General features: G+C 40.9%; 3 protein-coding genes across 4 annotated transcripts; 1 reads left to right on the top strand and 2 right to left on the bottom strand.

Annotated features, from left to right (window-relative positions):
• Positions 1-237: 237 nt before the first annotated feature.
• On the top strand, positions 238-72,002 carry ITGA2 (integrin subunit alpha 2). Of its 2 annotated transcripts, XM_075136603.1 has the most exons (30): positions 238-343; positions 18,418-18,541; positions 26,532-26,641; positions 27,750-27,841; positions 31,683-31,797; positions 32,177-32,304; positions 33,572-33,720; positions 34,798-34,948; positions 35,389-35,554; positions 36,824-36,897; positions 38,342-38,480; positions 40,472-40,617; positions 41,349-41,492; positions 43,628-43,831; positions 44,634-44,770; positions 46,276-46,415; positions 47,403-47,554; positions 48,626-48,736; positions 49,332-49,414; positions 50,243-50,384; positions 52,038-52,130; positions 53,203-53,279; positions 53,378-53,461; positions 56,709-56,811; positions 57,635-57,745; positions 58,249-58,353; positions 58,679-58,792; positions 61,082-61,171; positions 64,656-64,772; positions 65,550-72,002. In XM_075136603.1, exons 1-30 carry the CDS (start codon positions 298-300, stop codon positions 65,637-65,639), a joined length of 3,537 nt encoding a protein of 1,178 aa, XP_074992704.1. In that variant the 5' UTR covers positions 238-297; the 3' UTR covers positions 65,640-72,002. The 2 variants fall into 2 exon arrangements, with proteins under 2 accessions (XP_074992704.1, XP_074992703.1); XM_075136602.1 differs by lacking the exon at positions 238-343 and having other exon boundaries at positions 18,327-18,541.
• A 1,340-nt stretch (positions 72,003-73,342) lies between these two features.
• Positions 73,343-77,283, bottom strand: LOC142075377 (molybdopterin synthase catalytic subunit). Its single transcript, XM_075136604.1, has 4 exons — positions 77,148-77,283; positions 76,204-76,357; positions 74,652-74,775; positions 73,343-73,452 (listed from the first exon to the last, which is right to left on the bottom strand). The coding sequence occupies exons 1-4, from the start codon at positions 77,266-77,268 to the stop codon at positions 73,384-73,386; spliced, it is 468 nt and encodes a 155-aa protein (XP_074992705.1). The 5' UTR covers positions 77,269-77,283; the 3' UTR covers positions 73,343-73,383.
• Positions 73,343-81,590, bottom strand: LOC142075378 (molybdopterin synthase sulfur carrier subunit-like). The gene is made up of 8 exons (XM_075136606.1): positions 81,498-81,590; positions 81,003-81,124; positions 78,394-78,540; positions 78,131-78,294; positions 77,148-77,283; positions 74,652-74,775; positions 73,628-73,711; positions 73,343-73,452 (listed from the first exon to the last, which is right to left on the bottom strand). Exons 1-3 carry the CDS (start codon positions 81,507-81,509, stop codon positions 78,414-78,416), a joined length of 261 nt encoding a protein of 86 aa, XP_074992707.1. The 5' UTR covers positions 81,510-81,590; the 3' UTR covers positions 73,343-73,452; positions 73,628-73,711; positions 74,652-74,775; positions 77,148-77,283; positions 78,131-78,294; positions 78,394-78,413.
• Between the last annotated feature and the right edge of the window lie 40,306 nt (positions 81,591-121,896).

Below are 121,896 nucleotides of genomic sequence, written 5' to 3'. Positions count from 1 at the left end.
TGTCTTCTCTAGGGGCTGAACCTGGGGGAGAACCGAGGGGGACAACGCGGCTGCAGAGTCTGCAGGGGAGCGCCGGGACCCCGCCGGCCAGCGCCGCGGGTGCGGGGGCAGAGGGGAGCCGCCTCCGACCGCTCCGCGCCCGCGGCGCGCAGGGGGCGTGGAGGAGGAGGAGGAGGAGAAGAAGGAGGAGGAGGAGGGGTATTTCGGGGCGGCGAGGAGCAGGTGGCGCTCAGTGCCGCGCTGGGAAGCGGCCAGCTCGGGAGCGGCACCGGCCCGGCCTCCGCACCGCACCGCGCCATGGGCTCAGCGGGCGCGGCGCTGCCGCCGCTGCTCCTTGCTCTGGGTAGGTCCCCCCCAAGCCCCGCTCTGGGTGGGTCTCCCCCAAGCCCCGCTCTGGGTGGGTCTTCCCGCAGCCCCGCTCTGGGTGGGTCTCCCCGCGGGCGAGGGGCGGCGGCTGCGCCCGGTGCGGAGCGGGGGGCGCGGGGGTCGGACTCCAGCTGCGGCCGCCGCCTCTCGTCGCGGCGGCGGGGACGGGGCCGAGCCGGGCGGTGAGTGCCCGGCTGCGAGCGCTTCTCTGGTTTCTGGGCCAGAAGCGTGTGAGGCTGCGGCTGTGCGTGGAGTACGGTGCGTCGGCGGCGTTTTTGAAGCAGGTTAACCCCCTAAACTGCTGGGCTGGCATGGAGTTCACCTTCCCATAAAATGGAGTGTGTGTGCCCTGGGGGGGGAGGGAGTGGGTGCAGTTTGATGTGTGAATTTACGGTTATATGGTGATTACGCCTTTTTAAAAGGGAAGGTGATATTCTTCATTGTGAATGTTCCTAATTTGCAAGAGTCCTCTAGGTCTGTTCCCACCCTGTTGGGCAGATGTCGCTCCTTGGAAAAGGACAGGGAAACTTGAACCATCTCCTCCTTCTCTTGGCTGTCTAAATTACCATTACATATGTTTTCCTGGGAACTCTAAGCCATCATATTCACTTGCCATGAGCAAATTCCCAAGCACTTTCAGAGTTTTAATATTACTGTATACTCTCACAAATCCTTAATTAGCAAGTCTCTGAAGAAGCAGCATGAAAATGAGTTTTCATTGATGAGCTGTTCGAACTTGTTCTTTCAGTAACTATAGCAAACGCTGCAGTGGAATGTGCGGCTGCAGGGTATGAAATCAAATGCCAGAGTATTAACCTGTGATGAGATATACAGTATACAAACAACCTGGTAATTTTTTGTAAAAAGAAAAAAATTATAAAAGTATCAATGGGCAAAACATTCACTCTGCACTTTTGCTTTACCTATCCTTTATTCTCCTGGTTACAGTCACTGCACACCAGGACGATTAACATGCCCTGTAATTCATGAGATCTTGGGACTTGCAAAGGTTTGTAAAGCGGTGCTGAAAGCAGAAGATAAGGACTTATTGTGAGAGGAGGATTCCCCTGGCAATGAGACTGACAGAAGTGGGATAGGTCAACTTTGTTCAGGCACTATCCATTATTTGTCTTCATTTATACAGTTGAAAGATGTTATAATTTTGTTTTCAGATGTGCCGTGACATTTGATGTTAGTCGATGTAATTGCTGAGTTAATAATACTCGCTTAGGCCTTTTTGATCTTGGAGAAGTAGCAGGGAAAAGAAAGTTTCAGGACGGGAGCATTTTCCCTGAGTGATTTGGAGTCCCGCTGTGGCGGTACTGTTGTAGCTCTCCCATAATCATTTTCAAATTGATTGAATTCTTATGAACTGTTCTACTTTCAAAGGCCGTATTCTTGAATTTAGTTGGGCTAGCTTGACTGAATTAGTCAATACTTCAGGAAAATATTCCAAGTTTATTTTAAATTTGATTTTATGTCAGTATATGAATTATCAGCTATATTAAATGGACCACATAGGGGTATTGCTTTGTTGTGTCTCCAAATTCAACTAAAAGTAATGCAACGGTTAGTAAAGGTGTGGGTTATTCCATGTTGGCGTGTACTTTTGTGTTTGGAAAGTCATTAAGACTTTGTAGATGCTACAAGAAGGAATAGGAATGCAATAGAACTACCATTTTGATAATATGACTTTGCTACCAACCTTATTTCTTGTTGACCAAAAAGTATATAGCACACAGAAGTAAATTCTGTTAAAAGGAGTAACAATAAGAACTTAATAGGGCAACCTATATGACAAAGCCTGATGCTTTCTCTTGTAACACACTTCTCTTAGCTGCTTGTAGGTTTGCCACATCTATTTAAATAGTAAGCACCCAGTTTTTTCCTTATCTTGTTCTTAAAAATCAGGGTCAAAATAGCCCAGCTCTTTCCGAGAGTGACGCCAGTGGAAAATACAGTAGCTTTCCTGGGCTCAATTCTGGCAACGCTTTCTTTGGAAAGCTCTAGGCCCTCATGCTTCAGAGGAGATATTTAAAATTTGGCAGGACGGTGCTGTTTGCATCGTCTTGAAAATCTACCTAAATTTGGCCAAGTAACAAATCTTTGGAAAATTGCATTTCTCTGGAAAGAAATCTATTTTTATCAGCTTGATTCTAACATAAATTCTGTCCATTCTTGGTATGGAGCTCAGTCAGACTTCCTCTGCTATTGGAGTTGTAATGAGGTGTAGCTGTTTCTGTGTGAGGTCTAATTATACACCTACAAACACAGAAACTCTTATGTTCTCATGTTATTTGGTATTTTTGCAGCAATCTCCATTGTTGTTTGAGGCGCTCTGCTTTCCAGTTTGCTTCTGGATCCACGTTCGCCAATTGTCCATATTGCATGCCGTTAACTGATTCCTGGGCTCTGGGTGAATCAGCTTGTTTTCCCTTTTATGAGAATAATTCACTTCAGAGTCAATTCTCGAGGGGTAGTGTTGGAGGACCATGCCAAGTGGAGGGAATCAAATTTAGTATGGCCTCACCTATACTATCTTAGCAGGCCTTCACATTCAAGCCCACCATGCACCTTCCTCCAGCAACCCAGGACATGAATGGTATAGCTCTGATATGTTCTTCAAATCCCCACTCTGTGAAGCACGCCCCCCTCACACTATTTAACTCTGAAGTGAAAAATCACATCTAAATAAGGGTTATGCCTTTTAGGCCACAGATGTACCACTTGGGGACTACAAGCCCTCAAGCCTCCCTGTGGGACCCAGGCAGCCTGGAGGAGAAAGCAGTCCTATCTGAAATTGGGAGGGGGGCTTTATGTCAAACTTTGGATAGAATCCAGAATTTCCAGGTGTAACCCCTTTTCTGTTTGGTACATATCTAACCCTTGCTGATGAAAAACATCCTGTTGTCCTGGGGACCTTGTTGGCAATGGGCTGTAGAGCTGTACAGAGGGATAGGAGAGGACCCCACTAACATAGTCTTTTTCTTCAGATATCTTCTGTTTAAACTGGGATGAAGACTGTGTTAAAAGAACAGAGTTTAACATGCAGAAGTTAGGAAGTGCCCAAAATAAGTTAGCAACCTGGGTTTGTCCCTTCATCAATGCATCACGCAGTCACTTGGGTCCACACGCACAGTCTTGCTGCTGTGGACAGGGGAAGGTAGCATGATCAGAGAAGAGGCTGGGACTCCTGCCTTACCTAGTTTTGAAAGGTTCTCTGAGTGAGGAAGAAAGGTAGGATGAAGAGAAAGGAATTTTTTTTTTCCCCTTGCAAAATTGAATTCTTTCTCTCCTTTTTTGTCACAAAAGCTGAGTGCAATTTCAGGCGAGTCATTTAAATCAAATCTTTGACACGTGGTTGGAGCTTTTGTGTTCCTCTCTTTCTCTTTGCTCAGCCAGGGGTTCTCAAAACTGAAGCTGCCTTTTCACAATCTGGTTAAGCTGACCTGAATGTGGGGCTGACGCTGCAAGGACATTTCGTCCACTCCTGATTGCATGTTCCCACCAGTTTTCCCATGCTACCACTGGGGCTTGGTCTGGGCAACTGGTCAAGGATCCATTTGCCTGAATAATTTTTTCCCTTTTTTTGGGCCAGGTCGGTTTTGGAGATGAGCTAAACTGATCCTGTTCACTTAAGCAATTTATTTAAGTGTTAGCACTGGCATAGGGGACAGTCAGAACTCGTGGCCAGAGGAGGGAGGGAAGCTGGAAAAGTCCCTTTCCCTGGTAGCCAGCACTTCCACTGGCTTGAGCTGGTTGTGAGTGCATCTTGACATGCAAAGCTGCTGTGTATTCACAGCTGTGAATGAAGTCAATGGAAATTGTATTTTGAATGTCCTAGGTATTCTGAAAAATAAGGTTTTAGCTGTATCACTAGATAAGTAAAAGCGGTAAGTACTTTTGAGCTTAATCTTTTGTTTGTTTTTTTGCTTAATGGGGCTAAGGATGATCTCTCATTTCACTTGAGTGTTGAAAAATAAATTCTCTGTCACTTGCAAATACTTAGATGCTTATGGTCAAGATATGTAAAGATGAATCCAAAAGGAAGCTGAGCAGCTAATTGAGTGGGTTAAAACAGTATACATAAAAAGTACAAGGCCATGTACTGAGCAGCAGGGACTAAACTGATAACTGACTAGCCAGTGAAAATTGCGCATTTGGTGTAATAAATGAAGCCGGAAGTCCACGTGAAAATGCAGTTGATGATCGTAACACACATGTGCACACACCAACCTAAAGGGGTACAACGCATCTTAATTTTTGCCTTTTTCTTTGTGATCATTTTTTGTTACCTTGCTGTTTTATTATCATATTTGTGTGTAATGTTAATGTTAAAAATGATTCTAAAATCTGGAGATTGCTTGAAAGCAGGACCCAAACGTGAACTCTTCTTAAACTAAAACTATCTCTAGTTTTTCCTACTTTAAGAGAGTTTGTCAGGTAGTAGGACCGTTATTATGTATTATTTTTGGAGTTTTGCCTTTCACAGCATTGCTCATTGACGTAAGGCTTCATTCATACTGTATTACAGGACTTGTATTTTGTACAAATGATGTTTATTTTAGAAAGCATACAGGGTATTACCATCACGCTCCTAAACACATTAACAGTTAATATTTATTTGTGCATAATTTGGGCAAAGTAAACATGAGACCTTACCAAGAAGTTTTAACTATACGCTGTCTGGCTCTGGAACAATTTTGAAATTGTTCTTTGCTTTTTTGGTTCAGTGACACAGAATTTTCATTTAAGAAGTCAAAAAGTAAAAGGACTGGTTTTATTGTGTTTCTTAGCCACTATATAAATGTTATTCATTGTGGTCTTTCTTCACTATTGTTAATTTTGAATGAATGAAAGTGGAGTTTTTCATGTACTTCATGTAATGTATTTTCATGAGGGCTAATAACAAGAACTGCCAATGTAATGGCTTAATGTCCAAATAGCTAAATATGGATTAAATACTTTCCTTCAGGGTTAATACAGGTAAAAGGGAGTTTATACATCTTCAGACGAGTAAAGCAAGTCATTTGCCCAGCAGAAATCTTGGGCAGTCTCTACCCAGTGTTGTTATTTTCATTTAAAGGTTTCCTTTGTTAGGCTCTGTGCAGGCCGGTTCCCATTTCCATGGTGACCATGCCGAAATGCAGACGGGACACAGGCTGGATTCTCATCGGCATAGCCATGCACTTGCATACCAACACATGCTATCTGCTTGGCTTAGGACATTTCCATTAGCAATTTTAATGTTTAGGACTTCTTTTTCACAGAGTGATCTCTGGCCCTGTGATACTGCGCTGTCTTAGGATTTCAGACCCTGTACAGCGAGAGAAAGCAAGTCGATAAGCTTATTTATTGGCTGACTGTTCCCATTCAAATTAGTCAAGGACATCAGAGAACTGTCTCAGCCTTGGTTTTCATTTCTGTTAAAAAAGATAACGGAGAAGGATTTTTATTTATAAACCTTTAGGTGAAAGACTGACACATATCTGTGCTAAACAGTTGTATGAACATACCCCTTTTTCAAGGCACTGATAAAAGGATAATAAAAATAAATGAATGTGAATTACATGGGATAAATGATACCTTCTGTCTATATTAGCTGAGTGTGAGTGTGTATCCCTGTAAAGCACTATGCGATAACGTTCTTCCTGCTCATGCTGCACTCATTTTCTGGAGGTGGAGAATACTAAAGGCATCTAGTGGAGTCAACATAAGCTGTGTGAGCATTTCCATCACTTCCAAATCAGGATGGGAGTTTACCAAATAAACTCAATATTCTGAGTGCTAGTAATTTTTGCTTTGAATTGGTCCCTGAATAGCATTTCAGGATCTTCAGAGGACTACGTTAGTTTTATTTGCTCCTGGAGGTGCATATTCTTCAAAAATCTAGTAAGGCTTGCATGTTTTTCAGGACTTAAAAGAGGAACTATGCAGGCAAAGAAGTAAGATAAACACAGACTCTTTGAATGCCATACGAGCAAAGACATTTTGTGTATAACCGAATGGCATCTGCATTGTTGAGTGTCACACATGATGAATGTCACGGATTCTTTTGTCCCTTTCAAATTACTGGTAGACAGGGTGAAGGGCTTGGACATTATGCACAGCCCTGGTGGAACTGTCTTGCCTTATTCCTGATTTATTTTGCCCTTTTAATCCTGCTTCTAAATTCATCACTCTTCTTTTGTTTCATAAAAGATATTATTTTTTAATTATACAAATCTCCTTGGCTAATATGATTGCTGATTTTTAAAGAGCAGACAATAAAGAAATCTTGAGGAAAATTACTGTTAACAACACACTTCTGGAAGGGAGCGTATCGCACAGTGGCAATACCTAAGGAATTAATGGAGTTTGAAGATGGGGGTGGTGGTGGGGAAAGAAAGCTGGGAGCAGTTGATGCTGTGTTAAGGCTGTGACACAAAGCAGTATGTAGCGATAAGACTGCAGATGCCAAAGCTTCCTGACCCACTGGATTACCCAGCAAAGAACTACCTCAACCAACTGCAAGATCAGACTTCTTATTTGGCTGAGGAATAGTCGACTGGGGCTCAGCTCACATGAGCTTAGTGCAGTGGTGGGTGCCGATACAAGAAGTTGTGAAGCCAGCACGTCTTTGGGGTGTGCTTGTCCCATGCTCTGTGCTGCCTGGAGTAAGGCAGCTGCCCACAGGTAAACCAGCTGGATTAGCTACCAGGGTGTCTGCCTTTTCCACATACACAGCAGTCGCTTCTCATAGCTTCTCAGTTCTTGTGACTGTTGTGTTCCTGTCTCCCTTCAACTGTGAAAGCACACTGGGTAAGAAATTCTATTTAATTGCATAATCCGCTAAAACAACAAATCAGTAAATTACTGGACATTAAGCCTAAATTTACTCTTGGCTGGTCCTGTTCTCTTAGTGAGCTAAATATCTACGTAGGTGTCCAAATCAGGGCAACCTGTGTCAAGAGTTAGTGGCCTGCTTTCTTAATAGCAACATGCTACAGTAAGGAAAGTAAAACATAGAATAATCCTCATGATAGACACCTGGGGTATCTTGTCCCAGGGCAACTAGTGAGTCCTAGACGGTTACCAAATACCATTGCAGTGGAGAGTGCACTCTCACACTCGCTTGAGTGTGACTCAAATGTTTCTCTGACTGTATCCTTGCTCACATTTTCTGTTTGAGGAGAATGGTAATTGCTCAAAAAGGCACAACATTTTATTAAATAGTTTTTCACTGGTTCTAGTTTCTTAACTGTAAATTTCATTAAGACAGTAAGAGTAGTGCTCTAATAATGATCATGAGAGCAGTTTAAATTTAATCCAGTATTCCTACTGTGTGGCATAAAATTCAGTTACATTTATGTGCAGTACTTCAGATGCATATAGAAGTGATTGAATTTATAGATATTAAACTCAGATTTAGCTGAAATTTCTCAAATGAGAATTTAGCTAACCTTTCCTAAGTGGAAAAAAATGTAAGTAGCCTGACACTTCGTCTAACTGTGCCCACCAAATAGAGTTCCCATTTAATTATGCCTGAAATACATATAGGTCAAATTTAGAATAGCATAAATGACTGAAAATTAAATGACTTTCTTATTAAGATGGGCAAAAATATAAACAGAGAAAAAAATCCAGCAGTACCACTTGGATAGTAGTCCATTAGTAGCTCTGCTAATAATAGTTATCAGTTTGACTCTGGCCAAATATCCTTTCATTTCACTGTCTCTACTCTCTCTGTTTTTGTTTTCTTTTCCAAACTGCCCAAAGCCAGTTCATCATATTGAACGGTAAAAAAATACTTTAAGAGTCTCTGTTGTCTTTCTGAGAAGTTTACAGCTACAGCAGACTTCATTTCTCTGAAGACAAAAAGCAACTGTTCTGCTTTTGTGGAAGCAAGTATTATCTCCAGAAAACTCTTCTTAAATGTACATGGGCCCTTCTGTCTGACCCCAAAATGTACAATGGCTGCATTTTACAAAAAAGATAACTTCTTTCCAAACTCTGACGAGAGATAGCCTGTCACCCACCCGACCACAGGCATCTGGATTCGCCAGAGTTCGGGGGCTGAGGGCTGGGAGAGTGCACAGTGCAGCCCACTTCCCCTGAAACCTGGTCCTCCTGCCCCAGAGTTATGTGGCTACTCAGCAGAGACATTTAGGCACGTTTAAAGTGCACGAAAAATACTTGCTTGCAAAGCAGGAAGGCTTGGGAGGGTCAAGGGGAGTGTTTGAACTCCATCCTTCTCAGGCACCTGCATTAGGTGCCTCCTTCCCTTGAGGTCAGGGGTGGGGAAAAGTTTTGAGCAGTAGGTGTCTAGTTCAGCTTTTTTTCAAGACGTAGCTGCCTAAGAAGTGATGGTAATATTCACCTGAGAAACATGGGCTTAGGTCTCCCTTGAGGCTCATGGCGATGTAGACTCGCCTCTCAAACTTTTCCAGAAGTGTCTTTGCTACCAGGCAACAAAGCAAAGAGAAGTGCTCTCTACCTCTGCTATTTAAACCAGGTCTCAGCTCATCCCAGGGTGCGTATTCGTGTTTCCAGGCAGACAAGCAAAGACATATCTTGCCTGTGGCCTAACGTCTGGGGCGCTTAGGTGGGAGGAGAGGAGTTCTGAGTTGGCCCTTTTGGACTGCTCATGCAATTCACATTTGGTAAATAGGCAGTGCATAAAAAAAAGCTATTTGGTTAATTCATTTAATTATTTAGAGCAGAAGTTATTTAATCAGAAAGCATTCATTGCCTCTGGCCATGATATCAGAGGGGGTTTACAGTAGGGTAGAATACCTTGCTTTTAGACAGGGGTGCTTCTACACCTGTATCATATCCTAAATTTTTATGCGACTTTGTGCTATGAAACCTAGGTGACAGATAATTTTAAGTTCATTCTGGGTTAGGCACCTACTGAAGTTTGGGCTTCCTGGACTGTTTTCTTGATTTTAATGACCCCAAATTCTGCCTAGGCCCTACCTGGTGCCAGAATTGATCATTTCAATGTGCATTAAGGAGGAATTTCCGGTGATTGGGACCACCTACCTACCATTCAAGCTGCCAGGCCATGAGCTCCCATTACAATCAGGGGAGAGAAATAGTCGTTAAGTCTGCTATAGGAAAACAAAAGTTCTGATAATTATAGCTCTTCCAACTATTGTATTATATATCCTGTGGTGCTTTTGGGGTTTTCTTGTTGCAGGAAGCTGATGTAGCAAACTTTCTACAGCTGAAGCTGTTCTTGTTTCTGGGGCTGTCTGTGTACAGCGCAGAAAGCTGGGCTCCCAGCTAGCTCTTGAGAAGCTGTGAAGGAGGAAGAGGGTCCTACAGACAGTGTCCTAAATGGCGTGATGGCAGCGTCGCTCTCGAGCCAGTGCAGTCCTCACGCTGCAGGCTGCGACACTGGAGCGGCAGAGGGGTCGGTGGTGAAGGCGAGTCCCTCAGCCTTTTTCTAATCTAGCCTTTTCGCGTCACATTTAACAGTGATGTAGTATGATATAATACACTAATACGTTATAATACACTGAAATTTTCATCTAGCCTAGAGTGTGATATGGATAGGGAGATACAGACGCCTTTAGTTGCTTTCCCATCTTCTTGATACCTGTGTGCAAACATGCATTTTCATCTGTGTACAAACATGCTTTCATAGCAGCTGAGATGAGCAAATGCAGCAAATAGGGTATAGAGATAGCAGTCGCATCGGTTTCTGTGTGATGGCATGCATTTCCTCCCTTACAGTCGTAACGTGGCTTGTGTTTCTCTGACTATATTTGGAAATATTGCTGGTTTAAAAAAGGGGTCAACAACTGATAATGTGGACACAAGGGAAGAGAATTTGCTGGACCGAAATGCTGCATGAAAAGTCAGTTTTATCACAAGGAAGCACATGAAGGTTTTTTTATTACTTGTGAAGCCAGCGTCCTGACTGCCTATAAAACATGTAACTGTGTACAGCTTGTTAGCCTCATGTACTTTTTAATCTCTTTGTGGTATCATTGAGAACAAATTGTGGTAGTCTAAGGACAAGGTTGAAACAATCCTGTTTGTTGTACCAAGATAAAAGAAAACTGCAGGTCAGTTTAAAAAGATGCAATTTATGTGAGTTTTCTGTAAAATAAAGTTTTCCCCACTTAACTTAATCATGGAAATATGCCAGGATAATAAATATGAGTAGGCTTGAATTCTTTCTGTCTTTTTTAAAAATGCATAGGAAGTTGTCAGTCCTGTGGGAACTGCTCTTAAGCATTAGTTTGGAATCAGTCCTTGTGTGTACAGTAGGTTGCTGAGATTTTTTAACTCCACATGAAGAGCAGCTTATTTGTCTGCTCTGGGAGCCAAGGAGTGCAATGTATGGACCACAAATAGGGAGTTATCAAGAGAAAGACAAGTCTTTCGGAGTAACTAATGCTGTTGTGGGTATATTTAATTAGATCTCTTACTCTGCAGCAGTGCCAGAACAGTAAAATAGACAGCACCTGGGCGTGTTATCCCAGTGTCTCCAACTTTTCATTCATAATTTGTGTGTCATACCATGTTTGGGTTGCTTTTACAGCAGGTTATTGGTAACTCTTTGGTGCAGCTTCTTGGGTCATCAACAGTTGTAATTGAAAGCAGTGACTCAGGCTTTCACACACTCGGTGGCTTTCAGGCTGGAAGCTGACCTACTTCCAGGAAGAAGCAGTCGGCCAACTAAGCCAAGAAAACTCGTTGGAGGGAGGGAGAGGAGGGGAGGAAGAGGGGTGGGAGGGAGGGAGGATTTGTTACTAAATGAAGCATTGTTTTTCCTTTCTTCTGGGTGGGTTTTGGGTTTGGGGGGGGGGGGGGTTGTGGCCTATAGTTTATTTCTACATTAGACATTATAATTTCTGTTAATTATTAAATAGTTTGAGATATTGTAGCTGATGTGAAGAAAACGTCGGTCTCAAGATAAAAGAAAGTAAGACAAATAAATGAAGCAGTAAAACAAAGACTTGCCTTTTAAGGCTTCTGTAAACATAATGAAATATCAACAAAGTAACTGAAGTGAGGATTATAAGATACTCTGACTTGTAGTACAAAAAATCCAATGTCTTGCCAATTGCATTCTTTGCTCCTTTTGATTCCTGTCAGAGGTTCACGTTGTCTTTATTTAGAAGGTTGTTCTCAATAAGAAATCTGTTCGATTTTAAAATAAAAACAGATTAACTGTGATTATTAAACTGCTGTTTCAGTACATGAGCTGAAGATATCTGCTTGCCATTGTGAGTATATATTGATGACGTTGTGCATATTGAAGAAAGAATTAGAAAAAATAGACAAGTAAATATACAGGAGAAAACTAACGAGAAAATATTTTTCACTTCTATTGACCATATTTGGTATAGGTTAACATACCTTTCCAGATTGAATTATTAGTCCTCTATTTTCCCTGCATTGAGTGGGTTGGATTCTACATAGTCCTGACCGAGTATACTAGAGTTATATTAAAAAGCTGTTTTATATTTATGCACATTTACAGAAAAGCCGCAAACAGTGCAACTAATACAGAATTACTTGTTTTACATGGAAAGAACTTGATTTGATGTCATTACCTGTGCATGCACACAATGCACGTACCAATACAGTAAAGCGGATCAGGCTGAAGACTAATACAGTAGCAAAAAAAAAAAGTGGTTCATTTTGGGGCAGATTTGTTCCCTGAACAAGCTCATTGCAGTGAGAATTGCTCAGTGGCTTCTGAAAGCCACATTGAAGAATATTTGTGCTGCAATTTAATAGAATAAAGTAACTGCATGCTGCTTGTTTTGTTCTTTATGTATTCACAGTCTTGTCAATAAAACCTTCAAAACAGTGTATTATGAAAGCTGTTCAAATTATGGGTTGTCCATTCTGTAGGACTAGTTGACTAATTCCAGTTGGATTATTGCTCTGATAACATAGATTCTGAATAATAAGGGAGCAACTTTACTCTTACACCAAAATGTTGTTGCCTTTTAATAAAAAGCAGTAAAGTAACACTAAATATATTGAATATGAAACAAATACTACTTGACTGCCCTCTTTCATAACTTTATTACTTTCCCTTCCTGCCTTCATTCCACCTTCTACCTAATATTTCAAGGACAGTAGGTGACTACAGTGTGAACAGTATCTGTAGGTGCCTGTACTCCCTTACTAACTTTGGAATCTGTGAGCCAATTTCAGCAAATTTTTGCAGAGGAATGAAAAAAATAACCAGTTGGGTATTGGAGTGAGACAAAAGCATCTTTACAAGTTCCCTGACAACTACGGAGATCCAGTGTGAGCTTGCACAATGCAAAAGACCAGAAAATCCACCCTGAAGAGAGCCTTTAGAAATGCTTCAGTCATGGAGAAAGCTTGAACCAGAGCGCTCAATCTGCTGTGAGAGGAAGCCAGCAGAAACCAAGAGTTATGAGTTCTCTCATCCCTCCCACACCTTCCTTTTTGTTTGCCCCCAGCGGGGTCTGACAGGCTTCAGGGCCCTGCCGATGTGTGCTCTTTGGAGGAAGAAGTCTTTGAGTCCAAGGGGAAAGTTTTCTTTGTGGAATTTTTGGTGGCTCTCTTGGAGCAGATTAACATAAAGGGCAAAGTAAAGCCCTCTTCTGGAAAGAATAGATCCTTGAAAAAATGCTAGCCTGAGCAATTAAGCCAATGTAGGCTGTACACATCTCACTGGCAGCCAATCTATGAAACTGCTTCAGGAAGCAGACAATAATCTGGTAGAATTTTCTTGATTTTTTTTTTCCAAAACAATTCATGGACTAAAAAAGGCATGCAAGAATGCGTGTGTTGTATCTTGGTTTTACCATAATGCCGGGTCATGGCCTTGCTTTTCTTCAGTGACTACATGCTTACCCCTTCCACCCCCAAATCCCCCAGCGTCCGGGTCCGCTGCCCTGCTGGGGGTGGCACAAGGGGCAGCCGTGACAGCTATGGCCGTGCTGCCGAGCGGAGGGGAGCTGCCCACAGGGGCTTTTTCTGTGCCCTCTCCTGGCATCGTTACTGGCATGAATGCTCACTCACAAAGACAAATGGTAGCTTAGCTGAATTAAATAACAAACTTTTTCTGTTTTATAGCTTATAGTTGGTCGAAGAAGAGAACAACATACGGTTAAGGAAAAAAGGTGATGAAGTTTCCTTCATTGTAAAGTTTCTTACTGGCAAGGTTAACACTAGATAAATTTAAAACTAATGCTTAGCGTGAGGTGGATCCTTATAGACTCAGTGGTCAAATTCCACCGTGTCTTTTTTCTTTATTCTGTGATGGCTTTATTCTGTGATGCAAGCTATAAATAACAGCAGCAGTGAATGCCTCTGTTTGACTGGATGTTTTAATGAGAGATGAGACTTGGCATAGCTGAGTCTGCATGATTACAGGATTCTGTCATATATTGCCGTCTTAAATTGGAGCATCACCTTTGCAATGTAGTATGAAGTGATTGAAAATTCAATTTTACTATGTAGACTGAAAACAAAATGACACATTTATTATGACACTTCTGACACAAAATGCATACTAATAATATTTTTAGTATATTTTATTAAACTTGTATAAACTTATTTCACAAACGGAGTAATCAAACACACAAAATCTGATTTCATTTTTTCTCATCCAATTAAAGCATTTTTTTTGTTATACTGATTAATCTGAATAAGGGGTTACAATTGGACAACTATTATAGTCATGACATTAAATGACTGATTACCCAACAGACATTTTCTGCATGCTCTCTTTAAGCTGTGAGCTTTGCTTGCAAAATCAAAACAATTATGAACTGGGTGTACCTAATATGAGCTGTTACTTCAATAAACTTGCTTCAGCTTGTACTTCAACGGCAGCAAACAGAAGGCATTATAGCCATCATTAGACATGTCATTTATAGTTACAGAAGAATTCCCACACGATCAGGCTTAAACGTGCACAGTCAGAACATGTATTATTTTTCGTCCTACTAGGAGCAAGAAAATGGTGGTGCAGAAGTATGAAAGCAGCTGTACTCCTACACTGCAGCTCCTGTGGTATACACTGCAATAATGCAGTTGCTGAAATATGGGAATTTCCAGGAAAAAAATACCATGCAAAGAGATACTGGAGTTTATTGGAAAGCTTACAGTTCCTTTTATCCTATTAAGGACGACTTTTCTAACTTTTCGTGTCTGAAGCTTTATGTTGGGAGCTGTCCTCTTTAAACCAAAGTGCCCATGCCCCCTACCCAGCTGGTGGAGAGGAACTGCTGCTTTTGAAGTCTTCAGAGGGGCCTTCAGAAGCTTTAGGCTTGTATCTGACTTCCTTTGTTCCACACAGTCTGTTTATTTGACTGTAAATAAAGTGTCATTTACAGACAGAAGTTAGGAAGTGGATTTTTACTTGCCCGACTAATCTCTCATCATGATCGTTAGGTCACAAAGTAGAAGTCTTTCACCAAAAGCTATTAAAATCCAGATAATGAATTAGTTTTCTTTATTTCAAGATTCTTAAATTATCAAAGTTCATTGCCTGAAGGCAGCAACAGATACTGAATCTTTCCAGCCTAGAATATACAGTACTTTGAACCTAGATGCTTCAATGATTGGCACCATTTTAATGCATAAGAGACCCTCTTATTCTGGCACAGGCTTAAAATAGGTTTGAAGCAAGCTTAGTATTTTCTCTTTTTTTGGCTACAAATGCTTGAATTTCTTGTTCTGAATACTGTATTTAGATAGATATACCAAATGGATAAAAGATGTCCTTATAGTGTAACCACTATATAAGATGGAGGAAAATGGCAGGAAAATGCCGAGTACATTATTGCAAATATATACTTGCTAGGGCCAAACCAAGTAGGAGTTGTGTGGAATAGATCTAAAAATCAAAAACCTGCTAATGATTATAAAAATGTGGAATTTAAAATGACACTGATTGAAATATGTTGAAACTATGGTTCACTTGATAGTGTTTGTGGTGAGTCAGAGTACATTTGCCAGCTTTTCTTCTTTGATTTTGCAAAGCGGTCGTGAGTGAGAGGCAAAGCTGATCCACAAGAATATTACAGATGAAAGCGTGTCTTTAGAGGCAGAGTTTTCTGGTTGCTTTTTTGCTCTTTTCTTTTTGCTGTCCTTGTCTGGCTGCCTGGCCAGAAAGTGACGATGATGGAGGCAGTTTTGAGAAGAGACCTGTGGTCAGGCAGACAGTTTTCCCATTATTCCAGGTAGAAATTCTTGCCCGCAAAGAGCAGTGCTCTGATGCCCCAGTAGTGCAAATGATTAAAAAGAAGAAAATCAAGCCCCAATGGTAAATGGGAAGGACGAGTGAAACAGTTCAGTGAGGAGATGGGATGGGAGGCTGGGGAGAAAAAAAGAGCATTGCTTCCCTAAGCTGTGATGAGGCCCAGAGAAACCGCAAGGAGCGGAAGCATCCCTGGGCTGGGCCAGGCTGTGTCTTGGCTCCTTGGAATCAGCCCCCATCTTGGAAAAAACGGGAGCACAAGAGTGGCCCCGGAAGGCCCCAGAGAGGGATGCTGCAGCACCTGCGGGAGCGCCAGGGGAGAGGGGACAGGCAACGCGTAACCGAGCATGGGTTGTGTTGACCCCGTCTGACTTGTCACAGCGCCCTAGGGGAATTTGAACCAGCATGGGGACTTCACTTCAGGCTGTTGGTTGTGACCTGTGGTGTCTGTAGTTCCATCCAGTTCTGGAAATGTTTGCCCTGGCTCTAGCATTTAAAAAAACCCTCGCCTTGGACACGATTCGAAAGATCTTCCATGCATTTGCACTGAAGTTGGCCAATGCCAATGCACTTAGAAAACATTCAGCAAAGTTACAGTTTGGCTAGTAGTGTGATTTGCTAATAACTGTGTAACAGAGTCCAGGCAGTTGAGAATTTTTCGCTAGATGTCATTGGATTTGGGGTCAGACTGGAAATGTTTATCATTCTAGGATACTTTTGGCTCTTCATTCGAAAGCCAGGGTTTATTTCCCTGTGCACCATATAACTTGGAGAGTTATTCTTCCTCCGTATTTACATGCCATTGCGGTATAGTCTCCTGCGGCCTCTGAGAACGGGGCACTGCTAAATTGTGCTTGATTTCTGACTGAAGATAATATAATTTGAAAACAACAGACCCAAAAATAAACGTACGATGTGTCATGAGCAAAATATTTTGATAAAATGCAAGTATATTAGATCACAAAAGAATTACTGGCAATAATCAATATATATCCCAACTCCTCTTTTCCCTCTCCCCAAAACCCCGACTTGAACTATGAATATATGTGGTTGTGTTTCGTGTCAAAAGTATTGCAAAACACTGAGTGATATGTCTGTACACATTCTCTTCTCCAGTCTTAAATAACATGACTCAGGAAATGTATTTATCTTTAAGGATGTTTCTCAAGGAACTATACTTTTAGCAAAGGGTGATTGCTTGCTTTCCAGAGGCCAGCTGTAGATAGTGGTTGTTTGAAATAACTAATATATGATTTCCTGTTTTGAGTTTGTGGTAAAAAAGTAGTAACCATGTGCGTTATATTTAGTCTTCTGCTAGTAACATTTGTGTTTTCTATTCTATGGGCAAAGGTACAAAATTCATTGAAATTTTTTACATGTTGTGAACTTTGCCTGCAAACCTGCGGTTGTGATTTTAATGTTCTCACTATGATGTTGTTATTGTTATTACTATTTGGCTGTAATAACATCACCTGGAAGAGAGTGATACCAACAATGAGCTCTCTGTCTATCAAAACTAGAGAAACACTTAGAATTTAAGCTTATATTTTTAAGGTGCCAAAGATTGGCACATCTCTCCTTAAAGGATCCTTGTTATAAGGGATTATCACAAATGCTGCCACTTTACTACATAATGACTCATATTAAGTAACTATGGTGAGGCATATTTTGTGTGTACAGCCGATAAAACTCATTCTGTCAGGAAGGGGTGGGAAACATGAGGGATGTTGTTTAATCCGTGAGCAACTTCGTGAACCTGCCTCAGCTGGGAACCTCGGGCAGTAACTGCACAGTGCAACCACAGGTCACGATTTCTTCCATAGCTGCCATTTTTGGAGGGTTGTCAGGACAGCTGGGCTGTAGCTTGTTCCTGAGATCCCACTGTCATCTCAGTCCTTCCACCTCCAAGTTGGGGGAGGAGTTATCTACTCCTGGCTATTAGGGGACTCTGGCCTTTTTCCTGCAGCTTCTGTAGTGGACATTCTCCTAGATGTCCACCTACAGCTCTTGATCAGAAAAAAATCAGGTCCTTTATGAGTGAGAAGTGGGCCCCCATGCCCTGCAAACTCATGATACGTAAGACCTTGTCCCCAGCCCACACTGCTGGTTCCCCCCAAAATGGCATGGAGTGACATACCCTTATTCCTAGGCACGCAAGTGCTCAAGGAAAAGCAATTAATACCATGACCACAGCAAAGTGGATTTTCAGTGTTAAGTGTCATGATTTATTAATGCAGTTCTGTCTTGCATGTTTGTATTTCTAAGTTTTCCTGTTTGGACAACTGTGCAGACTGTTTGGATTGAAAACAAAGGCTTCTGATGTGATAATGAAATGGCTCAAAAATGTAGGTTTTCTGATGCAGTAGATAATCTGATTTTTGTTCCAGTGCTTTAGACATTAAGTTGCAGATAGACACTAAAATACAAGCAGTATTAGCAGTTACAGTCGGTGCATTTTCATTTTAATGTACCTCAGCAGGCCGTTGGATGTGTTTGCTGTGCCATAAGCTTAACTTATGCCTTAAGGTAAAGGAGGATAACAGACTTCTGAATCATATTTCTTGCCTTCCTTCAGCTAAAACATTCCTATTAGTAGTGCCGCAACTTTTGTTAAGGCAAACAGTGAATGAGTCATTGATCTTTGCCCACACTGTTATAACACCTGTAAAGAGTGCTAGACAGGCATTACGCATGGGCAGATGGGTACTGTAAGGAAAAGGCTGGGGGTTTTTTGCACGTGTCAAAGGCTACATTTTATTTTCTTTTATCGGGGGAGCTGGCACAGATGAAGAGCCTTTTTCACTGGGATCAAAATTCTTCTTTAATTGCTTCTGTGATAATCATAATCTTTCTGTTAACAGGCATTCTTCAAAACTGCTGTGAAGCCTACAATGTTGGGCTCCTAGAAGCAAAAATATTTTCTGGTCCATCAAGAGAGCAGTTTGGATATGCAGTTCAGCAGTTTATAAATGAACAAGGCAAATGGTAAGCAGTTTGAACAGCTTGTTATATGTCCATTAAAAGGTTAAGGAAAAAATGTTGCAGCTTGTTTTTCTTTTATAATTCCGCATTTCATTTAAATGCATTCTGCTTAATTCCTTTTTGTATTAGAGTTATGTTTTTATGAATAAATACTTACATTATTAAAACAAAAGTTTAAATATTCTAAAGACATATGCATGTGAAGGTTCAGGCTTTTTTCCTTTACACAATACGATCTGAGGTCTTTCTTTCTGTTAATCTTTTACTTTCATCTCCAACATACCACTTTCCTCAGACTCACAGTTTCTGTAGAATTTTAATTCTCATTTCAGTCCTTCCTGTACCAATAGCATCATTGTTACACGTTCCATATATGTGGGATATTTTTCCATTGTTGAGGTTAAAACAAATGATTAGGTCTGGGAAGTTCTAATTATTAATATTAAAATTAAGTGAACTTAAATTTATAGCATTTTGTGTCTGATACAGTATTAAGTGTTCGCTTCTCAAAGGACGGCATATTTGGATGTATATAACACAATCCTAGCAAAGGCCTTGTGTCGGCTGCATCTCTTCAGCCATAAAATTTGTTGTGAAATCCACTGTTGCCACAACATTGGGCTTGATGAGTAATTAGTAAAACAGTTTTTCTAGTAATTTGGTTTCAAAAAGAACTTTAAAATATTAACCCAGAGTAAGCCCATTTAGTGGAAAATACATTGTTTCTTCTTCTGCAGCCTCAGCAACCACAAAGCTTAAGGTGTCTTCCCTGGCAAGGACTATACGTCTATAAATAGTTCAGTGTAACTCAAGTACTTTAAATGGTTATTTGTGTATACATGGTTTTAAGTCTATAGCGGAAAGTCACACAAGTTACATATTTTATCATAAGCCGGACAACATTTTAGATGTGTCATTCTCCATAGATTTAAACAGTGTCAGAACCAAAATAGCCACAAACTGGCATGTTTGCTTGAGTGATGATGGATGGATAGTAAGTAACTGGACTTTTTCAGTATAAACAAAGTAAGATGTCAAAATCTGAAATCCATGGAAATGCATATGAAAATGTATTTTACAGTTAAAGTTTGGAAAAGCCCATACAAAAATATTGAGCTAGCTGAGAGATTTATGCACAGCCCTGCACAGAGACAATATGCAGTTGCAATCGGTTGCATATGCAAAGATGTAAAACTAGATCTCACTGCGTCTGCGGCGTTACTGTGTTTACCACCAGTGACCAGGAGACAAAGTAAAAGGCAAGCAGAGCTTTATCCTCCGAACGAAGAGCTCGGTGTTTCCTCTCTCTCCGTTGGGTAGGCTCCCAACCTACCCCCACCCCTCGCCTGATGTTGTGGTGGCTTCTCACTGCGTTTCTGCCTGCTTTAATTATGTGTTTAGTCACCCATAGATCAGAGCTCTCTTTTTTTAAAACTTCTGTGTGAAGTCATTGAAGGAGAAACAGGAATGTCTGCCTGAAGTGAATTGAATGCTTTGGCTCATACATGGAGAAATTATGTCTTGTGTTTTATCCTTCTTGGACATTTTTCTATAAACTTGCAACATAAGCACTAGGTTCCAGACTCACCTAAGCTATTTATGTTTTCTATTGCCCTGTTTTATTTTTACTTCTGATACAAAAGGCTCCTCCACTATCACTTTCTTGGATAATGTGTGGTGGAAAGAAAGTTCAGGAAAGAAAGTAACTTTGGATTAACTTTTCCTATCTTCTCCCAAGTATATGAATATTATGACTCTGGGAAACTTTTCTGTAGATAGGCACTTCATCATTTATTCATGTGTCTCACCATAGCTCCAAAAGTCAGGGGAATTTTATCAGCTCTTGTTCAAGTAACCATGACTCGTTAGAGACTCTTCAGTGAAGAAAAGCTCTTTTCAGTGTCCCTTTCAAGAAATCATTAGACAATCTAACGAAAAAGGTCAGTCATGGTTTACTCTCCTTTCTCTTCATTTCTAGGCTATTTTCTTTTTCTTGTGTCATTATTTTAAAAAAAAACCACCACTGAAGCTGTTCAGTAGAGTTTGTTTCTCCTATAAGCAACGCAGAGGCTGCAGTCCATGTGCAGAGCGCTTGTTGACATGGCTGAAGTAGGAGGGAGATAAACAGTCTGAGCTTTGCATAAGATCAGGACGCTGCTTTCTGTCAGAGGGGAGCATTTATCACCATATCCTTTTATGAAGAGACCATCATTGTGCAGCAAGAATGTGATGTACTTGAAAACTCTGAAAACACTGTTCAGGCACAGTGGGGCTGCTCACCACATCAAACACTGCTGGGGTGGCACCTCTCTCCAAGGCAGAGGTTATCCAGAATCTGAGATCCACCAGAAATTTCATCACTTCCTAGACCTTGCTTCTGTGAATAAAATCACATGGTGCTATATTAAATACAGCTTTAAAAATCCTCCTGTACTCTCTCAAAGAGCAGAAAGGAGAGATACAGAAAAAACAGCAGATGCTAATTATATTACTCAGCTCTATTTCTGGGAGGTACATATCCTGAGGCAATAAGGGCTATAGAAAATGATAGAGAGAGGAGAATTTTTGCAGAGTTGGGACTGCGTGCAGCAGTATGTTATCACTTTTCCTTGGAGATGAGTTCAGAGAGAAGAGGGAAGACGGTCCAACCAGGAGCGCAGGGCTATAGAGGGGGCTGGTACGTGTTGGGAAGCTGTGACACAAATCAGCAAGGGAGCCCTTTTTGTGTAGAGTCAGATGATCCACGATAATTGGACACTGGTCTGCTGTGCATTGATGGCCTGTGATGCTCATAAATAAGGACAAACTTGCAAGTCAAGCACAGCTCAAGCTTTTGACAGTGTCTGGTGGGAATTTCAAAGCAGGACCTCTTTAATGAACTCAAGGAAAATTGTGAACACCAAAGAACCTCATCAATTAGAAAAGTTTAGGCAGTCCACCACACAAGTAATTAGCCACAACAGAAACATCATTCAGTTTACGCTCTGGTTCTCCCTGTCATGAGATCATCTGTATTTGAACCTTAAATTGAGACCAAATTCTCTGTTATTTTATAAACACAGTATTTTAGAAAGGTGGATTGTACCCTGTCAAGTTTGTCTTGAATGTGCATGCCCTGAACAGCAGCTGATAGTACATTCTGCAAAGATAACAGTACTTACTCCATGCTGAGATTTGGTTTTGTATCTATCTCAAGTGAGGAAGATTGAATAGCTGTATATGGCTGTTAAAATGCTTTTTCCTACCCACATGTCTTCAGTCTGTGGATACATCCAACAACAGAACTAAAATCTCAGTCTGCTGTTGAGATACTGTTTGGTATCAAGTTGCAGCCACCCTGCTCAGTTGTGTCTGTGTGCTTAGGATTTGGGATTTTTGAATTTTGTTTTAGAATTTATGTTATGTGATTTTTCTTTTTTAAAATATTTTGTTTCATTCCACATCATGTCAGTAATGACACCTTAATATGCACTGCCCTTACTGATGTATCACATAATCATTGCACTACTAAATAGTTTTAAAAATCATTGCATACTGCTGACTAGTCATCGAAGCCCAGCAGCCTTTCTCCTGAGGTGGTGTGTTGCCTCTTCATACCAGTGAGTTGTTTTGCCAAAGACACATTTCTGTAGGAACTTTTGTTGAAATCAATACATTTTCAAAGCCTTCTGATTTTAATGAGGAGGATAATTTCTGCCAACTTTTTTTTTTTTTTTGAACAAAATGCTGCCATTGTTACAGCTCCGTCGTTTCAGTGCCAGCACCACTGCTAATGTTGAATTCTTTGCCCAGCTTTTGCTTCCCCCGACTGCATACCCTACAGTTTGCCTTTTTCCTGCTTGGAGAAGCAGCTCTGGCTTCTGTCTTCTAGGCCTTTCAAGTTTGTCAGTCAAACTCTCTTGCCATAGCTCGCTGTAGTTTTTGAAGTCTCAAGCCTTTTGTTCAAAGGATTGAAAGTTTTAGATGGTGATAAGTGTTTTAGGGTGTGCAGAGAAGTATCTATGAGAGTGAAGAGTTTTCTGGTCTTCATATCTATTCATCGCTTCCTGTAATTGTAGGGAAAAGGGCCAGATGATTTAAGAGGTCCTTTCTACTTTTATTTTCCTATTTCCTATTAGCCATCTTTGTGTTTAAAAAAACACACTAAAGAGCAAATGCATGAAAAGAAAAAAAAAAAAGAAACCAGAAAATATAAAACGTGCGCTGACAACAGCTGGGAATTCAGCCCTTCGCCATGAATTCTGATTTTGTTTTCTGCTACATCACACTTTGCCAGTTACCAGCTTTGTCATGGTGTAATTTCCCAGAAATAATTCCTGTTGCACTTTGATCTGCCACTCCTGTGTGGTATGGCATTGCTGCTGAACTTTATTTGACTTCATGTAGTTCCATTGCCTTGTACACAGTGTCGGAGACTGATCAAGGAACTGAATAATAAAATCAGTGGCAATATTACATGCTAATTACTATAGTATTGTGTAAAGGCAGTCTACAAGACACATAAAGAAGTTTTGTAAAAATAAATATTTAACTCACGGCTGAAAAAGTCCCTTAATTAATATACTATACATGATACAGTTTATTTGGAAACAAGCATTTTCAAGTATTTTAGTACTCATTTCTTGCATTCTTTCCTGATACATTCTGTTTCACTTTGCTTCATGTGCATCCTGTTTAATCACAGTAAAAAAATATTTTTGTAGTTAGCAGGATGCTAGCCAGATACTCTCTTGCTTTCTTCACTTTTGATGTTTCAGAAAGATACACACGCATTTTCCCAGAGCAGTATTGTGTAACTCTGCACTGTAATGGTTTATGTTAATTTTCCAAGGCTAGTAGGACTTGCTGATTTCTAATATAGATTAAGCCTAGTATTAAGCTTAAGTAAGGCTCAGGATACGAGAGAAATAATAATTAAGTTATTTCTTAGGACCTTTAAGATTGGCTATTAAAAGTAGAGGGCTAAGCCTGACAGAAGTTGGTTAATAACTTTTTTTCAGGAGCATATTGATGGCAGGTTAGACTAGTTAAGTCAAATAAGGGAAGGGGGTTAACAGCTCTGTTAATTTCTGAAAGTCACAGTGTCAGCAGTAGTCAGTTCTAAGTGTTAAATTCTGTGTATGGAGTGCCATTTTTTGGCCTACAGCATAGTTATGGAATTGAGATTCATGGACCCTACAAATCTACAAGGAAGGCTATTACAGCAAAGGGGAAGGTAGTGTAATAACTTCCAGTAAAGTATGAGGAGTGCAAGCTAACTGAAAGACAAAATTAAGTTTGCTTTGGGCACAGTTGGCATAGATTTAGATTTGGGATTAAAATTGTAAGAGTTTGTCTTGTTTTGGCTTATATTTTTCTGTTTGTACCATGCAACAGCTACAAGGTTCATTTTAGAGCTAGTGAAAGTAAAATACAGCTGTGAATATTAAGTTCTAGAAGTGGATTGGGTATAAAGAGCGATGGTTCCTTGGTATGAATAGATGTCTGCGTTGGAATTAATGTTGAGGTTGGGGAAAACAAGAGTTTTAGAGCCCCCATTACTGCTGAGCAGCATAAAGCCCATGGAACGAGGACAAATATGCATGCTGAGAGGGAGAGAACTGCTTTTTCTAAACTCTGTGGGTGGTGTTTGTCTAGTTTATGCCAATAGCAAGGGTGAGCCTTGGAGTTAGTTAGCCTTGGAGTTAGGCTTGGAGTTAGGCTTGGATTTGGGGACAGCTAGTGCTCAAGCACGCTTCTCTTCCTCTTCTCCTCCTCTCGTTCTTACTCTGTTTCTGAGTGAAACTGTGTGCTTTGGGCTTCAGGATAACCCATGGCTGCAGAGCGATGCTAGTGCAGAGATTTACAGTGAGTTTCGTGACCAGTTGGAGTGGTGCCGGGGGTATTTCCAAGATCTGTTAAGGCCATTCTTTGAAAGTCCTCATGCAGGGACTCTGAAATATTTTGCCTTCTGGGAAACTTAGAAAAAACGTATGAATATTTATAAATGTACACAGTGCAATGTTCAGCTTGACAGTTGATGCTGAAAAGCTGTTCCAGTTTCAGATATTACCCATGCAGTTCTGCCATCCTTTTGAAAACTGTTTTCTGTTTCCATGAAAACTGTTAGCCCTTCCTCTCTCCCATCAGCCCAGTTAGCATTTTATAACTAAGTAACTCTGTACTACCTAACAAGGGGGGAGACTGTAACACCATGTCTTTCTTTTGTCAATCGCTATTGACAGGCTCCAGGCCTCTGTGTCACTGCAGGTGTTTGCAGGCTGTATCATCTATCGGCACATGGCCAATCGAGTAGTTTCTCATGAGCTCTGGTTATTTGGTACTGAGCTATGCAGAAAAGGCTGAGAAAACAACAAGATCAGAGGCCTCCTCACAGGTAGCGTCACATACACTGTTTTTATAGAGAGAGGTATTTATATATACCTGAATTGCAGGTTTAGAGATGCTAAAAGGGCACAAAATCCTGTTCCTGCTGCCTGTGTAATCACTGTTTTTCAGCAAGGTAATTGAGAAGGAGGTAGGTATTTTTAAAACGCTGCTACACACAGAAAATAGAATCTGCAGTTACCCCCAACCGAACTGGTAAAACAGAGTAACATTATTTGTGCTATTAAGTTTTTGTTTAATTGAGATGAGATAAACTAAATATTGTAGTTAGCAGTATTTTCTTTGAGAAGGCTATAAAGGACTCAAACTCTTGCCTATGCATCTAAAACTATGTATTTTTACCAAAGCCATTTTATTCAAACTAGTTATAAAATTGCAGCAGTAAAATCAGATGGTCCCTGGAAAGTTAATATATAGCAATTGCTTCGAAACATAATAATTTCATAAAATGTGTTCTTTTTATAGTGCAAGGTATTTGCATTAGCTACTTATAAAATTTTAGAGGACGACAATTTTGCTTTTAGCAACCTATTGACCAACTAAAAAAGATGGTTTCTTATGAAACTCCGTATTCTGTACTGGGGTCCCATTGCTTGTCCTTTTACTGTCCCGTAAATGGATTAATTACTACCATAGACTGTTCTGTATGAAAGGAAAGTGATATTGCTGCTGGAGCAAATACCCACAGTCCCTGCTTTCTAATCATCTGTTTCATTTTTTCATATCCCTTGAAGTCATCTTCCTATGGTCATGTTTTGCCTTACCCTTATTTCACTGCACGTTAAACTGTACAAAGAATTGTCCTTCTCTTCCAGCCTTACACCGCCCTATATTGTCTGGTGGTTTCGCTCTCTCTGAGAGTTGTGCTGAAAAATAGGTGCTCTTAAGCAGTATTCCCAAGGGGTGAATTACTCGTTTTTGTGCAGACTTTCAGGTAGGGATCTTGAGAAGCAGATATTGGAGGGGGAACCTTGTGGCAGAGAAAGGAATGAGTCAGGGAAAGTGAATCACTTCATACTGTAGGCACAAATTATCATAAATCCTAACTTTCTTTTTCAAGATTAAATACTTCATGCAGCAGACTGTTATCACCTGCAGTATTTTCTTTCTGACTCAGTGTTGTCAAGGTGTGGTAGTGTTCAAGCTCAGACATAAGCATTTGATGTTGCTGAGCAGATCCTGTAGGAAATGCTTCTTATCAGCGAAAAGAATAACTTAAAAGGAATCAGTTAACTGTTCACTGACAGGACAATAAATTTTTTGTCTCTCAATCCCCAATGCATATACTTCTAAATTTGTGTGCATCTGTGTATATTAATATCTTTGCTGTATTTCTTCTGACACTATGACATAATGTCACAGAAACAATAGTATACGTATCTGGGGCAGCCTAATCCCCAGAGGCTTCTCCACCAAAGTTGCCTCTGGTGAATCCAGTGTATTAACATGCAAGTAAAGCTGCTGAACAGCTCTGGAGAAGACTCCCGAGTGCCTCAGGTGTTATATCTGGTAAAAGCCTCTTTACCTGTTACCTACAGTGTGCTATGCAATAATGCTGGACTTTTCCAGAATCATTTCAGACCTAATGAAGTTCCTGTTACTTCAGGTTGTTGGTTGGTTCACCCTGGAGTGGCTATCCAGCTAACAGAACTGGAGATATCTATGCATGTCCTGTTGGTACATCCAAAACCACATGTAAAAAATTGAATTTACAAGGTAAGTTGTAAAGAATAATGTCTCACTACAGCTGTTCAGTTTTTCCTCATTTTTGTACCAGGCCAGTCTATCTTCTTAAATCTTTTCTTCGCTGTCTGCCTGCAGCATGTCAGTCTCTGCCGTCTGTGTGTTTGTGTGTGTGAGTGTGCTGCGAGGACCCGGTGCCGGCCACCGGAGTGGGAGCTGGTGCCGCCACCGGCGTCGGGCCGGGGCTGCCGTGCCAGCTGCTGGAGCCACTGGGGTCTCGGCCTCAGCTGCGGGAGCAGCGGGGTCTTTAACCTCCAGCCGTGGGGCGGGAACAGTGTGTGTCCCAAAACCAGCTGTTGGGGGGGACCAGGGCTCCGCCTCAGTGCGGGGCTCCGCGCTGGCGCTGGAGAGGGACCGCGGGTCACACCCCGGGGGCCTGGTGCGGGCTGCGGGGGGGCGAGTGTCTGTACCTCCCCCAAAGCAGGTGTGCCTGTGCCGGTGTTCACTAGCAAACTTTCGGCTGGACCAGCCAGCTTTGGGGGCCCTCAGGTCCGGCTGTCAGGCGCGTGGGGGGGTCCGTGCTGGTACGCTCAGGGGCAACTGTGAACGTGGAGTGCATGAGGGACGAGTGTGTGAGTGGATATGAAGCCTTTTCTGCCTCTGTGTGTTTGCAAACTAAGTATAAAATGGGATTCACTTTTGGGTACAGTGAAAATATGGGGCAGCAGAGTGTGCTGAGATGCCTACTTTATGTTCACTTGCGGTGCAGAGCATTTCTGTCCTCCAGTGCTCCTTCCAGGTTTTTGTCTCAAGCCTGATACTGGATCAGAGGAGTCTGGTGTCCTGAGGAATGTAACAGTAGCTGCTCGGCTAAAAATACTCAATAGCCAGCCAAAAATACTCAATAGGTAGACCATTTCTTCCTCTCCTTTGCCTTCAGCTCTGGTGAGGGCAGGTACTCTAAATGGCCATACTCAATTCATGTCTATAGTTAATGGTTAGCAAATTTTTGACAAAGGTTAGCTTTCATTTCTTTTGTGTCAGAATTGTATGCAGCCATTTGGAAAAGGCGTCTTAGATTCTGAGAAATCAAGCTTTCTTATTTACTATTCTGTCATTACTTAATCTCTTTTTATTTCAGCTTTAATAAATATTCCAAATGTGACTGAGATAAAGGAAGACATGAACCTTGGCTTGACTCTGATACAGAACTCAAAAACAGGAGGATTTTTGGTACGTATCAAGGACGTATTTAGTACACACAGAAATTCTTGAGGAGAACAAAGAAACTAGAATTCTCCACATTTTTTGATAAGTCCAAGCTGAATGTATTTTATTATGCAGCATAGATTAATAAGTATTTTGCATATTTTAAAATATTCCATCCCATTCCATGATTACCTAGAGTCCAAAACCAGGAAAATTATGAATTCTGTTCTTCGTCATTTACCTAAAAATCCTGTGGAAGAGCACATAATTAAAGATTCTGTAATTTAAGTCAGACGACATAGGCAAGAATATTTCCACCATGGACATCTTTTAAGGCAGTCTTGTATAGTTCTGATTATGCTTTCCAAAGACAGTATGCAATCTCTCCTCCACCATAGGCACTTGCACAGTGACTGTTCTCTTGAGATCTCAGGATTTCTAGTCCCGTGGATCTGTGATATGTTTTATTTTGTTAGTGGGCTGGAAGAGGATGCATTTTCTGTGTGTATATTCTGCAAACCACTCTCCTTGGAGCCTGTAAAACAGATTTCATAATTGAAAGGAAGTTAGCACCTGTTTAATATGCTTTTTACAACCTTAACTGTAAGCATGAAAACTGTTGCAGTGTAGGTGTATTCCAGTTTGATGCATACATGGTAGGCAGGTGTAGTAATTAAGTGAAACAATAAACTGCAGACAAAAGAGCGGTGAGGCTCACTTTAAACTTAGTATTTTTCTGTTACATCTTCCTAGCAATTGCAAAAGTATTCAAGTGTTTATTATCTTCATTACCACATAGCCCAGTTCACTGAAGTACTTAAAAGTAGGTCTAATTCCAACCTTTCCAGCAGCTCTCTTGGAATTAGTGAAGTTAATCATAACTTCAAAATACAGCAACAGTGCTCTTCTTGATTGTTGGTTTGAGAAGATATTGATTAAAAAAATCTTATTCTGTCTCTTGGATGATACCTTTAATTACTGTTAATACTGTCCCATGCATACCCACTTTTAATCAGTATCAGTAATTGCAGTGATTTAAAACATCTCATGCAGAAAAATTTGTATTTTCTAATAATACCTGAACTTCTTTCAGTTAAAAAGAATTTTGTGATCCATTGATTGACTCTCCTTAAATTGCATAAAGTAACAGAAAAAAAAGTTGAATGTTAAGACATGAACAGTCAGCCACGTCTTTGGTGACAGGAGTTCTTTTTGACTTAAGGAGAACAGGGTACTGGAGACAGGTGCTTATCTGTGACTCATCCTCAACAAATATCAAAAGCCCCATGACTTAGTTGTTGCAAGAATGGGACAACAAGCGAAGACTGTCTGCAGCTAATTGCAAGCTGTTGCCAGCCAGGACTTTGCGCCGAGACGCTGTCTCTGGCAGCTGGCCTGCGTGATGGGCTGTTTGGGTTATGCTCAGGGCTTCCTCCTCCCAGCTCACTGTGCTCCTTCCTCCTGCTGCTGCTTCTCTCTCAGCCTCCCATCTGCTTGCACCAGTCTGTGCTCCATCCCTGGGCTGCTTGGCTGGAGCTTGACCCAGCCTGGCGTGTCTGTGCCATAGCTCGTGAGTCCTGCTGGTTCAGCTGTTTGATGCCATGTGATTGCTTCCCACAGGTATCCTAAGTACAGGGCAGTCATTTCCACACACTCATTACATTTTTCTGAGGCATGCTTAGTCCTGTTGGAAAGGTACTTAAGAATTTCACTGACGGTTAACAACTTTTTTCCAGATTTCTGATCTAAGTTTCTATCAGTTTGTTCTTGGGGCAGTGCCGCTTTAGCTGAAAGGAACAGCTCCCATCTCCCTACATGTAAAATCTCCCTTCTGTGTTTAACACCCCACAATCGTTCTCCTTTGTCCTTCACTTTGCTAAACAAACACAGAGTTTTCTGGCTGAAATGCTCTTTTTAAAATACACCTCTCTCAAACATGAATGACCAGATCTATGCTGTATTCCACATGCGTCTTTCCAGGGTATTTGGTATTTCCCTGTCTCAACTCCAAGTGCTTCTTGTCACATATCTTTAGGCCATATTTACTTTGCATGCTGACTGCAGGCTTATGGTCACACTGCAATCAGCCAGTGCCCGATCCGTCTGCTCCTCTCTTCCGTGCAGTGAGCTCCCAGTTTATGTCCACAGTTCTTAGCATTAGTCCTTAAGGGCAAGTCTATGCCCCTTTCTAATACTCCACTTTTCAAGTTCTTCAGTTCTTGATATGTGATCTCCCAGTTTTCCCCTGCCTTAATGATGCATCTTAAATTTCTGACTATAACAATGCAAGAACATTAGAGCTTTTCCCTTTTTTTTTTAAAGTGAAGATCACTAAAGTTTATTAGAACATTTTTATTTTTTGCTGCAAGATTAACATCACAATTTTGAGTTACCACTAATACAGAAGAAAACTATAAAATGGGCAAATAAGATTGATCTAAAAAGAACTTAAATTAAAAATAACTTTAAATTAAAGACTGGTAACTCTCCTCCAGCTTCATAGTTATTGACATAGATGATTTATTTTATACATCTCACCTCTGTAAATATCCATCTTTTCCAGCAAAACTAAGCATGCCCCATGTAGCAGCTAAAAAGACCACTTATATCAAGATCAGATAACGTAGATATACCTCCTTTCTCTTCTCTAGAAAATCTGCCATCTTGTCAAATATGTTAGGATAGTTTGATGTGGTCTATCACTGGTAGCATGTGATTTAGCTCATTTTCCATTTACTTCTGCCTTTAATTACCTTTTTTCCCAGTATTCTTGAGAAAAGGTTAATAGTGCTATTCACTCCCTCTTCTCTTTCTAAATAGAGTTGGTGCATTTTCTGTTTTCCAGGCTCTCCCGACTGGATGGGGCAATCAGAAAGTGATATGTAATGAAGCTAACATTTATTTTAGAACTGTTGGGCAGAGGTTATGTAGAGGTTTTGTTTTTTCCTTGAGTTCCTAACATTATTTTCTTTTAAAAGAAAATCCCTCCCCCGCAAATATCTTCATGACAAAATACTGTCTCAGTGTCTGTCTTTTTTATCTAGGTACTTTTGTAAAAATCCTTCTAATATCAGAGGTGTGACTGTCATGCAACCAGCTGATTGATCCAGCTGAAAACGTTTCTTTTTACACAGATCATTTTCAGCAAAGAAGCACGACTACCTTCTCCGGAAGGCAATGAAACACGTAGCCGAGGGGTATGCAAGGCCAGGGCCAAACTTCTTTTAGCTGCAGCTAAATAGGACGTCACTGGAGATGGTGATGAAGTTTAACTTGTAAATATTCTGGCAAAGTGAATTTCCCTTGAGAACAAGCCTTCTCAAATTAATAAATGTGTGTGTGTGTGCGCGCGCACACTGATCACAAAACTCTTCACTCTGGTCACGCTGTTGGTGGTAATCGGACCTAGTGCAAGAAAAACTCTGCGTGTTTGCAGCGATGTGCATGCTCATGGCTCTGATGCCACCTCCTGGTTAGTGGAAGTACTTCTCTGCACGCTTATAAGCCATGTGCAAACACCAACCCTAGTTTTAAACCCATAGTTTGAAGAGCAGGTGGTTTAAAGCAGGACAGATTCCTTGCAGATCAAGTCACTCTCCCTAGATCTTATAGCTGCACATAGTCTGGAGGGGCCAGCTTGCAGAAGGAGGCACTAGGATGATAATGAATAGAAAATCTTTTTAATGAGAAAGTCTGTGAAAGGGGTTACACCGACACCGTGATTGCAAGGGATTTGGCCTGATAAGCCAAGAGGGTTTCTCTGATCCTATATGCCTGTAGTCCTGCTTATTGTGCTTTTGTATATGGATACGGTGAGACAAGTATTTGTTATTTTTATAGTTTCTTTTTGTTGTTATTTTTAAAGACTTGTGGTCCCTTGTGGGCACAGCAGTGTGGAAGCCAATACTATGCAACAGGAGTCTGTTCTGAAATCGGTCCAAGTTTCCAGATCCTAAGAAGCTTTTCTCCTGCTGTTCAAAGTAAGGCAACATGTGCAAAACAGATTCAATTAAAAAAAACATATCAAACAAAATCAAGATACATTGTGTCGGGGAGACTTAATTTGGGATTTTTTAAAAAATGTATGTACAAAAAGCAAAGTCCTATGATTCACGCCTAAGGACTGACAAATCGTGATCCAATGCTGATATGAATATGGACTCACTCCTCTGAATCCAGAGGCATTGCACCATCTGCATATGCTTCTATTGAGTCCTCACTGTGGCAGAACCTTCCTGATCTGAAGTGTTGCCTGTGTGAGACCTAAATATGCACCTCTGGATTTAACCAAAGAGCTGTAAGTATATTGAGACTGAAAGCGCATTTAATTTCCACTTCTTATTTTTATTTTTATTTTAGAGTGTTCCTCTGTCATAGATGTTGTGGTGGTTTGTGATGAGTCAAACAGCATTTATCCCTGGGATGCAGTGCGAGCATTTTTGAAAAAATTTGTACAAGGCTTAGACATAGGCCTTAACAAAACCCAGGTAAGTCAAAGACATCTTTGAGAATGACCAAAAAAAAAAAAAGGCAATGGGTTTTATTAGCAATTTTAAAGGAAACCAGTGTGCTTTTGTCAGTTTGTCACTGCAGCACCAGCAGCATGAAAAATAGGAAAAACTTAAAGCAATGTACCGTGACTCTGAATACATATGCAACCCGGTCTGTTTCTCAATAGGAAGATGCTGTTGTGCAGCTGAATCAAAAGTGTAACTACAGTACCTCCCCCAAAGGCACAGATTACGCAGTTGTCCTGTATCTTTCAGTGTTGGGTTTTTTATCTCACAGCTAACCTATTTCAAAAGGGATTGGTAATTTGATTCAACACATAAACTAACTGAAATAGAAGTCTAGGTTTTATCTAGTGGAGTCAGATCTCTTTCATGCATTAGGTGTAAAAGTAATTAAAATGTAGTCTGTGGGGATGTGGTAAAAGTAGAACAGACTTTTTTGTGGGCTCTTACTTTCCAACTGCTGCATCTTTAAAATACAAGTTTTTCCTGCATGGTTACTGTCTGATCTTTGAGTTATTTTTTCCTTTTAATTTGGTGATGGTAAGGAAAATTTTATTGCCTTTTTTTTAAAACATTTTCTATCTTTACAGTTGTCCATTTTCCATAAACAGTTCTGGGAACAAAGACTGGGGCACTGGAAATCTCGCTCCCAAAGGCTGCCTTCTTCCTTGGGCGACTTTGGAAGTGAGGTGCTTAAAAGCTAGGCTTCCTGCTCAGTCCTTTCTGAACCTCACCTTTAGCATCTTCTGCTCTTTTTTATTTTCATACTAAAAGTACATCTTAGCATATATCTTCAGCTTCACCTGTATTAAAAATAAATAGGGTTTGCAGTGCTGTCAAGTAACTAACCTTTAGGATTTTCTTAGAAGAGATCAGATTGAGGGGCTGTCAGCTTGTAGAATTTTTGCTATTTTCTCATTTTTCCCGGAGCTCCCTGTATTATTGCTATCTGACAGCTCTTCCAGAAGTAACCAAGCAAACTTTTAATGCCTACTATTTCAGATTGTTTGCATTAACATGTTGTAGTCCATAATAAATGACATAAAGTGCAAGAGCATTTTAGCTTTCTTTGCTTTCCAAATATGTTAATATTAATTGGTTTTATATGTGTTGAAAGAAAATTATAACCCCATGTGCATCTGCAGATCCTTTACTCCAACCTGACAAATAAGTAAGCATCATGATTCTATGTCACTGATTGTAATGCGTGCTAATCTAACCTAATTTCTTTATTGCATAGGTGGGTTTAATTCAGTATGCTAATGATCCCCGTGTAGTGTTCAATTTGAATACATATCAAACAAAGGACGAGGTTGTTAAAGCAATGGAGGGAACGTATCAGAAGGGAGGAGATCTGACTAATACTTTCAAAGCCATTGACAATGCAAGGTAAAACACATCGATGATTACTGTGCCACTATTGTAACTTACCTTACGAGGCCACGGGTACATCCTGAATTTCATTCCCACTGGGAGTGTACATGCTCGGAGCCTCTGAGGAGGTTCCCAGCACCAGGCAGAATCCTTCAGGTTCATTTACGGTGCCCCATGCAGAACAGTATAGGGATATGTAAACTAGACTTACTGAAAATCATGTCTTCAACCATTGGGTTAAACTCTACACTAAGGTAGTTCTGGTACCCAACAGAATTGTTTGGGCTGTCTAAACATGCCAGTGCATCGAACACCACGGACAAGCTTTTAGGAAAGATACAAAAGAAGTAAAAGTTTATCCAGGGATTTAGTGGGTAACATTCATGTTTGCAGGTCAGGCTTTGCTTGATTGCAGCGAAAATAAAATCTCTCGTCTGTTGTCAGTTTGTCACTGCAGCACCAGCAGCATGAAAAATAGGAAAAATGTAAAACAATGTAGCGTGACTCTGAGTATGTATACAAACTAGATCTGTTTCTCAATAGGAAGATGCTGTCGTGCAGTTGAATCAAGGACAAGACTCTAACCCAATACATGCTGAATCAAATGGCCTTGAAAATCTTATTTAGGGACAGACTTAGCCTTCAATGGATCAGTACTTGCGGTAGTATTGAGGAAGCCATTATTAATACTCTTCCCCTTTTGTTTGAACTTGGTGGAGCCAATTCCTGGCTACTCTGGTGTTACAAAACATTAATAATTCTGACAAAAAAATCTTTTTATTTAGAAACATTTGTACAAAAAAATATTGTTTTCCCTGGTATTTCTATCAGAAATACCATCCAGTCCTACTTGTGTTTTTTTTTTTTTCCTACTTCCTTGATTACATTTCTGATGGCTCTTTGAGCAGTGCTTTGAGAAGAAGTTGTCAGGAGCATAATTGAAAATTCTTATTGCAGATTGTTAATTTCCAAATAAAAAGCACTACAGATGCACCTTGTTCTAAGTCAGTGATAGACATATTCATTACAGTATACATACTGAATTCCATCCATTAAAAATTGACATGTGATAAATCCAATATTTTATAACAGACAGTATGCTTTCTCACCTGAATCGGGAGGACGTCCGACAGCCACAAAAGTAATGGTTGTTGTGACGGACGGTGAATCACATGATGGCTCCAACTTGAAAACAGTGATAGGTAAATGCAATGAAGACAATATAACCAGATTTGGCATTGCTGTAAGTAAAAATATATAATTATATATATTATTGCAATTTTTGAAAGATCATTTTGTTGTTTATATATGAAAGTGCATGTTCTATATATAAGCTGTATATAATGCATGCATTCGTACACTGGTGAGACTGAAACTGGGTGAAATTAATCTTTATGAATTAATGAAATATTGGTCTTCTTTAACTGGCTGAAAAAGCAAAACCAATATTACCTGAGCAACTTCAGTGTTTTTGCCTTGTTCTCCTTTGCCTTGGTTTATATATTTTTCCTATGTGAATAGTCCTTTGTATAGGAATACAGTCTAATAAGCAATTCAGTAATATGAATGAAGGTAATTCTATTTTTTTTTAATATGTAGAATATTTACTTAAATAATACAAAAGGAAATGGAGTAACACCATGATTTCCTTCACTCTTCTTATTTTGTTCTTTTTTATCCAAGGTTTTGGGATACTTAATCAGGCATGAACTTGATACTAAAAACTTAATTAAAGAAATCAAAGGAATTGCTAGTCATCCAACAGACAAGTATTTCTTTAATGTGTCATCTGAGGCTGCACTACTAGAAGAAGCGGGAACACTTGGAGAGCGCATTTTTAGTATAGAAGGTAAAATATTTGATGTCTCTGAAAAATTAGATCAGGTTCTCCCAGCTGATGAGCTAAGGAGTTTATTTAGCTTCACCTTAGTCTCCTGCTGTGAAAACAAGGGGCAGCTGGAGCTGCTGGCTGCTCCCTGCTCCCCAGGAGGGCTCTGGCTTGCACAGGTGTTCCCCCAGCTACCCCACTGCTAATGAGCCTGAGCTTCAAGTTAGTTTCTGCAGTCTGTGGGAAATATTCCCCAGTTGCTGAAAACTTGAGTCAAGTCCTGGGCTTCAGGCATCCACTGCGGGCTTGTCCATATGCATCCAAATGCGTTAGGAGCTATTACCCCTGGAGGAGTAAAAGTATCTTTACGCTTGTCAGATTCACCAGTGTTTTTCTGTTAATGCTAAGCAACTGTGGATTTAAAAAGCAAATTAGTAGACTAGGTTACTGATTACAGAACTGAAAAGCTACAGTAATGCAATCTGTGTGGCATCTACCAGGCTCTATCCCTAGCATCACCCACGTCCTCTGTGTACTGTTGGAGGAAGATGCTGTAGAGGCAACTCAGAGGCACTTCATCAACCCAAAAGCCAGCTTTTTAAAGTCAAATTCAGACCATGCTCGGGAGACTTGTGACCTGCCCTCAGCCGACCCTAAAGAGCTTTTCATGGCTGCAACCTTCCTGTGCTCAGGATGAAATCCTGAACTTCTCTTTCTTCTCCATCTATTCTTTACTGGGCCCATGCTGCTAATCAAGTCAAGGGGATTGGGTGAGGTCCCCCTCTTGGGTATTTGTACTCCCGCTGAATTCCTGTTACCTAAGTCCCATCCATCTACCTTAGGAAATACTCCTGCACAGTATTTTTCAAGACAATTACAACAGTTTTATAAGTCCTATATGATAAGAAACATTCATTTGAAAGTTGTGAATATACAGTTATTAAAGCTGCTAATTTCAGTGTATTATTAGTGCTTCCTAGGAAACATAAAAAAAAATTAGCCACAGTGACAACTGTGCAGACTGATTCAAGCCATCTTTATCATCATCTTCTGCCCTTTTTTGGAAGAGACTCATAGCATCATGGCTCCATCTTATCAATTTGCCATTAAATCCTCCAAATATTCTACAGTTTATTAGCGCTCAGGTTTTCGTTGTTTGGAAATGTTGGAAATGTTTTAGCAGAATTGGTGGATTTGGAAGTCCCTATATAGCTAAGCTCATAGGCAGCTATATTGGATCTCCTGTGTGGTTCTATAGGGTTAACCATATGCAAATATTTGTTTTACCAGGTACAGATCAAGGTGATACATTCCAAATGGAAATGTCGCAGGTGGGCTTCAGTGCATATTACTCGCAAAAAAAGGTATGTGAATTTAATTTTTTAATGATACAAATAGATTTAATTACATAGACATGAATGCTTAGAATTGCAACAAAGTAAGACTAATAAAACACAATGACCAAGTTTAAGATTTTTTTATAAGTAGGAGAATGGCAAATTATCATTGTCTTTTTTTTTTTAATTTGAATACCACAAAAATTACTTCTAATAGATGCTGTATATCCCTAAAATGAAAAAATATACATTAATATGTAAAGTTGAGTAATAGCTTCTTTCAGGTAATGATTTTTGAGATGTGTTAATCCAATTATTTCAGTGATTTCTGAGTTCACATAGCATGAAAAATTCAATTGCTCCAAGTTAATATTTTGTAGCTGAATAACTGAGAAGAATTGAAACCATATTGTAAAGCTGGTATATTTCTAGGCAGTCACCAAGATGTAAATAAATCAAGTCTGAAAAGAATTAACCTAATCTTTATATAGTTAATAACATTTGTTTAAAGCATATATCACTTAGAAATTAGAAGGAATAATAAATCAGATACATCTTTCTTGCTAATCAATTTTAAGATTATCTTGACCCAATAGGTCCTCTTTGTAAAATTCAAGTGTGGTTCAAGCAGCTTTCAACTGAAAATACAGGAAGGTTGTTTCTTTCTCATAGCCCTCAAAGATGAATGAAATAAATTTTTAAAAGTCCTCTGTATTTGCACAAATTGAAGTTTTAATTTACCAAGCACTTGATGCTAGGAAATGGCAAAAATTAAGAAAGATTTGGGGTTTTCTTCAGGAAACAGTATCTCAGTTCAGTAAAGAATTTTAATAATGTGAATAATCTAAACTATGTTTGTTTTATGTGTACAAGTCTAAGTAAGTATTTCTGTATTAAGTATTCTGTACAATAAGCCATACTAATTTGGATTTTAGATTTAAGGTTTCTCTCAAGGACATCTCCTTACAATACACTTAAAGAATGAAATTTTGGATCTTTTTCCATCAGCTTTTGTGTGCTGTCATTGGCACTTTTGTTGGCAAAAAGGGGACTTTAGCTTTTTCTTACAGTTTTGTTTGTCTGATCCTTGTTTTTCTGAGGATCATGAGTACGTAAAAGCATAGACTAGGCAAGCCCAGCCCCAGGGGTTGGCTTTGGAAATTATCACAGGCTTGGAAATTATCACAGTGTTTAAATAACCCATTTTATCTTGAGTTGCAGTGCCCTGGGAGCTAAAGCAGTCGCTTATCCTCTTGCAGTAGATGGGTGATAACCCTCTTAATAGGGCAGTAAAGTCCTGCATGTAAGTGGTAACTATAAGCAGCTCCAGTCAACTGCTTGCAGTCATTAGACTGTACATCACTGCCTTAAAAAAAAAAGTGATGTAGGAAATTACATATGGTAACTTCAGCTTTGCTCACATTTTTTCTGAAATAGGTAATTCTAAAATGTTGATTTTTATTTTTTAAAGGATGTTCTGCTGCTGGGTGCTGTTGGGGCCTATGACTGGAGTGGAACCATAGTTCAGGAGTCTTCAGACAGAGTCACCACTTTTCCAAGCCACGTGTTTGAGAAAATTCTACAGGACAGAAATCATAGCTCTTATCTAGGTAAGGGCCTGAAATACAAATCTGGAAATGTATCAAATCTTTATTAAGATATTAAAGAACTTGGGAAATTCTGCTCTAGCCATACTCCTGTTAAGAACTGATTTGAGAATATGAAAAGAATTTTACATCCAAAAAGAGTTTATTTATTGGTCAACAGTTAATTGAATGAAATCTTTATTGTGTTTTTAAAATTCTACTCATATCAATGTGGTAAGCTGAAAAAAGAATCAGGCTTTGTCACAGAGACATAAGAAGTCATGGGATTTGAAAGGCTGCTTAGTGCATCGTACTGATCATTATGGTTACCTTCCGGTTTAATATTTGTATGTACTTACATGTGGATGAGAAGTTGATTGACTTGCTGTTGCTTCATCTGTGCTCGCTCTTTTCTTGTCCTTTTACAGCTCAGTTTATAGGTTTAGGAATATTGCTGCAGTTTAACAGAGGTCTTATAACCCCCATATATTTTCTGATGCATGTTTTTGTGACCCAATAAAGCCAGTCAGTTTGTCTTCTCAGTTCACTGAAATGTTTTCTGCAAACCTACAACATGCCTGCTCTGGTGATTCATCTCTGAATAATGCTACTACATTAACCACCTACGACTTTCTTATCCTTGAAGTTGAGGTGCTATTTTTGCAACTAAGGTGCTCTTTTCCCTATGGCTTAGCATTACTTGCATCCAACACAATGAATAAATTAAACCTAACCTAATGAGCAGTAGCTCTTTTGCATGTGTGACCTCTTCTTCCCTTTTCTAGAATAATTCTTAAAAGGTCAGGTCATTTCCTTTCAGCACTTCTCCACAAGGCACTTTCTGGAGTATTGACCTTAATCTTTTTGGAGCAAACAATGTTGTTGCCTTTTCTGTCCCTTCATTTCCTTTCCACCTCCTTCTGTCCCCCACTAAGAGCTCTCTGTACCAGCGCTCTCTCACCAGCCTGGGGGGGCCCAAGCTAAATGGCTGCTAGCACATCACAGCTTGCTAGATTGGCCCCCGTTCTGCACTGCAGCCTCTCACTTCAAATGGTTGTATGGTGTATTAATTAGGACTGTGTGGCCTTAACTTGCAGAATAAAATCTTGTTTTGTTGTTGCTTCTTGAACTTCTAGTCTCCAATGATGTTCTCTCCCTAGAAAAAAGTGACTGAACACAAATCTGAATTAGACTGGTATATGTAACGACCAAGGCGTAATCCTTTTAGACTGTGCTCCTCACATGGTCCTGCAGCTTGCTAAAGACCTGCATATTCTGCCTAATCACTGGGATTTTGTTATTAAGTTTAAACTATAGTCTTTATAAAGGATGATTTTGTTTTCTTCTGTTAAAATAAATTTGCTGTAATTAAACGACAGAAATGTAAAATATGTAGTAATGTTAGCTTTATAGTGCTAATACATGTTTAAAATATTTGCAGGTATTAAAAGATGTTTCCTGAAAGCAAATAATGTTAGAATAATGGGAATGAGGATTAAAATGTTCAAAGAAGTTCAATCAACCTAAGCCCTTCAGCTGACACGCTGTTAACACAGCCTGTTGTATTCAGCCAATTCACTGTGGTTTGGTGAGCTGTGGGAAAATACGCTGCAAGCTTTGCAGAAGCTAGGTGTTCCTTCCCAGTTTGAAGGCTGGCCCAAATGTTCATCTCATGTTTGTCTTTATTTCTTCATTCCAAGGATACTCTTTGCAGTCTTTTTCCTATCTCCATCACAAGTATGACATTTTTGTGGTCTACTTTTTACTGAATAGGCTAAACTGTTGTCCATGCTATTCTGCAAACCTGCTTCAACTTGATCTGTGTGTCATTGTTCTCTCCAGAAGACTATTGCAAATTTCATGCATATGTGACAGCTTAACTTCCCATCTAGAAGTATCGTTCTCTGCAACTAACGTACCAGGTTGATTCATCCTCTGTGCCTTTATGGATAACCACCTGATGACTTGTAGTTAATGGTCTCTCATACATGTTAAATGTTGGCTTCTCTCCCCAGGTTATTCTGTTGCTGTTCTCTCAACTCAGAGCTCCATCTATTTTGTTGCTGGTGCACCAAGATCCAACTACACTGGCAGGGTAGTGATTTATGATGTTGACAGCGATGGTAATATCACAATTATGCAGTCCCAGAGAGGTGAACAGGCACGTATATTTTGGTCATGAATGCAGATTTTGCAGGCATCTGTTTTTATTGACACAGCAGTAAATTGCAATGCATTTGTTCTGAAAATTCCTCTTTCTTGCAATCCATTTAGAATCTACTTGAACTTTTCTCTGCCACTAGACTATTTCAATGAGGTTAACTGTGACTCTTAAACAGTATTTCAGGAAGTAATCCAATTAGTGGTAAAAGATAATATACAAAGCTACTTAATGTATCATTCTGTCAACACTTCTAATTGGGAGAGACTCAGTGAGCTCTGCTATGTCTGAGAAGTTGTGAAGTAGGTGACATCAAAAGAGAGATTTGGACGCTCATTCTCTTTTTCTTAATTTGGAAAAAAGCAGTGAGTTTAGATGGTTTTGGTTCTGTTTGCTTGTAAGTCAAATCTGAGAGTAAATCAGAGATTGGGTAGTTTCATGTGCACAGTTTAATATAAAAAAATATACCTCCCATAGCTTATTCTCTGTTTGCATTCTCATTGCCAAGTGGTAAAGCCATAGCAGCAGCTACTGGGCAAAATCAGTGGGCACACGATAAGGGTATGATTCTTCAAACACTGGAGTATGTTATATAGTAATTTCATTCCAGTGGGCAGTTTCATTCGTTAGTATTGGACTATTTCTGGGCGTAAGTTTTCTGAGTCAGGTGCTAAAACATTATGCTTTACAAAATCAACATATAAACATGACTTTCTTACTACTGATTTCAGATTGGTTCCTACTTTGGCAGTGTGGTGTGTTCAGTGGACGTTAACAGGGATTCTGTGACAGATGTGCTGCTTGTTGGTGCACCGATGTTTATGAATGACCTGAAGAAAGAGGAAGGGAGAGTGTACATGTTTTCCATCACAAAGGTAAGAATGGCAGTGTAGCAAAGCCAGAATCAGCTTCCTGCCTCCCCACCCATGATAAGTGCTGATATCTTCATTTGCAGCTGGAGGGATTTACTGTTGTTCCCTGAACTGCAGTTTTACCAAGGAAAAAGCAGTCCAAACTGCAGCAGTACTTAGTGGCAGTGTCAGTTCTGTTAAATCAGAGAGTGATCAGAAGAGCTATCCCTGGCCCCACAGCCACCTGGTGCAGCAGACTCGCTCAAGCCGGTATTGCTTAGGGTTAGCTTCTTTCAAAGCAGACTGGCCACATGCATGCTAAAAAGCCTTTGGCCCTGGATCTTTTCAGGGCCTCTAAGTCACTATTTAGTGTATCTTTTTCAAAGCGCTAGAAATACTGTGAGTGGTGTTTTTGTAACAAGAAACAGAGCGTGTGCTTTTCCCGGGGTGTGGCATAAGGGCAGGGGTAAATGGTGCCAAGCCTGCCGGGTTAGAGGAGTGCGGATGGAGCCCTTCCCAGTGCGATCTCACCCATTCTGCTTTTCAGGAGCAGCTGCAAACTTTCCCCAGAACTGCTTGTGCATGTAATCTGGGAATAAGCAAGCTGGAACAAAATGGAGTCAATAAGCAAGTTAGTAGCTAAGCACTACTAGTGACCAGGGGCCTGCTGCTCTAGGTGGCTCCCTGGTCCTGGTTTTAGACACTGTGCTAAGCACTCTACACAAATATAACATGAGGTTGACATGAGGTTTCTATGAAAAACTTAGCTTGAGGCTTTTGCTAAGTAATTGTTTACCATTTGATTTTGGCAAATCTGCTCAACACCTAACAGTATTCCCAAAACAGTTCTAATAAACGCTTTTCTGCCAGTCTTCTGCATTGTTTCGTAGCCTTTCACACTGGATGGTTGCTATTACTCATGTTGTCTCCTTTGTTCAGTGAAGCGATGTTATTTGTCTGATGGTTGACTGACTGTGGTTTTTATTCAGACCTGTAGTAGGTGTTTTCAGAATATCTCTATTAACAGTCCTGAAGCCTCTGGCACTTTTGAACAGTCTCTCAGTCAATCATTGGATGTCTGGGTATGCAAAGTAAACTAATACCTGCCATCCATTAGCAAAAACAGAGCATGGCCTTTTTACTAGGTAAATTGCAATCAAATAAATAGAGAGGAAGGACCATCCTCTTCAGCGGCAGCTCACAGTCAGATCATCCTGGAGCAACAGGAAACTGTACCCTAAGGCAATTTCAAGGTAGATGGAGGTGCTGGAAGAGGTACTGCTGGCAGCTGACATTGGTCTTTGTGACTGTAGAATTAGACACGAAATAGGGAAGAAAAGAAAAATGAAGGATTTTTCTTTCATGTTTTGAAAACTGTTTAAATTGGAAGACTATGCCTACAACATTTAGTCTTTGCCAAATGTTAGCTTCAAAATTATTTAAAAATTAACAATAATGAAAGAATGATTTTTATTTTTTTAAAGAACCTGGATTTGTGCAACTTGTCCGTGTTGCATAAATAATACTTTTGTAGTCATTTTTAACAAATAACTTGGCTGGTATTTCTAAAATTTTAAGCACAGCGTGATAACTGCAATTAAAGATGAGAATGATATTTGCCAGAGAGTTGAATTTAAACTAATATAAATATGATTATTTAACTATAAAGATCTCCAATCTTTCTTTCTTCATTGGCACTGGAGAGGTCAGGAGTTTAGCATTTGGACACATGTTTTTTGCATTAGTTTAGTTAGGAAATTCCATTTCTGTTTCAAAGAATTATGTCCAGTTACATAATTTCCATTCCCTCTGCATAAAAACTTGTAATCCAAAACTGGAAACTGTATTTTTCAATGTATTGTGAAATAGAACAGTCAGATGAGGACAGTGAGAGCATTTAAGCTTCATACATATGGTTATATTTGCTATTAGTGCTTTGCATAGCATGCTTTAATTTTGCTGTGTAATGCTTGCCAAGACTCTGAGACATAATGCAAACTGAATGGGCAATACAATGGAGAAGGAATTCAGGGTTGAGCAGTCCAAGGGGAATGTACTGGAAAACAAAACCAAAAAACAATGCACATAGATACTCCTATGTCTAATCTGGTGCAATGATAGCTGTGTTTTTGCTTTTTCTTCTTTTTCCTTTTTTAAAGGGAATTTTGGATCAACAAGAACTCTTGGAAGGTCCACAGGGGTCAGAAAACGCTCGCTTTGGATCAGCAATCGCAACGCTTGCAGACATTGATTTGGATGGCTTTAATGATGTTGTCATAGGTGCACCACTGGAAAACCAAAACTCTGGAGCAATTTACATTTACAATGGATTTCGAAAGACTATACGTACCAAGTATTCTCAGGTAATTAACTTTGTTGCATAATGCTGTACTCAGTGCCTTTAGATCTGCTAGAGGAAAACAGAAGGATTTTCTATCTTTTAATTGGCTACTGTTTCATCCTTTTAAAAGAGTACTGTTATTCTCATGGCTTATTTCAAGTTTTGTGCCTCTCCTTACTTCAGCTGTCAGCATGCCCTGGTTGATGTTGTGGTGCTTACAGAAGCATAGAGAGGAAAAGAACTTGCAAGGTTCTGTGTCTGAGCCGCTTACAATTTTTGGTGCCTGCATATGAAGTCAGCTACTTCCCTATACATTTTTTTACACCCATTATTCAGGTTTTTAGGGTTGATGTACAGCAATGAAGATTAGATAAATCCCAGCTCTGTAAATTATAAATATGTAGTATTAAAGCAAAAGACTTTCAAGGGTCTTTGCATATCCTATATGCTAATATAATGGTAATTTTAATGTCACTTTCCATGCAGACTTTCTGGTTGCACGAAGTATTTGTTAGAAGTCCTGTTAAGCTTCCTATTCTTTGAGTTGCTCAGTGTGAGATGGAAAAAGTTTCCAGTAAGTACTAGCTGGCATACAGCAGTCAGTTAGTTGATCTACTCCCAAGACAGAAAAATCTCATCCATTGTCTGCTCCCACAGGGGAGGAAAAAGTGCTTAAAGCATGTGAGAAAACATCCACAAAAGCATTTTGTTTAAACAATACATTGCGTATACAGGGAATATCAGTGAAAATCCATTGCTTACGCTGGTATCTACAGACTTAAGCACGCTTGTGGCAAACTCAGTAACCAAACTCTCTTTCCCAGAAAATTTTAGGATCGGATTCTGCTTTTGGACAACAGCTCCAATTCTTTGGAAGATCAGTAGATGGCCATAGAGACTTAGATGACGATGACATTACTGACGTATCAGTTGGTGCTGATGGAAATGTGGTTCTGCTATGGTTGGTAAACTCTTTTAGAAAGGAAGCACTTAATGATTCAGATGCAAGTTGAGCATTTAGTTAATTAAACAGCAAAACAAACAAACCAAAAAGCTCTTTCATTCCATGTGTTCAGAACTAGCACACTTATTGCCTCATCGCTGCTATTGTAGCTAGCTGAAAAACAGCATTAGACTGAAACTCTTTTAAGGTTATGATGTATCATCAAACCATCGAAAGCCAAGGCAGTGTGGGGGGCAGAGCCAGGGCACGTGGGGGGAAGCTGGGCGGCGGGGGCTGCCGGGAGGGACCTGGGCAGGGATGGGGAGGGCCAGGAGACACCCCTGCCAGCTGCTGCTGTGCAGGCACGTGGCCCAGAGGGAAGGGGCAGCAGCAGGGAGTGGGGTTTGCTTGAGAGTGTTTGTAGCAGCAGGTCGTAGTCCAGTAGCCGCAGTGTAATTTTGATAGCTGAGCCTGAGACAGATGAAACCACTTCCCACACAACCTGTGTGACCTTTACTGGCTGGTAGGCTGATCCGGGGGAGAAAGTTGTCCTGCAGGATAAGGAGAGAGAGCAGTGAAAGAGAGTTGGCACCTATTTCTGGCAAGAAATCCATCTTTTCTGGCATGTGGCTTTTGCCAGAGCAATCTGAGTACTTTCACAAAATAAAGAAGAAAGGCTTCACAGAATCCAAATCTTCTGCCTCCCTAAGCACTGTGTATTTTCCACGACTTCCTTGAGGAGCTAAATTAAAATGCGTCTTGCTTTCCTATCTGTCGCTTGTCTTCTCGCCTGAGGCTCCCCATTGTAAGAAGAAAAACATCACTGAATTGCTACTTATTTCATAATGAAACAAGATTATTAAAAATGAATGGTCAGTTTGGACCTTAGACCCACAACAGAATTGCTGCTGGTGCTGGTGGGAATTGCATTAAAGGAAATTTTGCTCCGTGGAGTACCAGCGTTTATTTAGATTTGATTAATGAAGATGCTCATTTTTCTTTCACTCTGGCATTTGGTCTGATTAATGAGTTTCACTTTTGATTAAAGTGTTTGTTTTTACATGCAGAGTTCCTTTGCATGTTCTTCAAAATCTTGATTATTTACATGAAAGTTGTTTTTCTGAAAAATAAGAGTATTAATTAAAATGAAGAATTACCCTTCTTCGCCTTCCCAGAGAAGCTCAGTAACTTTCCTAAAGGAGCAGAAGAAGGTTACTTATTGGGAAAACATGACAACAGCTTCATTCTTTGTTATCTTAAGGGAAGGATTAGAGCATTACGATAAAGACATTGATTATCCATTAATTTGACATGATAAATTATTTATTGTCATTACTGAAAGCTACTGTATCAACAAATTCACTTACATGCAAAGAAAAATAATTTTACCAGTGCTGTTAGAAAATGTTTACATTGAGAACCAAGACAATCAATGTTACATTTACAGATAGTAATAGACAACAGCTTCTACATTACCCAGTGCTCTTGAAAATAATATGTAACCTTTTAAAAATATTTTTCAGGTCACGAAGCATTGCAAATGTGTCCATAATTGCCTCATTTAAACCTGAGAAAATCAGTCTGCTGAACAAGAACACAGAAATAACTGTCAAGATATGTTTTCAGGCTACATTTAGACCTGCTAAGAGAAATAATCAAGTGGGTAAGAGTATTTCAATGACTTGTCTTACATTAATTTCTTCAAAAGTCCATTATTCAAATGAGAAGTAGAAATTCTAAATATACATTAGATTGAATGTCAAGAAAGGCAAAATCAGTATAAAACTTAAGTGCTTGAGAAAGTGTTTTTAAGACCTACTTCCATCACTGGCTACATAATCTTTGAAAAGTGAGGAATTAACAGTATCAAGGAGAGCTGTATCCTTGCTGTTCAACAAACCACAGAAAATGTCATTAGTGAGAAGCTGATTTTTTTCAACCTGCTGGTTTCAACAGCAGACTGCAGACTTTTCTCGCTTCAGAAAAAGAAAAAAAAAATTTTTCCATTGGCTCAGTGCAGATGTCAGTGGGGAGAAGCTGTTCTTTTCAGAGGACAGCATAGCACTGGATATTTCTGAGACCAGCACTGGCCTTTGCTGAAGCTATTCAGTTAAACATGCACGTCATGGATAACACCAGTTGGAGTGTTTCAGTGCTATGTATAGTGCCTTTAGGAACTCATGATTGTAAGCTATAAAATAACAGTGAACTTCCATAGCGTATTAGTCATAATATGAAGAAGACAGAAATTATTATGTGATTGAAAAGAAGATGCAGATTCTTTATAGTCTCCTCAGAGTTCAGGGATACGGTTGCAAGGCCCCTTTATCTAGCGTAATCCTGGCCCTGCTGACTGGCTTCTTGCCTGAGCTGCAGGCTCAAGACATCTGCAGTGGAGACTGGATTGATTGCCATTTAATGTGCTCTCTGTGGATGGGAACTTATGTCAGGATTTAAACCTGTTTGACTGCTTTGAAAAACACAAGAGAAAATTTTATCATTTTGAGGCTGCTCTGTGTTTAGCAAGCTATGAAAAAAGTAAAATATTTAGTGTGGTTTGGAAAGGCTGGTCACTCTGTAATGTTGAGCGTAGTAACGAGATCATGGGCAGTTATACTCAGCAAAAAATGTACTGTTCTTCTTTTTGTAGCTATAAAGTACAATGCAACATTGGATGCAGATCTCCAGTCCTCTAGAGTGACTTCTAGAGGATTGTTCAAAGAAAATAATGAAAGGTACATGCAGAGGGATCTTGTGGTACGTCATGAGGAGAATTGTGTTCATGATGTCTTCAGTGTACAGGTAAGTGCAACTGCAAGCAGTCTTATGTGACAACAATGATCAGAAGAAGATGTTGATGAATTTTATGTCCGTAAGATTAATTTCATGCATGGTGTACTCAATGATTTACGTTTCTCCAGTCTCCCACAACTGAAAAGTACTTAGTAAGATTCTGATTTCAAAGAAACTAGTAACTGTCAAATTCGGCACAGCTTTTTAGGATAGAAGAGGCAGTTCTTACTTATGTAATTCAGCTCTGACGTAACACAGAGCCCACAGTCCATAGTTTCAATAGATTTTAATTTCCCTCTTAGTAGATTCTTCTGTAAGAATTAAGACATACATGCAAATGTTTTCTCTCAATATGATGATATTTCAGGCAGACTTCTGGTGCATGCTAGCCCTAGGTATACACCTAGGAAAAAAATAAAGAAAAAGGAAGTCTTCATCTTTCTCTAGAACCGAAGACTGAACACAGCCTTGAGAGTTGCCTTAAGCCCCCTGCATGATGCTAGGTCAGGTAGAGGACTTCGATTCCTGCTTTGGTTTGCAATGCAAATATCTTTGACCTATTGATCACATTTAGTGCCACTGAGGAGCCATGAGCCAGAGGGCTAGAAGATATTCATCCAGTACTAAGAAACAGAGGAGCTGTGAGGTATATCGTGTTTTACTGTCGCTCAGGCCCAGTTGCTCTCTGTGATGGTATGGCAGAGTGGAATAGGAATTCGACTTCTGTAGCCAGGTGAGAATGAAAGTCACCTGGTTGTGGCTTTTGAGGACCAGCTTCTGCAGCTGCAGAGAATCTGCATGTTCCTCAGTCCTAGACATGACTGTGATGAATAGAGTCTCCAGGAATCCTAGGAAAACGAGCTTTATCATGGAAATGGCACTAAAAGGTGTTTAGCAAGAGGAGCCCACATCAGGCAATCTCACAAAATTATTTTGGTCAAGAAATGAAACTTTGCACTGTTACTTCTTCTTGTTTAGAGCAACTATGATTTTACTATGCATTCTCAATTTACAGTAGAATTACCTATTTTACCATGTTTGCTGTGCTGACAGCTATCATCTGAACCATATGTTTTACAGGAACCTTCCGATGCAGTGAATTCCCTTAGTTTGCGCGTTGACATTGGCCTTGCCAATCCTGGCTCCAGCCCTGTCCTTGATATATATTCTCCTGCGTCTGTGGCCTATAGTGTAAGTATGCAGACTTACTATCGAAAAATGCATGGCTATACACACGTCCATAATGTGTGGCCCCCACAAACACCAAAGAGGTACATGCAAGTGAAAACTGGTGTTCTAGTTAAGTCACTGGGCTGAAAGCAGGCACCTGGGGGGGTGTCCCCTGGTTCCTTTTATACCTTTGTCTGTATTGCATGGGCTGGCTCACACACACACACACACATCAGCCACCATGGCATAATGAGCATGTTGGTTGAGCCATGTCACTGCTGATGTGAACTTCTAGTTGATGGCGAAGATGAACTATTTTAGGTTAGTTTAGCCTACAATAAAAGAGTACATAAAGGAGACATGGAACCCCTTCGATTCCATCACATTTGTTGTGGTTAATAATAACCTGCCTGCACCGTTCTTACGGATCAGTTGACATGTAGTAACGTGTTACTGTTAATTTGTTCATGTGTCAGAGTTTTTAATGCCCTTAAGAGGGATTTTTTTATCTGCAAACCAAGAATGTGCTTCACCTCAAAGGTGTTTGCACTCTACTGTCTGTAGATAATTTTAAAGTTAAGCCCTGTCATTCAGGAAATGTTTTTGTTTTCCATAGATTCCTTTCATTAAAGATTGTGGTGAAGATGAACTTTGTTTCTCTGATCTTGTTCTGAATGTTCAGCGAAAGGCAGATGATGGGTAAGAGCTGAATCAGTGGAATTGTTGGGGTCCGGTGTTGAGTTTTCATCGGTTGGTTTGTTTGTGGGCTTTGGACGAATTTCCAGATGAGAATGCCTTTCTAGTTCAACATCTACTTAGAAATAGCAGGGATAAAAAAAGCAACAGCATTTCTGTCTAAATAACTAATCAAGGAAAAAGAGGTATGATAGGAACAGAGATGTAGAAGTAGGACGTTTGTCAGCTTAGAAAAACCCAAGTTTTGGTACCTGAGGGATTGAGGACACAGTGAGCATTCAGAAGAATCGTGTCTGGCTGGCTGCTGTCGGGAAAGGGAGCGCGCTGGGAGAGCAGCAGCGGCTGCAGCAGCTGTCTCAGTCCCTCCCGCAGGGAGCAGTGAGGATCCTGCAGCAGGCTGTGCCACTGGGGAGCTGAGGTCCGCCATTCAGGCAGCACGTATTCCAAGTCCATATGCAGATACACGCATACATGTACGGTACGCAGAGAGACAGGGCTGCCTCTTCCTGGAGCTGCCATCCAAGACCGCCACCCACTCTCTGCCCACATTCCCACCACGGTAGAGCCCTTGAAAATTGAGCAAAGTGACTTTGACCATACATAATCAAGGTCCTGTACTTTAAGAAGACACTAATCCCATTCGGTTTTAAGAAACACCATCACAGAGTTTCTTATGTCAAAGGATTTAGAAAGCAGAGCGTTTAAGTGCATAGAACGTAGGAAATGTCTTGCTGTGCTTGTTATTTGTTGTTGGCTAGAGGCAACGCATTTTCATGATCAACAGCTGTTCTAGTACCTCTGTTTACAACAATGGACTTTATTTTCCAACAGCAAACAGCAGTTTGTTGTCAGCAGCAAAAACAGAAGACTAACGTTCAATGTGAAATTGAGAAATAAAAAGGAAAATGCGTATAACACCAGAATCCAGGCTACATTTTCAGACAACTTGTTTTTCGCTTCATCGTCTTTACCGGTACGTGATACCAAATCTCACTGTTTCTGTTATTGCCACTGATTTTCAAGCTTCTCAGAGAAATTTTTTTCTTTTCTTTCTAGTAGTGCCTATCCCAGGAAAGAATGTGTGTGCAAACCTCTCTCCCAATTTATTTTCTTGCATACCAGAATTATTCCCCTCGGCATATCAGTTTATATAGGTCAAGGAGAGACACTGCCAAGTCAGCATAAAAGTTGGCAACCTGTTGAGTTTGACCTCACCTTAGTATTTCAGTCATCTTTTCCTCACTTTAGGCCTTGGCACCCACATCTTCTGCTTGAATCCCAACACATGCCTGAATGCAGTTGCTGTGCCACAGGGAATTTATATTTGATAAATCAAGCATGCAGCATTGATGATGCGGCCTTAAAGCACAGACTTTGGATCTAGAAGTAGTGTTACTGCCAAGGCCATGTGTTCCAGCTAGACAGTGAATCAGATTGAAATGATTGCTATACCAGAAGCTCTTCTTCTAATGAATTTTGTCTTAGAAAAGGGAAAAGAAAGGAATTACACATACTATTTTGGGGAATGCAGTAAATCTATAATCTCAACTGTTGCTCCCAAACAATCCATGAAGGATAAAATCCAGACTTCAGTGCTTGGCTTATGTGGTCAGGCAGCTACTGGAGAGGTGCATGATAATCCTAGGGGTGAAATCCAGAGCAATCCCTATACTGAAGGGAGAGAAGGGATAGTAGCATTCATCACTGCCCAAGAGCAGCATTTTCCTGAACAATGAACTGGCAGAAGTACTCCACACAGCGCTGAGGGTGCCCCTCTACCTCCCCATCCTGTTGTGCAGCAAAATTGCTCATTCCACTCATGCCAAAAGACCACACTGGAGCTAGGAGTTTCTTTTGCTTTAAAAGCCCATTTGCTTAGAAGTATTTCAGCCTGCAAGTGAAGCTTTTGACCAAAAATGTGCCTGCTTCAAAGCAGGAAGAAAAGCATAAGCTAGAATGTATGGGTGGGTTTTTGGGTGGTGTTTTTTTTTTTTTTGTAGCATAATTCATGAATGGCAAATGTCTGCTAGGGATGCTTGTAACAAAAGACAGTACATTTTAAAGAATTCTTTTCAAAGTGATGATAACTGGCCATGGTCTACGAGTTTGTCTTTGATGTAGGACGATGACATGCTAAATATTCTGCAAAATATTAAATAAACTCTTATGTATTGTCGATTTTCCTACAAAAAGTACGTTAGAGTTCCCCTCTGAATACTAACTTCTACAGTGAGAGTAATTAACTAGCTCTCAGGTTGTGTAACTATGTCTGCAAAAGTTCTGTAAAAATGCTGTAAAAAAGCACTGTAGGAGTTAATGCTGGAGGTGACCTGTATTCTCTAGCCTGTATTCCTTCTTCCAAGCCCAGCACAAAATTCTATCAAGATCATTACAGCTCACAAGAAATCACATGGAAGTGGTCCTTGTCCCACCTTTCTTCTGTCTCTCTCCTAGCCCTGCCTATGCCCAACCCATCTGCTGCATCTCTAGGAATTATTGCCATAACACCTATTTGTACTACTCCTTAGCATAATACGTGTCCTGTTGAAGATACAGACTAGGAACTTCCTCTCTGCTTTATCAAAACCTGATATTAAGACGACTTTTCTGTCTGTTTCCTCTGCAGAGTGATGGGACTGAAGTCTCGTGTCAGACAGGAACAACACAAAGTACAGTCATTTGCCAAATAAGCTATCCTGTTTTCAGAACAGGGCAACAGGTACAGCTAGCATGTTTAAACAACCTTGAATGATACCCAAAAGCTTTTTTGTTGTTGTTTTCCTCTAAATCTGCCTTTACTGCTGGTGAGGATTTCTTAGATTTGGCAACAGTTAACTTCCCTTTGGGTTTCAGAGGCATTAAAAGACACAAACTAAGGGCTAAACTTTTGTGCCTCCCTGCCAGATTAAAGGAAAAAAGGCTCTTGAAGCACATTTGTCCCTACCCACGGCTTTCAAATGCTACTGTAGCTTTGTAATTCTTGGAGGGTGAGGGCTGGGGGCCGAAGCAGAGAGCACCATGGGTAGCCTTCTGGGGGCTGAGCACAATTCCCATCAAACCCCTCCTGCTGCATGAACCTGGGGTAGCTCCCTCTCCTGCTCTTGTGAATCTCATCTGTCCAAGAAAGCAGTATTGCTTTGAGAGAAGATGGGTGGCCCACACAGCCCTAGGATAGATCGTATATCCTTTTCCTCATGTATACCATAAATCTCAGCATATTCGTGGTTTTATGGAACTTAATCTCTTACTCCTCAAGGGCAGAACAGAAATAGGCTTCCAGCCTCTAACACAATCAACTGGAGCAATAAGAAACTTGCTAGAAAGAATAGAAACATGACGTTCTGAGGCAGGGGGAGTAAAATAAAAAAAAATAATTACATATAAAAAGTTAATTTTTTTCTGAATTTTTAATGGCATTCGTCAAAGTGGACTTGTTGGAACGAATGGAAGAAAAGAGTGAATACAAAGCTTGTGTTAGTGCTAGTGTTTAAAAGCATGTAACTGAAGCAATCTGAACACCTTTTGTTGCAGCTTGTAGCTAGTTATACACAATTTAAAAATGCAAATAGCTCATGTTTATGCAACAATGCCAATTTGTAGGGGAAAACGAGAACAAAGCAATTCTGGAGTACTAGAAATTACTGAAATATTACACAGAAATCAGTGGAGAATTCAGATACAGAGGGCAATTCCAGATTGTTGCACATATGAATAATTATGTTGCTATTGGGAAGTCTTTTGGATGTTGTGCTATCAACTCATTTACTGTGTGTTCCTTGTCTCTTCCGTAGGTATCCTTTGATATTAGTTTTGATTTTAACCTGAAAAATCTTCAGAATGTGGCAATTCTAAGTTTTCGTGCATTGAGGTAAAATATATAATTGTATGAAAGCAAGTTAGATATTAATACATTATTTGTATAAAATAGTATTATAACACCTGACTTAAATGTGTTTTGATGAACAGCGAAAGTAAGGAAGAGCAAGAATTGGACAATCAGGTCAGCTTATCAATTCCTTTGCGATATGATGCAGAAATTCACTTCACAAGGTATGCTGAATAATGTAAAAAGTCGCTGTCATTTTGCCAAGGCATTTGCATATATTAACAGTCTTGAAAGGCCACTGAAAAGATGGTGAAACTTTGTTTTCATTTTGAAAGTCATAACAAATTCCCACTTCATCAACAGTAGCAGAACTTTATCTTCTTTCACTAATCTTGCATGTAAAAAATTATGGAATGTGTAAGAAATCGTGGATTCGTGTTTACCTCTGCACAATTGTTAGAGATGCTCACGTGAATGGAAGTGGTATAAAAACCAAACAGTGCTTGTGGTTTTGATAATATAATTAGTATATACTATATAACAAGGTTGGGCCTCTGGGCTCAAATGTAGTGACATTGGATCAAATCTGGAGTTAAAGTGATCAAAACTAAACAAAAGAACAACAACAACAAGAAAAAAATGCCCCAGCTCAAACTCTCAGGAAAGGGGTGAGGGAAGAAAAAAAGAAAATTATGGACATATCTGCTGAACCTGGACCAAAAATATAAACCCTTGTAAGCAGTTTGAGATAACTAGAGATTTAACTAAAACCTGAGGTGGCACATGGCAGATTCCCTCTTGCTGCAGCTGCGTTGGCATGGGGAGCAGCACACCCCGCTTTCCCACACACCCGCCCAGAGCCGCTGGCTCACACCTACCCCTTTCCTCCTGGTGTCAGCCCTTTCCCCTCCCCACAGAAGGCAGGTCGGGGTTGCAAGAGGGATCCTTTACCCTGGGAAGGGCAGTTTGTAAGGAGAGACAGCTGGGCGGGCAGGGCGAGAGAGACAGACAAAAATCCCTTGAAGACTGATCTTCGTATCATGCCCTTGAAACCTCTTATCTTCAGCCCTGGAAACCCCTGGTGATTTGGGATGCACTGAAACAGTAATCAGTCTGTCACTGTTCCAAACAAGAATTATTTCAGTGACAGTTTAACTTAAATTAGAACTGAAACAAAAACACATTGGTTTGACTCTCGAATCAAGATAGGATATTTTACTTTTCATCAAAGAAAAGATTCGTTTATCCTTCCCGATTACTGAATTTCTAGGATAAACTACATGTAGTTACGTTACATTTGATGCACTTGGTCACCAATTCTTGGTGAAAAAATGCTTTTGCATCCCAAAGCATTCCAAAATCTGTAAACAGACTGACAGAAAATAAATAGTAATTATTCAAAGAATGACAGAAATTTGAAAAAGAGGAAGCTGCTTAAAAATGCACAGCAACAGTGAATTCAGGAAACGAATATTCAAAGATCACCGTAACTACAAGAACTGTTGGCTGCGTAGGATGACCTGAGCTGGAATAGGGACCACAAGATTAGTTTAATAGCCTGCTTTGCAGCAGCAGTTACAGAGTATTCAGAGGCCCTGCATTCATTGGTGCACCAATTCTGGAGTCATGCAGAATTTTTCGGATTATGTTAATTGCAGAGAAGCATTTGAGTCAGCGATGCAGGTTCTTTCAGCTCCCAGAGGAAGTTGCATGAGACTTCAGCAGAAGCAGAGTGTGTGTTTGTTACAAAGTCAGCAGCGGCACAGAGACTACAGGAGCATCTGATTAGGGGCCTAGCACAGCAACTTCAGCAGCCTCCTAGGAAATTGAGATGGTGCAAACTTGAATCAGCAAATTTAGTTAGCTGAGAAATACGAACAGAAACTCCATGCTTCAGAAAAGGCCAGGCATGGACTCTATAAAAGAGTTACTCAAGGTAAAAACAGGCGTTTGAATTCAGGTGCATCTCCTGAGTATGAGAAAATGCAATTTCTTACGCAAGTCAAGGCATGAAGGAATCCTTACTGGCAGAAAAGGATTAGTTATTCTTGGAGATGAATCAATTTAAAAGAACTAAAGGAAATACACATTAAGCCATGTGTATGCTAAATGCTTCCCTTGGAGTTAGCTTATTTTTACACTCTTCCACTTAGGAAATATCTATCTGGAGAGACTTCCTTCTTGAGGCAGGTAATATAGCCGAGGAGCAACCTTTTAAAATACAAGGGTTGAGAAAAAAGTGTTGTCTTGCTGAAGTGAAGCCTTTCTAGGGAAAATCTCCTAATCTGAGTTTCCAGGAGAAGAAGTGGGAATCAGTCTTACCAGCGACTCCTGCAAGGAAAGGAAGCTGATACTGTCCATCCTGGAAGGATTGGAGCTTTGAGCAATAAGGAAGCAGAAATGCATCACGCGGGTTTTCCTAGCAGCCCTTGTGAGGAGGCCCTTCAAGGAAAGGGGCCATGGGGGGAAGGATCCACAATGCAGTATGGAGGAGCACGCTGATCAGGAAGCACCTCCGTGAGACTGCACACGTGTTAACTTGGGATTTGTACGCACAGATGTTACCCAGATTAACAGAGAGCGGCACTGGTAAAGAGGACGGATTCGCACCTTGTGCTACGGAAGGAGCTGATGTAGAATCACGATAGCCTTGTTAACTCACTCCCCACCTTGCTTTTTGATGGCTGAATTTAGCCTCCTAATGAAAGCTCATGATGAAGAGCAGACACAGTTCTGGGATGGTTCAGCAGAGGAGCTGCTCACAGGTAGCACACAGATGCGATGCTCTACACAGGGATGCTTTCTTTGTCTTTGAGCATGGTCCCAGCTGGCTGAGACCCTCGAGTATCCACGGGCCCTCGCACCACCTGTAATTTCATGCTGTGGTGGGCTGCAACCACCCTCATGATACTTTGCAAATTTTGAATTTTGAAACCCATAAACACTAAAGAAAGTGGCCCTCAGAAGAGAGAGGGCTACGTGACATGTACCATGCGCGCAGGCAGAGCGCTGTCTGTGTTTCCGCACCCAGGCAGTGTGGAAACAGGCCTGCCTGTGGTCTGCGGCGCTAGGGCCCAGGATCTCCCTCGGAGTCTGTTGGTATTTGCTGTTATAGATGTACCAAGGGGGACCGTCGGGGGGCCCTTTCTCAGAAGGGAGACCGCTGCGAGGCTGAAAGTCGCAGTTTGTGCCCAGGAGAGGAGCTTGCAGTATGGCACTGAAACACCACGGGGTGCAGGAGGCTGAGCGGAGCCTGCGTCTCCTGCCTTACCTTCACATGCTCGCTCTAGCTCCGGGCTTCAGTACACCGTGTATTTTCTTAACCAACTTTGTAAAATTCAAACGGCAGTACAAGTGACTGATTTTTCCTCTGACTATACTTCTGACCTGTTTCACGAAGGCACATCCAGTAACATATGTTTTCAAAGCAGCTGCCAAATTGAAATGTATTGTTTTATGGTTGTTAACTAGGCTTGCCAACATCAACTTTTACGAAGTATACTCTGGTCATAACATTCCTTCCACTGTGAATAATTTTGAAGATATTGGCCCCACGTTCAACTTCTCAGTTAAGGTTAGTAAATGTTTCTGGTTCTGGTTTGAGAAGCTGCCTTACCTCCTCCTGTAGCCTGGTCCCAAAACATTGTTGAAAAAACGTTCCTGATTTCACTGTCTGACTTTGATGCTTTTGAATCAGTCAAGTAAGAAAAAAAATTGCAAATAGCTGGGAGATAAATGCTTACAGTTTTTATGAGGTTAAGGATGAAATTTGCACTTACTGCACAAGTGGAATGGGGGAGGGATTGGTCCTGCACTGTTTACATATTTAAAAGGTGGTTAATGCTTAACTTTAGGCCAACTTAGACTGTTTTTTTCACAGAGCGTGTTTGCCTTCTGCTGACTTGATAAAGGAAAACAAGTCTTTGCAGGCTTGGGCTTTGAAACTTGAAGTTTGGCAAGGGTTAAGTGCTCAAACCAGATGCAAGAACTAGCTAGATCACAGCATTTATTACATAACTCAGAAAAACTTAGATCCAAATATGCAACGTGGAAGAAACTTAAATTATGTTCCATTTACATTCCTGTAACTGCTACTCTAAAGGACTAAGTAACAGGCCTATAGGCTGTGGCAGAATCTCTGCTTTTCAAAACATATTTCATGCCGTTAATACGAGCTTGGAAATAGACAGGGACCTGAAGCTATACAGTACACTTGGTGCTTTACTATTGGCATAATGTAATTACTACCCTAGTAAGTGTCTTAGTACAAAAAACATTGATGCAAAAGGAGTTCAGTTCTTCCATACTCATCCATGATTTCTGATTTTCTTGCTATATCAAATAATTTATGCATATGTAAGTATAGCTACCTGAATTGTAAGTTATTTGCTTTGCAGGTAACAACAGGAAGTATTCCAGTAAAGATGGCATCTGTAAAAATTTATCTTCCAGAATTGACCAGCAAAGACAACCCACTGATGTACATAACTGCAGTCACCACAGATCAGGTGAAGAACTGAATTACATAAACTGCTGTGTTTTGGGGTTTAATCATTCCCCTCATAATGTGTCTGAGATTCAGAGAATCTGCCCTTTCTCCTTGTCCCTTCCTCATAAAGGGAAGGGGTAGGACCTCGATGTCAGCAGTAGACTAGTCTATTACTTGGCAGATATGGATCATCTTTATGGTCCACGGCTGACTTTTCATATGACTCTGGAACTCTTCACTAGGTCCTTCTCCAATTTCCTGGGAGGGTTATAGTAAAAATGGAATTTTTAGATCAGGGCAAATCCTTCAGGTCAATCTGGGGGGAAAAACATTACCGTAAGAGCCGTTTAATTCTGACCAAAACCACATACAGTCTCTTCGTTTCCTAAAGTATCCAGTGTTATATAATTCACAATCTAGCCTTTCACAGCCACCATCTCATCCCAGAAAGATATATTATTATGGTGACTATAAACTCCCTAGTACAATGTCATCCAATTTGATTCCTGCCATCTTTCCTAGGCCAGAGGTGTTACTTGTCAAGCTCAGATAAATCCACTGCAAATAGGGAAAAGACCTTACTCTGCGTCTTTCACGAAAGAGAACTTCAGAGCTTCCAAAGAACTGGTGAGTAAGACTCACAGCTGCAGTGCCGCAGGACAGGGGCGCAGAGCTGATCCTTGCGAGCCCACTGCTGTACCTGAGGGGACAGCTGTGGTGGGGGTGGCATTCTTCATTCACAGTGCAGGAGTGTAGCCTATGGATGTTCTCACACATACTGCTTCTGCCTTAGACAGAAGAAAAAGTGCATGTTCTTCACAGCCTGCAAGCTCTTAATTTGTATGCACAGAATGGCAAAGGCAAGGGCAAAAAATCTGGATGTTAAAAGAACATTCGTTAAAGTGTATTTTTAATGCATGCTGTTGCCTCTCCTTGCTGTTTCCCCTGGAAGAACTGTAAGAATGTGAAGTGCAGTACCATCGCATGCAAACTGGAAGACGTTACACTGAAGAGAGAGTACTTTGTGAACGTGTCTACCCGAATCTGGAACGGAACCTTTGCTGCTGTGAGTATCATCAGCTGCACCTTCATGAAGGATCCAATACTCAAATATTTCCTAACTCCTGATATTTTTCAAAGTTCAGTAAAGAGACCTTCCAATCTAGGAAGATCTTCCTTTACTTTACATTGTTGTGCGTATTTTTCCAGATTGAAAACTTGCATCTAAAAGTAAAGCAAGTAGTGAGGCTGCATAATGGAGCTTATAACCTTCAGTCCAGCACAAAACCTAAGAAGATGCTGTGATAATGCAATCTTCACAGCTGAAAAAAACATTTTCTGCATCTGTTAAATTCATTCAAGGGGAACTACAGTTTCCACAAAACTCAACATCGGACAGCAGAGTACAGTATCGTCAGAGCCTGGAAAATAATGTTGCTTTTAGCTTTTGACCATCACAGCCTACATAGTGATCATTCTAAGTCACATCAAAATATCAAAAGCCTATTAGTGCTGCCAGCTGTATTTGTTAGAGAAGGTGTGGAAACTTTTTTTAATTGATTTTTTGTTTTTGTTAGAGTTGGTGTCAAGGAAACACTCCTTGTTTTAAAGACCTACAGGATGCTTAAAAATATCCATCAATAATATCTGGACTTTCCCATTTTAAATCATCATGTGTCCTCCGGGATATAACTCATCATGAATTACCAGACTTTTGAAATGAGACCATGTTTGCTTCTTAACTAGGCAACCAACCAAACTGTCTTGGAGTCCTGGGTTTGCCTAGAGCGTCAGGAACATGACGCAGTCTCCGTAGTTTGTCTGGCGAGTCTTATGGCAGGTATTGACATTTAACAGCAGGGCTGTTGTCAGCTTTAGCATTCAGCTCTTAAAAGGAAAAGGTCAGGTTGATAATGTAATATACTTATGCAAGCATGTGAAGGAAAGCATCTGTCTGTCTTTAAAGTTTGTATTTTTCAAATCATCTGGGTCAAGAACCCTTGTTAGTGCTGTCAGGTATGCAGAAGGTGGAGACCTGAACAAAAGGTTGCTCCCTTGCAAGAAAGTGAGTGGAAATAATTTGTTTACCACTGGGTGATGGGAAGGAAAGATCGCATGTCACAGCTTTCCTCTCATCTCCCATTTTGTTATTTTCTGTTTGGTTGTCAATGTTCAGTGCAAATAATCTTGCAAGCACTCAATAATGCACATAATCAGCCTTTTTATTTAGTGACAATCAGTTATTGTCCAAGAAGGGGATAGCAGGCTTGCCTGTACCTGCTAAGCAAAGCAAAGAAAGATGTGTTTAGGAATTAACGACGTTCTTTGAATAGCACTTAGGCAGGTTTCTAAACATTTAGGAGTGCAGGACAGACCACTTGGGCAGATGGCCGCAGTGCAGGCGTGCAATAACTGTATGCGGCAGGGACGGTCAATTCCATGTGCATCAGCTGCTGCGGACCTACAGTTGCTCACGTTCCCTGTGTCAAACCCACTGTACCTGGCCCTGCCACAGAGAAATGGCTGAGGAAGCAAAATGACAGAGCAAAATGACAGAGCCTCGTGAACCTGAGGCCCTTCTTGGTGGTGCTGTAGGAAACGGGGCTCTCCGTGCCCGCCGCGCAGGGAGAAGAGCAGCGGTGAGCTGGCAGGGTCTGCACAGCCATGCTCCTCTCCTCTCGACACGTGCACAGAGGGAAGTGGGATCTGGCACAAGGTTCCTTTTCAAATGGGAATTGGCTTTAGATTTTTGTTGTCGTCTTTGTTTAAGCTGAGGCAGCAATGTCAGAATTTGAGCAGTGGAGAGGAACAGATAGTGATAGGAAAAAATAAATGGGGAAAAACAGAAGCATTGGATAGAGGTGAGGGGGGAAAAAAGGGAAAGAACATCCAGTTTCCATTTCTTTCAAATGCCAGAGATATATCCCCATCTGTCTTTTGTTGCTGAGCTATTTCTCCCTTTCTCACTGTTATTTTTCCCCCCACCTCTTTCCTGCTAGCAGCAGTGACAGCTTTGAAATAACTATAAAAATGGATATATAATCAAGTCCTCCTGTTTTGCTTGAACTATATGTTAAAGAAAAAAAGCCAGTTCTCCAGTTTCATTGCTAATAAGTAAGAACAGCAAAATTAAGTCTGGATTACTGATACGTTATTACTTTCATAGACACATTAGCTTGGGACAAATAAAGAGATAATTTTAATTTTCTTAATATTGTGATTTTTTTCTGGTTCTTCATTTCAAAGCAAGAGAATTATTCATTTCAAAGCAAGAGAATTATTTTAGGATGTCTACATTCTAATCGACTTGCTCTGTAATAGATCTTTACAGGTTTTTTTTAATCTTCTCTTTCAGTTAACTTTCCAGACATTGCAACTCTTTGCAGAGGCAAAAATTGATACGCATAACCCTGAGTTATTTATAATTGGAGAGAATACCCTAACTGTAAGTGACAGATAAGTATATTTTTTCAACTTCTCGATCTTCTACTGTATTAAAGTGATAATATTTAATTTTCAGTGTCCTTTAGAAGTACATAGCGAATTACAAACTCTAATGACATTTGATTATGTTGAACCAATGTATCTTTTTGGCTATATACAACCTCCCTTAAGTTACTAAAATGTTTTCATTTCAGCCAACTGCTATATAAACCAGACTTAGTTAAAATCTGTAGATTTCAAATAGATTGTAGAACTATCAGCAAAACTCAGTTAGAAATTTCTGCAATTCATTTAGTTTCCTGTTCATGAAAAGATCAAAATTTGGACTTCTTTCTGCAACAGAATTAATTGTTGTAGATAAATGAGCTCTGGAAAACATTTTCACAAATCTGATTTATAGTCTTACTTCTGTAAGTGTACTTGGTTTGATGTTTGCAGACAGATGTTTGGCACAGGTCTCCAGCAAATATACTTACTCCACAGTCTTTTACAAATGAGATTATTTTTTGCATTTGGAATGGCTGTCATATGGACAATATAGACACAGCTAATCTCAAGAAAAGTCTTCAAACCACCACTTTATTAGTGTGGAATCCTTCTCCCAAGGTTTCCATCTGCTATATACAAACATAAACAAGACTTGAAGAATACATTAGCACTGTGGAGCTGTTATAATAAAAAGATACCTTGTTCTCTTGGCCTATCTAGAGAGGAACACTCTTCCATTTGCAATACTAAGTTTAGATATATTTTTACAGGATTTACCAGCCTGTTTTATCCATAAAAAATAACCAAGGCCATTGAAGACCAAAATGCAAGTTAGTAAGGGAGTCAAATATCTGTGAGGATGTGTAGCATAGCCCATTCACAGGCAAAAGAAAATTCAGTTAAATATGTACAAAGGCGGTTATCGATTGATCTATCTCAATATGGAAATAAGACCATAATTCAGTACTATTTTTTCTCATTGTTTTCTCATGGATCACTCCATTTCTTGTGAAGAGCCTCTAAATAGACCCACTTGTATTCAGGGAAACCTCCAGTGCCTGAAGAAGCAAAGGGAATATATGTGTAGTTCTGGAAACAATGCCATGTTTTTGCAGAAAATTACAGGCCTGTATCTGAAGTGTGCTAAGTGCCTCAACTTTGTGGCACAGTATTATTTCTGCTAGGAGATGAAACTCATTAATACACAATGCAATTATTCCAATTAATTGCACAGGCTTTTTAGGTAGCTCATAAACCATGTATTCCTAGGTATATTTCCACAGTTGGAGCATGATACTGTCAAATTTACATTACCAGCAGTTCTATTGGTGATTTCAGGACAACCAGAATTTAATTATTCAAATGACTGTTGATTGAGTCAGTTGACAAATAAAAGGTAGTTCCTCAGCCAGCCATTGAAACATGTGTAGCTGGGAGTTTTACAGCTCTTAGGCAGTGGCTGAAGAGACCCTGAAAGTTATCCACGGGGCTCCTATGAAACACAGTGGCTTTTGGTGAGGCTTACAGCTTTACTCAATAGCCTCTTGCCCTGTGCGAAGTCCTGGAAGATGTGCCAGCTTGTAGAGGTACACTCTCCTTAGGGCAGACAGTTTGCTTTGACGCTTCAGTGATGGAGTCAGTACCCAGCACTGCATATACTTCTGGCCAGGCCAGCAGTGATATCCAGTCCTTTCCCTTCACACTTCCTTGGGAATAGGAGAGTGCAGAAGCAAGCTGAGTTTATTTCCCTACTTAGCCTGTTATTTTAGATGGGGGTGGTAGGATTCATCCAACTTAATATCTACATTAGCATCCACATCAGAGTTAGCCCTTCTATAAACCTAATCCATAGAAAGAATAGGTATTTCTGAGATGCAATTAATCTCGTCTTAAAGATGATCCTGAAAATAAATAGCATGAATTAGGCCCTATCCTTCTCCTTTGGAAGCCAAGGAACTATATCATAGATATAACACTAGATGAGGTGAAGCCCAGCCATGGTGTCTTACTGACCACTTCAGGGAAGATATTTGTTCTTAGGCATTGATTTACCTCTCTAACAGTGCCACTTCACTGTTAATCTAATGGAGAAAGCATCACTAGGCAAACTGCACATGTGTGAGATTGGCGTTTTAGTTTGGATGAGCTGGGTTGCTGTGTAGCCAAATGAATTAATATAGCCTTGTGATGCTATGTGGGGAAGTTGCTTAGGTATCTTTGCGTAAAAGCTTTTAGATTTTTTCCAAGTTGGAAAGGACTGCCAGCTGGAGGAGAGAACGTTAACCTGCTATAATCATCATTATGGTCATACGGTTAGAAAATACACAAAGCCATCCTGCCTCAGTGAAATGAATACACATAGCCACACCTAGCACAACATTGAAGTCTTCCAGCAGAAATGACTTAAATCACTGAGATGTCAGTCCAGTGCGAGTTTCCCAGAAAGCTTAAGATTAAATTACACCAGACAAACGCACTGAGCAAGCAACCCTGAGAAAGTAAACCAACGTGACTTCTTTTATCATGTTTCAGGAAGGAAAAAAACCTGCATGCTAAACGCATGTCGTTCCAAGATTAAATCCAAAGCTTTGACAGCTCATAAATATTACAGCAGTTGCTCAGTCTCCCTGAACAACTATGTTATATGTAACTATATAGGTAACTATATAGTTGGTCATACCCAATCCAACTAAATATGGTACCACCTGAAAACTAACTTCCAGACACCATTTGCTTTCTGGAAGCTCTCTGGTATTGCTTGTAGTTCAGGAAGCATAGATGTGCTACAAACACTCCTGTTTGACCCATACACCTTACAGCAAATTCACAGAGTCGACTCAGGAGAACTCGAGATTAACATGAGAAGATCAAACAAGCTCTTAGTGGCTTCCCTGAAGGTAGGAACAGCAGGCAAAGGACACAGAGGTACCTGCTCAGCAGGAGGGGAGAAATTTCAGCAGATGCAGTGACTGCATGATGGTGTCTGGCCTCCATGATTAGTATTGCCTCCTACAGCTGCCCACTACAGATAACAGGCTCTGACAATGCTCACTACTTGGAAGTAGTTCTTCTGCTGATGCAGCAGAAGTCTGTTTTGAGCAGATGGGGCTCCACACCATGCTATTCCCCACCCGCATGTAAGCATGTCTGGTTTACCTAGTGATGGGGTGTCCGTGCACTATGGGAACCACTCTGAAAGACCTCCTGTTACTGCAGAGGCAGAAAGCTGGCAGGAAGAGATTGCTTCTCTGCCTGTTGTGTATGGCCAAGAGTGATGAGGGCCCCTAATTCTTAACTGGCACAGCTGTGTGCCATGGTGGTGCAACGAGGTACCTGTGGACACCAGTGAAAGGGCTGCAATTGCCTGGTGTGTTCCAGTCATTGATCCTGGAATGTGTGCAGTCCAGCTATTTTGGGTTAGTGAAGTATTTGGTTTACAAATCCTACTTTATATGCAGTTAACATTAACCCCTATCGCACAACCTCTCCGCTTTCAGATCCCAGTTACAATAATGAAGCCGGATGAGAAAGCTGAGATACCAGTTGGTGTTGTGATTGGCAGTATATTGGCTGGACTCCTCTTGCTGTTAGTATTGGTTGCCGTTTTGTGGAAAGTAAGTAGGTGCTTATATTCTTAAAAAGAAAAGCAGAACGGGATACATACATTTGGGCTATTTTCTTTGGAATCTCTCTTCTCTGGTGATGAACAAAACCGCGCATGCAGTTTGGTGGTATGAATAATACTGCATTGGCATTGCGCCCTTGATGGAAGCATTTAGAAGGGCTTTAAAAATCAAAATTCTCAAGTGGGTCCCCATAGAAATTGGCAACGTTGAAGATGATAAGTGAGTTTCCAATGGTTCAAAAAGGAGCTGTGGCATTCACTTTTTTCCTTTTGACGCTGCCTGCCTCCTTCCATAACTTCCTAGCTAGACTCCGAACTCCCATGATATTCCCAGCGGGTAAGGCTGGGGATTAGAACCAAGGAGGGAGAAGATATACACTGAACAGACAAAAAGAGACCAGAGAAGGGCAAGGGTAAAGTCATTTGCAAAGGATACCTAGATTAAGGGGAGAGAAAAGTTTTTCTATGTGCCAGGGCACTGGTGCTTGAAGGGCTCCTTGGCACACCAAGGCAGCATGGAGATGCCTGTATCTTGGCAGGGAGACAACTGGCTACTCAGCACTGCTGTTTTGGCATTTAGTTGCACCAAGCATGAGTTTAAGCCCAGCTCCTTTTGTTTTAGAGTTAGGAATTACCTACAAATCAAACGCTGTATGCGTGTGCATGCACACATATGCATTTCTACCATCACACTACTTAGCTTAGCTGAGAAATGTAACTATCAATGACTCACTGCGATGTGGTGTTATTTTAATACTTCTCACAGCTTGGTTTCTTCAAGAGGCAGTATGAGAAAATGACACAGGATATAGAAGATGTCGATGAAATTACAGAACTCACAAAGGACAAAGACTGAAGGTGATGAGTTATGTAGATGAAGAGAGGAGATCTGAGCCACCAACAGTAGTTGTGATCCAGTCGGTTCTTCAGCTGGAGTGCCTTAAAGCTTAGTAACATTTAAATATTTTTAATGAAAGTGTCTTTTTATAGATGAAAATATTTTACAGATTCTACTCTATTATAAGAGTAACTGCAGGACAGTTTGTTTTTTTCAAAAATGATTTATAGTGCCTTTTCTTGTAAATTTTTGCCGTTCAAACAAACTTAGCCCTTAGAACTGGCAGGTCCGGAGTTTACAGTAACATATTGTGCCAGCAACCCTTCTCCTGATCCACTGCAGAGTGAAACAGAGCAATTTATTTCAGATTATTGTGGAACAGCATCAGTTCGTAATTCAGTTGACAAGTACCATATGTGTAAAGGACATTTTCTATTAAGTTGATGATGAATGTGTGGTGAATACTGCTTCCAGACTGGGAGAAGAAAACTCATTTTTTCATTGACTAGCTCCATCCTTATTGTTTTAGAGAAATAATTTGCACCAGCAAACCTTTGTCTTAACTAATCTATAAAGTGGGAACTGCGTGTGAAGATCTCTGTCTGGGTGCTACAGGACAACTGGATGGGCAAACTGTTCCAAAAGTTCACCATATTCCTTGCACTAAGGTCACAACTAAATTACTTAAGTACATTGTTTTGGCGAAATATTGCCAAATGGTATGCATAACTGCCATTTGCATACTTTCTCTCCAAGAAGAAAATATTAATTGTGTAATCACTTACAGCATGTTCTCTGCAATGTTATGATTGGTTTTCCGATCTCATCTTGAGAAGTACTACCACTACTGTTACACTGGCCTTTATGCTCACAGTCCCTCTGACATCAGTTTGGCTTTTGACGTAAATAGGGAAGACAATCAAGATCCTGCCTTTAATTCTGTACTGAAAGATTTTGCAAGGCTAAGAGCATGAAGTGAACTAAAGGGGATGATGACTGAGGAAATATGCACATTAGGACAGAGGATAGCGAAGATCTAAGGTCTGTAAATTGTTTACTGCACTTGTTTCTTTAGCATCTCAGTGCCCCCCAGGAGACCAAAGTTCAGTATGACCTCCTTACCTGTCACATTTTATTTGGTCCCACATGTTTATGTCTTGATGAAGTTAACTTATGTTTTATACAGTAAAGTACTGTAGTGCTCTGAAAGGAGCTCTGAGCACGACACTTGGGTGACTGTGTGTTGGTTACACACCTCAAGTTTATCACATGCTGTTATGCTGCCTGGTTTTAATGAAAGCTCAGTCTTAAAAAGGCCCATGCTGTAAGACTGGTTACAGACAGGGGGATTGGCCTTTTGGCTGTCTTTCTCTCTCTTGGCTGGCAGTTATGCTTATAATTGATTGTGGCAGAAGATGTGTGTGTTGTCCTTATGTACGCTGCCATGCAAGTGAGATCGTTTCCAACTCGAGGTGATTTACTTGAAGAGTAAAACATTTAAACGTGCCTGATTCAGAACTCGAAGTCATGTTTTCTTTCCCCTAAAGCTAGATTGTAATTATGCTTAGGCACCTTTCAGATTATTTTCTGAGGGACTCTTCAAAAACTAGGCTTGAGCACATTTGAAAGTTTTACTCAGTCTTTTTTAATCAGAAATCAGACAGGAGACAACCATCTCTTTGGCAAATAACAGCTTCATTTGCAGTGACAGCTGGATTGTGCCCAGTGTAGTTTTATATGTGTTTTGGATTTTTTGTGTATCTATGTTATGTTTTGGAGTGTTGGGGGTTTTTTAACATTCTGAAAAACAATCCAGATTCTGATCTCGATTGTCAAACAAGATTGTTGCCATCAGCTGAGTTTGTGATCAAAACAATTATTTAAAAAGTTAAAAAAAAAAACGTAGCAATTGCATAAAGCTAAAGAATAAGCTCCTGACTTGTGATTATAAACCCTGAGGGCAAATGCTCTGAAAGTAAAGATAAAAATTTGTCTGCCTCAACTCTTGTATAAACTTGTGAGGAAGAAAGCAAAACCCTCCACCCGTATGTGTGGGAAGCTCCTACATAATCAGGGTCATGCACTCCAGGCCAGAGGGGGAATTTCACAACGCAGCAGATGGCAGCATCTTTCATTTCTGGTGCTGCTTGCAAGGGAAATTTAGGCATTCAGCCAGATTTCTTTCTTCCACCTTCAGTGGGAGGTACAGGTCAGTATCTGACATCCAACTTCTTTGGGGATTTAACAGTTTATCAATCAGGTAGCAGTGATTCAATTCACTAGTCTTCACTGGGGTTTATTTTGTCCCAGACAACAGGATTTTCCCCCCAGCCTGGACATAATACTTTTTCCCAAAATAAAGGGAAGGCATAGCAATGGGTAAGGTTTTTGTATCCTAACCACTTCAAGTTACTAGTTTATTTTTCTTTTACAATAATACTTAAATGGCTAATTCAGTTTTTGTAATGGGTGAGTCTATTGCACTTTTAAGTTGGCACAGCTGCAAATAATGCTAGAAATATTATGTATATTTTGTATTATGTGCTAGGGGTTGGGTTTTTTTTTTTTAGTTTTACTTTTTTAAAACAGCACATTACAGGTGAAATAATACTCTGAAATGTTGAGCTTCAGCATGTGCTTCTTTTGTGCTTGCAGCAAGAAAAGTCAGGAATATCTTCAGCAAACTCAAGTTATATCTGATTCTGGTCTTAAAATCTAGCTGCTGACTTTCTGAAGTCCTAGAATGAAGTCCAAAATCAGAGTTAGTTTCATATGAGCCTATGTATAGATTTGGGATGTACAAGAGTTTATAATCAAACTGACTTTTGAAAGCTAGCATGTAAGCTCTATGCGAGCAGGGACTGTATCACTGTGGTGCCTACCGGAGGGCCTAACAGCGTTACTACAATAAAAACAAAAATACCGCTGAACACAGACTCATTTCTTTTTAAACAGCACCCTAAAGAGAAGAAATGCTACTGAAAAAGCACTACATAAAATGGGGCCAAATATATCTTTGTTTCAGTAGCACACAGTGAAATCCCTAAGGGGATGACTCTGCTAGGTATACAAAGAAGCTGCACTTGAAGTCTTGTAGGTTATAGTCATCACACTACCGGTAAGCTATACTGTAATGCAAGTCAGTTCACATTAGTGCAAAAGATCTGTATTTGAATAGCTCTGGTTGAATAGTTGGTGTTAAAACCTTACCATGGTCAGGCCTTCCTATAAACATGGGGTTATCATCACTGGCACCGTATTCTGCCAGTCTCATGCCCTGCACTTCATACTATGTACAGAAATGGTCATCAGTAGCATGTCCTGACACGAGCTCTGGCTACTCCCCACCATACGCTGGAAAAGCCGAATGCAACATTTCAGCAGGAGCACGGTGGGAAAGGAGGAGAGGGAGGGACTTGGCTGTGAATAGGAAGACAATAGGAAGACAGTCATGACAGTAACTACCACCTGAAAACTAGCCACTTTCACGGAGCTTCCTTTTTTTTTCCCACTTTCAACTTCTCTATAAACAGTGGTACATAAACATTCAGGCTACCAACTTTAACAGTTCCATAATACAGAACCAGATGACCCTAATCTTAAGGCACAAAACTCCATCTTTCATCAAGTCTCAGTGTTCTGCAGAATTGAAAGCCAGATTCCTTATATACTGACTTCTGTGTATTACCCTTTATATCCAAAACTGAGGTACAAAAAACCCTTGCAAATTAAAGACTAAAGAAAATGAAGGTATGAAAATGCATCTCAAAATCTACAGCTAATTGCCTCAACTTTTTCTTGCCTTTAAAGGTGATAAAGTGTACATAATTTTCACAGCCTCAGAAAAGTTGACTCCTGTCTTTTAAGTCAACCTTTCTGCCATCATTTATGATCAATTATTCATATGCAATCACAGGCTTTGGTGTGCTGGCAGTTTTTGAAATGTATTTGCCTCTTTCTCTTAAAATAGTCAAAATGGAACTTTTAAAACAGTACTGCTATAAAGATACATCAGAATGCTAATTTTTGCAACACTTGGTAAAGTCAAATTGTATGGTTGATTTGTTTTTAAAAAACAGGCCTAAAGGTACTCAAAGAAACTGCTGACTTACAGTCAGCCTATTCTTAACTCTCTTTCTTCAAGTACCTCCACAGGACACTTAATGGAAGAGCTCAAGATTTCAGAGGTTTTTTTGGGGGGGCAAGGGGTAGCATTGTCTGCTTTCACAGACAATTCCACTTTGTTAATAATTAGTTTTAGCAGTTTTTTCCTTTTAATGTTTTTGATGGAGCAAATGCATGCATTACTCTATAAACCACAAATTCCTTGAACAGCTTATGGGAAAAGTGAGCTGAGAGAAAAGCCAAAAATCAACTTTACAGTTGAGCTATCTAAAGGCTTCATTCCCGAGTGCGACGGTGGCACTTTCATGAGTGACAGTCGAAGCGAGCGCCTGTATTTCCCAGCACAGCCAGGACCCGGGCAGGCCGGGAGCCGCTCCTCCCGCACAGCCGTCTCTCGGCTGCCATCTCCTGGGTAGGCTTCTTACAGCAGTCCCGCAGCCTTCGCCTTTATTTCATGACAATCCATCAGTTGCTGTTTTCATAGTACACAGCAGGCTGAGCTTCTCTTGAGAACAGAGCAGAATGGAAGATCAAAATCAGGAAAGGAAACTCTTAAAATTAAGCTATGCTGCTATACGGACGTTCTGCCAGACAAAGGGATGGATCAGTGTATTCAAATGCTGCCAACCAAGACCAAGACATCTTCTCAGAAGGACAAATTCTCGCTCTGAAGACACGTGCTTCCCTTCCACAAACACCCCTCATCTGACAGATGTCTACAGGAATCACACGATGGCCCTCCGATCTGCAGCGTCTGTTCCTGAGATCATCTGTCTGCACCTGGAGCCACCACCTCAGCAGCACGCTGTGACACAGCTGGAAGAGCCATGGAGGGCGTGGGATTCCCCTCCCCTATAGCCAAGGCAGAGAAACAGCTGCACTCATCCCAGAAAGCTAGGACTGCATTGTATATTGATCTGCAGCTGCCTATCATCCCACTCACGGACCTTACCAGAACACAAGGTAGCCCTCATCATCCAGCAGCCTAGTCCTGCATGTGTGGAAACCAGGACATGTGCAGCCACATCTTTCCCTGACACGCAGTCAGACACAGCTGGGATTCATCCCCTGGCTTGGAAATCTGGAAGCACTTCTGGGTCGCTCCAGACATAGCCTTAGGCAGCTATCTTAGAACAGAGTAATTTGCCCTCTTACAGTAAGATTGCCCTATCAGAGAGAGTAGCCCTACAGAGGGAGCCGGAACACTGAGCTCAGAGTATGGACTTAAATTTCAGTGAGATACATTTTACCTCTAATTATGCACATCATCCTTCCTAGGGGCATTTCCATTTCGCTTTTAGATGCCAGCTGAAGAACCCAAAGTTACACAAGACTGATACATCATTGTTCCAGAACAAAGCAGTACTTGCCTCATGCACAGCTAGGGACACAAAATGACATTTCATTGTTTTGACCATGGCAGCGTACACACATTGTAACACTCAGCTGTGACTCAGTACAACATCTCTTCCATTCATTGTTCCTGGTCACTGTGGGGAAGTACACAATTATTCTTTCTCTTCTTTTCTGCACCCTCCTTCCCAGCTGCATTGCTGATGGGGAAGGTGCACTTAAGGTCACCCTGGAGAAATCTTCCAGGAGACTGCAGCACTGGAGAGGCACTAGTGCAATACAGGAACTGCCCCTGGATCATAGGGCCCCAAGTACCATTTAACTGTTCTAAATACCACTATTTTTCTGTATCCGAGCACAGCACCGGTATGTTTTACTTCATTCATAAGCTATCCACTACAAGGCAAGCTAGCCATTTATTTTTGTGAAATTAATACACTAATTAGTTGCATGGTAACAGCAAACATGAACATGGAAAAAACGAACACCAAAAATGGGAAGTTTGTATATTTCTTTCTTTTCTAAAAACAAAAAGAATTATTTGACAGAGGAAGTGATCTGTACTCAGGATTCTGAGTACAGTACAGTTCCCGGTAAAAATGACATTCAAATAGCAGAGAGCTTCTCTCCAACCTCCAAAGCAAAGGAAAATTCAATCTTGAACTTGCTCAGCTCTGCCTAGATAGTAGGGTCCACACGGCTGTAGGCAGCGCAAGGAGCAGCTGCTGTCTTGCAGAGGAAGGACCTGCTAACTTCCACTGAGGGAAGTGCATCAGTAATTTAACAAGCACAGTTTAACCATGCTTCTGCCTCAAGTTGCATGTTTCATTGGGGTTTACTTAATCCAGATACAGTAACCATCACTAAGTATTAAAACTGATTGAGATCACTGGGGGGGGAAAAGATCATCGCCTATTTTCCTCATTTTATTTTGTGCAGCTAGCAGCTGTTTGTACATTTTTACTGCAGACACAATGAAATGGATGATACAGCTGAGGCTTAAGTGTTGTGTGATGTAATGCTATATAAACTTGAGCAAGTCATTTTACTTTTCTTTACCTCATTTCTCTTCCTTTATATCTATCTTGTCTACATTGATAATGATGACCAGATAAAACTGCCTCTCAGCATTAGTAAAAATGCCATACACAATGGGACTTTTAACTCTTAGCATCTAAACACTATCATGGCACAGTACAATAATATAAATAAAATGATCTCACTCAGATGAGCAGCCCATTGTTTCCAGTGGAAGCACAGGCATACTATGTCAGTCTTCTCCTCTTTTAACTAGGTTTCAGAACAGTAACAAGACAAAAACTGTATTAAAATCATAAATGTGAATATAAATGCATATATAAACTGCAAAAAGTTCAATAGACTCACTCTCCTTTGAAAAACTAATCTATTTCGATGACTTTGAATCCTAACATGTCTAAAGTCAAACTACTAAAACTAATTAAATGTATAGTTTTCTATTTATAGTAATAGCTGGCTTTTTTTTTCCCTGCAGCACCATACAATTACACAGCCGAAAAAGCTCTTTCAAAATTAATCATGTCTAGACATCATTAAGTAGTTACAGGTTTGTGTGTTATTGCTAATGCAAGTTTGTTGCTGGTAGAGTATTAGATCTAACTTTGAATCAAGGTTTGTCCGTATGTTTTTAATGCAATGGACTTGTAATATCAGCTGCACAGTAAAAATGTTTCTGTGAGACAGAGCTACTGCAATGTAACCACTACTAAAAAGTTAATAACTCTGGGGTATAGTTTATATTTTCTTCTCTGTCTGTACCAAAATGTTTAATGTACTTCAAGTAGCTTTCATGTTACAAGAATGTCAAAATAGCATAAAGCTTGCAAACTGATTCTGCAATCATATAAAATTAAACTACTCAGGACTTTTTTTAAGATTAAAAAAAATCCAATTGTCCTGTTATGATCTCTCATGCAGACAGTGAACACAGACTATGAATGTAAAGGCATTAAAGCAGTATATATCACAGAGGACTAAACACCTTGCAACCAAGAATTTTACGGAAGATTGTTTTAAAAACTGACTCCGTGTTAAAATGCACAAAGAGATAATCTCAACGGAGAGTCAAGAACACTTAAAAAGCCTAATTATTACTCATTCATTTCATTCAGTTCTAATTAAATTATTCAGATTGAAATGTCTATTACAACTGCTTAAAAACATATAGATTCTCTGTAAAAACAACTCAAAGCTAAACCAGTATGCTCATTAGGAACAGTAACACTTTATTTTTAAAAGAGTACAGTTATTTTTCTGAATTGGCCCAAAAGCATTCCTTGTTTTCTTTCCAAGAATATTCATCCTCATAAATCTCCTGCAAATATAAACAAAGAATGGGAAATATTGTGGGAGTCTGCTACATACAGCCACAAGCCAGGCCAAACAACTCAACAGCCATCCTGCTATTATTTACTGATCACAACAGGACTACACAGCTCTTGGCTGGCAAACAGAAAAAAGGGCAGCACCCTTAGAACATACTGACTTACATGTGGGCAGATGCTGAACCTCAAGCCGAGCCCCATTAAATCTGGAAGGGCCCGTCTATACTGAAGTCAATTCAAGAAAGAGATCTAGGAGGAATGATGTAAAAGCTGTAGAGTACACAGCACTTGTGTTTGAAACGGCCCTTTTTACATGTTGCCATGTTAACTTACTCTAATTTTTAGGAGAGCATTTAAGTGTATACAAAACATCTATGTTAAAAAAAATAAAAATTTCAAAAATACATGAAATACAGTAAGTATTAGATCTTCAGGACAGACTGGACTACCCAGCAGCAGTCCAGTCCTAAGCAGCAAATTCAGCAGGGCTCGGAGCCCCTGATTGTTCTTTCCGAGACCACAGAACTCCAGTGTCCTGAAAGAGGTGTCAGAAAAGTGGAGTAATGTAGAGAACATCACTGTTACCACATGCCACGTTCTGCCTGGGAGACAAGGCAGAGGTAATGCTCATTACTTGCATGCAATACCGTGGTTATGCAATGAGGCTCTTCCTAGACCTGGGTTGGTCTCTCCACACATTGTTGTGTTCCCATACTAGCTTTGGGACCTCTGCTCATCCCTTCATTGTGTGCTGTTGCTTAATGCTTTGTGTTTTCTCAAGGCCACAGGGATGAGAGGAATACAGAAAGACAAGAAATGCCACTTTTACTTGCAAACTGCAATGCTGTCCAAAGCAAAGCTGACTCAAAGTTCTTCCACAAGCCTGTGCAGAACTGAGTTTTGCCACTCAGAAGAGGAGAGCTCAGGGCTCCTTCACTTTGACCCTAGGATGGCGTTAAAAGGAAAAGGAGCTGGATGCTACAGGCAAGGGAGGGCCTTCCAGGTGCCCTATCTGCCACGGATGGGCCTGGCTGCATTAGAAGAAACTGATGCTAGACATTGGCATCCCATCAGGAGCAACTGCTGCCTGTAATGCTTCAGCTGCTTCCCTTAAAAGCAGCAGCAGCCTTTAGCCCAGCTGTGTAAGACCCTGGCACAGGTCGAAAATCAAATTTGTCCCCAAACATACCTTTTTCCATATTGGGACGGATGCTTTCAAGGTATTGATGCAGTACATTACAGCTTCAAGGGATTCTGCTCTGTGTGGAGAGGACACTGCAATAATTACACTTGCTTCAGTTATTGGAACCACGCTAGGGAGAGAAGAGGAACAACAGCAGCTTTAGCTAATGCTTAACATCAAGAGCACCCAAAAGTTGTGGCCATGTCACGTCAGTATTCTGGCCACACGCTCTCCTGACTCACTCATACTGAGTAAGTGTCAAGCCATGTCCAAAAGATTATACACTTCTTAAAAGAAAGAAAACCACAACCAAAATCAGTACCAGATGTGAGAATTCCACGCTTCAGAATAAATAAACCCACCAGACATAGGCTTTTTTCTTCCATTCTTTTTTTTTTTTTCAATAAAGTCTATAGAATTAAGAGGGAAAAATTGCTAACTTGCAACAATGCATAGGAAACTCACTGGAAGCTGGCTTAATAATGAACAATAACAAGTTAGGAACAGCCAGTTCTTATCTGAAAACCTAAGAAATCATCTCAGTTTGCACAAGAATTTGTGAAAGAAGAAATTAAGTGCCTCAAACTATGCAGATTTTGCAATGAAACTTAATTTTTGACAAATGCAGATTTCAAATTACAAAGTTTTTCCTGTTTGGTGTGTTGTTTTCCAAACTTAACAGAAGTAGCACAAGTTTTATGTTGCTCCTCACAAGGGTAGTATTCCCAAAAGCCTCCCAACTCTCCCTCTATACTAAGACTCCTCTGGCAAACGGTTCATAGGAAAAATCTGAGCTTAAATGCTTTGAGCTGCCCTCAAGAGAACCACTCTCTCTATTGATTATACAGGAAATCTAAGGAAACTACCCCTCAGAGCTAATATTTCCCTTTGTGATCACCTCCTAAGTTCCTTCTGCTGAAAGAAAAAGAAACAAGCATTTGAACAGACTCTGCAAATCCTGCTAGTTTCAGTGAGAAATCTGATGAACAGTGAAGGCTAAAGAGTATGTCAGACACTAGTATTCCATGTTTTGAACCCAACAGAAAATGCTTACCCAAGATTCAAGGAACAACAGGAGGTTCTCCAGCAAGCATGGCTAGCAATTACCATGCCCTTCCCCTCCCCACAGTCTAAGCTTTCAGGTTCCCTGTGGTGTAATTTGACTTAAATCTGACAATAAGAACATTCTGCAGCACCTCAATGGAAAGGAGAAGGAAAAAGAAAGTGCTGCCAACTTCACATCTTTAAAAAAGACAGAACAAACCAATAGCCTCCCCTTCCCTGGAATGAAATCTCAATCCCTTCTCCCCACTTTCAAACCAGCACCAAGGACCCTGCAGGCTAAAAGTAGACTCCAGCAAACACTACCAATACACACATTTTTGAAAAGACGATTTCTGAAACTTAGCTCTGGAACAGGAGCTTGATCCTGCAGCCAGCTTTGCTGCATTACAGTTTATAAAGACTCCTGCATGTCCTGCAACTATGTACGCACAGCCATGCACCAGACAAGGATTAATATTGCACCTGCAGAAGGATGGGGTCTGGCCATACATACCCAAGTCTATGGTGCACTGCAATATGTTTGACTGATGGCCATTTCTGTCTAACATCTCTGCAGATTTTCTTTATTTCGGTCTCTGCCATCGAAGTATATGCTTCATATTCTAAGTGAATCACTTTTTTGCCTTCAAAATTATTTCTTGTAGTACCTAAACACAAATGATTTATCAAACAGAAGCACTGAGTAAATAAATATACATTATATAGTTATAATATATATTGTATTATATATTTATCATATAATAATACATTATATATAAACACTGAGTAAAACCCAGGATCTCCTGCTATGGTCAAGGCCAGCACTGCACAAATATGACCTCCCCTAATCATGGCTGTGTGAAGAGATTCTTTGAACAAGAGAAATCTTTAATATACAAGGAAGAATTTAGTTTACACATTATACAAGTCTGCAGTCTGTAATGCCCAAGGCTGGGACATTTTCTGTGGTAACTGCTAAGGTGCTATTATTGCATTTGCCCATGCAATGTTTAAGTGCTCAGTATTTAGAAGCCCAGTAGCACTAAGGCTTAAGCACAAAGGGGTTTCAAGATCTGTACCATGTACATTAAGCAAGAGGACAGAGCTATCAGCCTTGACCTTCACCAGCCCATGGGTAAAATAGTACTTTACTTTCAACCAAGATCTGAGTTGCAGAAGCTTTCATACAGTTGTGGACCTATGGTTTGCATAGCCACAACATCCCTCTTCCCACCTTGAACAAGGTGTGTCCGAGGGGACAGGAGAATAGCTCCCAAGCAGTCCTGTACTCCAGAGCTGCTGTTCTGTTCAGCCCCAGGATAGCCACACCAGCAGGGAAGCAACTCAACTCAAGATTTATTTATTTGAGAAGCACGAGTTTGGGGTGTGGACAATCTAGGTTCCATTTATTAGACTATTAACACACCCAGAGATCCAGCTCAGAAATATTAAACTCACCAATGAACAGAGACACTGCCCCACAGTATGGTGAAATGACCAGCTCTGACACTTCATCTACAGAGAGCTTTTCAGACTTGAGCTTGATAAAATCTTTTGGCACATCTTCGCTTTCATCCATAGCTGACTAGAAAAGCTGAAACCAAACAGACTGTTGTTGTTTTTGGCGGTACTAGCATTGGCCAACTGCTTTTCATCCAGTGCTGATGCCCCACCATGCATCATCTACTTCCTCACCCCAAGAGACCAGACTCCATGGCAAATTCACATCTCAGCAGACTTGCTGAGAGAGTATTAACTGCAAATATCAAGCAATGACCTGGTTTTTAACACATACAGGTTACTTCCTGGTAGGAAAGTCTGGTCCAGTAGGATGAAACTAGAAGTAGTGTGAGGTCCCAGTTTAACAGTACCATCAACCAGCACGGACTACTGTGCTAGTAAATCTGCGGTAAGATTGTTAGCCCCCTTCTCCCTATCTTACCCTGAAATCAAACACAGTTTAAAACAGAGATTTCAGATAAACATGGATTAGAGTTCTAACCCTAAAGTTTAATATGCTCTCGAGGAAATTCAGGACCTTATACTATTGGTCTGTTTCAGTGACACAGGAGACACTTCTAACTTCTCTGAGTAGAAACCACTCATCAGTTCATCTAAGAATAAGGAGGAAAAGAAGTATTTTGAGCAGCAGCAATGGAACAAACTGCAGTAAATATATGGACTGGCACTTGAAAGCATGCAAAGAAATGAAGCTATTCTAAGGACACTATTCCCTTGACAGCAACAAACAAACAAACAAAAAAAAAAAGGTTTTTTTTAAGCAGCAGTCAATTCTTTTTCCGTATCATCTTCTCTGTTAAAAAGTGGCAGGACATTTTTCATTATTATCTTATTTAAGCAAGCTGGGTATCCACTGGCAGCCAGAAACACCTACAAAAGAGTAACAAGACATAAAACCCAAATTCAAAACAATACCTGACCTGTCTAGCAGTTTTCTTCCATTCACTGCATATGTGTTAATCATTTATTGGTGCACCAGCTTATAGTTTCTGGTCAGCTGGTTCTCTCCAGCAGGAAATGCAAGTTATGGTCTCTCAAAAGAGTACCGGGGTGGAGGGAGAGAAGTGCAAACACATCTCTGGACCTGAACAAAAAAAGATTATTGGAACATTATACAGAATCCACGAGATACGTTAGCATGGGATGACACTCCATAGGAAACTAAGCAAGAAGTAATACCTACCTAACAGAACTGGGGCAAATTCAGCCTCCACTAATTGGTGGGATGATGGCAACCTCGTCTCCGGACTGCAGGACCAGAAGCTGATCTCCAAGAAGCACGTACTCCTGCCGAACAGCAAAAACCACTTGATCCCGGATGACAGCAAGCCTGAGGGAGATTGGCAGGAGCACAAACAGGTTTCTAAATAGAGTGATTGCATTTAACCATGCGATTTCATTAAACAACAAACTGCTGCACAGTCTAGGCAGCTGAGGTGAATACCACTGAGACTTATGCAACTCTGCTTCCAATACACTTTCAAAAATACAACTAATGCCCACCTCCTACTCTTGGATTTTCTCATGGTGACTCAGGAGAAACCAACTCAGTATAATTTTCAGGAATTGGATTTGTCATAGGCCTACATCAGAATAAACCAATGTATACCAGACCACTTCAGCAGCTTCTAGCAAAGAAGTAGGTAACTCAAGAGGTAGCAACCCTCCAACCATTCAGGATTAGAAGGAAATGTTCCCCTGATTCAGTCAGGCTGGACTGGAGCAATTTTCTTACATGGCAAGAAGCACTGCAGGATGCTATTCGTGAGATGTCATGAAGATTCAGTGGTCAAAGAGTTGCTCTTGTTGTGTAACCTCACAGTTTATGAGGTTTTGGGTCTTTTGTACTTACAGGTCTGAAGTTAGCTATTGATAAGGAGTGGCAACAGAGCTAAGAGGGCAGATATGGTGCGTTTTCTGGCAGATCTTCTATGTATTTTTTTATTTCACATCTGTGAGATGTTGCTGTGAGAGTCCACAGCTCTGGATACCATGAGGCAGGGAGTCACTTTCATGACTAAATGCAATCACACAGTGAGTATAAGCGAGTATCAACACCAGTAAGATACCAGAAAAAGAGTGCCAACATTTTACTTTAGAAGGTGCAGGGATGATAACTGTTATTGTTTGAGACTATAAAATCTGACACAGACAGCGGAGAGCTGTATTGCCTAGAAACAAGTAGGCAAGCCAAAAGGGTACAAGCAAAAATCATCTTATTTCCTACCAGCCAAATAGACAAAAGTAGGCAAGACACAGGCTGAGAAAAACATAGTAGCACTGACTCAGAGGGCAGACTGAAGGGAGGGACTGCATGAAAGTAAAGCAAGCCACTGAGGAACTGAGCGCAACTATGGAACTGAAGTGCCCATTAGAAGGATGAGCTCTAATTAATGTCACTTGCAAGTTAATTCACTGGGGAAAATGGGTGGAACAGAAGACCATTGTCAAGTATGCTTAAGCTGCAGTTTGAATATCCATTAGCAATGTGAATAGAAGTCTGTGGTCAATGCCCTACAATTACGTTGTGTTTTTCCAGAAAAGCTAGGAGCAGAAGCATTTTCCAAGAAGGCCGCTGTGAAGTAACTGCACATGCAAAATATACTGCCCCAAGTCATCATTCATAAAAGGACAAAGTTGACAAACTATGGCAAACCAACCAAAGGTGCTGCTGCTGCTTCTGACACTGAATAATAGGCTGCAAAGTAAAATACACTCATTCCCTACTGCCTCCTCCTCCTCCAAAACACACCTAGTCTAAATTCTCTGTGAGGAAAAGGCCCCTGGTCTAACATTTGGTTAGAGCTTCTCATTTGGAAACAGATGCCATTGCTAAATAGTTAATGTTTTTCATAGTCTTTGAGAGTAGATCTAATAAAGAAGGGTGGTGCCTAAAGGAAGACTTTGGCACTGAAGTCCAAAGTTATGGAAATTCCAGTGCATTCAGCACTAAATCCTGAGGACCTCAACCTCTGTTATACTTCACATTTTTTTTCTTTTCTTTACTCCCCCCTCCAAAACTGTGTCACATCTTTGTCTATCAGACTCATTCTTGACAGGACTGAGCACCTTCCCTCAGCCTTAACCTGAGGGGGGATTTCTGCTGACACCTCCCTGCACTGCAGGGGTTCCTTATCGCGCACACCTAGCACTTTCTCAGGACCAGACTCCCTATGAAATGCAACCAGCAGTGTGGGTTTTTTTTTTCAAAGCAGAGGAGGTTGAAAGCGGCTGAGCCTATTTCCTATGTAAGGGTTGAGTGGCTGGAACTCTGTGGCAGGGCTTCAGCTCCCTTCTTGACCTGCCTTCCAGAGTGTCCCATAAGCTCAGACCAATGGCTAACAGTTCAGTTCAAGATAAGTGATCAAAAACACCTGCACATTATCATGAATTTCTTATTTATTGCCCTAGCTGTGCTTGCTCCCTCCTTGAGACATCTCACCTTCTCCACAGGTTAATATACAGCTCAGTTTTCACGTGCAGCAGAGTTACCACTCCATGGCCCTCCTGGACAAGGGGCCACATGTCTTACAGTACCCCTCAGGCGCACCTCTTGGGTACATTCATTGGACCTAGTCTTTCCTTGCGTATGCATAAAGCTACAGCATTTCCAATTGGCCAAAACACAAAACGCTTGCTGCAAGTTACAAGAAAAAGGTAATGTCACTGTTTTTATGGTATTAAAGTACTGATACGTGTTCCAGCTCAACTCTAAACGCTGAATTTGTATTTACCAAAAAGCCCCCAACCACGGTAATCTTTGTGCACCTCACCAGTATCTTTCCTGAGTACCTGGGGTGAACCTTGACGATCTCCTCCCAGAGCTGCAAAGAGGTGATCTGCCGCGGCACCGAGAGGGTCTCGCAGCGCAGCCCCGCCAGTTCCGCGCTCCTGGCGAAATACAGCACCGAGACCTGCTCGGGGAGCAAACGCCGGTCAGGGGAGCGGGGCCTACTGAAAAAAACACCGCTACTGCACATGAACTTCTCCGCAAACACCAAAACAAACAACCGAAACCAAACCAGCGGGAGGAAAAGCTCTCCCTGCCTTTTTTTAACGCCGATAAGCTCTGTCGCGCTCCTCCTGTCCCGGCTGTCAGAAGGACAGCAGGGAAGGGCGGGGGGGGTAAGCGCGGATCCGTGTCCCGCTCCCGCCGTCCAGGCCTCGCCCGCCCGGCGCCTCCGCCCGCCGAGGAGAGGGGCTGAGGGAGCCGCGCCGCCTTCCCCGGCACCCGCCTAGCCTCTAGCCGGGCCCCGCTCGCCAGGGGCGCCGGCAGGCTACACCTACCTGGCAGCGCATGGAGCCGCCGTCCCCGGGCGGGCAGCCCTCCGCCGCGGGCTCACTGTGGCGCCTGCGCCCGGACGAGAGACGCCGGGCCCGGACCGCCCCCTGCGGCCTGGGCCGGGAGCGCGGCGCGGCCCCGCTCCGGCGCTGCTAGGCCTGGCTGGGCCGGGCCGGGCCGAGCAGTGTAGCGCAGCCCCGCTTCGGGGCCCTTCCCCCGCGCGGAAGGTGGGAGACGGCCCTCGGAGGATGGTGGGGGAGCAAGGGCTGGGAGGCCCTGGCTTCGCTCCGCAAAATTTTGGGGACAGCACCTTAAAAGCCAGGTTTTCACATGGGCTCAGTCCCAAGAGAGCCTGGGGATTGCAAGTGATTGCAAACGCTACGCGTCCCCTGCCTTGCACACGTTACGCATCCACCGCGCATGCACAGGTATACATAACGTGTAAAGCCGAAGACCCACGGAAACGCTGATTCAGGTTTCTGGGGTAGGTGCAGTTTCAGTGCGGAGATTGCCGTGGCGCCTGTCTCCCCGTGGACAACCGTGCACCTCCAGCAACTGCCTGCGCGGAAGAGTAGCACGAGAAGGCCGGCGACCCCCGCGGCTGGCCGCCGGGGAGGAGGGAAGGCGGCGCGGGGCGCGCGGCAGGTGCCGGGCGGGGCCGGCGGCACTTCTCCCGCCGGGCGCAACTGTGCCCCCCGGCCGCGTCCTTCAGCGTGGCCGGGGTAATTTCTGTGCTGTTCGCCTGGTGACGCTTGTAACCCCACAACAGTAACGGAGGAGCTCCTCCTGTCAGGCGAACCGGGGGGAACCCTGCAGTCGTTAGCAGCGACACGGAGTTTGTGGCCGGTAATTGTGATTTGGGCAGGTTGTCAGGTGGGAAACATCCGTCCTAGCTGGATGCAACACTCTCAGCGAAAAAAAAAAAATAAATGCCCTCGAATAAAGAACTACTATCCAGTCATTTCAAAAGATGACTGGACCTTTCTATGTAGTAATTCTTGCCTCTGAGGTACAAAGACAATGAAAGTTAAAGTGATAAAGTTTTCCAAAAAATGTGCACTAGAATACCATTATTTCCATAGAGCATGTATTCTGTGCCGGTTACCCAGTACACCATGTCTTAATCCTCTGCTGCGAGGAACAAATAAGTTATTTTTTAAAACTGTATTCTTTTGTTTGTGAATGATTAACTACGGTTACAAATCGAACTCTCCTCAAGACAGCATTTGTCAAGTGAATAAAATGATTGCTTTCTTTTTTCTCTGGGCTGTGTAATTTTGGATCTATACATCTTAAAGGAAATAGATCACTTTTGACAAGGTGCGTATGACCCAGCCAATAGCTAGCAAGTGGCTGGCATGTCTTTCCCGTGCAAAAGATGTGCCACAGGTGTCTGTCCTTAGAGTGAAGTGGGTGAGTTCTGGGCTCAGCTGGAGCAAATTAGCCTCTCAGCCCACAAAACAGTGAGCTCTGAAAGATTTATCTGTACATTTAGGGTTGAATTTAGAGTTAGGTCCACTATAGAATAAGGAAAGAGGAGTTACTGGCAGTGAGTTTCTGGATTTTCGTTATTTGAGCTCCAACTAATTCACCTAAGCTAATTCTTGTCTATTTTTCAAAGGATGGGTCAGTCTTCAGCCCTATGTTGCATGACTTAGTTAAAGGCAGAATTTGTGCCTAGAAAGCACAGGAATAGAGTAGGATTTGTGACTCTGATAATCTATTAACTATGTTCTAGAACGGATAAAAAGAGGTTGTCTTTGCTTCTTCAACAAAAGCAGGAATTAAGATGAGGTGTTAACATGAATGTCTAAAACAAAACTCTCCCTATGTGCCTCTTCATTCTGGAGGTCTTTTCTTCTGGGAACACCAGCCTCAGAAGAGATGTGAATACTACACTGCTTGGTTTGCAAGAGTGAGTTTTATTCAGATTGCTTTGTTTGTTTGTTTGTTTGGCTTGTTTTGTGGGGTTTTTGGGGAGTACAGATACTTACATAAGATGAGATGAGAGATGTTTCTGTAGCTCTGGAGGAGATATGTTAGCTCTGTAGAGACTGGGATTTCAAAACCATCTCTTCTCTACGATTTCTACAGGCTAGCTCCACGTGATTTTCACTTAAAATATTTTCTGGTTTGGATCCTTCTTTCAGGCACCATTTTCTTCTTGCAGATTTTAGTTTGGAGTGTAATTGTGTGTAGCTGCAATGTATAACATCTAGTTCTAAGTATTACTTATTGCGTCTAATATTTTGAATTAAATCTTGTCCTAAGCCATGGGGCCTTTGCTTTAGCTAACAGATGTGTATGCATCCTCCTACACCAAAATGTATATTAGCCTCTCAGAATGTATTTCTTTTGGATGACTTTAATTTTAAAAGCTGTGATGATGCCCTCCAAAGCAGACATTTCCTATTCCGCTTTCCAACCATTCTTTGTTTTAATAGTGTTTAGTACTGAAAAAGCACAAATCTTACTGCATGGAATTCCCTTACACCACCCAAATAGACCGTGGCTTAAGAGAAATTAGGTTCTAACAATACTAAGGAGAGGCAAATGGTGAGGGGCTGTTATTCCTATTAATTTATTTCCTACTTACCAGCAGCAAACTTTGAACTTGAAGATCTAGCTGGAGTATACCCAGACACTAAGCTTACAGTCTAAGGCACTGATTCTGCAGTGTGCTGTTGAATGGAAAGAACCACAGCAAAGTCAACAAAACTTAAGAAGGTACACTAGCCTGCTAGCCCTAAGCTATTTTTGTAATAACTTATTACAAGAATTGGTATAAAACATGACTGGATGCACTGGAAAAACCAAAGAGGAGTGAACTGGAGACACGTTGTTAATCTTTATTTCTTTTTACCAATGATTTACTTAATGTCACTGCAGCAAAAATGACTCTGGGACTGCACAAGATTGTGATTGTCTAACCTCTAGTAGATTTTCTGTTTCCTTTTGTTTTCATTTTAGACCTTTTCTCAGGACTATTTGGTATAAATCATGAGTTACTGCTCTGAAATTCAGATTTATACTTAGGAAGTCTTCAGAAAATTCTTTTACTCCGGTTTTACTGTTGTGAAGAATTTAAGTTATGCTGGTGCTAGACCAGCATCTTTGTTATACACCCGAGATGTAGATGCTGATGCATAACACTGTATTTAGAAGAACAGACACAATTCCTTTATTTTGAGCTCCCTGAAATAACCAGGAAAAAAAAAAATGATCATGATCTGGAATAACCCTTCATTACCTGCTGCACCTTTCATTTGTCTTGGGCAACCAGCCAGATCTGAAGTCAGTTTAGCATTAACCTCCTGCTGCTGAGTTCATTTAAAAAAAACCAAAGCTGTTTGGAATGATCTACAAGAATCCAAAACTGGGGCAGGTATAAGAGACATGTCACCATGAATTCCAGTCATTCCACGAATTCAGGTTCTGAATTTGGCCTCATACATGTCGACGCTGGTAATAATCTGGAAAACATCTCCTTCCTGTTTTGGGACGAAGGAGAGCTGTTCCTTGAGTTTCTGTGGTGGAACAATGGAGAGAAAAAGTGAAAATATGAATCTGTCTGAGGCACTATGACCTCTAGGATTCCTGTGTGTGAGGTATATGTGGCCGTTTGACCAATGTCTTTAACATTCCCCTTGGCACTCTTTGAAATTGTCTATTACAAAACAGATGGTGCAGTAGTTACTTTTTGAAGGGCTAGAAGAGCATGACCACATCTGGAATTAATCTTTAGCTCCCTAAACCAATAGATCACCCAGTTTTAAGAGGGCCTTCCAATATAAATGCATTGCACAAGTAGAGAGAAAGAATACACAGCTTTAAGGCAGAGTATAAGCAGTCTGGAACTATAATTCATAGGCACACAACTCTTTCTGTTCAACTGTCTCATTTATGGGCAAGTCTTTTTATTTTCATTGAGCAACAGCAGTAAGTGAAATATGTAAATTCTTAAATGAGATTTTAAAAAATCCATAAATTTTCAGGTTTTGTATAAAGTATTTTCCTTTCTGTTGACGGCTACAGTATTGCTAAAGAGATGACCTTTCATTTTCATACTGTCCTTTGCCCCAAAGGATAGCTAAAGGTTTAATGTATTAAACCAGCATGCACACCAGCATCATTCAAATAAAGCTAGCTATGGAGTTTTGGATGATCATTAAGCAGTATAATACATGCTCTGAAGAATGACGGGAAAGGGCATTAGGGCATTCAGTGATGATGCTAAAAACTGTTTTTGTAATCTTTGATGCCAAGGGAAAGCACAAATTTTAATCCATAGAACCTCATATTTTAAAGTGCCTGGCACTGAACTACCTGGCTAATATTTGATCTGGATAATCTAAATATTTAAAATATCAAATGTGTTATCTCTCATTATGAAAAAAAAATTGTAATGTCAAAAATGCATTATTTCCTGCAACGGCCTCAAATTCATGTAACAAAGTAGTTTTAAGGGCAAAGAATTTTGAATGCTGTCAAATCTACAAGTCATGTCTATGATATTATGTTTAAAAAGATAAAATTTCTCTCTTGTCTCTCGTATTTTGCTTGGCTTATGTGCTTTTCTGTCCTTCTTTTGTAAAGCACATAGCACAGGGACACATGAAACGCCTGCAGATAAATAATACAGTGTTAGTTTATATTCCCAGATTAAATTGTTGGCCGTCTAATTATCATAATGTGTAAGAATTTGAAACATTGCACAAGGTAAGAAACATTTCACAATATGGGTTTGCTGAACCCAATGAATTCCGTAGGAGTTACTCTGATTTGTGGGTGGCTGATGAAAATAAAAACAACCTCCTTACCCCCCAGTTCAGAATTTGGGTTTTGAGGTAGATGCTTGTCATATCAGATTACAGATTGCAGCTACCCTCCCTCTCAGTTCTTCATAACCATTGTATCTGCTTTGCTCAGTTTGAAAGTTGAAGTTTTGCTGAAGTTTTTAAGTATTTCAGGTCAGTATCTTTACCTACCTCTGGGGCCACACACAGCACAATTGTGATTGTGCTGCAATGGCAGTCTAGTTTAGGTTTAGATTCTGGTTGTAGCACATGGTTAATTCTTTCGATATCTGTTAAAGGGGAAGTCCGGGATGACTGGAGGCTTGCCAATGTGGCGTCCCATCTACAAGAAGGGCCAGAAGAAGGATCCGGGGAACCACAGGCTGGTCAGCCTGACCTCGGTGCCGGGCAAGATTATGGAGCGGTTCGTTTTGAGGGCGCTCACAAGGCCTGTGCAGGACAACCAGGGGATCAGGCCCAGCCAGCACGGGTTCATGGAAGGCAGGTCCTGCTTGACCAACCTGATCTCCTTCTATGACCAGGTGACCCGCCTCGTGGATGAGGGAAAGGCTGTGGATGTGGTCTGCCTGGACTTCAGTAAAGCCTTTGACACTGTCTCCCATGGCATTCTCCTAGAGAAGCTGGCGGCTCACGGCTTAGACAGGTGCACTCTTCGCTGGGTAAAAAACTGGCTGGACGGCCGAGCCCAGAGCGTTGTGGTCAACGGAGTTAAATCCAGTTGGCGGCCGGTCACGAGCGGTGTTCCCCAGGGCTCAGTTTTGGGGCCAGTCCTGTTCAATATCTTTATCAATGATCTGGATGAGGGGATCGAGTGCTCCCTCAGTGAGTTTGCAGACGACACCAAGCTGGGCGGGAGTGTTGATCTGCTGGAGGGTAGGAAGGCTCTGCAGAAGGACCTGGACAGGCTGGATCGGTGGGCCAAGGCCAACTGTATGAGGTTCAACAAGGCCAAGTGCCGGGTCCTGCACTTCGGCCACAACAACCCCAGGCAACGCTACAGGCTTGGGGAAGAGTGGCTGGAAAGCTGCCCAGAGGAAAAGGACCTGGGGGTGCTGGTTGACAGCCGGCTGAACATGAGCCGGCAGTGTGCCCAGGTGGCCAAGAAGGCCAACGGCATCCTGGCCTGTATCAGAAATAGTGTGGCCAGCAGGAGCAGGGAGGTGATCGTGCCCCTGTACTCGGCACTGGTGAGGCTGCACCTCGAATCCTGTGTTCAGTTTTGGGCCCCTCACTCCAAGAAGGACGTGGAGGTGCTGGAGCGTGTCCAGAGAAGGGCAACGAAGCTGGTGAATGGTCTGAAGAACAAGTCTTATGAGGAGCGGCTGAGGGAACTGGGGTTGTTTAGCCTGGAGAAGAGGAGGCTGAGGGGAGACCTCATCGCGCTCTACAACTACCTGAAAGGAGGTTGTAGCGAGGTGGGTGTTGGTCTCTTCTGCCAAGTAACTAGTGATAGGACAAGAGGAAATGGCCTCAAGTTGCGCCAAGGCAGGTTTAGACTGGACATTAGGAGAAATTTCTTTACTGAAAGAGTGGTCAGGCCTTGGAACAGGCTGCCCAGGGCAGTGGTTGAGTCACCATCCCTGGAAGTATTTAAAAGACGTGTAGATGAGGCGCTTAGGGACGTGGTTTACTAGACATGGTGGTGTTGGGTTGACGGTTGGACTGGATGATCTTGGAGGTCTTTTCCAACCTTAATGATTCTATGATTCAAAAGTATTCTAGTTGGTTTGCCTTCAATCTTTTCCTTACACTTAAAGATTATATAGCTGATTCTGTAGAACGCTGGGCTTCTATTTGAACATCCTGATTAATTCTACACTTAAAGTTTAGCATTTTTGAGTAATAGAGTAAAAAATGCATACACTTTTATAAGCCCCAAAGAGACAGGGGCACAAGAGACCCTAGGGGTGGATCTGCACTGACCCTAGCCAGGGGGTTGGCTGCAGTTTGCATTATGCTGTGTGACCGTACCTACCTCCTTGCCATCTACATAGGACCCTTGCTGACAGTCTGCAAATGTTCATCATCATATAGTCAATATATAAAACTGAATCAGTATTCTTATTGGAAGCATTTTATGCTTTTCAGTCATCTGTTTCACACATTTCCAGAAAAACATGGCTAGATCTTGATGGTAATGTCTTCCACTGAGGTTGATCAAGCCAGAATTATTTCCACCAGCCTATATGCCCCTATGCATATTCAACTCTTCTCTCTGTTGGCTGACAACCGGAATGCTTTCCTTGTAAATAAGAAAGGCATTTTTTCAGGAAAGATTATATACTATTGAAATTTTTCCAAACCCTGGAAAAAAGTTGTGTGATTAGTTCTGAAAGGCAGTCACTTGATAACTTTTACTTTTTAATAGGAATAAATAGTTTTTGTGAGGGAGATAGATTGTGCCTGTGCCGTTAACAATGAGTTCAGTTTTGTACTTCAGAGTTACATTAAAAGCCATGCTATATCCTGGCATCCTACTGGGAGATTCTGCTTACAACTAAGTAATATGCGATTGCCCGCACTGCAAGTGAATAATGAAGGCCTGTCTTAAACAAACTGTCCAAATTCTATGTGCAAAACTGAGATACTAAAGTTTCTACAGCTTTGTTTTGACTAAAAGTTTCATTTTCTATTATATATAATGGCACACATATCCACATGAGGGCACCAGCTGACATCTTATTCTCAGACCGATGTGTAATCTGTTTCTGAAATGAACATGTCAAACAATGGTCACTCCATCCTTGTACTTGGAGAGCTAGAGTAAAGATTGAACTGTTAAATGTTACAGTTCCCAAATTTTGTTTTATTCTTTTTCGATTCTTAGAACAGCAATATTTTTATTTTACCTAAACTCTGCATTCAACAGAAATCTTGACATAAATTTAATCATATAGAGATGTGGGGATGTTAAGTTTTTAAAAGAATTAAAATTCTTATTTATCCTGGCTGCATAATGGAATGTAAGTGAACTCTTATTAAAATTGGTAAAGTTTATTATTTCTTAGCTTTGAAAGGAGAACAAAAATCCCAAGGTTTTAGCCTCATTTTTATTAGATCCACAAAAATATGCAGTCAACACCCATTCCATTTGTAGAAGTCATACAATCTTTTAAAAAAAGGAAATAGAAATTGGTGCTCTACTCAGGGTTAGGCTGAGGATTCGGGACCAAGATTATCCACTTCCTTTCCCCTCTGAACTCCAAGAGCATTGACCAACGTAAATACAATACAGGAACAATCGCGTTTCCTCTCCCAGCTCCCAAAACGTCAGGCAATCAAAACTGCAAAGGCTTGAGGCTTTCTTCAGGGGCCAGTAGACTGCATGCTGTAATGTAACAATATATTAGCTAAATAGGGAAGGTTACCCAGGCAGACTGCAGGGTTATTTGACAGAGGTGACTGCACACAACATGAAGTGATGCAAAAGGTATTTTTCCTTGAAATCAACTGGACAGCATTTTGAAGGAAAGAGAAACTTGTCAGGAACTTCCAAAACGCCTTGGAGGGTATTCACAAAACCTGTTTTTAGCCTAGTGAGGCTAATCTCTCTAGACTCTAAGCAGTGGAAACCCATAGGCTTTTCCAAAGAGTGATTCAGAAGAACCAAATTAACTTCTTCTCTTGCTTGCCCCTGGCCAAAGCCTGTTTCTCCACTGACCATTGGGGTGATCTGGAGAAATTGGTCTCTCAGGGCTAATCTTGGTCTTAGTGAATACTCCTTTCTGGTGACAGAGAAACAAAATACCATTATTTAAAGATTGGAGATATCATGGTGTAGTAGAGCCCTCTGGAGTGGGGAAAGCCTAGGAAAATTTTTTTTCAGCAGAAAGCCACAGAATTGGAAAAGTCAGAAAAGGTGTTGAGCTGAGGACTATCATCAGTCCTTATTGCAAAGCAGATACATAGACAGAAGCATGTTTCATAGCACGAGAACGAACTTGAGCATTGGAGCAGACCTTAAAAAATTGTGAAGATGTGAATCTACTGGAAATCCTGATGGAAAATAGTGACTTTAAAGAATCTTTAGGTTATTTTTTCTAAGAAAAAATGGTAATTTGGAAGGACAATATCCTCCCTTTAGCATAGTAATTTAGTCTTGCAAAATTTACAAAACTACTTTAGGTCCAAAATCCTCAAGTGACTATTTTTGGGAAAGAGGAAGAATTTAATATCTGTAAGATCCCTCCCTGCATCGCCTATACACTGAAAAAGATAAGTTCTCCATGCAATTGTTTCATGTCCACTAAATATAAAATAGATGCATGCCAGAAAATGTTAATGTATTTATGTATGTATTTTGGGATATTGTTTTGGCACCAAGCTATGTTAAGTGATTATTTCCTTTCTTCAGATATTACCAAGAGAAATGCAAGAGATTGTTAATGGATGCTTGTTTGTTATAGGCCCCAGCAGGTACCTCTGGTATCTCAATGACAGCTGTATGTCAGGGGAAGGAAGCAGGGGAATGAGAGTTGTTTGGTTGTCTTCTTGCATTGCTTTTTTTTCCAAAGCACTTTTAAGGGGAAGTAATCAGCAGAGCCAGTAAGTGTTACAAGTGTTACAATAAAAGATATTCTGGTTGATCCATAAAGTACTTGTTCAGCTCTCTGGAAGGCCGGATTAGTTGAATATATATTCATCAACTGAGAAGCCTGATGCCTTGGAGGCACCAGAAGATTTCTAAAGATTCTGGATAACTGATTTTAACATGGGTCAGACCTCAATTTAGCTGAACGTAGCTGGTAATATAGGAGAAAAGAAAATTTCCATGTCCTGAGAGAAGATGACAAAGCTAATGATGCGTAACAGGGAACCTGAGTCCTCAGCATGCACGCTGAGACAACAGAAATAATGCAGAAAATGTAGCTTTGTTGCTGAGTAAAACCCTGAGAGCGTCGGTACCCTAAGCACTATAGGAGCGTTCATACCTGAGGGAAATTGTGAAGCTGATAACACTCTGTGTGTCACAGAGACACAGCCTCTTGAGTCTAAGTGGTACTGACAACTCAGAGGAGATTTCGAAGGCATTGCAGGAACTACAAGAACTAAGATAAGGATGAAAAATAACGGACTATAAATTGAAGCTGTAGCGGAGAGTGGTGGCAACACTGGCTAGAGTAGCAGCGATTTCTGTGGGAAGCTTCTAAGCTGAGGTCTGTCAGAAAAGATGGGAGTCATTTGACCTAATTTTAGCTGTCCAAGGGTTATTTAACGAGCCTTAATTTGTTACCTAGGCTTTTCCTTTAGTTAATGAAGAGGTAGAGACATCTTCAGAAAGCAGTTCAGGTCTTTTACACCGGCCTGACTTTGATACTTATCCTGAGTAAGATATCTGCTGTCTGGAGTCAACTGCGGAGCTTCACTGACTATAGAGGGACCACCTGGGACTAGATTAGACACCTAACTTTTAGACAGCTAAAGTCTAAAAGCTAAAATAGTCCCATCAATTCGTAGGTGGTATTGTGCATTTGCAGCTCATGTCTGAATAATGATCACTTCTACGTGGCTTATAACTCTAAATAAGAAAGTTTTAATAGTTGAACTCTTTCTCATATATAGTACGTGGAGACCCAGGTCCTAAAAACGACAACAAAATAATGACACCAATGTGGCACAGGAGAAAGCAGTGATGTAGATGAGCAATGCAGGTCCATGGTCATGCACGTGTGAACACAGAGTGCAGGTTTCGAACACACAAGAGTCCTTGTCCTGGGACGTGGCAACTCTGGAAAAAATTTAGAAGTAACTACAGAGGTCGTGTGGTGTTTTCCTCGCCAACTCTTCTTGGTAATAGGTATTCAGTGAGAGCATGGATCTTCCTGTATACTTAAGAGTTTCTCTTCCGTAGCACTTTAATTCACAAATAGAATAAATGGGTTCAAATGGACCGTTTCACAAACTGAACCCAAATATATTAATAACATGAAAGTTGTGTGACACAAGCCCTAAAGTCTCCTAAAAGGCTCCTTCTTTTCCAGTGCTGTATTTGGAATAATAGTATTCAATAATTAAAATGAAAATTACAGGGAAAAAAAAACAATTATCTGTTTAGTAAAAGAATAATCGTTCCATGAGCAGAAGCACTAACATGTTTTCCAGGAAAAACTCACATGACTTACCAGATATCTCTACCGTGGAGATCAAGCAGTGGTATGATTGGTAAAGATATTAGGGCAAACTGCAGTTATGGCAATTTTTTTCTGAGTGCCAGATAAAGACAAACATTTGCTAGTATGAATGATGTTTGAGTAGAATTATGATGTTACTTTTTTTTTTTTTTTTAAGCTCAGGGCATGTCTCAGTTGTTTTTTCCGAGCACATTTCAACCTCAGGGAAGTCCTCTGGCCTCCCCTTCCTTAGGCTGGACTTCTCCTGGCCTCCACAAAATTTTATTTTTAATAAATATTTATACAATTTTATTTAATAAATATATATACCCACAGCCAGGGAACTGCAATCTCTTTTTCCAGGCAGCAGCAGGACCTGGACATACTTGCTCCTGGCTGGTGTTTACTCTGAAGGACAGATGGCAGCAGCCCTTTTTTTCCCACCTTTGCAGCAAGTCTAGATACACTGCAGAATGCTTCAAGAGTATGGTAAAAGTGCTGCCTGTAGTGGCTTGAGAGAAGCATACTCTGTACTGATGTACAGCAACTTTATAGAGCTCTGGGAATTGCAAAACTGGGTCTTTTTTAGAGAGCTGATGTCCCTTAATCAAATTCTGCAGGACTGATACAAATGGAAAATGAATATTGATTAAAATAAAGGAATGTCTCTTTGCCTTTCCATTTTAGATGCAGGGATAAAACCACTACTGAAAGTCAGGTTTTCCTGGCTGTCCAGAATTTATAGCTAATCCTAAGAATAGTCTTGTCACTTCCTCTTAAGCCTATATATCTAAACAGGGAGAAGTAAAAATAGCTGGAAAGCTCGAAGTGTACCATGTCTGCTTAATACATGCAGTGTGGTACCTGCAGGCTTGAGTTTCACGCAGCTTTTTGTGCTTTCTGCAATGAGGACACTTACAGTCTCTTTTTGAAAAATCTTGTCAAAATTCATAATACCCTTAAAGTATTGCAGATAACCAGTTAGTGATTACCTCTTTTTTGATAATGAGCAGATACACTTCAATCAACCTGATGCTAATGATCACTGGCCTTGTATTAAAAGGCTAACAAAAGCATTTGTTGCCATAGTATGTACATGTGTAGCATTTCAAATTCCGTAACTTTCAGCTAGTGTAGCCAGCCTCGCTATCAAATGTGCTAACTGCTGAAAGCCGTCTAGCCCCAGCCAAAAAAAACTTTGCAAAGAAAGTGTATCGGTTCACCATACAGCTGCGCGGATGTTGATGCCAGCTGAGGAGAGAAGGTACAGGTGGGAACAAGCAGTGGGAAGGTGGGATCGTTTGTTTCAGCAGCAGTGTGGGGTTAATGCCAAAATAAACTGCTCATGGGTCTACTAACTGCCAATATGACAATGATATGTAAGTAGAAACTCACACTGATAAAGTCTTTTGTTAGTAATTCATAAACTTAAGAACAGAAAAGTGAACCCAGATTTCAGAAGAACTTCAGGTGTCTGATACCAGAATGTAATTGTTCTCTCAATATTAAATTCAAAAAAGAAACAGTTTAAAAATTTGTGCATAAAGATGGGCATGCTGATGTCAAAGAAATGAAGGTGCAAGTTAATGAAGTTGAGTGCATTTCATCTGCTGTCTATGCGCATCATCAGCTCACCTATACAGCTGGGGTCAGGGTCTGGTACCCGCAGACACAGGCCGTGATTGTGGGCAGACATAGGGGTGGTTCCTTGGAAGTAGCATTGTCCCGTGTGTTGAGAATAAGTCTAGACCCTGTGCTTGGTTTATCAAATTAAAAACTCACAAATGATTAGTTGAAGTAAAGAACTGGTATTTGAAGTTACGAGGAGAAATCTCTAGAATATCATGTAACCTACCATTAAGTGAGGGCCTATGGATTACTCAACTGATCTGGAATAAAGCTTTCCCTGTAAAAGTAAACTCTCCAAAGTAGAAATTGATACGGAATTTCCTCTGGGCTCAGTACTCAGATCTCAGACATGGGAAATGAATGTGATCTATAACAAACCTAATAGGGGCTCAAATGCTACACAGCCTCCTCCAGTGACCCCAAGGTAATTATTCTTTTCTTCAGTGCTTCTGTTGCTACTTTTCCTTTGGTAAAAGCATCTTGGGAATGCTTCTCAAGACTGAGGGAAAATGCCTCTTTTTAGACCTCTCTTCCTGAACTCCCATCTCAGTTTCACACAGCTATGGCATCAGACCAGTTTAAAACTGGTCATGTCCAGCTTTAGCCTCTTTATTACTAAGATTGAATGATGCACACACTCATCCACACGTCAATTAATATGGTTAGTGGGAGCCTGTAGCTTAGAAGCCTATAGTAGATCTGAGCTTTTGCTTTGGATCTTTCCCTTGGATTTGAACAGAGAGAGAATGGAGCTGTTTGTGATTTCTTTTTCAAAAGGTTGTTGCTCAATGTAGTGATGCTTTTTCGCTGCAGCAAGACGAGTGGGAGTTGTTAGTTAAAAGAGTTAGTTTTACAATCCAGCGTATGTGTGACAAGGGATATAGTGTACATGAGGAATTGTGGTTTGGGAATCACTTGTACTGTCTTTTCCATTTTTTACTCTCTTGGTATGTGACAGTCCTGGTTTGTAGACTCTCTTGGGATCTCAGAGATTGTGAAACTCAAGGTAACAGGGCCAGAATTAACTTCAAGTAATTACTGACTAGTCTCAATATCATTTATACCTCATGCGTACCTGTTTTAGCTTTTCACAATTCTCTTTGACCCAGCAGAGATAAAGGAAATGTAATGCTTGATGCAAATTACAGCACCACTTTAGCTATACATGCAAGCTGTGACAGCTTTTCACCTTGGCATTGCCTTTGTATGTCGCTGAACAGAGATTTGTCTTTTTGCCTCTTCCAGCTATAGACCCTTCCTCTTTTTGGTCTCTTCAGGAGGCTAAGGCAAATTATAGCACGTTGGTTTTGGCAGCTCTGAAAGAAAATTCATGTCCTCACATTCAAAGACCAATATTTGAAAGGACTTTATATAGATATGCCACATATTACCAGCACATGGATGAGATAAAGCAACACTTCCAAGAAGTAGGACCTGGGATGGAAAAGCAGAATATCTTTCTTTCAAAGACTTTGCATTACCACTGTTTCTACATATTCATCTTGGATCTTCTTCAGTTCTGTCTTGACCGCTGTCAAAGATGTTTTATTGTTAAAGTCAGATTACTGGGGCTTCAGAGACATTGCTGTGGTTTAGTAAATACGGAGGAAGGTATCTTGGCTTTAACTATTAGAATATAAAGGGGAAAAATAATGTAAATTACCAAAAGGAGATTGTACCTCATTCTGTAGGAACTGAAATACTTCAAATAGAGTAACAATCTTTTAAACGGAATATTTCCCAGCATATGAGTTTTCATAGTACTGCTACCCCAAGAGGAATATTTATTATTAAATATTATTAAATAATTATTATTAAAATATTATTATTAAATATTATTAAAATGCATAAAATGATGGTAGTAGGTGTCTTTTTTTAAGACCAGTTTATATAATTTCATTGCCATACAGACTAAAGCAGACTAGATCACCATAATCTTAAAGCTTAAAAACATGTCAAGCTTGAAAGAGGGCATGACAGCACAAAAGTCCCAAGCAACAGAGCCTGTTAGCATTCATGGAGGGTGTGATATTGAGAGGTGTTCTAAGGAAAAACAAATCACTCGGATGCCTTTGGCCACACTATTAAGTAAAGTGTATATTTTTCTGCAGAAGAAACATAAGTATAACTCCTCTGTCTGTAGGTGAGAAATCTGGATGGATATTCACCGATGTGTGCTTGTCACTGATATCTGCTGCAAAACTCTCCCAGGAACTAGCACACCTCGCTCATTGATGTGCTGGGAATTCACTAGCCTTCCCCGGAGCGGGGAGTGACCATGGAGCTCCCCAGCTTCAATTCACTGAGCAATCCCAGGGGACTAGAATCCCTCTGGTGGGACGGATGAATCTGCAGAGTATATGACAGGAAAATAGTAGGTATTGATAATATGCAGTTATACATATTATAAATTTTGCAACTATTTCAAGTTCAGTACCTTTGCCTGCTAAAATTTGTGACTGGGTAATTCTCATACCTCTTGCCTTTAACTGTTGGCATGTAACAACAGTATTGGCCGTTACATCGGTGTTACCCTTAGCCATGGGGAAAGAACAGGATAGTTGCTGTAAACAGTCTCAGGAAACAGGGATCAATCGCAGAATTGATTTAAACTGACCCTGACAATGAAGTGGTCTCATCACAGGGCTCTGCAGCCAGGGCCCATTAAAATAATCATTTATTTTCCTTGCTGTTTTTGAGACACTGAAACTTTGTCAGCCTTGAAACAGCATGAACTGCCAGGAGTGTAGTTGTTTTGAGTAAATATTCCCAGAATTTCAACACACCATGGATGGCAATGACGTCTCTTTTGATGTTTGTTGTCCTAATTCCAATACACAACGCTGAGTGTAAAACACAAAACTGTAGGTTACTCTGCAACAGATTTATGCAAAGAAAACAAAAATCTTAGTAGCTCCGTTATCTGCCCCTTTTATTTTAATTGTGCGCTGACATCTCTAGAGTATCCAGCTATACCACTTTCTGAAGAGGCTGCTCTTCCAAGAACAACTTTCTCAAGGCATGAAGGGAAGAAGAATAATTCTGTAATGTGCATTTTTAAAGTTTCCAGAAAAAAAATACTACTATTTTTCATCTCTTCCAGGAAAGGCTTAGTCACAACTTGATTTTTTTTTTTTTATTATTTGGGGAGAAAGCAGCGGACCTCTGAATCGGTTCGAGACAATTGGACACCTGCTATTACTCTGGGAATTACCCCTTGAAGGTGCTAAGGAAAATATTTTCAGCATGGGATCAGGCAAGTACTGGAACAGGTTGCCCGGAAGGTATGTGGAGTCTCCATTCAAAACTCAACTGAGCAAGGCACTGAGCAGCCTGACCTGATGTTGAAAGTAGTTCTGCTATGAGCAGGTGCTCGGACTGGGTGATGTCCCGCGCTCCCTTCCAGTGTCAATTCTTCTATTAGTCTATTTTTTTGAGGACTTCCACAGAAAGTGCTAATTTCTTCAACTTTTGCACTTCAGTTCTCGATGGATCCCTGTGCTCAAGACCACACATTTATTGCCTACTCGAACTTGTCAGCCCATAAATGGGCCCTTATTAATCAGTAAAATAAAATGACTAACTGTGGAGGAGAAAATGAGAGAGCCAGAGGATTTTTATAAATTAAATGGGTATTTAAAAAATGGGACACTTTTCTTAGGAACTTGGGTAAGAACTGAATAATCTTGGTCGCCAATAATAGAAGGTGAATTTCTTTTCACAAAAACTATCTTTATAGCAGCCTAACACCATTTTCCTGAATGGGGTTAACACTGATCTATATATTCCTGAGACCAGAACCAGGTCATTGTTTCTTAATAGCCCGGATGCCAAAATACTTCTGTGTGCTCGCTGTTCTAACTGCAGTTTCAAATGGTCAGCAGTATTAAATGTTTGCAATCAGCCCTGAGACAGAAAAAAACCCATCAAGTTCATGTTTTTCTTCAGCTGAGGCACGGCCTAGATTTTTGTAGTCTGTCCAGGTATTGGGTTTGGACCACAAAATGCTGATCCTCAGCTGGAACTAGCCCAACATTCAGGGGTCTTCCTACCTGGATTTTTTCTCAACCCATTAGGTTGCAAACTGTTAAGTTGCAGAAAATGTCATTATTTGTGTATCTTCCTCAGAGAGTAGGAGACCTGGTTCCACTATTTGACCCATTTTTGTGGGTTTCCTTCAGACCTCTCAACATTTGTTTCTTGCTGGCTGAGTCTCTAAGGATGTAAGAAACAAAGACCGGCACGTTTTTTGCCTGTAGCGCTGAGCAGCGCTGTGGCTTCTCTTGTTGCCATATGTCCCAACATGCAAATGCATGGTGCCAGCTCATGCAACGACACGCGCTGTGCTACTGGCTGAATAAAAGTGTCACACAGGATTCAGCTGCATCACTTTCTTGCCTGCAGGTCTACGCTTTTCCCTCTCATTCTTCCTCAGTTTTATGCATGTAGAGTTAAGGTTTGTGGGGCATGAGCTGAATGCACAGGTCTGATTGAGCCAGTTTAACTGAGGGACTTAAATTAGGAGCATATTTGCCATAGGCTGCCTTAATAGTCTGTTAAGAAAGAGAGACATTTGTGGGGGGAGTTAGGGGTGAGCTGAGTAACACTCTGGAAAGATTTTTCCTTCTCTTTCAAGAGGGAGCTAACAACGAATACATTTCTGATTAAGGTACCTGGCCAGCTACCTGGAGTTAGGTGAGATGAAACCAACCAGAGTACAAATGCTAACAAGGCCAGCCCTAATCCCAGACAATCCAAGCAACAATCTTATTTTCCTAACAGCCCCTCAGACCTGGCCACTTTAACCTTTCTTCTGTCCTTCATCACATGCCAATGGCACTGTCATTACTAGCAATGTGTGGGCTCCTACCCCACAATAATTCATTCTTTTATGGAGAGGTTGGCAACAGCAAGCTACCTGGCATGTCCCAAGCCTGCCCGCAAGCAGGTGCCACAGACCAGAGCGGATGGGAGCAGAGGCATGGTGAGTTTGGGAGGCAGAACAGCAGCGGGCTGAGGGGAGAGAAAATGAGGTGCTGAGCTGAGGAGGTGAAAGACAGGAAGGTGAAGAGAGGAAGACGAGGGGATGGTAGAAAGTCTGGGGTTAGGAGAATATGCATCTGGGCTTTTGGGAGGAATGTAGAATCCCTAAATCCTGGTGGGGGCCAGAGCTGTGTGAGGTCTGCCTCAGTGCAAACTAATGTTGTGCACATCACCCTGTGCTCCAGCCCTTCCACCCTGTTGCAGAATGGAGTCCAGCAGTAGCTTAAAAATGATCCTTGAGATTCAGATCTTCAGATTTGGATTTGATCCCGCCACCCCCAAACACTGAGTGATAAACTAGTTTAGAAGTACAGAAAACATGAAATATGAAGAAGCTAAAAAGAAGGAAGAAATGCAAAGTTGACTGAAGAGGAAAGGGGAATTACAGCTGATGTGCCCTGGATTCTGTAGGAATTTCCTTTTCCTTTCTTGCTTATTTCCAGATCATGTACCTAGCTGTCATTTTGTCAATATTTAATAATTGTCTCCTAGTCAATACCAGGTGCATCTCGTAGCCACCCACACTTTTGGGATCAAAGAGAACTTTCTCTAGATCCTGTCAGCTTAATCAGGTGTTGCCCACATTTTTGCTAGGAAAATACTTCAATGTGCTGCAAAGCAAGTCCTGCAGTGGTTTGGGACTCTCTCTGTCCCACTGAAGCTTTTGTGCATGAATAAGTGCGGTGGATCTGGCACACTGCTTTTAACTCCTAAGCCTACATTTGGGGCCATCTTGTATCTCATTAGAGACAGACAGCATCTTCTAGCATTTTAAATTTCAGTGTTTTCTAGAAGACATTTTGCTTCATCCATAAAATCTCGTGAAATTAATATCCTGGCTTTACATGCCAGACTGGCTAATAGAAGAGGCAACGGGGTCTAGGAATAGTGTTTAGGTTTTTGTCTTAGAGGTTTCCTAGTTTGTCTATTTTTGTCTATGATTATCCCACTCTTAACTCTGTTATGATACCAGATTGATTTTATAAATATGCAACTAGAGGTAGGCCCAGTGCAGCCTGAACATTTGTGTGTACGTTTGTGTGTTTATTTTTGCCTCTGTGTGTGAGGCTCATTTCCAAGGAGTCCAAACCTGGATCCAAATCCAAAGTCCTCAGATGGTCCCTGTCACTGCAGAAGGCTAAACCAAAACAGCTGAGCACAACTTTGAAGACACTTAGATTCTAAATCCTGGTCCAAATGACTTGAATTCCTCTCCTTCTCTCATCCCTTTAATCTAGATTAAAGATAAGATCTTGGGAGCACAGGAAAAAGAAAAGAGAATATCAACAGTTGATATTAATTGCCCTCTATCAATCCCTGAAGAGTTCTCAAAATGTTTAGACAATCTGATGTGAGTAACAACATTAATAATCTAAATGTGAGAAAGAAAAAAAGCCGGTAATTACAGCGGAGTTTAAACATCACATCTGATATGTAACAAAGACCTCTAAATATAACAGATAAAAAAGATAAAACAGAAAACATAGTAAAGAAAAAAAAATCAAAGCATTGTCCTCAATGCCATAGAGGTCACATGAAGTAAATAACTCTAATCTCTTTCCAGAAAGAAAACATCTTTAAAAGCCTGGAAGAACTGAGTTCTGAATTAATTCTTCATCGACATTCAAAGCACTTCCCTCTCCTTTCCATCCCAGCATTTTTCCTAAGGCCTCTTGCTTGACCCATAAAAACCATGTAATTGTCATAAACAAAAAATAAACTTCTGACCATTAATGGAAGATTAAAACTTTGTAAGAAGCAGCGTGGCGTAATCAAGCCTTAAGCCAAGAGTACATTCAAGGTCTGAAAGAGAGTCTATAAACATGCATATGTGGAATTTATTGATTTTATTATTACCATTATACACTGTGTTTGCTAGTTTTATTTATTAAGTGTCAGTTACTAGCAGATTTCTTTGATTTAAAGGTAAAATAATTGTTAATTCTTTATGGCAGTTCTGCAAAGTAGGACCCAAATTTTTACCAAAAAGATCCAAGTCAGTGCAATTTGCAAAAGTTTGTGGTGGGTTAGCTTAACCCAACTTTTTGGTAAACAAAGTGTGTCATACATGATTCTTCTTCTACCGGTCTTGAACGGACGGATGTCTTAAAACCACCGTTATTCCCTCCATCCAAGGCATTGCGGCAGGCGCTTGTTCAGCATTGTCTGCCCAGCGCTCCCTTCTCCCTCCTGCTGAAACCTCTTCACCTTCCTTATTGCTTTACATCTGTTGATCTTCTTCTCTTTCATCAGTCATTTCTAACAAAGTGAAGCAGTGGAGTTTAATATACTTCACTCTAGGGTAGCGAGTATATTTTTTCTGGCTTTGCTTGCTTTTACTTATAAGAAGTTACATTTCAATGCAGCCCTGCAATATTTTCATTAAGATGAAATACTGGGGGCATTTCCATTGAGATGAAGGATATGTCACAATTTTAAGACTGTTTCTCATGTGGTTCTTCAGTGACATATATTTTTTTCCTGTAAAAAAAAAAAACCACAACAAAGGGAATTGGCCTGGGGAAAATGCCACTGAGATACTGTTAAGAAGTCTGACTTAAAGCCAAGCAGCATATGCAGAGCGAATGCTCAGTCCACCCATTGTGCTTACAGCCACAGGGGGCTGAGAATAATATCCTATGAGATTTTAACAGAAGTGTGGTGAAAATACTCTGGTATAGCTGCCTCTGTTTCTGAAATCAGAAACCTTAACTTTTAATGTAACTTAGACTATGTTACTTTAACACAGGTTTTTATTTCTATGTTCACACTGCATTATTATGCATTTAAAGAAGAGCTGTGAAAAGAGTGCAGCCTGCCCCGTAGCATACAGCAACATTAAAAACTTTAACCCGGGTACCACTCTTATTCCAAGGCAGGTGATGAGCTGCTGATAAGGAGTCCGCAGCTGCAGAGGTCATGACTATCGTGCATTTACTAGCTAGTTCTTTCCCCAGAAAGCAGCCTATGAAGAGCTATTTCAGTCTTGTCCAATTTTCAGCAATTTTCGGACTGTTTTAAGTCCGAAAACAGTCGGGAAGAGTGGAGAAGAGTGGCTGGAAAGCTGCCCAGAGGAAAAGGACCTGGGGGTGCTGATTGACAGCCGGCTGAACATGAGCCGGCAGTGTGCCCAGGTGGCCAAGAAGGCCAACGACATCCTGGCCTGTATCAGAAATAGTGTGGCCAGCAGGAGCAGGGAGGTGATTGTGCCCCTGTACTCGGCACTGGTGAGGCTGCACCTCGAATACTGTGTTCAGTTCTGGGCCCCTCACTACAAGAGGACATTGAGGTGCTGGAGCGTGTCCAGAGGAGGGCAACGAAGCTGGTGAAGGGCCTGGAGCACAAGTCTTATGAGGAGCGGCTGAGGGAACTGGGGTTGTTTGGTCCGGAGAAACGGGGGCTCAGGGGAGACCTCATCGCGCTCTACAACTACCGGAAAGGAGGTTGTAGTGAGGTGGGTGTTGGTCTCTTCTGCCAAGTAACTTGTGATAGGACAAGAGGAAATGGCCTCAAGTTGCACCAAGGGAGGTTTAGATTGGACATTAGGAGAAATTTCTTTACTGAAAGAGTGGTCAGGCCTTGGAACAGGCTGCCCAGGGAAGTGGTGGAGTCACCATCCCTGGAGGTATTTAAAAGATGTGTAGATGAGGCCCTTAGGGACATGGTGTAGTGGCCATGGTGGTGTTGGGTTGACGGTTGGACACGATGATCTTAGAGGTCTTTTCCAACCTGTATGATTCTATGATTCTATGATTCTATAAGTTGGACTAAGGAAAGACTGCTTTCAGGCATAGGCCAGAATTAGAAGGTGAAGAGAAGAATCACCTTTGTTCAGTTTTAACTCCCCTGTGCCCAGAACAACGTGATTTACTGGAGAATCTGATCCATCTCTGACAGTTTTTCTTTTCCTTTCAGTTAAAATAAGGATAACAATTTAGGGCCATCTGATAGCTTGGAAGTGTGGAAGTGCAAAGCGAGGAGGGGACAGCATGCTATGCTGGCTGGTCTCCCACGAAGCACACCCTTTAAGGGGCAGAGACCTGGTGTAATCACTGTCTCCTCACATCATCGAGGTGAGCAAAGCAAAAGGTGGTTCCCAAAATCGCAAGCACAGCCCTGATCTTTGCTGGTGGCACTGCAGCAATACACTGCCTCTTGCTTAAGGCTTGGAAAAAATCCGCTGTTCAGCCTTAAGGAAAGGAAAGTTTGTTAGCTAGAATATTAGCTACAACCTTCAAAACAAAACTTGTTATTATATTGTCACAGAATGCCTGTAGATTTATGAGGCCCTGGGAATACAATAAATTAATCACAGTAGTACTTGTTTGTTTGTGTAAAGATTTGCAAAACAAGTAATAAAGTGTTGATGTGATTTTTTTTACTTGGAAATCCATTAGATCTTGTTCTGGGTCTAGTTTCCTTCCTTAAAATGAGCTATTCTGGAATACATCTAGGAAGCCAGGAGTTGGTTGAATGTTACTAGGATTTCAGGAGTCACAATCACAAGTCTTATAAAAATTCATTCAGATCCTAAGTTTGAGAAGGGCAACGAAGCTCCCTGAAGGGCCTGGAGCACAAGCCTTATGAGGAGCGGCTGAGGGAACTGGGGTTGTTTGGTCTGGAGAAGAGGAGGCTGAGGGGAGACCTCGTCGTGCTCTACAACTACCTGGAAGGAGGTTGTAGCGAGGTAGGTGTTGGTCTCTTCTCCCAAGTAACAAGCGGTAGGACGAGAGGAAATGGCCTCAAGTTGCACCAAGGGAGGTTTAGATTGGACATTAGGAGAAATTTCTTTACTGAAAGAGTGGTCAGGCCTTGGAACAGGCTGCCCAGGGAAGTGGTGGAGTCACCATCCCTGGAAGTATTTAAAAGACGTGTAGATGAGGCCCTTAGGGACGTGGTGTAGTGGGCATGGTGGTGTTGGGTTGACAGCTGGACTCGATGATCTTAGAGGTCTTTTCCAACCTTAATGATTCCATGATTCTATGATTCTATGATCTTTATTATATTTGTTCTTTAGCTGCAACAGTCTTCCATAACTTCTACAAAAACTACATGATATAGTTTATAGAATTACAAAGAACTAGCTAGGAAAAAAATGGGGATTATTAAAGGTAATAGGCACTGACTTTCCAGTAAAATAAATGGAAATAACAAATGGTTTTATTTTATCTCTTAAAGTAATGAATAATTGAATAGAAGCTTTCCGTTTAAGAAGACTCAGATGTTTTTTATTAGGACTGCTAAAAAGCTTAACAAACTGTTTCAGAATTTGCCAAATTACATCCATCTGCATAAACTAATAAAATATAAATGGTCATTTCCAGTAGTTCTGAAGAAGTATTAATTCAAAAGTTGATATATTAAGCATTCTTCACATCTAATTCAGTTCTTATCCTTCATCTCACTGTACATTAGAAAACACAGTGTTTCACACCTAACACACGCTGAAACCGCAGATGTCCCTACATGCTATAGCAATGCCAGCCTGAACTCCTGGGGACTTCCCTGCTATCTGCATGCTACATTGCCTCTTGAAGAAGTCTGTTTTCTCAATTGGTGATATTGCACGGCTTTTATTTTTGGCAAGGCTTTTTCAGTAGAGTGACATGATGTGAGATAGAATAACCTGATGAAATACAGTAAGTTAATAATAGTGTTGTACACAGAGCACCTTTCATCATGACAGATCCCAAAGAGTTTTACAGACTGTACGTATAAAAACCATTCTTCACCCACCACTGAAATGCAGATACTGCTGGAGAAGAATAGGGTAACCATACCATGCCAGGAATAACAGCTTTTTTCAGTAAGGGAAGTTAAGAAAAATATGTTCATATGAAACAATAATGGGAATATTTAGGGAGGCCGGATCTAATTACTAGCATTTGCATTTGGTCACTATGTTTAAAGCATTTCTTGTAAATACATGAATCAGTAATAGGAATATGGGTATCCATAAATACTTCTTTTGCCACAAGTTCTTATGACTTCATTTCGCCTTTTCTCAGAAACAGCACCTTAAGAAAAGCAAAAAAAGAAAAAAATCTATTTAAGGATAGTTTCAAAATTTACTCAAAGGAGAAAATGCCATTTAGTCACTAAAATCTGTCTTCAAAATGCTCACATTTTCTCCCAAAGTACTGGACAATTCTAAGTCTTCCATCTGGTGTAATTCAAACAAAAAGGCATTTTGAGTACGTCCAGGTAGAATCCTGTCACATCAGGGTGTCATTCAGTGCAACACAATGCTGGGAGCGGCAAGACTGATGTTATATTTGCTCTCAATGGTTCGTGATATATATGAATACGTTGGTACTGGGAATGTCAGAGCCAATGGAACTGTGAGCTATAAGCATTTACAGTATAGATTTATCACTCTTGCTTTCAAAAATACAATTAAGTTGCCATAAGTCATCCAAGCCATGGTCATTGAGTGTGTGTGTTCTCTCAGCCTTTACTACTTGCAAAGTCATTGAAATAATCCGTTGCAGAGTAAGTCTATTTGCTGTGGGCTACCAGCGCTCCCCATCAGTGGCCTCATTTCTTGTGCTCCACACTCTGCAGCCTCATCACGTGCTCTTGCTGCGAAGAATTATTGAAAAATAAAAACGATTATATCAGGATAGTTAGGGAGAGATAGAGGGATCATCCTCTGTTTACTGATACTTACTGCAGCATGTAAATCAGCATCAGTGATTTGTATGATGTATGGAGTAAACCTGGCCAGATATGAGAGAGGAATTTGTTCATTGCTTCTTGAAAACTTGGAAATTATTGTAAATTGACTGGGAAGTGAATAAGCACGTGATCAGCGCATTCATTACCTGAAGGGTTATGAACGAAGAGTAATGGCAGGAGATTAAGCTGGCAGTGAATTATCCATGCGGTGTCATAGGGATTAGTCTCATTGCATGTCAATATTGATTCAATGGAAAAGAATAGTAAAACTACAGTAATTAGGTTTGGGAAGTGAACATGAAGGAGCCCAGGAGTAATAATAAAGTCCACACTGAGAGGCAAGGAATATGGGTTGGAAGTATTAAACTGTGATTCAGGCTGAAAACATGCAACCTAATATAACTGGAGAATCTAGAATTTCTGGAAATTAGCAAAACTGAAAGGTTGTAACAATGGACAGCAGTTTAGATATGTGTAATGTGATCTAGTGCCTAAATAAAAAGTATGTTTCAGGGCTAGACACTCATAGAAGAACAACAGAAGGCAGTAAGGGGCAGCAGGGGCTGAGTTACGAATCAAGTTGAAAAACTAAACCTATCTAAAGCTCTGACAGGAAAGCTGACTGTGCTGGGTAATAGCCATGTAGTGCTCTTAAGTTTGATATGATCTGAAAAGTGAAAAGCATCACTCCTGTGGCTTTTTTGCCCACTGCTATAAGGAAATTCTCCCATCCCCTCCCTCCTTGAGGCCTCACTTGAATTTCTATCTCACTGATATCACGGGAGCTACCTTCATGTTATGATTGTAAACCTTATTTCCCTTATCTCAGATTTCTCTCTCCAGCTCCTTCTAATCTTCCATTCTGGGAAAAAGCCCTATAGACTGTAAAAAAGGAAATAAATCTTTTTCATAGAATTTTTGCCAACTCTACAGAATTTCCCAGCCCGAAAAAGCTCCCAGCAAAGACAATACTGGGGGGGAAACATGCAGTAATTAAGGCTTTAGTCTATGATCGGGAAGGCTTCGATTCATACCCTACTCAAGCCTGGATCACCTATTTGATCCTAGCGTTGTTCTGGCTCTCATTCCTCATCCTTAAGATGGATTTAATAGTCCCTCTCTACATCACAGAGGTCTTGTGAGAATAAATATGCTACAGATGGTAAAGTACTCAGACATTAGAGTCCTGAGGGCCAGAGGAAATCAAAAGTTATATCCATGTATCTGTCTTTGGAATCATTTGAAATTAAATGGACAAAGCTTTCAGAGAACATGCTAGAGACAATTGCCTAACTTACAGCACATATTTTATTCAACGAATTTAATTTCCATTATGCTTATGAATTGTCCATGAGTGGTTTAGGAACACAAGAATTCCCACCCCACCAGGAGGAGAGTTTAATAGAAGGCAGGCGTTGTGGCACTGCAGCAGGGAGAGCAGCACAGTGCACAGCCTCCCCCGGCACCAGCCTCCCAGCTCTTTCCTGCCTGCGCAAGACTGACTTCCACAGTTAGTGGTTTCTGCACATATATGTTGTTCAGTTGATTGCATATAAAGTTCAATCCCAAATGTTAATTTCGTGGAATGTTTTCCCTTTTTTTTATTTTTAGATGTCTCCAGGTATGCCCTAAAGCTTACTAGAGAGTTGAAGATCTCAGGGGGAAGGATGGGATGTCCTTTTCCTCAGAAGAAAAACCAAAATGAGCCCATTACCATCAAGCTGTTGCAGACGTGGATGGAATTTAATGAATACGTCATCCCACAATGAGAAGCATCACAGTGTCAGCCAACCCACCTAATGTATTTTAGCAGTGATGCTCTGTGTGTGGTAGTGCTTATCCGTATGTTAGCTAGTACATTTAGAAACTTGACCTATTTTCTGAGACTAGACAGGAGTGGATTTGGGGTTTGGTGCAAATATTATTTACAAATATTTACAAATATTTACAAATAGGGCTTTGCTTTTTACCGCCGAATATTATGTCTGCATTTCTAATCTGGAGCTTCTTTTTTCAGTAATAAACTTTCTATCTTTTCAACACTCTGGTTTGACCAAAAGGCATTTTTTTCTTGATTAAATCTGTTTTCTTTAAACCAGCTTTTCATCAGGAAAAGACTCATTCATGCTCAAGATCACTTTCTTGTTACACAAAACTGCTAGTTGACCTTATCAACACGCTTATTATTATTAACTAATTCTTACAACAAGCTTTGAGATCATTATCCTCTTACTGAGCAGCTAGGATGTGGAAGCAAATGCAACAGAATATGTGATACTCCTCCAGGCCACAAAGAAATCATTAGCAGAAGGCAGATTAAACTCCTGATTTCTTGTCCGGTATTTAGATGATGCCCTTTGCTTGCTAATTTACCCTGTTTTTGAGTGTGCTAATGCAAGACAGTGTTTCTTACAGCACTTGAGTTTTGGTCCAGTGTTTCAGAGGAACCTAACAACTGCAATAATAATGGCTGAACCTCTTGGGTTTTGTGCAGAGGCCAAGAGAAGAACTGAAAGAGAGATGAAGTACAGCCCTGGGAGTGGGACATGGTTTTGATCCTCTGTAAGGTGAAGTTGCCCAAACAGATCACTAGGCAGCAGCTAACTAAGCTTTTCCAGCTTACTGGAAAAGAAACCATCGCAGTTTCAGAAGCACAGTAAATCTGCCTTGTTTTACAGAAATAACCTTAAATTGCCCCCCTCTAATTTGAATGCTGTTTTTTCTAGGATAAATGGTGACTGCATCTGCAGAGAGATATCTGCAAAACTGTACAATGTGGTATACAATCCTTTTTTTTTTCAGTCTTTATGAAAAAAAAAAAGAAAACTTTTAGGTCTTGGCTACTTTTTCTTATTAAATATGCCTTGGCACTTGCCTAGATTATGGAGTAATCGCTTGCACAACATCATCCTTTAAATAGGTCAGCCAAAACTCTATATCCAAATACACTCTAAGCATTGCTCAGATCTCACTTAGAGTTTTACAGTTGGGTTCTGTCTCTCTAATGGTCTGAATCAAAACTGTGGATACATCCAAATACCCTGAAGCAAGGGTATTGCAAATGCAGATCCAGTCTGTCTGGCACAAGTCTTTCGTTTTTAGCTAAGGCTTCTTTTTTCTTCTCCTTTTTTCCCCCCCTTCAATCAAAGCAAATGCACATTCTTATTTCATGAAATCTAGAAGAGATTATTTTCCAGGATAGCTGATACTCGTATGTGAAAAAAGATAAAGCGATTAACTTGCAATGCATCTTGAGTGAAACTGACGGAGAAGGGTAAAAACATGGAAATTCAGCACATATGTTTTGTAAAGAAAACCTATTGTCCTCTCTGGGAGGCTTTATTTCCCCAGCTTTTTGGGCAACGCTTCTTTGGCCCATAAATCAATATGGAGGAGGTCCTGGTGCTCAAGCCTATGTTACTAGCTACAGTTGCAGAAGGGTTATATGTGTAGTAGGACGGGCACCAAAGGTCTGGAAGAGACCTCTCATTAGGACATTACAGTAGTTGTGACTATTTGAGGTAATCACATTATATACAATGCTTATTGTTTTCTTGTGACTGATATTTGGCTTTCTATCTTAAAAGCAGAGTCAGAAGTCTAATTAATCCCGAACCATCGCAGTGATAAATTTTCCAGAGGATATGCGAACTGAGACTAATTTTTCCATGGTTTTGTAAAGTCCCCCCTTTACGTGATTTCTTTTTTAACACTGTGTTGTTGCCACAGACAAGTATAGGATAAGATCTCAGTATTTGTTATGTCTTGCCCTCCAGGATATAATTTTTCATAACTATCTTTAATTGAATGGAATTAACTTTCCTTTATAAGTCTACAAAATATAAGGTGTGCTCAGATGCCTAAGTACATGTATTAACATTTGTGTTAACCCAGGTGACTGAGCTGTCTGGAACAGCATACCAGAGCTTGGTTTTGGCATACTGGAACCTGTCTTCTGGCCGCAGGTATTTATATTCCAGCATTTCCTTTCATAAAAGAATTAACTTCATATTTACAAATTATTCTGTGCATAATGACAAAAGGGATTTATAGATACTTTCTTCTTCTATTGTTGCCGTTTTAATCGTCTGTTGAGCACTTAAATTTGCTCTGTTTGCATTGCTATCTCCCTTTATCCTTCCTGCAGTGACAGCTTTGATGCCCCATTCATCTCACAAATACAGTACCAGGCCAACAAACATGTTCTAGAGTGACAGCTTTACTTCTGTTAAGAGTAGTGCTGGGAAATAAAAAATATACTATCCCAAGCTGGTCACATGCCTTCTCTACCTACCAGCAATCTCAGTACTTTATCTTGCCCTTCATCTTCTCTTCATTCACTGCTTCTGCTTTCCCTTTTTTTCTCATCCCATCCAAACTCAGAGAGTGAGGGGTTCATGCCAAAGGCAGCTTTCTTCCTCTGCTCTAGCTCTTGCACACCTGTGGGTGTTGATAAATAAATCCTGTTCAGGCAGATAGGAAGGCACGGTGCTGCCCAGAGGACTGCACAGGCTGAAGGTTTTAGCTGTTTTGCTGTCTGTGGCATGCTGGCAGAGTGCTGCTCTTCCCCACGGCTCTGCCATGTCTGGTGCAGAAGAGTGTCTTGGGCAAGGCTTGACCCTTCCATCTCATTGCATGGGTGTCAGAGCCAGTGGTAGCACTTTTGTACTGGGGCAATGCCTGCAAGTCCCTCCGAGCTCCTGTGCACTAAGTACTGTACATAAATACTACACAAGAGTAGCCGTCACCCCAAATAAGTCTTTGTTACCATGTGTTTTTTAATTTAGTCCAAGTACCAAAACTAGGACAGTCTGTGCATGAGACCATGAGAAAGGAGATGCACTTCTTACATTCCCATGCTGCAAACGCCAAAATCTGACCATAAGTTTTGCTGCTTTTTTTTAAGTTCTAGTTATTATTGGCATGATTCATTTTTTGTTTTGTAATAGTACCCAGATGTCCCAATCAGGGTCCTGCTGTGCTTAGCACCATACAAGCATATAAGAAGATACAGGCTTTGCTCTGCAGAACTTAAAATTTAATTTAGGAAGCAATTGTAGGATCATAAACAAGGTGAAATGGGCACCAGGGTGACTGGTTGCTGTAGGCCGGCACTGCCTGCCGAAGAATGGCACTAAATCATGCACCGGGACTTCTATGATATAGGAGAGCATCAGTCAGTGGCCCACTGTGGCTCTGTCATCAGCCATTAGCCAGTGTCAGTCTCTTGCAGGCTTTGCACCAGGAGCGAGTCCTGAACCAGAACTTGAAGTTAGTAAGACAAATTTACTAGACAAAGCCATGCAGACTGAGGGGGAGGCATATAGCTTGGTTAGGTTTTTTTCTTTATTGCCATAATGAAGGGACGGGAAATCCCTGTCAAGGTAATGTTGAAAGGCTTGGCGAACAAAAGCTGTAGAAAAGCATTAAAAGGGAAAAAAAGGCTCCCTCGTGCAGCAATGAAGGGGGAAATCCCAGTTCAGACAGGAGATGTTCAGCTCTCAGTGAGGGCATGGTGTAATAAAGACTAGAACTGAAAGAATGGAGGAGAAGAGGTTTCAAAAGGTTAGGCATTTTTATTTAATCCAATAATAATTCCCCGTTGGATCTGAAACACCTAATCTCCTATTTTCTATTCATTAAATACTGGGTACTGTATCAAATTTATTATTTTATGAAAAAAAAGATGTTTTTCTAATAGGCCACCTAAGTAATTTCTGGGAATACTCATCATTTTGCCTACTGTATATGGGAAACTGGTGCTTTTCATTTAATCGACCATTTGGTGGCAGTACACGTTAGCAGCAATCCCTCACTTTTGGGATGATACCATGCTATTCATTATGGTTGTATCTCAACTTTGTTCCTCTCAAATGTATCAAATGCTGGAGCCAAATCTTGATATAAAGTCTTCAATGCTAAGGGATGAATGCCTACTCTTAAAGCCCACTAAGAGACTGTAAATGGGACATTCATATGAAGAAAATGCATGATGAGCTGTTCATTAACATTTAATAGTACATCTTTCAGCAACAATGAAAACAGTTAGTTTTTGCTTCCTACCATTGTTCCTTCTAAAGGACTGTGACTTATTTTCATAGGAATTATGCTTACCATGAGGTATCCACAGTATGCAAAGATAAAATGAAGGCAAATTAAAATTAAAGGCATGCATGCAAAGAAGAAATTCCACCTATATGGAAAAAGCCATGGCCAGGGACTTTCCGCTGTCCTTGGTAAGAAGTGTGTGTTGCCACACTGCTGCAACACAACGTACGCTACACCCTGAGTGAACAGTTTTATCTGGTACAGTTTAGAGAGACGCACAATATCCTGTTTTTAATGCAGCACAGGTGTTGGCAGATCGAGTTACCAAGTCTCATTAAATCATATATATATAGTCATGAAATCAATTTTCTATTTCTTATACTTGTGTACTAGGTCAAATTGTTAAAACTAAGAGGAGGGAGGTGAAAAGGGGACAGTTATGGTGCTCGTAGGGGTTGATACTTGCTAATCTCTGTTTTGATCCAAGCAATATTTCATTTGACTGTTTATTTTTGCTAAGATGCTTTTTGAACTTATTTATTGAGCCATGGTACTTCTTGGGAAGTGTTTCTGGCTGTGGAGAAATACCATCTGCACTAAAGTAAACTTGTGTATAAAAAAGCTCATTAGTACAAACTGAAACCAGGAAAGGATCCTAGAAAGGGCCTGAGGAGGGAACCTGTAAGAGTAATGGCAGGATGGAAGGGCAGAAGGACACTGAGCTTCAGGACTTTTACAACAGTCCAGCTTCAAACTAAACAACATGTAGTCAGTGTGTATTAACGTTACTGTATGCTCTGAAGCACGCTGCAGCCACCTGCAAATCGTTCCTGGAAGCAAGAGAATTTCTGAAATACAGACATGGAGGAACAGAATGCACAAATTATGTATCACATATATATCTAAATATATATGCACAGTAATACATATCTATATAAAAAAGGAGAATATAAGCTCTGCATTTTCAGGTCTCTATGAATTTTTAACATGTAATTCGATATATGAGCACCCCCGTTAACAGCCTCAGCTTTGGAAGTCCCTCACTTTTCACCAAGAGCTACAGGTGCATACCAGTTTCCAGTAGATGTTGGCGTAGCTAAATGCTTGAATAGAGAACTGGTTGTTTAATTTGATCTTCTCTGGTTTGACAGTCTGGCTTCCTATATTTTATAGTGTTTACGTTTTCTCAGTACAGAACATTTATAAAACCTCACAACACCTTTCTGCAGTAGACAAGTGTTACTACTCCTGGGTTTTTGGGTTCTGGAAGTGAAATAACCAAACCATTAAAATATTGCAATGCCATACAGTGGTCAGAAACACAGAAACAGCCGCAGTCTGGGGGTGGGACACTACAGTAGTTTCTGAGTCACGTCATCAATATCCTTCTTGCTTTTGCGTCCAATTAATATATTATACTGAGAACACCATATGATTCAGTTCAGAATTTAGACATTAATTTAAAGCATAGCTTTTTCCAGTAACAACTCAGTTTGAACTAAAAGGTACTGGGTATCCTTGAAAGTTGATCAGTATTTTCTGAAGAGGTTTGGACGTACTTAACTTTATCAGCAGTAGTTGCAGTGTTTGAGTACTACCTGCAAATACTTATTCCTACCGTTGGGAATTCCCAAGTTACTATAAGTCAGAGAAGGCTTGGGAGTTTTCATTGAAAACCTCAACAACAGAAGAGATAGAGCTGCCACCTTCTCCTCACCCTCAGCAGCTGTAAAATAAAAGGATTTCACTGGCTAAGGAAACTTTCTGAAAGATTACAGTTTCAACAGTTAAAAGGAAGATAAGCAACATAGTAGGCACTGATTTCATGAGCTATTGTTTGTAATAGGTGGTGTCTGATTTCTCAATGAACATGTACTTCAGTCAAAAGAGTGATTTGTGGTGTAAACAGGGAGATTGCCCTGGAAGATAGACAGACCCATTGCACATTTACACAGTTGTTTTGTCTTCATTAGGAAGGAGATGAGTTCCTTGAGCTCACCTACGCCGGGACTTTGTCACGTGAACTTGTTACCACAGAGCCATGCATTATCTTGGCTGCTCTGTACTCGTTCCTCGCACACCATACTCTCTGGTAAGTACAAACTAACTTACTCCTGCTGCCGTTAAGGAGTGAATTTCCTGAAGAGCTGGCACCAGGATAGTTATCATAAGCAGCCCTGTGTATCCACACCATGCTTGCAGTGACTTGCTCATGTGCCAAGAACCAGAATAAACAGAGGGTAAAATCCTGCTGAAGACAACCCAGCTTCTGTTTCTAGTGTGAGGTGGCTTACCCATAGCCTTAGATTTTCCTACTGTCTGCACAACCTACCAAAATGTATGAAAACTATAAGCTGCCTTGTCTTCATGAAGATTTTGTATTATGGTACTCATAATGTTTTGGTTAAGAACAAATCCATTTTCCTAATAAAGAAGCACCGTGTATCTGTTTTCCATCTTTGCAGTGGTATAAACCAAAGACTTTGCATACATATTTTTGCCCTTTTCATACTGCTGAAATAGTGTAAATGATAATAGGATTTTTTTAAACCCTAACCACCCGATTTTTCAAACTAGTGAGTCTGTCAATGTGCATAGTAATTCCAGCATGTATCTACTATTTGCTGAGTTGGGGCACAAGTATCTTTAAGTAACATGATTCTTGGTCAAGGGATAGAGAAACCACAAACTTTTACCTTGGAGGAATCCTGGTGAGCAAAAATATTTATGTTTTTAGGAAATCCATCTTCTCACCTGCAGTGGTGCCATCTGGGCTCACATTGCTTGTGCTTTGCTCTTGCTTGTGGTTATAAGATTATTTGAGATCAACACTGTAAAGATCAATTCCTACCACTGTTCCAGCAGTGAAACCATGCATTGGCTACTGCTATTTCTGCTTTAAACCATCCACATCACGTTGCTTTGATATGCGGCTGTGTTGCTGTGATCAAATATTTGTGGGTTTTATCCCTACTGAACAGCTATTGCTTCCTGGCAGTACAGTGTCAGCAGCATATTTAATGAGTACAGTGTATCCCACATGGCTACAAGGAATGGGCAATGCAAATGAGTATCTTCTGATTCAGTAGGAAATTGCCTGCCTGCGTGTAATTTTAGACAGCACTCAAAAAGATCCAAATGCAAAATCCATCACTCTGGGATACTGCATGGTTTTGTGATCCAATGCCCTTTGTGTCCAAAAATCAACAAATTAATTATAGTCATCCGTCTGCATTATTTTCAACCATGAAAGATACAGCATGGCTTTTATCGCGTTATGGTAAGGTGATAAATAAGAATAATCGTACTCCAAATCCATCTTTGAAAATGGTAAGTTCAGCTATGTAAAACTTCACCCACAGGCACCACCCTGGGCTTTGTCCTGTGCAGGATTTGGCCAGTCAGAAACAGGGTGAGAAACAATCAGGCCAGGGTGCCAGTCTGTGAAGCTGTGATACTTCTCCTCTGAGTACACGGTGGGACACATCTCCTTTTTGGTACTACAGGATTGTGCTGTAGGTAGGAACACCAAATCAGAGAGAACCTCAGGTGTTGTGATGATGGGCAGCCTTTATGTGCGTAAGATCATTCTATATGGAAGAAAAATGAACCCTTTGGACCTGATACTGTCCTCCTTTTGACTATGGAGTTCCCTGTCTCAGTTTCTAAAGGCAGCATCAAGGGCTGCAATTAATGATCAATGACAGAATCAAGGCAGATCAGACATCCACAGATAGTGGCACAGTCCTGTGAGCTGTCCATAACAGTATCTGTCAAAACTGGTGTAAGAGCCAATAACTCCAGTTATGGTATTACATTTGGAGTTTTTATTTCAGGAAAACCAAAGCTGTGAAGAAAACTTACTCGAAGTGTTGAAGATCTGGTTACATCTTGCTGAATCAGAAAGGAGCCTGAAGTAGTAATTCCATTGGACAAGAACAGCATGCATGCAAATACATGGGGTTAAGCTGCAATATTCTGTCCTTGGAGAGAGATCCACTGTCCCTGCATAGAGCAGGAGGGGAAATGACCACCGTGTGCCCCATTTTCAGCCTGAGCAAGCACTTATGTCCAGTCACCAGTGGGAGTATTGTCATGCCACCCCCTTTATTTCTATATGGGAAAAGAAAGCCAGGCACTAGGGTCTTCATGTCTGCTACTGGCTTGTTTTTCTGTCAAGTATGATGCTGGGCCTCAGTTCAGGGGTGATACCAATGAGTAGAGCCAGAAAGTGCTCTGAATGACCCTATTTTATTATCAGTAATTCGATAGTTATGGCACTTTTGCTGGACCTTTGCTTGGCTAATACTGGCTTGAAACCAAACAGAAAAGGAGGTCGTAATCCAATCTCTCCATGTGTATGTTTTTAACTAGTTTCATTTCCGTACAGGACATCAAGTCCATCTATCTGCCCCTTCACTACTGAGCCAGCCGGGAGCGAAGGGCTTTTCTGGTGACTCTTGGCCACCAGAACCCAGCTGGGAACGTTGCCACTGTGAGGGCAGACACAGCAAATTCATCTTCATGTGAATATTTAACGTAACAGGCTCTGGCTCTGCACCGGCCAATATGAGCACCTGGTGAGGCTGTGACATGCCTCTTCTGGGTGACGTCATTGTGGAATCATTGTGTTTTAACCAACGGGAAGGGTAAACACAAATGAAGAGAGGAGAAAGGGGGGTTGCTTCTGATGACATGATCTCAGCTGCCCTCCCTGGGACGAAGGGAGGAGAGAGATGAATATGGAAATGAAGGAAAAAATAATGGGGCAGAGACCAAGGGACTCGTCCTGGAGCCACGGTCTTGCCTACATTCTCCCTCTCACTGGAGGGGAGGGGACAGGGGCAGGAAACGCTGGAGAGACCGAAAAAGGAGAGAAATTTTAGTACTCCCATACTTGATCCATTTTAAATACCCAGCCTGAGTTTTCACAACCTTTCAGACGTCTGGTACCCCAACATAAAAACCAGAACCCCAAATTAGTTGTCTATAAATTGTCTGTGCAAATTTAGGCATCTTAGAATGACAGCAAAAACCTAAGAGCAAGCTAAGCCAGGAGCTACCTTATGTCAGTCAGCATACAGCCGCCAGGAACCAGCCAAAAAAGAAACCCCAAGGATATTGTGTGTCTTAGATCTTGCCCTTTACTCAGGGCTGCAAGAAATTGCTTTTATGCACTTGATATGTACAGCCAGGACCCTCTCTGGAAGGTATATGTCTCCAAAGAACTAGGCAGGGCTCATTTGTTTCTTTTAAAATGTAGCCAGAGCTTGTGCTGTGCCCTTCAAAAGCAGCGAAAGTGCTCAAGGGAAACCGACTCAATTCTTTCTTCATCTCAAAATACTTTAACCTCTTTTTTCCCACTTTGCGGAAGATGGAGATCACCAGGAGGTTACCTAATCCTGATAGGCTGTTGCGGGAGGTAGAAACGGACTCTTCTCATCCCCTTGGGAAAATGGGGCTGCTGTGAAAATATGACTGAGAGAGGCAGAGCATGACTATATAGTCTAGTGGTTAAGCTTGCAGCTAGGGAGCACAGTCCTGGTGCCCATTTCCATGATCATTCCTGTGTTTTATCTATTTCATCTAAAATGCAGACACTGTCTTGGGAGCAAAAACCAGAAACCAGAACTTTTCCTACTGAGCTGAGCCACTAAACTATTGAATCGTGTTTGGCCCCATAAACCTTCAAGTCTTGTCAGTGCAGTGGCATAGTGATGGATCGTACGTCTGCCCAGATTGGTTTATAGTCTGGTTTCAGGACATTTCCCTTTAAGGGAAGGAGGTGTAACTCTGAATTATCTCATAAACAAGAGGGAACTAGACTTGATTGTCCACGTAAAGACAGGTCAATGTAGACACACAAACTGAGCGGAAAATTTAAATTGAAAAAAGCCAACTGCCTATTAACCCCAGGTGTCTCCAGGGGTAGGCAGATATTTTCAGTGTCATGTTTCGGACTTAAGCTCCTAGATCCCAAATGAAGCACTTAAGTCCTCTTTTGGAGCTGGCCCAAAGTCATGGTTAGATCTGAACATAGCATTTACATTAAAAGTCACTGCTTTCTCACCTTAGTTTTGGGTGCAAAGTTCACTGAGTTCATGAACATAAGCCAATGATCATGAAAGTTTGGCAAACACAAGCTAAGGTGGTTCAGAGAGCTGGGAATCTGGCAGACCTACAATGCTTTCTACAGTTTCATACATCCTCAAATCAAGAGAGATTATATTTACCCCCTGCCCCCCCCAAGCACCACCCTGAGCAGAGCTCTGTGCAGAGAGCTGGGAGGAAAGTGAAGGAGGGAGCAGAGAGTCTGATCTGGTAACAGTGTGCCCATAAATGCTGTGACATTGAAGATCCCCCTGCTAGCACTGCCTAAACTGCTCTGCACACAGGGAGCAGCACTTCAACAAACCTGCGAGATGTTTGTGAGCGCAGCATGTAATATCCTGATTGCTTACGGGTGGTAAAGGAGATCCTAACATCCACGTCAAAAGCACCTTCACACAATATTAGCCACTGCGGCACACAGTGCAGACAGGTGACAAAAATGCACCTGCACTTACTAACATGTCTCTGTGCATTTACAAGGAAGCTGCAAGGGAGAGTGATAGAAACAGAGGTTGGAAGGGCTCTCTAGAGATCATCCAGTCATGCCTCCCACCTGAAGCTTGAAACGGTGGGGTTCTCTCCAGTGCCTCACTCTTACTATCTTCTCAGGCCCCTTGCACGCCGACAGACTCAAAGATGTGGAGTACCATTTGGGCTCTATGGTGCAAAAGCCAAATAAATGCCTAAATGACAAAATAAAAGAGAGAGGGGAAGACGGAAGTCTGGAAAGAGCCTCAGTTTTAAAATGCACATCGAGGTTCTTAGGTAGTCTTGTTGCGACCGAAGTATGTGGACCTTTTTTGCTATTAACCTCAAGATGAATGACTTGTTTTAAAGACAGTAAAAACGCCATGTTGTGCAGGTGCCTGTACGTGTGGGTAGATGTCTCAGGAGGACATCAGGGACTGTAGCCACAGCGTTGGCGCTCCCCAGTGCTCTGCGCCGTCTGTGGCATGCGAGGGGGAAGCAGCTGCAGAGCCCTTTCCCCAGGTCCTCCTCCCCATCACCACCCTGTTCGCCTCCAGATCTGTGTACCTGAAATTGCAGGCTGGAGGTTGTTAAACAAAATGCCAACTGAATACAGCAGAAAGTAGTAAATGAGCAATAGAGGAATCTGAACACCAGAGGGCAATTAGAAAAGGAGCTGAAATGGGAATAATTAGATAATATAATTCTAAATGAATGGTGAATCTTAGTTAATCCTGTTGACTGTTTAAGATAAATAGAACAAATGGCTTGTCAAAGTACTGCTAGTTTTTCTATGGTTTGATAGATAAAGGTTAGTTACTCTTAGAACCACAACATTATGCGTTGTTTCCAACTGATGAAGGAATAAGATTGATTTGAAACATATGGTGAAAAATACTGCAGCTCTTTGTTTGCATCTGTTATACTTCTACTTGTTAGTAATTGGTTCACAAGTTGCTTTTCTATTTTTTGCTGTATTTTTTTAATAAATTAAGTGAAAACAGAGACTTTTTAGCAGATGCACAAATGAGAGGATAAACATCTCAGAAAGCTTTGAAGCTGAGTAATGTTTTTTCTCCAGTTTGTTTTGTATCTCTTGGATTACACACAAGATTTTCTGCTGGTGAACATGGGCGTAAAGCCTTTTTATTGGGTCACCTGGATCTGGTGAGAAAAGGGTCCATATCTGACATCCTATGATAACATTTTTCAGAGAAATAAGATTTTCAGAGAACCCAAAGTAGTAGCAACTTTTTCTGTGGTATGTCTGTATTTTTGAAAGGGTTGACTCGTCTTGTATCAGAAGGTTTTGAAGGAAGTCCCAGAGTGTTTATTTAGCTAAAGCCAGGGCACTGTCACATGATTAGTCCTTTTAAAATGCCTGCAAACTGCAAGCAGCCCAATACTTAAAGTTAATTCTTAACGATGAAATGCAGTGTATTCACAACATTTTCACATCTTTATTCTCGTTAGACCATGAAGAACAGCTAATCATAACCCCATGATCTGTGAGTGTATACCACAGCAAGCCTAAAAGTCAGTGGAAATTACAGTGTGTGTGCTTCAGTACAATCAATTTTGTTTGTTATTTTAGTGGCATGATTCCTGTTTACAGCAATCAAGCCATCATGTTACACAGAGTAAATCAATAGGGTGATAATGTAGCTGTTTACTGTACTTACAGACTTGCCTGTGACCACGTCTAGGACACACTATATCCTACAATGCAATGCTCTTCATTTTTATTTCCCTTTGGATCAAGGTTGACATAACTCACAGGTACTAGCAAATCCCACCATGCTACAAAATGTAACATTTGTAAGAGGTACATCTGGTACATATTTATAGTGAGCAGAATAAGGACTTGTTTCAATTATGCATGTGGATTAGCTCTTTGAAGAAAAAAAAAAGTAGGTGTTACCTCATGCCCATATAAATCCAGTGGTAAAATGTGCCTAAACCAAAACCCTCTTTACGTGCCGTTACTTGTACACGCACATTAACATGTTTCAGGCACAGTTCTGAACAAGATACACAGACATATGTTGCTATGAATCTTGGAGAACGCACTGTGCTTACATTTTTCAAGCTATGCAACAATTCCTGCAATAGATTTATGTTGTGCCAGAAAGAGACAGTATATGGATATCCTGTGGGCATAGAACAACATATTTTCAATATACATCAAACAAGTATAGGTAGATGACCAAGTTACTATTGAGTAAATTAGGAAATAAACTTGCAGCATTTCAGCTGTTTGCGGCAGCATCCCGTGCACGCACAATTACCTACTGTATCTTGCAGTCTACCCAGGGCATCTTGTCAATCTTTTATTGAGATGTAAACAATATCTCTGGTAGAGGACATGGCAGAATCACGGTCCACTCTAACAGAGTAAATGCTTTGCCACAAATTTACTCTGTAGCAGCTAGCTCATTAGGGAAAAATTAACAATAGTAAAATTGGGTCAGATAGTTGCTATTAAGAGTTTGTGCATGTCCATTCCATAGGGTGGAAATTGCAGACTGGGGACCCACATCACGTTTCTGGGAGACACAGGAGGATCAGGGAGAAGCAGGAGCAGGAGGACATCCTGCAGAAGAATGTCCATGCAGAATATTGCTTCCTGATTCAGCACATAATCTAGCAGATAATGGCATTGCCACAGACTCAGATTTTCATGATTTTCGGGAAGGTTGTGTGCAGCCACTTTCTAAACCATGCTGTGTCTGAAAGCGGGGGAAAAAAAAAAAAAGGCCTAGTTAAAAGCCAAAGTTTCCAGCAACATGAGGGTAAAATGGAGATTAATAATGACAAACTTTCTGCTTCCCTTGTCTGTAACTAAGTTACATTTGCTTTGTGTATTCTCTTGAAATGAATTCATAAGGGGTGAGATCTTGAAGACTCCTCTGTGTTATTTGCAGCATAAGCTTTTTTGGAAGTTAGCGACACTGATTCCCTCTTCCTGAATCTCTCCTATTTCAATTATTTCTAGAGTGCAGAACCGCTGCCTCCACAAGTGTGCCCATGGAAAGAAAATGCAGCACGTCATGGTCTGAAAACTTTACATTCCCCAGAGAGTGCTAGGTTCAGCCCTTCTCCCTCTGTCTTCCACAGACTTCCACATCTTCCCTTGAGGGGAGCATTCTTTGGCAATTCCCTAAGTAAACCTTTCTTTGTTCCTGGGGTTTCTGCCTCCCTTCCTTAGGTTTTGCTCTATGTGAATAAATTATAGTCCTGAGACTCTTGGCAGGTGATGGCCTATTCCTACAGATTCCTGTAGGGTCTTTTTCAGGGTCTAGATCATACCAGGTAGCAACATTTGCTTTTGGTTTTGTGATGGCTTTTCCATAATAACTTTGCATAATAAGTATTTGTAAAATCAGATTTATGTGTTTAATAAAATGAATACAATTTTTCTCAGAAGATTTGACATTTTATGGAATTCCATTTATTTGTGTTTCAATTAGCTTTGTTAATGATGGCAAAGTTAGTAATGA

Source organism: Calonectris borealis, chromosome Z (genome assembly GCF_964195595.1).
Source record: "Calonectris borealis chromosome Z, bCalBor7.hap1.2, whole genome shotgun sequence".
NCBI lineage: Eukaryota > Metazoa > Chordata > Aves > Procellariiformes > Procellariidae > Calonectris > Calonectris borealis.
The sequence above is the reverse complement of the archived record's forward strand: the minus strand, read 5'-3'. Positions and strand labels throughout refer to the sequence as shown.

What these genes read in the sequence shown, in the direction of transcription:
- ITGA2 (XM_075136602.1), top strand. Translation starts at nt 18,342, where the DNA reads ATGAAGAGCCTTTTTCACTGGGATCAAAATTCTTCTTTAATTGCTTCT. An exon ending in ATAAATGAACAAGGCAAATG is followed by an intron (nt 18,542 to 26,531) that starts GTAAGCAGTTTG and finishes CTGTTACTTCAG; the next exon opens with GTTGTTGGTTGGTTCACCCT. An exon ending in TTTTCAGAACAGGGCAACAG is followed by an intron (nt 52,131 to 53,202) that starts GTACAGCTAGCA and finishes TCTCTTCCGTAG; the next exon opens with GTATCCTTTGATATTAGTTT.
- LOC142075377 (XM_075136604.1), bottom strand. Translation starts at nt 77,268, where the DNA reads ATGGATGAAAGCGAAGATGTGCCAAAAGATTTTATCAAGCTCAAGTCT. An exon ending in GGCAGTGTCTCTGTTCATTG is followed by an intron (nt 76,358 to 77,147) that starts GTGAGTTTAATA and finishes ATTTGTGTTTAG; the next exon opens with GTACTACAAGAAATAATTTT. An exon ending in GCAGTGCACCATAGACTTGG is followed by an intron (nt 74,776 to 76,203) that starts GTATGTATGGCC and finishes TTCTCTCCCTAG; the next exon opens with CGTGGTTCCAATAACTGAAG.
- LOC142075378 (XM_075136606.1), bottom strand. An exon ending in ATCGTCAAGGTTCACCCCAG is followed by an intron (nt 78,541 to 81,002) that starts GTACTCAGGAAA and finishes AATCTCCCTCAG; the next exon opens with GCTTGCTGTCATCCGGGATC.